This window comes from Gobio gobio (genome assembly GCF_949357685.1).
Source record: "Gobio gobio genome assembly, chromosome: 10".
NCBI classification, from domain to species: Eukaryota; Metazoa; Chordata; class Actinopteri; order Cypriniformes; family Gobionidae; genus Gobio; species Gobio gobio.
Window position 1 is genome coordinate 1,937,319 of NC_137116.1, and position 134,232 is coordinate 2,071,550.

At 37.3% G+C, this 134,232-nt stretch overlaps 3 protein-coding genes across 7 annotated transcripts; 1 reads left to right on the forward strand and 2 right to left on the reverse strand.

Moving 5' to 3' along the window:
- Positions 1 to 21,929: 21,929 nt before the first annotated feature.
- Positions 21,930 to 71,910, reverse strand: mfn2 (mitofusin 2). Of its 2 annotated transcripts, none has more exons than XM_079827683.1 (18): positions 71,515 to 71,910; positions 60,627 to 60,805; positions 57,716 to 57,851; positions 55,551 to 55,713; positions 43,969 to 44,093; positions 41,934 to 42,042; positions 40,795 to 40,902; positions 40,383 to 40,536; positions 39,157 to 39,224; positions 38,948 to 39,069; positions 35,869 to 35,995; positions 35,074 to 35,178; positions 34,658 to 34,760; positions 34,342 to 34,562; positions 33,398 to 33,553; positions 31,987 to 32,183; positions 25,748 to 25,882; positions 21,930 to 23,352 (listed from the first exon to the last, which is right to left on the reverse strand). In XM_079827683.1, the coding sequence occupies exons 2-18, from the start codon at positions 60,799 to 60,801 to the stop codon at positions 23,283 to 23,285; spliced, it is 2,274 nt and encodes a 757-aa protein (XP_079683809.1). In that variant the 5' UTR covers positions 60,802 to 60,805; positions 71,515 to 71,910; the 3' UTR covers positions 21,930 to 23,282. The 2 variants fall into 2 exon arrangements, with proteins under 2 accessions (XP_079683809.1, XP_079683808.1); XM_079827682.1 differs by lacking the exon at positions 71,515 to 71,910 and adding an exon at positions 70,456 to 70,871.
- Positions 71,911 to 73,221: 1,311 nt separating this feature from the next.
- plod1a (procollagen-lysine, 2-oxoglutarate 5-dioxygenase 1a) lies at positions 73,222 to 97,319 on the reverse strand. Its single transcript, XM_079827684.1, has 19 exons — positions 97,079 to 97,319; positions 96,320 to 96,411; positions 94,918 to 95,051; positions 94,635 to 94,798; positions 92,422 to 92,534; positions 92,164 to 92,227; positions 88,424 to 88,521; positions 88,214 to 88,315; positions 86,758 to 86,889; positions 84,907 to 85,028; positions 84,640 to 84,744; positions 80,657 to 80,782; positions 79,480 to 79,621; positions 79,244 to 79,357; positions 79,057 to 79,122; positions 78,132 to 78,236; positions 77,891 to 78,037; positions 75,766 to 75,891; positions 73,222 to 73,932 (listed from the first exon to the last, which is right to left on the reverse strand). Exons 1-19 carry the CDS (start codon positions 97,161 to 97,163, stop codon positions 73,777 to 73,779), a joined length of 2,193 nt encoding a protein of 730 aa, XP_079683810.1. The 5' UTR covers positions 97,164 to 97,319; the 3' UTR covers positions 73,222 to 73,776.
- A 1,596-nt stretch (positions 97,320 to 98,915) lies between these two features.
- Positions 98,916 to 120,746, forward strand: kiaa2013 (KIAA2013 ortholog). 4 transcript variants are annotated; one of them, XR_013817346.1, is made up of 4 exons: positions 98,916 to 100,445; positions 113,290 to 114,143; positions 118,397 to 119,062; positions 119,121 to 120,743. XR_013817346.1 is itself a non-coding variant. In XM_079827685.1 (3 exons), exons 1-3 carry the CDS (start codon positions 99,467 to 99,469, stop codon positions 118,412 to 118,414), a joined length of 1,851 nt encoding a protein of 616 aa, XP_079683811.1. In that variant the 5' UTR covers positions 98,916 to 99,466; the 3' UTR covers positions 118,415 to 120,746. The 4 variants fall into 4 exon arrangements, 1 of the variants encoding a protein (XP_079683811.1); XR_013817347.1 differs by having other exon boundaries at positions 98,937 to 100,445; positions 118,397 to 118,766; positions 119,178 to 120,743; XR_013817345.1 differs by having other exon boundaries at positions 113,290 to 114,450; positions 118,397 to 120,743.
- Positions 120,747 to 134,232: the final 13,486 nt, after the last annotated feature.

The window sequence follows — 134,232 nt, forward strand, 5'->3', positions numbered from 1 at the left end:
CAAGGAGGATTGTCTTAACTGACAGGATCTTCAACTCCACTGGCTGCAAAGGCTCTGAGCTCTGAAGTGCCCTGAGCACCAGAGACAGGTCTCAAGAGGGTATGAGGTGCGAGGAGTATTTAACCTTCTTGCACCTCTGAGGAACCTGACAATCCGATCATGCCTTCCAAGTGACTTACCTTCAACTGCATTGTGATGTGTGACAACATACACTTTAGGGTGGAGGGAGACAGCCCTCGCTCCAACCCATCTTGCAGGAAGGAAAGCACGGCTCTGACCGAGCATCTTCAGGGGTCTTCCTGGTGGGAAGAGCACCATTCGACAAACAGGTTCCACTTCAACACATAGAGGCGCCTCGTAGAGGGGGGTGCATCAGTTCTGGGAACCAAGTCCGGTTGGGCCAATACGGTGCAACTAGCAGGACCTGCTGCTCATCCTCCCTGAATTTGCACAGTGTCTGTGCAAGAAGGCTCACTGGGGGAAACGCATACTTGCGTAGGTCCCGAGGCTAGCTGTGTGCTTGTGCATCCGTGCCGAGGGTTCCATTGGTCAGAGAATAGAACAACTGGCAATGGGTCAAGTCCAGAGAGGCAAACAGGTCTACCTGTGCGGCTCCGAAGAGGTCCCATCTCAGCTGGACCACCTGGGGATGGAGTCGCCACGCTCCCGGAGAGCTCGTGAGAGCTCATCGGCTGCACGATTGAGCATGCTGGGGATGTGAATGGCACAAAGTGACCTCAGATGCTTCTGACTCAATAGGAGGAGATGGTGGGTGAGTTGTGATATGCACGAGTGACTCTAGTCATGTCAGGAACAGCTACCTCAGCCTGATTTTGAACTGTGGAGGACTGCTGGGCACAGTCACAGACAGTGTCGCCGAAAAGGGCCACCTTGTGAGATCGGAGCATCGAGAATGCGTACTTTGGCAAGGTTTAGCCCAAGGGCTGTTCTGGACCAGCGCTGTGACTTTAAATACGATCAGTCCCTGTACGCAGCTCAACCTTGGCTCAAAACTACCCTCATGCATTAAGAGGGCAGGGCAGAGGTGGCCAGCCTGTGGCACTGCCACCCCACCATTGAGGGTAGTGAAAGAGGGGAAAACTTTATACAGATTATGGCCCCTTTGGTGTTCCATATTTTGGCACCAAATAGTTCCATACTGCTAAGTTTTCCGATGCACATCCGGGAAAAAAAGTAAGGGGCGGGCAAGGCAATTTACGAGTTGCACTATGCCTCAGCATAGTGGGGTTAGGGTTAGCATGGCTGTCAACCACCCGGGAAAGCATGGCTGTCAACTCTGAATCTGATTTAGCATTAGCACACACTATTACAGTGGGAAACTCAGCATCATCTTCATTTCCAGCGCATAACAGCCCTCTCTCCTATGCAGCAATTGACATCTGTCCTCCATAAGGACCATCAATCCCATCTATAAGCTACCAGCAGGCATGTGAGACAGTAAGCATGGCCGTCAGACTCAACGGCACATGGCACGTTGAGCGCTCAAGCCCTTATGAAAAAGTCAAGACAAACAACGCACTGAGGTGGTCATGCTCTCATGAGAGAACATAAACCACCCACGAACACAGTCTCAGCATGCTGAGATGCGATTGAAGGACCCGAGGAGGTGGTCTCGTCGGGGAAGCGCTCACTGTGTCACCAAAGCTTATTAGCCAAAGTAGCCCTTTTTGGAGCTAGATCGGTGAATAGGCAAAGGGATTCCACCCTATGGCGGGTGGATCGTTCCACGGATAACCTACCGAACTAGACAGTCGTGTACTTTTACGTGCGAGAAGGGGTACGTTGTCACCACAGACACGTGACACCAAGTAAGAAAGTTATGAAGTACGTTAAGAAGTACTTCGCACGGCTCGTTTAGGGTCACTTGAAGAGGATTGGTCTCACCAGAAGTGATCCCATTTCGTCGGATCATCTCTGACCTACGTCGAGAGTGACCGACTGAAAGGGAACTGAAGTTAAGTTAATATACAGATAAAAGTAAAGAAAGCTAACACTTCCCAGGTAAATTAAGTAATAAATATCAAGTTAGTTTAATGCCAATTCTAGTTAACATACTCTAGAATATTTACTAATCTTTCTTAAGAATTAATAGTAAGATTACTTGAGTAATTCCATTTAACTAAGTGTTATATTATGTTCTGCAAACATTTTAAATACTATTATTCTCAAATTGGGTTTAATCTGTCATTTTAAACTATGGCAATTTATAAAAATATGTGCAATCAGTTTCCACATTTTCTTCAAGTTAAATAACTTATAAATAATATTATTTTTAGTAGTTCAACAAGCATTGAATGCACTTAACACAAGATTGAAATTCTTAAGAAAGCACTGAGTAATATAAGGTAACTATAAGCTTTAGGGTTAGCTTCAAGGTTAGTACCTACACTCTAAAAAATACTGGGTTAAAAATAACCCAAGTTCAGTTGAAAATGGACTAACCCAACAATTGGGTTGTTTTAACCCAGAAGTTGAGTTAAATGTTTGCTTAAAACAACCCAATTGCTGGGTTAGTCCTTTTTCAACCCAACTTGAGTTATTTTTAACCCAGCATTTTTTAGAGTGTAGGTATTACCCAGTTATGATAATTAGTGCCATAAATACATAATATTTTCATTTAATTTCAAATACTTTATTTGTCCCCGAGGGGCAATTTACGAGGTCACGTAGAGGAACATAACACAGTAACGAAAGTCCACTGAGGTGAGTTGCAGTGAGAAGAACCCAGGTGTAGTTTTATTAACCAAAATGTGAACAAATACAAAAAACAAAAAACAAAAAAAACAAAAAAACTAAACCATGACTTAAACCAGAGTAGACTTGAACGTGAACAGACTGAACTAGAAAATAACATGACTTGACAAAACTCACCAAACAATTAGTTAACAAAGCTAGACAAGAGACAATGGAAACATTTATACACAGCTATTTATACACAGATTAATGACTAACAAGAAACAGCTGTGAACAATCAGACAAAGAGCCAATGAGAAACCAAAATTGATGAAACAAGAACCAATCAGAACATTATACATAATACTATGGAATCACATGACGGGATAACAATGACAAACATGACAAACAGGAACCATTAGCTACTATGAAAACTACATAATAAAAGACATAAAAAAACACAGGCTGAATCCAAACTCACCCCCATTTTCTATTCCCTACATTAGTCCACTGATATGGTTCACTTGAAGGAGTGAATGAAAACGAGTGCTTGTAGTTAGACAGCCATTGAGTGTACATCGGCTGTACACTCGTAATTGCGTTGCAATGTGGGTTTGAATGAGTGCACTCCATAATGTCCACTATGGTTAGATGGCTGGCCCCTCAAATAATGCCCTATTTGAGGGTAAAGGGGGGCGATTTCAGATTCACCCACAGTGTGCACAATGTACATATATTAAATATAATCTGCTACAAGCAGATACCTAAAAACAGTCCAGAAACATGGCATTAAATTGTACTGTATGTAAAACATACATGCGGAACAGAACTGTAAAATAAAGTGCAATCAAACTTATTTCTAAATTGGGGAAAACTCAATGTTAACCTTTTGTGTTTGGTGTAATCGGAGATGAAAATTCATGTCACATTTAGCAAAAGAACTTGGAACATGTGACCCGACATAGACTCGTGAACAAATAACTTGGGACTTCAGCTCCAAATTTGGGACTTATAAACAAGCCAGAAGCTTTGCAAAGTGAAATATATTCTGTGGAAAGGAAATGAAGGTAGGGAAACTGCTGAAAAAGTAAATTTCTCTTCACAAATAAATTGTCTTGAAACAAGATTTATGATATTAACCTGCAGCATACAGGGAAAAAAAATATTAACTAGAAGAACATTCGATTCTAAACATAAAAAGATCCCAGATATCAGGAATGTTCCCTATTAATCCCAATTTGTATTATTGACTCCTCACCTTACTTCTACTTCATAAAAAAGCATTAGCATGAAAAATATTTGAAGTTTGAAGTATTTTCTTAATAGTAGCGTACATTGCTAACAACCACCAAGATTAATATGTTTGATTTGCCCTTTTCTTTAAATGTCAAATATGAAACTTCCAGTTCGTTGCTTCAGCCAAGAAAAACTGAAAAAAGACTGATCTGACTGTTATCCAACTTGTCACTTTTAATAACTCTTATCTGTGTTGAAAACGTCTTAATGTCTTTCCTTTTATGGGATTCGATTTTAATTTCTTAAATATATGAAATATGCATTCTACATGGCAACACCTTCAGCTGAAACTGCATTTAAGGATAAAGGTGAACCTCTATCTATGATTATTATTAGGCTAAAATGCCACATACATATTTTTTCTACAGCCTAAACTCCTCCTTATTCTTTTGGAATGCTTATTGCAAATATTGCTTTCTGCTCATAAATGCAGATAATACCAAACATTGCATACATCACTGATATCCACACAACAACTCCACACCCGATTCATTTTTATTTTTGAAAAGACACATTCTTGCTGCAAAGCCCAACTTCAACCATGTCAGAGCAGTAACTTCAGGAAAGGAAAAGCTGATTATTCGTAACTTAATACAAAAGCGCGGCGGTTGCTTAGAAACCCAAACACGGCTGGGCCGCCCAGAGGTCAGAGGTTCAGCCATGGCTTGGGGCGACCGACGCAAAATTCTGTTACCTGTGCGACTGTATCTCCATGCATGGCTAACAGGCGCGCGCTAGCTCTGTTTTTAACGAGGGGCCCCTGCCTCCCACTGCGGCTCGCTTTAATTGTGTGTCTTGAAAGCCAGCCACTTTTGAGAAAGCATGCAATTCCACATCGTGTAAACTTATGAGTGGGGAAATTACGCCTGCACTTAGAGGCATCTTTAAATGAAAGCAGTAAAATATATTCATTCTGAAAGTTTTTTTTCCAGGCTGTTTAACAATGAGGCTATCGGAGAGGGATAAAATGCATTGGCTGCGGCGCAACAGCTGGCATAATACACAGATGCACTTGGTCACCTCTTTGCCTCCTGCATCTCATTAAGAAAACAAACATTTCAAATGCTTCTTTGCATGTTATGCAAATAGATTAGATTCAACTTTATTGTCATTACACAAGTACAAGTACAAGGCAACGAAATGCAGTTTAGGTCTAACCAGAAGTGCAATAGCAGCAAGTGCAGGATATATACAATGGTTGCGTAAGTGCAGGACATAAAAATGTTCTGAATATATATAAATATGTATAAGTAGAGAGATGGTTATTACTATAAGTAGAACTGAATTTACAGATGAATATATACAGTGAATAAATATACAGATGGCTATTACTATAAACAGAATTTACAGGTGAATATGTACTATGAATAAATATACAGATGGCTATTACTATAAACAGAATTTACAGGTGAATATGTACTATGAATAAATATACAGATGGCTATTACTATAAACAGAATTTACAGGTGACTATGTACTATGAATAAATATACAGACGGTTATTACTTGAACAGAATTTTACAGTTAGAGGTATACAGTAATATGTTAGGCTAATATGAGGAATATAGCAGTGGATTAAGTTAGTACAATAAATTATGGACAGAGCTATCCGAAAGAAAGTGTAAAAGTGCAGTGGAAAGTGGTTGCATATTCCAGTTAGAAGTACGGTGCAAAATGCAAATGTAAACATTGTTACTGTAAATACAGTCGGCAGTGCAGATGAGCATTATCCAGTTACGGTATGGTGGTGCAGAATGCATAAGTAAACAGTTGTTACTGTAATAAACAGTCAGTAGTGCAAATAACAAAGTGAAGGCAGATGTGAGGTAGGAGAGTTATCAGTTTATGAGGGAAGTGGATCAACGGGGGTTTGAGTTCAATAAAGAGACAGCTCTGGGGAAAAAACTGTTCTTTAGTCTGCTGGTCCTGGTCCGGAGGATCCTGAAACGCCTGCCGGAGGGCAGGAGAGAAAACAGTCTGTGGGCTGGGTGAGAGGAGTCCTTGAGGATGCTGCGAGCTCGATGCAGACAGCGTTTCCTCTGGATGTGTTCGATGGCAGGCAGTGGAGTCCCTGTGATGCGCTGGGCAGTTTTCACCACCCGCTGCAGTGCCTTGCGCTCCGCAACAGAGCAGCTCCCATACCACACTGCCACACAGTTGGTCAGGATGCTTTCTATTGCGCAGCGGTAGAAGTTCACCAGGATGGCCGAGGAGAGCTGATTCTTCCTCAGTGTCCTCAGGAAGAAGAGGCGCTGGTGAGCCTTCTTGACCAGGCTGGAGGTGTTGGTCGTCCACGACATGTCCGCCGAGATATGGATCCCCAGGAACTTGAAACTGGAGACACGCTCAACAGCCATTCCATTGATGTGGATGGTGTCGTGTGTGCCTCTTGACTCCTTCCTGAAGTCCACGATGAGCTCCTTCGTTTTGGTGGTGTTGAGGAGCAGGTTATTATCAGCGCACCATGTGGCCAGGTGCTGGATCTCTTCCCTGTAGGCAGTCTCATCGTTGTTGCTGATGAGACCAATCACCGTAGTGTCGTCCGCAAACTTGACGATGGAATTAGTTCCATACACAGGCTTGCAGTCGGAGGTGAAGAGGGAGTAGAGAAACGGACTTAGCACACAGCCCTGTGGTACACCAGTGTTGAATGTGATGGATGTGGAGCAGGTGGATCCTGATCGAACATTCTGGGGTCTGTCAGTTAGGAAATATGCATCCAATGCATGAAAAAACACTATAAGCAAACAAGTACTGGCCATATCTGAATACTGTGAGGTGAATATGTCAAATCTGAAGCTATTGGAAATGTGCACTAAATGGAGTGCAATAAACATCGCTAAAACATGTTATGCTCAGTCAGGCTTTAAGTGACAATACTTTTGCATGAAGCGTTGAAGCGCTTAATTGCATGAAAGTGCACTTTTTTGTTGTGTACTTCAAATCTTAAAAGTATATTTAAGCACAGTACTTGCAGATAAAAGGTAACTTAAGTATACTTAAAGAGAGTTTGGTAACACTTTATTTTACAGTGTTCTTGTTACATGTTACATGTACTTACATAGTAATAACAGTCAATTACAGTAAAACAGTAAAAACCAAAACCTTATCCTACCATGTTATTAATTAATATTACTCAGAACTACATGAACTTACTCTATGGTTAGGGTTTGGTTGAGGGTTAGTTCCATGTAATTATGCATAGTTTATAGTTATTACTATGGTAAGTACATGTAACGTGTAACAATGACACTGTAAAATAAAGTGTTACCAAATAAAGTGTAACCAAGAGTGCTTAATGCACTTAAGTACACTTTTAAAAAGTGCACATTGTAATAGTCACATTGAAAGTTTAAATTTAATTTAAATCATTATGTTTTACTAATCTTTTGTAATGTAAACTTATTTAGATGTGTTGACTAAAAGTAATTTTATCTATAGTGTTACTTAAGATTACATTTAAAGTTAAACCATTTTAAAAGTACTAAATTGCAAGTTTATCATTTATAAATGTGTAGTTACAAATATATTTAAATACATTACATACAAATTTACATTACAAGTTCAAGTATAGTTTACCATAAGTGCCTGTCAGCACAATACACTTTAACCATATTTCAAACTATGAAAGATAAAGTCCTACTAAAGTGGGTCGAAAGGCATTAATATGTCTACTATAAATGTAAACCATAATGAATTCGCTTTTTATTGTAAATAACATGCTAATTAAGTGTCCGAAAACAGTATATTCAGTTTATACAGTAAGTATGCTAAAGTGTACTTCTTTTTCACAAGGGCTACTTTTCTGTGAAATAGTCAGCATTACAAAAAAAATTCTGTTTTGTGTTAACAGTAGTTAACAAAACGCAGCAAATTGTGAACCTGTCAAAACAGTCAGCTCAAAGCAATCTGTTCCATAGTGCTGGAAATCTCCATAAACCCCCACCCCCTTTCCTGCAACGTCTCAAACCGAGTCTGTTCTTCATTTGAGCTTCCTGATACAAATGAAAATGTGCAATGTCCAACACCAGTGTGGCATGACTCGGGAGCCCGCGGTCCCCAGTTGAGCAACAGCTTCGCAATGCGATGTAAAGTGTGTCCTACACTTCGGAGCATGTGGTTTTGATTTCAGAATGTTTTATTGCTGAACAATGTTTCTGCCTTGGAGCGCAGAAGCATGTATAAAGAGCATATTGTCCCTCGGTGCCCACCCTCAGCATATATACGCCGCTAAAGCGGTGCGCTATGACATCAGTGCGGCTCTGGCTGGCATATTTAGTTTTAATAGTAAGTTCTGTCATTGACCAATCACTGCACTACAGTTGCTTCTATTCGCCCGCATGCTTCAACTACTGCCTATCTGTCCACATGCTTATCTTCAGTGGCACGATTTTAATAGACATTAGTCTGTCTGCACCGGGTTGCGGCTGTAAAATCAAACCACAATGACCAGGCTGGGCTTAAACGATAGCCAAGATGTGAGATCAAAGAGGGACATTTCAGCATGTGAAGCCAAGCACTGTTAGCTAAAGCTCTTAAAGAACACGGCTATCATATAAAACAGAAAGAAACAAGAAAACTTGGGCTATTACACACACATTGGGTTAATGGAAATATAAAACCTCAGACAGCAACGATCCACCCTGCCTCATTGTAAAAGTTTGGGTAACGGGAAATATTTCTGTGGGAACTGATATTATTGGATAAAACCCTCCAAACCATCTTAACACCACAGACAGATATAATCACAACCACAATTTTGGCTGTAGGCTAAATAATGGAGTTGGAATAATACTATTACTATGCAGTGTGCAGTCCTACTTTGTTCATTATAATTGATGATTTAGAAAGAAGTAAACTGAAGCAATACTTTTTTATTATTAGTCTGTTTCAATAAAACAATGTAATACATGAAAAGACGATAGATAGATAGATAGATAGATAGATAGACAGACAGACAGACAGACAGACAGACAGACAGACAGACAGACAGACAGACAGACAGACAGACAGACAGATAGATAGATAGATAGATAGATAGATAGATAGATAGATAGATAGATAGATAGATAGATAGATAGATAGATAGATAGATAGATAGATAGATAGATAGATAGATAGATAGATAGATAGATAGATAGATAGATAGATAGATAAAAATCAATAAAATACTGATGGTTACCATAGCAAACATTTGTTAATAAGTATACTTATTAATAGTGTTTAATAAAAAGTTATGTCAGGAAACTCTAGAAGGCACAAGCTGATAGGTCCCCCCTGTGGTGAAAATCAAGTTTTTAATGTTGTTTATGTGTCTGTGGTGTTTTTAATATGCTTTAAGACAAGCCATGTGCAAAGTCAACACCATTGTTGAGTGTTTTCTCCTTAAAGGAACACGTCGACTTTTGGGGACTTTAGCTTATTCACTGGATAAGATAAGTCCATACATACCATTCTCATCTCCGTGCGTGACATAACTCTGTCTGACGCATCCACTGCTAGCCTAGCTTAGCACAAAGCCTGGAAGTAAATGGCTCCAGCTAGCCTACTGCTCTAGCCTGGGAAAACCCAGACAACTTCCGGCAAATTTAGATTTGCTCTGCAAGTAGTCTGGCAAAGACCCCATTCAAACCCATTTCTAATCCCTAGAAATCGCGGCACCAATTAGAAACGTTGGGGCGGGCTTTAGACGATGACGACAGCGCAGAGACGTTAGCAGATTTGCCGCCGTGGAGCATCACTCGTTCGAATCAGCTATCGCGTCTGTTTTTTTAAGCGATTTAAACTTTTCCTTTTCGTTAAAACCCGAGCAAAGAACAACAGTCGAAGCCTTTATATCTAAAAAAGATGTTATCGCTGTCTTACCGACTGGATTCGGCAAAAGTCTGATACCAGCTTGACCCTTTGGTGGCTAAACGAATGGGTCTTAGGGAGAGCCCTCTGGTAGTGTTAATGTTTTACAAAATATAGTTTTAAGTCCTTTTCAGGCGAGAATGTAGTTGTTTAAAGCTCAAATCTGTGGTTTATTTATAAAGAGAGCGCCTTTTTAAAAATTTGATTTGCCGTTTTCGGAGTTGTGAGCTCAAGTGGTTCAGCGGCGCTCAACCCCACCGAGAGGCACCTTTCCTCGGCCAGTCCTTTTGCTGTCTGCCGCTGGCTCTGATGTCTCTGTAGTGGTTAAACATAAGATATGATTCGTCTCATCTTGTGTAGATCTAACGGCTGATCTTTGCTCTCATTAATCTATAATTTGTTCCCAGACAGATTGTTTTGTCTGAGGGCAAAGTGAAGTTTCATAACTTTATATTTTTAAGCTATTAAACTTTACCGTTGTAGTCTCCTAGCGCTGATTTTGACTGAATTGCTTTATTTATTGTATAGCTTCTTATACCTTTTACTTACTTTTATAATTGCTATTGATGATCACACATAAACTGACATTTAACAAAAAGAGACTGGGTTGTGTTTTATGTCATATTTAATTTATTACAGTGATAATCATAGCCTATATTATGCCTATATTATGTGTGTGTTTTTTTTAAATGTAAACAACAAGAGGCTGGGTTTTTTTATATTTCGTTTTGTTATAAACATGCATTGAAGATAATATGCATTGCCTGCACTACATATACAAATATATACTGAGTGATACTTGTCAGCATTGTAGGCGGACTAGTGTCCTCCCGTCCTCGGGAGTTCGTTCTCCGGAGTCAAACTTGGCAAGTCACGGACGCAAGTCAGAAGTTCGCGTACGAAATATGTCATAAAATACCACTGCCTCATTTCATAAAAAATAAAAATCTTAAACATAATAGCCACACGAATGTGGTTCAGGCAACGCGTAGCTAGGCCTACATTGATTATCTTATATATTTATAATAAAACGAAGTATAAAACACCCTGCCTCTTTTCGTTTACATTTTAAAAATAATATATTAAATATTAATATGTGGTTTAGGTAAGGTGACCAGATTTCTGAAATGGAAACCGGGGACATTTCCTATTTGAGAACACAAGTACAGACAAGTAAGCATATTGAGAGACGGCCAGATGTTTCTCCGGCGCTCTGCATACGTCATCTCCCTCATCGCTCTGATTGGTTTGAGGTCTATCCAATTGCGCCGAGAGGCATTTGAGCGACGCCCGTTGGTGACGCCCCTTTGGAAATGATTTGTCTATGAAGCTTTGCCAGACCGTAACTCAGTTACTACTGAGAATGGCCTGGTTTTAACCAGGCTACTACTGCTCAATAAGTGACAAAATAACGCCAATATTTTCCTATTTACATGTTGTGATTTGTATAGCTACACCGTGTATTAAAAGTTAAAAAAATTTGAAATTAAAAGTTGCGATTTTCTCATTCCTGCGTAGTAATCATGGAATTTGCTGCCGTATCATGAATGCAGCAGGCGCATTGATATTACACAGCGCCTGAAAATAGTCCCCAGCACGCTCTCTGTGCAAGCAGGTTGCCACGTTGGTTATGTTGACAGAAGTTAGCCACAGGCGCTGTGTAATATGGTACGGCAGCAAAGTTCCTTGATTACTACGCAGGAATGCGAGTATAGTTCCTAGCCATATCGGCCGAGAAAATCGCAACTTTAAATTTTCCTGTAGGTCTTAGTACACGATGTAACTATACAAATCACAACATATAAATAGGAAAATGTTGGTGTTATGTTGTCACTTATTGAGCAGTAGGCTAGCTGGAGCTGTTTACCACCGTCTTTGTGCTAAGCTAGGCTAGCGGTGGGTGTGTCAGACAGAGTTATGGCACGCAGGGAGATGAGAATAAATTAAATAATTAAATAAATTAAAGTCCCAAAAAGTTTAAAAGTCCAGTGAACCAAAGACAGTCTAAAAAATGTGGTGTAACCATGTAATAATCATCAACATATCAATAACTATTTTCTAAAGCAGCAGAGTCTCGAAAAGCCAGGTTATCCCGTTATATATTTTTCTGTTGATATGAAAAATGGGGTACATTTAGCAATATAACAGGTGAATTATGTAAGATGTAAATTATGATATTATGATCAACTACAGTATATGCCTTTCTCCACTGATGTAAGTTGTTCAAAGCGTTAGGATTGTGATTTTTAGAAGGCAGATTGAGATGGTGAACAGGAACACTAGCAACACTTGTGTAACATTAGCAACACATTATTAGCTGTTTGATAATGTAGTCAAGAAAAAGGCTCATCATATGAATTACTGTTATAGCCTATGTCCGACATTGTAAAGAGCGATACCATTGTGCAGCGTTTACTAGAGTAACTTGAGTAAAGTTGAGTGGATGTCTGAGCTTGTGTGATTGGAGTGAGTGGAGGCGGGGATTATTTGCATTTTCATGAATCCGTGTATACTAAATGAAGCAAGGGTGTAGAGTTACATTCAAGCTATTTTATGGAATGAAGGTTTTTTTCACAGGAATTTTTTTTTTAAATATGACATTTTGGTGATCAAAGATGAGTTTTAAGGGATAAAATGATGGACTACAGGGGGACTTTAACTCAATCTGCTTGCAATTACATTGTTCTCTATAGGGCACAGGTGATGGGTTCTTGTTGTATCAGTAGCCAATGAGCTCGCTGCTTACATCAGTATTACTCCACTCTGATTTTTTTTTTTTAAAAGCTGTTACATGTTTTGAAAAAGGCGGTTGCTAACAAGTGGCTAAATGGGATTACAGAAGATGTCGGGGACATTAAACGTCATTACGCCGAACAGGTAAGCTCAGTCCGCTTTTACAGCCTCGTTATGCTTATTATGCTTTTATAAACTATTCTAACTCAAACTTTCTGGGAAAATGAAAGAGTTGTTGGAAACTTAGAGAGGAACAACTTAGTTTGTTTATAGCCTACCTTTAGCTTTTTGCTGCTGGCGACTGCATTTAGGCTTCAAAATTCATTAAAGTTGTATTCATCTGTGAAAATTATCTTGATGGACAAAGCGTGAAAATACCATCAACTTTTATTGATCACAGAGCTTGTTTTTTTGGGGGGGGTGGGGGGTCGGTTCCAATAATCCAAAAGCCTATGAAAATATCCTGTTTGGATTTTCTCGAGGGAACCGGTGTGATGCTAACTGCCGATTGGCCAACAAAGTGACGTCAAACCTGCACTACTCTATTCCACCAAGACCAAAGATAAAAACATGTCATATTGTCATATCCATTACCATGCCAAACACTCTGAGAGTTATGACAGAAATATTGATTGAGAATTACAATTCCTAAAGATGAAACATTTTCGATTGTATTGACAATTATTATTATGAATAATTATAAGAATTTTCAGGTACATGGCATTCCTCTGTGTTATTTAAAGCGATCGCTCTGGCTCACTCAGGTTGGCATCAGACCTTCTCCGAGCAGAATGCTGAAGTGTTGCTTTCATTGCTTGAAGGTGAGGATAAACTCACACTTATTTACACAGCTGTGTATACGCACATCTCGCCCCAGGAAGACATGCTCTTATTCCAAATCAAATTTCCCTGTCTTCCATCTATTCCTCCATCCAGTGGAATCCAGAACAGGGCAGGAGTGTCAAGCGTTGGTTTGGCGAGCAGCATCAACATCCACACTCATGTACCAAAGGGGTCATAGATTTAGCACAGCCCTGGACTAAATTACACCAATTTAATGTGAATCCCACTTAATTAGGTGTGAAAATAGGTTCATAAATCTACAATTATGAGACCACCCTTAGGGTTTTGCATTCCAGTATGAATAGCCTATATACCACAAAAGATTTGCATAACAATCAGAAGACAGGTAACCGTTAGGGGGATTTTGGTGATTATGGCTTATCAATGGTTTTAGTATGGAATTATGTCATGATTAAAAAAGATCACTATAACTATTTTATTTAAAAGTACACTATGTAAAAACAAAACTGCATGCATTTTGCGGAAGAACGTTGTTTTGTTTGTGCTTCGGCTTTGCGTGACTGTGAGGATGAATATGACCCTTCACAATAGATAATGCTTTACAATTACCTCTGTTAGAGAGCTACATATGGTAGTTCAAATATATCAGTTCAATAAAATACATTACTCACCAGTTGAGTGAAAAAAAACCCATCTCCATGTCACTTTAACAACATTTGAAATCTCTGTTCGCCACCTCGGAAAAGCCAAGCCAATGTTGATTCCGGTGTTATTACGAGCTCTGTCACATTCTCTTTTTGCTCTCGTGTGTTTTTGCCGTTTGTTTAAAACGGAGGATTCCCCAGAGGTTCAAGATTTAGCTGCTCCATGTCAATCTCTCTCGCTCATTGTGACAACGAACCTACGCCACTTCAACACCATACACTGTAGCCGGTACCATACCATACACAGTAACTTTGTCTTAATTTACGGATATGACGAGAAACACATAGGCAAGTGAGTATGTAATTTTCCACGAAAACCATCCCAGCGTCAGGTCTAAAACATAAGCACTTATAATAGTTGTATCATAGTGAATCAGGGTAAGACAAAAACATGATTCGGAAAAAGGATTGATGATGTATTGATTATTTCAATTTTGTTAAGTTTGAACAAAAAAAGTTACATGACAGGGCTATATGCATATTGTTAAGATTTAGGATTTAATTATTGGACTACATGTTAAAACGTGTGTGTAAAATGGTTTACAAACTGCTTGTATTGCAAAAAAAATATATATATACTGTTATTCAAAACTGTCTGATCCAGTAAAATGAATGTTTCTTATGAGCTTGAAAACATTTTAATCTGGCTTATTCCAAATTCTGGAAACTGCCTGTGCAGAAAAAAATATAATACATTTTAATAATAATAATAATAATAATAATAATAATACATTTCTTGTAAAGCATGTGCCAGAAGGCATGGCAACCTCTTCAGTATTGTTTAAACGCATCCCAGGATGCACCTCATGAACATGGTTGAGAGAATATCCAGAGTGAGTCTTGGAGAGACTGGCCACTTTGAAGAGCATAAAATATGAAATTATTAAACAATTTCTATACAAACTCAAGACAATCATTACATGTAAATGCATTTCTGCATTTGTTAATTTAATGAATTGATTTGTTCAGTTTGCTTGCAAATTTGTTAGAATAAAGTTAATGCTATTACATTGGTTTGCAAGAGGACATTATAGTATGGGTTGCCTGATCTTCCTCAATCCAGTTATTAAAGTACGATAGCATTTTCATGTATCTATGAAAAAAGCACCTTTGTGATAAAAAGTGCACAAAACAGTACTTCTGCTACTTTAAAAGAATATGAATATAATGTTTTCAGACGCTTGTTAATTAAATGTAGCAAGTAAAACTTAAAGCTTTTTTGACCCATTCAAGTAGGATTTAGGTATATCTTTATATGTAATTTCATAACTACTTCTGTTGTCTATAAAAAATGTCTGGAAAAATAATTAAATGTACTGCTGAATGTACTGACAAGCATTTATAATAACTAGAACGTGTAATTTCTACTATATTTGTAATTACTCATTTGTAAAGATGAAGTTGCAATTAGTACATTTAAATATATTAACTTTCAATGTAATATCGTTACAAGTACTTCAACACATCAACATAGCATCATCTTAAATTGTCTCTCTCTTTAAGTACACTTAAATTGTATTTCAGTATATCATATAATCTGCAAGAATACTCTTTTTTTTTTTAAATATACTACTGAAATTCATTTTCACAAAGACTCTGTATTAAAAAAAAAATGATGGTCAGATTTCAGTGCATGCTGTAGAAGAAAAATCAAATACAGAAATTATGGATTTTACCTTTAAGTGCAAAACAAGAGTATCTTCAATAACAAGATGATTACCATGTATGGAATTTCCAGAGGCAGGCTATAATTTAGATGTAGTCGCAAATCTAAAGTCACAAGACTAAAGACAAGACTAAAAGAGGCTATATTTAGGATGAATTCAGGGTGATTGGGACACTTTTTCCAAGTCATCTCAATATCAAAAAGGGTCCCAATCAGCCTGAATTCACCCTACATACATTGTGGCATGTTGCATAAAATGCTTATAGTTAAAAAAATAAAAAAATTTCCCTCAAGACTGGTCCCAACTTTATAAAAGTCAGTTACATAAAAAGGTAGATTGGTCTAGTAAAAGTAAGACTGATTATGGTGAAACTACTTCTTAAGACACATAAAGGCAAAGTTTATGTAACTGTTCCCACCTCCACATGTTTGTTGTTTGTCCTTGACATATTCTCTTTGTTTTCGAATAAGACACCTGACACTGAACACAGAGCTTTCCAGATCTCTCAGGACATGGAAAAGGCTGCATGCTCCTGCAAAATTTGTGAAATCACCATATTTCTAAAATATCAGACATGCACTCATCCATTTTCCAAAACCTGGACTACAAGAGTTGCATTGTAAAACAATATAAGAGTTTTATTATCTTTGGAAGCGTGCTCCAATTAATTTCTTTACACAGGCTCAAAATATGAAATATTGTCAGTTTATTATTCTTCAACAGAATCTTGTCTTTTCTTGTTAATCTGAAACCAGGGAAAAGACTGATGGGGGGAAAAGTGGTCTTAATTTGTTCATACCTCGGATTTTGGTCTTATTTATGACTACAATTATGTTATACAAATGTACACAGTAGGTCTAAGTCAACTTAAAATGCATTGCATAGAATTGTATGGAATCAATAGTCTACAGTGATTTGCAACAAACTACTCTTGAAGAACTGTGTCATGAATTACTGTGCCCCACTTGTTTAAATAAACAAACGAATAAATAATTTTAATATGCATATTAGTATTACACATGCTGATTTTATGAGTAAAACGGGATTTCCTCTGAAACCCTAATGTCAAGATTTGATTTAGCTGTGTTTGCATGGTGAGCCCTTTCACTGTGAAATGTGATGCTTTGTCGCCCTCTTCTGGTCAGACAGTTCATAGGTCATTAACAGGAGGAGCATTTTCACATTTCAATAAAGTCTTTAAATTACCGTTTTCACATTGTAGCGAGTCATCATGTAAAAACTGTACATGATGTAATAACGGCACATAATGTAGGCTAATAAGTATTACATTGTTGTAATAAAATGTGCATAATGTAATAGTTTTCTCAAAATGTAATAAAATCTTGAGCTCATAATGTAATAACAATTTTTACATTATGATTACATTATTACATTGTATAGCACCAAAACGAATTTAAATCTGTTGCATTTCGCAGGTATAGTTTAAGACTGGATTTAGATTTTTAAAAATGTAGCCTACTCTAAGGTAATACAATTTTTTTTATGTTTTAAAAGCTATTACAATAATGAAAATATGACATGTTTTTGGCGAGTTTACAATGTAGGCTAATACATATCTCATAATGTACACAGAGGTCAAGATTGTATTACGTTTTGAGAAAATTATTACATTATTTTATTACAATAATAATAATGTAATACTTATTACATTATATGCAGTTACATTTTGAGTTGCTACACATTCATTTGAATATTGTATTATTATTATTATTATTATTATTATTATTATATAGGCTAATTAGACCTATATTTTATCGCGATTTGTGAAAAATAATCAGAATGTATAACCAAAACTAACGAAGCATTTAAACTGTTTATCCCACACTTTTCACTTGTCATGTGTGATTTGTTTTTATATGTGTGTGTTTGTGTTAACCATTTAATGGCTGTCCTTTTAGCCGGTTGTTAAGTCTGACGTCACGTGGCAGCGCTTCCGGCTCCAAATCTCATACCACAAGAAAAACAACAAACGGTGCTAATATACACACACACAATGTGGTGTAATACTACAAAAATATATTTAATCATAACCTTTATATCTCCATGCCAGAATTCCAGAGGGCCAGACAGTGATTCATCTTTTATAAATCTTTAAAATATTAATATCTGTGACGCTGTGAACACAGAGACTGTTGTGTAGACTGTAAGTATTTCAAATGTTTAACTTTTTTTAAATGTTTGATGTGTAATATGAATAAATAGCGCTCGTAAACGGCTTGGACCCAGAAACTGTGTTCCTTACAACACGACTTAACAAGCGGATAGAAGGCTGTAAACCTAAATAAAGAGAGCAAAAAGATGGTATTAGACAGAGGGGCACTGGAATAGTGTCCTGTTGTGTTTCAGCGGCATTCTGGGTAGCCAAAAATATGATTGAGCAGCTAATTTAGCAGTTATGGGCCCTTTCCCCCCATGACGCTAATGATAATTAACATGCAAATGAGCTCAGGGATGTGAGGTAGGGGCAGCAGTGCTCTGTTCATTAAGGCCTTAATTACTGTTTGAAAACTGAAACATCAGGGTTATAAATGGAGTTTTTTTGTGTAATGGGTCAGTTAATAATTAGGGCTTGGACATGCTCTTAGAACGGTTGTTTTGGACATTACTTCTGAGTCTTATATGGATGGACAACGACCACAAAGTTCAGCTTTATCCGCCAAATACACTTTTGTGTAACATGTTTCTAAAGTGTGTAAAAATGTATCATTGTGTTCTTTACATTTTTTTAAACGAACTTAATGCTCACTGCCCAAATGCGACTTTTGAGTAGGCCTACCCCAGATATTCAAACTAGTTTTCAGAAATGTTTTTTAAATGGCAGAACTCTCTTCATTTGATTAATTAAACAACAAATTGCAACTTTCAGCCTTGGCATATTAATGTTTAACTTAAAGGACCTTTAATTAGTTTCCTTTAATTAAGTAGCACATTAAAATGTATTGTGCCTGTCAAAGAGTGAAGTCATTGCACCATTATCATAATATATGATCATGGATTTGAATTCCATAATATGCATCAAATGTAGCCTATCTATTGGTGGAAAAGAAAAAAAAACCCTCAAAAATATCAAAATCTACTTAAAATGTACAACAACCCGAATTGTAATTTTAAAAAATATATATATGGTTGCACATTATTTTACAGTACATGCACTTACAGTGTACTTACAGGAAAAGACAATGGGTAATGTATAGGAACTACATAGGTTTAGTGGTAGGATCAGGTTAGTACCCATTATTGTAATTACTATAAGAACATAATACACTATATTGCCAAAAGTATTGGGACACCCCTCAAAATCATTGAATTCAAGTGTTTCCTCACGACTAAATATTTCACGGTCAACTGTTAGTGGTATACCAAAGTGGAAGCAATTGGGAACAACAGCAACTCAGCCACGAAGTGGTAGGCCACGTAAAATCACAGAGCGGGGTCAGCGCATGCTGAGGCACACGGGGCGCAAAAGTCGCCAACTTTCTGCAGAGTCAATACAGACCTCCAAACTTCACGCGGCCTTCAGATTAGCTCAAGCACAGTGCGTAGAGAGCTTCATGGAATGATTTACCTGGCCGAGCAGCTGCAGCCAAGCCTTACATCACCAAGTGCAATGCAAAGCGTCGGATGCAGTGGTGTAAAGCACGCCGTCACTGGGCTCTACACTGCGTGCAGAATTATTAGGCACATTGATTTTCTGATCATATTCTTTTTCCAGGCACGCACATTTGACCAATTCCAAACCACATTAATCTTAATAACTACTATTAATTTAGTATTTGTCATTTATAAGTGATATATAATTATATATAGGGGCAGTCGTGGCCTAATGGTTAGAGAGCCGGTCTTGTAACCCGAAGGTTGTGGTTTCGAGTCGCAGGTACAGCATGAAATTTTCGGTGGGGGGAGTGAATAACCAGCGCTCTCTTCCACCCTCAAAACCACGACCGAGGTGAGACCTTGAGCAAGGCACCGAGCCCCCAACTGCTCCCCGGGCACCGCAGCAATATGGCTGCCCACTGCTCTAGGTTTGTGTTCAGTGTGTGTGTGTGTGTGTGTGTGTGTGTGTGTGTGTGTGTGTGTGTGTGTGTGTGCACATGGGTGGGTTAAATGCAGAGCACAAATTCCAAGTATGTGTCACCATACTTGGCCACACGTCACTTCACATTATTGTTCATGAAGTCTGGAAATGAAAAACACCTTATATTCAGGTGTGCATAATTATTAACCAAAAAAAGAGATTTAACAGACTGAAAAGTCAAAAATTATTAAATGCACGTGAGAAGGATACAATACTAATGCAATATTAGACATTGCAGTTAAGGTATGACAATTGGACTGTGAAATGCTCATTGGGTCAGACAAAAGGTGGTGAAGAAAAGACACCTGTTAACTGCAAAATAATTAAGAATTAAGGTGAAGAATTAAGTGTGAAACCATCAGGAACCTTTTGGTCTCCAGTGCCACCATTTTCAAGAACTGTAACCTACCTGGAGTCTCCAGAAGTGCAATGTGTCAGGATCTCAGAGACTTACGTTAGGTAAAGAATCCTAAAAAATTACCCCCACTTAATAAAAATCACAAGTGTTGCAAATTATATGAAGACAGTTTTTTTTATTGGCTTTATAGACAGATAGGTTGAGAGTGACTCTTGAAGGACCAGCACCACATCCTCTCGTACCACAGTTTGAAGAATTCATCTTCCAGAATATGACAGTAAGTTTTGAGTTAATTTTTAGTCTGCAAAAGGGACTTCAGGATAGGATATGGACTAAAATTAACTCCCAAAACTTACTGCCAGATTCTGTAAGATGAATTCTTCAAACAGTAATACAAGAGGATGTGGTGCTGGTCCTCCAAAAAATCCACAAAATTAATAGTAGTTATTAAGATTAATGTGGTTTGGAATTGGTCAGATGTGCCTAGACAAAAATATGATCAGAAAATCAAAGTGCCTTATAATTATGCGTGCAGTGTAGAGCAGTGGAGATGTGTTCTCTGGAGTGACGAATCATGCTTCTCTGTCTAGCAATCTGATGGACGAGTCTGGGTTTTGCGGTTGCCAGGAGAACAGTATTCACCTGACTGCATTGCGCCAAGTGTAAAGTTTGGTGGAGGGGGGATTATAGTGTGGGGTTATTTTTCAGGGGTTGGGCTTGGCCCCTTAGTTCCAGTGAAATGAACTCTTAATGCTTCAGCATACCAAGACATTTTGGACAATTTCATGCTCCCAACTTTGTGGGAACAGTTTGGGGAAGGCCTCTTCCTGCTCCAACATGACTGCGCACTAGTGCACAAAGCAAGGTCCATAAAGACACGGATGAGCGAGTTTGGTTTGGATGAAAGAGTCCTGACCTCTATCCCATAGAACACCTTTGGGATGAATTAGAGCAGAGACTGCGAGCCAGTCCAACATCAGTGCCTGACCTCACTAATGCGCTTCTAGAAGAATGGTCAAACATTCCCATAAACACACTCCTAAACCTTGTGGAAAACGTTTCCAGAAGAGCTGAAGCTGTTATAGCTGCAAAGGGTGGGCCAACTCCATATTAAACCCTACAGATTAAGAATGGGATGTTATTTAAGTTCATGTGCATGTAAAGGCAGGCGTCCCAAAACTTCTGGCAATAATAGTGTATGTATATGTGGAACAGGACTGCAAAACAAAGTGCAACCGAAATTATTACAATATTTACTGACATCAGAGATGTTTTCATCAGAATCATGTGAGAATGCAAGTAGAAGCATGTTGGATTGATTTTAAGAATTTAAGATGGTTTCACACTCACAAAATGATCAAAAATATAAAAAACAGTTATCGACAATATATAGTACATTGATGTAGACTATTTGAATGGCTTTTTAAGATGTATTAATTTCCATGACTTAAAATAAAAAATAAAATTTGAAATTCTCTAATGTTCCCAAGTTTTCCAGGACTGTTGAAACCCTGACTGTTAAATTTAACGCAATGACGAACTGTTAGGTGTGTGTGTGTGTGTAAATAAATAAATAGGTTATTTTTGCCCCAAGTAAATGTGAAATGCAAAAAATAATAATGCCAATAATCACCCACTCATGTTTCTTTAAACATTATGCTAGAAAGAAAAAACGACATTTAACACAGCCTTCACAGAGACAAATCACGCTATCGTTCATTTTTCAACAGTGTCTCTTTATTATTTCCTATAACAGTAACAGTGAATGACAATAAATTACAACAGTCTGCATGCTCATCTATACATTACTGTTGACATATCTCAGTGTACCATTCTCGTTCTAGTAAACCTGCTGGAAATAAAGACAAAAAGCAGCAAAATATAAAGTGCACGTCACAAGAGCTCCCAAGATCACATTCTTTTACACTTGGCACACATCATAATCCAAACTAAACACACTATATACCAAACATGTGAGGGACTAACAGGTTAGTAATGGATCACTCACATGGACAGTCTGATCTCGCAGATTAGATTTCAGAGGTGGAACAAATGTATGATGAACTTGCAATTATATGCTTATCTTAACTGGTGTCCAGGTTTACATAAAGCTAGTTAATATGAATCCAATTCATAAATACTATTATTTTAATGAATTGTAATATTAATTTATCCCATATTGCTACTAAACAAATTATTAGTAGTAAAATGGTGCAGTTATGGAGGGGAAAAAATTGAAGAGGCACCAGAACATTGCTAATTTCATTAAGTCGCATTACTTTTTTTGCAGCCAGAGTTGTCTAGAAAAAGCCGTATATTCAAAACAATTAATTTTTTTAAAAAAATATTGCCAAAAGTGTCAGCCAGATCAAGACTTTTGAAACAGGGTGCCAAAAATATAAATGTATAATTTATGAATAATTCAGGATGAAACTGACAGGACTCGGCTTTCATTTTCACTGAATTCCAATAGACTCCAACCTCCTCACATCAATCTGCCACACACTAGCAAAGAATCAGATCTCAGACTTTGCAAACAACTTGCACTGAGTGGAATGGCGACACTGCATTACGCTTGCATAACGTTACATATGTCAAACATAGTAGAGTTGTGACAAAGACCAAAGAGGAGAATTTTCCACGTTAAGTTCATCGGCATACATCACACTGTCGGACTAAATACAAGGCACGCGAGAGACCATTTACAATGGAAATCTCGCTTTTTGCAACTTGCTGTGGCATGCTAAGAAAATCTATATGGGAATCTATATAACACAATCTACAAAGAGATCAACCACTTTACACGACCTCTTATGTCAAGAATAAATAATTTACCCCGTATTAAATACAAAAGAAACAGCATGTACAAAAACAAAAGGAAGTTCTCTTCAAAGTGGCATATGTCACTACTCTCGAAGGCAAAAAAAAAAACACATGAAATTACAAATATTTGGTATGCTCAAATAAATGATTGAAAGCATGGCTAAGTGTTAGATTATCTGCAATAGATATTAAAAGTGCAGCAGTGAGAAGATGAGCTGCTGTACAAACTCATACAGTTGGTTCAGACAGAATCTCTATCGTCCCTGTTGAAGGTACTGCTGGGTAAACATGTTTAGTTCACTGTCCAGCCAGCCAGCTTTATTCCTGTAGAAGACACCACATGTTAAGATAAGTCAAATTAACAACATCATGAACAATTGAAATGATTTTAATGTGCTTTAATTTAGCTAATTATTTCTGTTTATTTGGAATGGTTCCTCTGATTGAAAGAAAAAAAAACATTACATTTTAGGCCATTCCTATTTCAAAAGATTGGAGTTTGTATAAGATTTTTTTGAAAGTCTGACTGATAAATTACTTCTTTTTCATGGCTTATTGCGCTTAAACGTCAAAATACATACAAAATTATGTCAAAATGCCCGTACTGCAGAGGCACAGAATGGAACAGTTAAGCAACAGAGAACAGTACTTGGCCCGAAAGGGGAAAAGTGGCTAAAGACATATTGAATGTATAAAAACATATAGTAAAATAGTAATACCATGAAATAAAATTACTATTTAAAGGGGCCATGAACTGAGAAATCAAATTTTATAGTTTAAAATAACTATAATAATAATAATAATAATATATTTTAAAATGTAATTAATTCTTATGATGGCAAAGCTGATTTTCTGCAGTAATTTCTCCAGATTTCAGGATTCTTTGATGAATGTAAAGTTAAAAAACAGCACTTATTTGATATGAAAAAAACTCAAACAAATTGTATTATAAATTTAATTATATATGTCTGTACCAGGGACGTCGTTAGGCCTATTTTAGGGGGGCTGAAGCTACCCCAAAATGTTCCTAAGCCCCCCTAAATGATAATTAGAACAACGATAACAATTTGATTTATCAATAACTGTATCCTCATTCATAAAAATAGCCGAAAAGTCGGAAGTTGGACAGAAGTACGAGTTGTGCTATCAAGATGATGCACCGCGTCTCCTTGCATTGGTGTGAACTGTGGCAGCTTTCAGAGCGTTGCAGACCGGAGCGCTACTGCAAGTTACTGCCTGGACTCGAGGATTCATCTCCTCTCGTCGTTACCAAGGTTATAATCGTTAACGAAAATGAACGAAAAAACTAAAACTCGGTGGGTTGTCGTTAACTGAAAAAAAACAAAAAAAACAGAGGCATTACAAAAAAAACGATATATCTAACCAAATATGTAATGTGTGTTTGGCAAAACTAACTAAAATAAAATTATTGATTAAAATGTCCTTAGCTGTCGTCTTTATCAATGTCTTTCATAGAGCAAATAACGTTCAGCTGCATTTCCTTTCCCTGCGTCTCTCACTCACGCACGCCGCGCCCCACACACACACACACACACACACACACACACACACACACACACACACACACACACACACACACACACACACACACACACACACACACACACACACACACACACACACACACACACACACACACACACACACACACACACACACACACACACACACACACACACACACACACACACAGCCCATCCCCTTCGTGCGAGTGTTTGACGTTGAAACTAGCAAGTTCACGAAAGGTTGGTATCTCGTGAACACCTTTACACAATCACACATTAAAAAGTGGTATAAAAATATTTTTAATTCAGGATATAATTTTGTCAGTGTTAATGTCGACCCGAGAAAGCGATTGCTATTTTAGAAAGTTTACTAGTCACAAGTTTGAGGTAAAATGCACTTGGGTTGTCGACGTCAAAACACTATATAAGCTGTGATTCAAATATTAAATAATCTTATGTCATTAGGCTATTGTAGGCTATAGGGTAAATTTAGTATAGGGTGTGAAAATTGTACAGCTGTGGCATTTGTATAAGTTTAGCTCAATTTAGGTTTAGCTGTATATTTGTATTTTAGCTCAAATGGGTTGAATACATGCGGTTCTGTGTAATTAAATAGCATTCTGTGGACAACTTATATAGAGAGGAATTAGATATTGTGTGCTATTACTTTATCATGTACATGAGCAGACAGATAGCATTTTCATTGTTTATAGTAACTCATCAGGAGCAAAGTCTGGCCTAAGTAAATTCCCCCATGCAGCTTTGATGTGTCTAAAAGCTAACATTACAGTAACTTTTCTTTAACAGAGTAGAAATGGATGAAGAGGATTTCTGTCACATTTTACTTGTTAACATCTTGGTTTCTTGACTGGTTGTTGACATAAGTGTAGCTCTAGATGTGAGTGCAAAGATTTTGCAAACGCAAATTACAAATACCCTGGGGGCTAAGCCCCCCCAGTCTTCCAATCCTAGTGACGTCCCTGGTCTGTACTATCACATTTGATGCATTTAATAAAACGATTAATTAAAAAAAAAAAAATTTATTGACACCAAACTTTGAACAGTAGTGTATATGTTGTCAGTGTAATAATATCTATTCCTGAACAAGGCAACATGTAAACTAAGTCGACTGCTAAACAGCAAATGCGCAAACAAACATGTTACAGTAAATTAAACATGTCACAGATTCTCACCTGAGGAGTTTGGCTTTACTCTGCAGGGAGTCCAACTGTTCGATCTTGCTGTTCAAATCCCGGATTTCATCCTCCAGCTGCTGTCTGGTCACGTCCACCTGCTGACACAGCTGAGAGAAGGTGCTGGCCAGCTCCCTGTGTCAAACAAGATGTTGTTTATAAGAAAGCAGGCTGGATTCAACAATGTTTGAAAAACACATGTCTGTGAACACAACTACAGAAAGCAAATCTCTTAAAATATGTACTTCATAAATTGTTCATATATTTATTATCTCCACCAGAGGGCGGTAGTGAAGAGGGGTTCAGGTCAATGAAATCTGTATGCCAGTGCTTATATAATGTCTGAATAACACAACAACATTTGAACTGACATCAAGGTTCAGATTAACGTAACTACACTGGATTATACTGGACTAAGAGGCTTTATATGATTCAAAAAATCTATTTTACTTTCTACATGATGTGATTTCTTTGTTTTATGGATAAACACTACCATACTAAAGTCAGTATTGTTTTCAGGAAGAAATTAATACTTTTATTCAGCATTACACAGGGTTCCCACTCTTTTTCAGCAATCATTTTCCAGGACATATTTTTTAATTTTACTACAGCAGGAATAAAAGTGTAGCAGTACCCAAAACTGACGTTCAGAAAGTAACTTGGTTTTTAAGTCACGGTTCGGTACAGCAGGGGATAGAAAACTAAATATAAAATAGCTTTTTTTAACAGTGGTTTACTGAACAAATTGTGTCTGTCCATAAAATTAATTCAATTATACCTAAAAGTTTCTTAAAGAAAAAAAAAAATGTCTCTGCTAATGCTGTAAAGTATAAACTATACAGGGAGCCGTTACTTGCGCATTACTATATAGCCCATATTACCTTAAATTAAGTAGCTATTTATTTTTAGATATAATAGTCAACACTCAAATAGCATTTAATACAAAAATTTAAACACGTCACATTAGGCAGTTTTTGTATTAACTTCTAAATCTAATTTACTTAATCACTAACAGGTTAAGTATAATATAATGAATATATAGGCTAATATAGTTCATATATTTAGCAATATAATTAATTAATTAACCAGCAGTGGCGTTATAAAAGTGCTCCACATGGCTCCGGGGGGTTAATAAAGGCCTTCGGAAGCGAAGTGGCGTGTGTTTGTGTAAGAAAAATATCCAAATGTAAAACTTTATAGACTAAAATAGCTAACTTCTGGCAGATTGCCGTACGCATCGATTTACAACGAAAGAGTAACCCTTGACGCATGCGTATTAATCAAGCGGCAACCTCCCACAGTTTATCTTGAAGCCAATACGGAAGTGACTTAAACTGCAATTCATCGAGTGGCCGCTAGGGACAGGCTCCAGAAGGGAGCAGAATCTCATTGAGTCCCATGTTAAAATGGCCAACTTTACAGCAGAAAAACATATGTTTACAGCCTGGTACAAATTGTGGTTTTGGTCTATACGGCTAATTTTGCCCTTCATGACAACTGTGAGGGGGGTGAATTTTTGTATAATTCTTTCGTTTACATTACATAAAGCTTTAAAGTCCTGCATAATTAAGGGCGTGGTCACTTTGAGTGACAGGTGGATAGCCGTTTATCTGCTGTCTGTTAGTCATCGCGTCACCTCAGCTCCACCCACGTCCCGCCTCTTTGCCCATTTTCTATTATCCGGGAGTGACGCGCGATGACACGCTGACAAGATGGCAGCGGCCAGCTCGTCCCTACTTTGCGCTTCAAAGCGGCTCTTCAGAATCCTATGGGTGACGTCACGGACACTACATCCATATTTTTTTACAGTCTATTGTATTAATGAACGCAGAAGCACAGAGGATAGAGCAAAACAAAACGTAGCATCGGGGAATACTCTTTTAGCGCAAGTCGACTCGCGCACTGCTGACCGTCGGAAGTTATCAATTTTAGTCTAAAAAGTTTTAAATATGGATATTTTTCTTACACAAACACGCCACTTCGCTTCAGAAGGCCTTTATTAACCCCCGGAGACATGCGGAGCAGTTATATTATGGAAAGATGCATTATTATGGACTTTAAAAACGACTCATCAAGTCAATGCCATTATAATGCTTGGATTAGCCAGGACTAGGGCTGGGCGATAAAACGATAACGATATGTATCGTGATAGACACGTAATCGATATCAATAAAAAATGCGTTCAATAAAACGTTCAATCTTTTTTTTTTTTCTTCGTCAGAAGAAACCAGAGGTTGCGAAGCAAGTTTGGTTGCATGAACAAAGGCACTCGCTCTCTGGTAACCAAGCAACGTAGGGAGTGACAGGCTAACAGCCAATCATGTAACTGTATCCAGTTTGGTTGCGCCATCTCGTTGTCTCCTGTGGACTAATTCTTCAGTAAACAGAACCGGCGTGGAGTGATAAGTGGAAAAGCGAGGAAATTGTTGATAAAACAGGAAAACAAGTCAGCTCGCCAGTATGGCAGTTTTTTGGATTTTATAAGTCTGACCGTAGTCAGACCAATGTCGTCTGCAAGACTGCCGTCCCCACCAAGACTGGTAATACCACAAACTTCACCAGCCTTGTTTATACTTTCGTCTGGCTCCGCAGCGCGAGCCTCCGCTGACAGCGGCGCCTCGTTCGTTTGGGGACGTGTTTATACTCGACGCGCTCGCCGTTGTGCTATACTTGACTTTGGCTGAATCCGAAATTGCCCCCTAAACCCTCAATCACTATTCCCTACTTTAATCCACTAATACAGCTCACTGATACAAGGAGTGAATAAAAACAAGTGAGCGAATTCGGACAGCGGCTGTGTGTACATCGGCTGTACACTTGTTATTGCAGTGCATAGTGGAATAGAATGAGTGCACTCATTAATAGGGATGCACCGAATCCAGGGTTCGGGTTCGGATTCGGCCGAATATTGGGCTTTTTGACTGGGTTCGGTTTCTGCCGAACCTCAGAATTTATTTCCACCGAACCCGAACCCTAGGCTTGCACTATGCGCGCCCCGCTGGTCGAACATAATGACGCCGCTGTTGAAAGTGAAAATGGAACTCATGAACAGAAAACGTGGCAGTAGCTACTTTAAGTCAAAAGAAGGCGATTCAAGTTGAGCTACGCGTTCAATTTGCAATGCCGATTTGTCTCATGATGACAAGGACCCTTAACAACAGCCGCTGTTATAACATTTGCATATGAAACATCCGAGAGAATACGAGTTGTGCATGAAGGAATCTACAGACAGCAGCCAAAATGTATTTTATTTTACCTTGCAAACAGCCTATAGATCTATAGATCAGATAAAATATAAATAAAATTTATAAAATATATAGGCTAGGCCTACACTAAATATTTTTCACTTAAATAATTACCAAATTAAGATGACAAAACGAAAATACACTGAATCCGTAAGCTTTGAAGAACCGGAATTAGGTAAATAGGTAGATAATATACTATATCTTTACATATACTATTCTCTTAAAACCATCATTTCGTTATTTTTACTAACCCAAATAATGATTAATCCGCTAGGTTGCACGTGAGGGGGAAAAATAGGTTCCTTCCACTTAAGAGTTGAGCTCTTTTTATTTTAATATATCTCTTTACATAAATACTATTTTCTACTTTTAAAAAAAATAATTTCGTTATTTTACTAACCCAGTGTTTTGTATGTGAATGCTGTTTCACGTGAATATTACCACAGGAGTGAAGCACAAAGCTTTGTTTAGCCTAGAAAGGAAATAATGGTCAGAGAGCTCTTTTTCATTCTGCTTTGTCATCTGGATATGGTCACTTGATTTTCCGTGAATTTGAACAATAGGCCTAGTCCATTTTATCCCAATGGACATGGACATCTCGTTTCTTTTCCCAAATCTTAACTCACGTCGCACCCATGTTCGCAGGGGATTATAAACGTTTCTTCCTTTCGTTTGCTTATAATTAAGTCTATTATAACTATTCACATCCTTTACTGTGGGAAAGTATAAAAAACACTAAGACGGATACCTTTTTACTTCAAATTTTATTTAACACAGTTTGTTCTTGTTATTAAACTTGGTAAGGCGCATCAAGTTTGGTTTATTTGAATAGCGCATTTCACACACGCCGGTGATTTTAGTTTCGTTTTCTCTGGCAGTGAATAATCAAACATTGCCTAAATGTCTTGACCCTGTGGAAAATAAAATCCACTCTTCAGACCTTTAACAACAAGTGTTGCTTTGCAACATCAGTAGAACATATGAAGACGAAGATATTCAAGAAGGTGTCTATTCAGTGTCCCATTCCTCTCAAAGCGCAGAGCGGTAGGCCTATATGACGCATCTTTGCGGGGAAATAGTATGAATCAAATATTTTTCTAACTAATATTTAATTTTCATATATTCTTGAGGTTACCATTATTTACTGAAAATCGTTTTTGTTTTATAGGCTGTAGTGTGTTGTTTCACTGACGGAAGTGCTAAAATAAACACGCATATGGATATTTCAGCCTCAAATGATTTCAAAATGTAGGCTATATATCTGGAATAGACTACAGTATTTAAAATAGCATATATGCATTAGTTACATTCTCAATTTAATTTACAGAGCAATCCCTGCTAAGTTTTTAGTTTAACTAATACTATAGAAGAGGATTAGTGTGTGTCGCACACAACAGACTCGCAACGGGGGCGTGGCATCACGATGGTGGCGCTCCATCTTGATGTCGGCACAACCCTAGCGCGCGCCTCCTGCGCTCTCTGTTGGGTTGTTCTTTGAAACGACAGAGGACGACTCGGGGTAATTTTTCTATAAACCATCATGAAATAGCGTCGAGAAGAACATACACGACAATGTTTACTTTAGTAAACTTGACCAAAACAGTTAATGGCATCCCTACACTGCTGTGGACGTTGTTAACTTCATTAATGTGTTTACTGTGATAATGGACTGCGGATGGGAGTAGGATTCGGTATTCGGTTTCGAATTCGGCCGAATCTTAACCAGTGGATTCGGTATTCGGCCGAACCCCAAAAATCTGGACTCGGTGCATCCCTACTCATTAATGTCCACTATCATTTTGGACACCACTACAAATGGCTGTCCCTTCAAATAGCGCCCTATTTAAGGCTATAGGGGGCAATTTCGGATTCAACCTTTGAAACTACATGGAGAGGTAATGTTACTCTGCATCAGTGCCTTATGACAAAGCATCTAAACGGTAACAGTTACAAAGAAATAATGAAGGCATTTTCTCCTGGTCCTTATTTTAAATAGGTCATTAAAAAAATAAATAATTATCGATATCGACCGATGTGAAACCCTTTTATATCGTGATACAGTTTTCAGCCATATCGCCCAGCCCTAGCCAGGACTTTTTTAATATAACTCAGATTGTATTCGTCTGAAAGAAGAATGTCATATACACCTAGGATGACTTGAGGGTGAGCAAATTATGGGCTAATTTTAATTTTTGGCTGAACTATCCCTTTAATGTAAAAAATACTATGAAAGTCAATGGGGTGCATCAACTGTTTGGTTACCAACATTCTTCAAAATATCTTCTGTTGTGTTCAGCAGAACAAAGAAACTCATACAGGTTTGGAACAACTTCAGGGTGAGGAAATTATGACATTTTTGGGTGAACTATCCCTTTAAGTGTCTTGGGCCAATGCTAAACTCCTTGTTCTCGTCTAAAGTTCAATGAAATATTCACTAAATATTCAACTATATTACTGATCTACCTGCATTGACACTATATGAGAATTGAACTGAGCTGGATGGAATCACTGTTTTCTCCGGAGTGGCTGTACAGCCGAATAAAATTCTGGATTTTCCAGGACACTTTACGTTTTCTCAAATTCTCCATGTGTTTTCCAGGACTAGAAAACTAGTCATCAATTTTCCAGGTTTTCCTGGGAACCCTGATTTCACCAAGAATAATTAAACTGATCAAAAGTGACAGTAAAGACTTTAATTAAAAGCTGTTATTTTGAAATTTTTATTCATAAAGAAACCTAAAGTTTCTTTGTTTTTGCAAAAATAATAAGCAGCACAAGCCCAAATTTTGAACAAAGGCATAATAATATCTGAATATTCCAGTTTTAGTGTTATTAACAATAATTACAAAACGCTGCTTGATGGAAACAAACAAAACGAAAAACCTTGATTTGACCACTTCTGGCACAATTTATAAAACAGATCATTTGATTTCATGTAGGATTTGACACGACACTGCTTTGCTTCAGCTAAGGTATATTCAGACACAGACTTACTGCTGAACCTGATGGCTGCAGTTGGACCCCGTGTAGCTGACAATGAGCTGTAGTTTCTCGCTGGCGTAGTCCACAAACTGTCTTTTAAATGTTCTTTCTTTGGCCCTAGTGGTCCATGTGAGTCTCTCATACACGTACAGCAGTCCATAGAGACCCACAGACAGAGCAATGAGCCTCCAGCCCACTGCTTTCCAGATCTGAGACACAGAAATACAATAACACAACCATTGAAGCAAACATTCCAACAATTATAATGACAAAGTTATTTCACAAAACAGATTACACGAGGGTGAGTAAATAATGACATTTTTTATGTTTTTGAAAGAAGTCCCCACAGCTGCATTTATTGGACCAAACATACAGTAAAAACACAAATATAGTAAAATATTATTACAATATAAAACAATTGTTTTCTATTTGAATATATTTTAAAATGTAATTGAAGACTGGAGTAATGAGCTTTGCATTACAGGGTTAAGTGTCACATGATCCTTCAGAAAGCATTGTAATATGCTGATTTGCTGCTCAAGACGTTATTTATTATCAATGTTAAAAAAAACAGCTGCTTATTTTTTTGGGAACTGTTTTAACAGTGTAAACTGCTTTTTTTCAAGTTTTCAGGCATGAGATCAGCTAAAGACAACAAATAAGCAAAACCTGAACTCCCAACCCCCCCCCAATAATTGTTTTTATTATAAATTGGTATCAAACTTGTTCTGGAAAAAGTGGTATCATTACATTTATAAATATAAGGGGTGTGACAAGACACTTATCTCACGAGATGAGACACGACACGAGATTGGGTTCACGAGAACGAGACAAGATTTTTTACATAGTATTTTTAAGAAATCTTCAATGATGAAATACATGACTAGAAAAAACATTTGCAGGTGCATTTGAAATGTTTTAACTTGAAATTAATGTCATTACAGTTATATTTTAGAGTATGAATTATCATATGCAGTAAAAGACAACAAGCACTGCAAAGGTTTTGCCAAAAACTCATCTTTCCTGTATGATGGTCTCTGCAGACCTTAGAACTGCACATGAGCTTCTTTTGACCTCCTAACTGAACTTCCCACAAACTGATCATAGATATTAAGTGCCAACAATGAGCATAATCAAAGTATTCAATATTCAAAGTGCAAATAGAGACCACATTTTTCTTCAAGCATGGTACAGAGCTAAGAGATGGTTACAACTAGATAGCTTTCATATTGAGAGATGTTCTCAATATTACAATTTTTACTGTATTTTTGATCAAATAATGCCGCCTTGGTAAGCACTTCTTTCAACAAAAAAAATGTGTATTTATTTTTTAATCTTACCGCCCCAAACTTTTGAATGGCAGTGTATATATTGTAGGAACACATGCAATTTGGTGTAGCAGAGATATTTGGTATGCTCTTACCACTCCTCCAACAACTATAATGCCCATTGATGTCCGAGAGGTGAGTGATGCCAATCCTGTCACCATAGAAACCATTAGCTCTTCCTGGGTCATGGATCCTTGAGGGAAAGGAGGCATACTGGTGCTGACTGGAGTGATGGCCAGGGGCCTGGGAACCTGCCAACACAGCACACATCCTTTATCAATTAGAACCCAACACAGGACAAGGACGTAGGGCCCTTTAATTTCTGTGATGTGGAAAACGCACAGAATCACAAAGTCCAGTCCCAGGCTGCTCTGGGAGTCCACTCCATAAGTATTTCACCATTTCAATTGATTAAAAAAAAACTATAACATATACAAACAGAAACTTCCAGAAAGGTCTTCACGACAACCTGTCCTGTCTTGTCCATGTATTTCTCAAAGTAATAATACTATTAAAACTTTATTTCCTAAGGATATCACTATTTTTCCTCCATGTTTTATTTTAACAATAAACATCTGTTAATGTTTAATGACTTCATTTGGTTACCAGTTTCTGATAATAAATCTGCATAATTTCCAGAAAATTTAACATTTCATAAGGCCCAATTATTGTATTGCTTTTAATGAAATTGTTAAAGTTTTATGAATTCAAATGATTAGACGTTTAAATTAAACAGACAATTAAAATTGAATTAAACCATTAAAACTAAGTCAAGAAAAATTGAAATAGAAAACAAAATAATTTGGGAAAAATTAAATGGAATTTGGGAAAAACAGACTTCATAGGGCCCCTAAAAAAAATGAATACATTGTTGTTAAATTATGTTTCATTATTTCAAGTAGACTATTAATTGACTAAATAACCAATTAAAAATCCAGAAAAAAATATTTGTTTCAGATTTGTCCATCGATAGCATCCTTGGGGCGCTATGAAAATCTTATTACAAAACCAAGGACCATCCAAAATTAACATGTGCTACCTGATCATTGTAGCCCATGAGGGCACGCCGTGTGTTTTTGGGACCCAGGAAGCGGTTGACCAACATGGTCCATCCCAGGGAGAAGTGAAAGCTGATGTCTTCCTGGAAGTCGCTGCAGAGTTTGTCACAGTTGAGGTCGTAGCTGAGGGCGAAGCACTGTCTGGGCACAATCATATCCACCTGCTCTCGAATGCCGATGGGCAGCAGGGGCTTTAGACCCTCTGGAACGACCACAAGTGTCTCATTAACCTGCTGTTACTGGTTATATTACTGGTATGAGCAGTTTGAAAGCTTACCAAATGAGAGAGATACTGACCTATCATTTCAGTCTGTGTGGTTTGCAGCGCTACAGTTATTGCACTGGAGCATCTCTCTGACATATTCTTGCCAAGACCGTCCTCTATGTGCCTGTGGAGCTCCTAATCATTCCAGAAAAACATGACAAAAAAGACATTAGAGCTACCAAAGATAACACATTAACTATAATATTTTTAAAATCCTGAGATAAATCACTATTAACTGCTTTTATCTGTATACAGCCCTAGGCAAAACTGAAAGTTACCAAGGACAAGAAAAGTGTTTCTCAAATTAAATTTTTGGGTAGCTGGGGAAATTCCATGCAGAGAGTTGACACTAAACATTAAATCAACAGTGGATAGGGGAGCGTACAAATAAAGACATTGGACTATTGGACATTGCAATTGGAGAAAGTCCAATTCAAGTCCAACTTACGTTCTTGTATACTTTGAGCACCACTTGTGAAGGATGGAAGTCCATGTGGAAGTCATCCACTAGTACAGCCAGTCTCCGGATCTCCTCTGCCATAGCATTAGATACCTACACATCCAGATGAGCAGGTTAAAGAGTGGAAATGAAAATCTTTGCAATCTTGCAAATGCCAGTTTTATAATGCTTGAAACTTAAATTGTAGAGAAAAATACATTTCTATGAACTATACTTTAATATAGTACAATTATCGCACTACCCCATCATTATAGCACAGGGGTCGGGAACCTTTTTTGACAAAAGAGCCATTTTTTCATTTTTGGTTAATGCATTTTTCCAAAAGAGCCAGGTGTGGCTCGCAAGCCATAGGTTCCCGACCACTGTTATAGCATATTAAACTCAGTGGATTTGTATGATGTGCCAAAAAAGAAAGTCTGACATTACATATGTTTACATTTCAGCCAAACTAAAACAAATATTTATTTAAAAAATGTAATGGAACCGATTTAGTCCTAGAGACTTAGTCCTTAGATTTTTGAAATCTGATTTTTCCAAAGTCAGACTTAAGCCCAAAGCACATCTCATTTTTTATGTGTACACTAAAAAAAATTATTTACACTTCATGTAAATTTCATCACCAGCATAGTAAGCGCATACTGTACACACACAGCCTAATCTTTCTAACTTTGCTCAGCTCTGAAAGGCAAAACAGAGACACATTAGACTTGAGCTAGTCACTTACTAACTACTACTTACTAACATTTCTGAAAAAGACCAGGCGAGTCAAAAATGGCACATCACCTGTTTCTCGACCTCCTCTGTGATCTTTTTGATTTTGCTCTTGCAGTCCAAAGTGAGCAGATCCAGCTGTTTATCGATGAACTCCAGCCTGTCCTCCCTCTCCTCCTTCATCTCTAAACAATGAATCCTGAACAAAACACAAAAAATATTATACTAAATATTTACTTAAGTCTATGCACAGTCAACTACCATTCAAATATAACATACAAAATACTTTTTTAATAATACTGATCTAAGATGGTTAGCTTAATATAATTCCTGATCACTGTGCCCTTCCTTACCAGGTGTGAAGCAAGGAAACCCCTGTACAGACTGACAACTTAACGGATTAAATATTCTATATACTTTTTTTATTGATTATTGAAAAAAAAAAATGTATCATGCAATTTGCTTCTTCACTTCATTCATTTAAAGGTGAACTATGTAGGATTTTTGCAGTAAAACATCCAGAAACCACTAGGCCAGTGTTATATATTTTGTTCAGTTGAGTACTTAGAATATCCCAAATGTTTTCAACTATTTGTAAATCGTGAGAAAATTGCTATTTTAACCAAGGAGCCGGGACGTGTGAGCTATGCGTGTGAGGGAGTCGCCTGTCGATTGCGTCATATCTGCGTCACCCTCGGTCTCCGGTTTTATTCAGTGAAACACTTTACTCTCACTGCATTGTGAACAAGTGTCAAAGCAGCCGCCGAGCGAACGTCATAACTTCCTTTTCAACACACTCAGATATATCTAATACGATAAACAGAGCTGCGTTACCTCACACTCAGCACTGGAGAAGAGGAAGTGCCGCCGGCAACCGTGTCATAATAAAAGTCCCGCCAGCGACTATGCCATAATAACAGTCCCGCTCTCCAATCACTCCAGCGGCCTTGCTCAGCTCCACAACACTCGCTCCTGCTCTGCTTCAGACTACAGTAATGTTAATAATCGCATCCATGAACATGATTTCTGCCCGAGTCCTATCCTGACTGTTTCCCACCGGCTGTGAGGTGAAGACCACATGTCCCGAGATTCTGCGCTCAAACGTGGCGTCATCAAACTACGCCTTTGTTTTGAACAGGCGACCTCTAGTGGACGGAAAAGTTACATAGTGTAGCTTTAACTAAATGGTTTCAAATACAGCTGGGTGATCAAAATCTATTGATATATATATATATATATATTTTGTACGGCATTCACGGTTCAATACGCGCTTGTGAATTGCGTTTTTTCCGGTTTTGCATTTAATTAATTATTTTTCTACAAATTCTATCATTTGCTTCCATCCCAATACTGAACAACGCGACATACATTCACATCACACGTTAGTGGTAGAGTTAAACTCACGGAACACTATATTTATTTACAATCACGAAAGTTCCTTATTTGCATGCGTTTTAAAGCCTTCATTCGCGTGCATATGCACTGTTATAACATGCGCTTCTCCGAGCGCTCGCACTAAACGCCTGTCAAACACGTGATTACTGGACTAAGTAGTCGTCTTACTGCGCTAATACTGTCAAATACACACAAGGTTAACATAAACACAGTCAGATATGTCTAAAGTCAAGTGAAAGTAAAATCGGCGTGTCTGTATATTAGATGCACGCAGGTCTTATATTGACAGCAGCAGCCTAGTGAACCTGCTGTCCTTAAAGGGACAGTTCACCTCTAAAATGATGTCATTATTTACTCACTCTAATGTTGTTCCAAACCTGTATTCATTTCTCGATGACAGAATTTTTGAGTAAACTATCCCTTTAATGTTAATACAACAACAAAAGACAAAGAGAAAATCACTCACTGCTCTTGACTGAAGAACTTTAATACAGTAGCTTTAATAAGAATCAATGTATATTTTATAGTGAAGTCTATGTAATGTTTTATTTGTACATTTATTCATTACATTTCATACTTAAATGCTGCTGTACAGCTCTGAGCTGCCAGTGTAAATCTTTATATACATTTATTTTATATTATACAATACACTAGGAATGTGTACAAGGGTTTTTTTTAAGTAAAGTTTTAAGTTTAAGTAGGGTTATTCAATTATTTTAAGTAAAATTAAAAAAAAGAGTATTGTAATAAAAAATATACTTTTTTTCTCCTTAACCTCTTGCTGTTCCTGTCGCCTAAGAATAGAATAGCAAAAAACTGATGTGACAAGCCATCAGAACTGAACCGAACCGAAAACCGTGGTTAAAAACCGAGGTATATATATATATATTTCAACCATTGTTGCTAATAGTCTAAATAATAATAATTTAAATAATCAAATATATTTTCACATTGTTTTGGCACAAATGAACAAGAGAAAGAATGGTTTATGACGATATACATTACCAGTTTTTTTTTTAATAAATTGATACTTCATTTAATCTCGAGTCAAAGTTTATATCAAATATGACTCTTTTTGTAATTATGTTCTTCAAACTTTTCTGTGTGTTAATGATATGACAGTAGTTTTTCTCAAATTAAACAGTAAAATGCGCCTAAAGTGACTCTCAGTGGCTCTGGATATGATGCTCATGCATTCATGTCCTCATATGAGATGGCAGAGATGGAAACACCCGACCGTCACGCAATTCTGTGTGTGTGTGTGTGTGTGTGTGTGTGTGTGTGTGTGTGTGTGTGTGTGTGTGTGTGTGTGTGTGTGTGTGTGTGTGTGTGTGTGTGTGTGTGTGTGTGTGTGTGTGTGTGTGTGTGTGTGTTAAATTAAACCGCGCGTCTGCGCCATTCATTCACACAGAAACACGGAGGACACGCAGGATTCGTATTTAAATAGTCTTTTTGTGGTTTAATATTCACAGACACTAGTCTATATTACCAGATGCGTTCTCAGGTACTGAACTTTGATACCAATTGATTTAATGTGAATCAGGTTAAATGCCCTTAAAAAACATGAATATTGCCAGATAAAAAGAAAATAAGTTGTGGATATTATCACTCATTTCAAAATCTGACTCGACTATTTATCTCACTTCCTCAGATTGTAACAGCACAATCAGGTACTAAGCTAACTTCAATGTCACCAGTGGATCAGTGTTTAGTGTGTTGGATAACTGCTAAGAAAAGCAGGCGCCTTTGCGCTCACCTCTGCTCTTGAGCTGCAATGTGCACAGAGTCCATAATCAGACGCAGAGCTTCAGAAATCTGCTTGGCTCTCATTGTGTGCTGTTCGAACTTAGTCTTCACTGCTGACTGGGAGATGCACTCCTGTAAGCATACATAATATGTGACAGTCAGACAAAGACACAGAAAAACATTTAAACCAAACACATTCCAAAAACCAACAACACTCACCTCAAAACGTCTTTCAAAGTTCTGAAACTCAAACATTCTTGCTTGAAACCCTTCAGCAAGAGCACCACCTGAAAATTCAACAAGAATTGCTTTACAGGAGTCATATCATGGAAAAAAGGATTTCTCTTGCTTTTTCAAAATAAGAGTTTGATGCTTAAATGGGCATATACATTAAAGTTTACAACATTCACATGATCATGTGGAAGAATATTTGACAACAGTTGTAATGCAAAACCCTGGGCGTTCAATGAAGAAAAACTAATAATTATTAATTACATCAAATTAAATATAAAAATAAATGGGGCTGCACATGGTCCAAAAGGGTTGTACCTAGTCTCTAAACCAACAATTAACCAACCAGAGTCTCATCTCCCATTCCCTTTAAAAGCCAGTTGCACACGCGCCATGGCGGATTCGCTATTTACATGGCGGAATTTGAGAGCAGAAAGACTGAACGCTTCTCTAGCAAGGAATCCTTTTATTTGTAATATTTAAAAAAAAATTGTGTGCTGCTGCGCATCTCTGTGTGTGTAATAACACAAAAAATACTGCGCTATTGACTTTAGACCAGGTTTATGTTGGTCAATGGCGCAGTCGTTCTCAGTTCCTCAAAATAGCAACGTACCACCAATGCGCCTGAACACACCTCGTTTTCAGACCAGAACGCCCATGGGCGCAGAGATGGACGCGAGTGCATTTGCTATTTAAACAATGTGGCGCTGGACGTGAAAATGATAACTGCGTTGGGCTGAAACTAGCAAAAAAACAGTTGTGTCGCGCCTTACGTTGCATTGCGCCGGGTGTATGACTGGGCCAAAAGTTTTACCGACATAAATATTAGTATTTAACCTATTAAAGTGCAAAATAAAAATGTTATTATAATATTATTTATTAAGTTAAAACTAAAAATTATAACTATTACTTAATTTTATTGGATTGGATTCCTTAAAAACACCAGTGGGAATACACTGAGACTAAAAACTAAAAAGCGGTTTGAGTCCATGTTAATTTCTATCTACAAAGTGAAATATTTATCATATCGCAGTTCAAATCTCAATATATGACAAAATAATCGCAATACTGTATAATGTTTTGTTGTGCAGCCCTATATATATATAAGAATTTTACAATAAAAACAATCAAAATGAAATATTAACAAAAATACTTTATATTGTAAATATAAAGTCGTCTGAAGGGTTTGGGAACCCCTGCTGTAACAAATCTACCTGCTTCAGGCATTCCCTGGGCTTTCTGGACACGTGCCTGAAGAACTTCTTTAGCAGAGACAAAGAAGATTCGATCACTGGCCTGAGTGCGGTCCACCACCCGCAGCTCATCCACTAAAAAACTAGTGCAGCGGTCCATGTGCTGCCGTTTCACCTGACAAACACACGTTTCATTATTAGAGTGCAAAAACACCATGTACTGTTTCATTCACCTTGGCTTCAAAAAAGGCTATGACAAGGTCCAATTTGTTTACTTGATTTAATGTGTAAAACGGACACAAAAAACTTCACCTTGTCCCTCATTAGGTAAAAACCATGCTTACACTATTAGGTTTAACTATCAGGGATGCTAATGGTTTAAAAACGTATCTCAGTGTTAACAGACTCAGAGAATGTGTCATGTAAGTCATACCTCTTCCATGTACTCGGGCTCGCTGGCTGAGGCGTCCCAGCGGTTGTTCAGGATGAAGATATTGGGACTGGAGAGGCGCTCGTTCACTTTGTGAAAGAATGATTTTTCCTTTAAGAGGGCAGAGGGAAGACATATTTTAATAAGATGACACCATCACTTTAAAAGGACTTGACAACTTCACGAGGACTGGAGAAAAATAAAGTTAAACATGCTTGACAAGTCATATTTTGCATTGCAATAAAGATTTACACACAAATCTTAAAGGGATGGTTCACCCATAAATGAAAATTAGCCCATGATTTACTCACCCTCAAGCCATCCTAGGTGTATATGGCATTCTTCTTTCAGACGAATACAATTGGAGTTATATTAAAAAATGTCCTGGCTCTTACAAGCTTTATAATGTCTGTTTCTGTTTTGAAGTCCATAAAAGTGCATGCATCCATTATAAAATTATAAGATTTCCACACAGCTCCGGGGGGTTAATAAAGGCCTTCTGAAGCGAATCGATGGGTTTGTGTAAGAAAAATATCCATATTTAAAACTTTATGAAGTAAAAAATCTAGCCTCCGTCAGACTTATTCGACTTACGCCGAAAGTGTAACTTCTCACACAGTACTACATGCTTACGCTACGTCCAATGTCATCGTTACGGCAGTTACGATTTTTTTGCATAAGTTGAATACAGAAGGAGGTCTGGAGGAAGCTAGATATTTTACTTTATGATATGGATATAACATAAAATAATTTTCTTACACAAACCCATCGATTCACTTCAGAAGGTCTTTATTAACCCCCTGGAGCCGTGTGGATTACTTTTATAATGGATGGATGCACTTTTATGGACTTCAAAACAGAAACAGCCATTCACTGATATTATAAAGCTCAGATTGTATTCGTCTGAAAGAAGAATGTCATATACACCTAGGATGGCTTGAGGGTGAGTAAATCATGGGGTAGTTTTTCATTTTTGGGGGAACTATCCCTTTAACACATGAAATCAGTGCAAATACTACTGCACTTTATCTGTGTCAATAATGTAATCTATAGAAAATATTGTTTAAATTATTGTTTAAATATTGCCTCTGCCCCCACATTCAAATAGCCTTTTCACAAACTGAAGTTCTTATTAAACTTACTGTTTGCATTAAAGTTGACTCTGAATTAGCCACCAGCACAAAAACGTCAGCATCAAGGCAGAATTTGTCAATCCAGCTGTCCAACTCTGTTGTAACATCGATGCCAGGGCTTGAAAGGGAAGATGTGACATAAGTTTCAGACTGACAGATATTACTAATGTGACTTCTTATGCACTAAATTAGTTATAATGCAGTAGGCTTATGATGCCACTACATTGGTATCCTTAAAGGTCCCATGGCATGAAATTTTCATTTTATGAGGTTTTTCAACATTAATATGAGTTCCCCTAGCCTGAATATTGTCCCCAAGTGGATAAAAATGTTGATCGGTGTAAACCCGAGTTCTTGCTGTCTTTCTCTGCCTTTGAGAAAATGACAGGCCAGACGAGCCAATCCTGAAGTCTCCTGGTTTGACGTCCAAGCAGGAACGGTTACCTCCCTTTCCTCCACCCAGAGAATCTGTCACGCCCATGCAAGCGCTCGAGAGATCATTGCTTGTGAACGAGTGAACGCTGGCAGTTTCTCAGTGTTTGGATGTACAAATGAAAACAGAAGTCTTTTTTCAGTTCCTTCTGATCTGTGATCAGTGATTTCTGATGTGTAGCTAATTATTTATTATTCGTGCACACAATGCGGCTTCTCTCTCTCCCGACAGAGCGGCGTTTTTGTGTTTTCTATCTTGTGAGTCAGTGTTTTTGTACGTCCTCGTCGCGTCTATCTGTTCTACAATGTGCATACAGTCGTTTCTGCTCAACATCAGCAGAGTCACATCTTTAGAGATAAACCTTACACACGCCGAAGCTCGGGCTGACCGGTCGGCCTTCAACATCCCCGACCCCCAGTACTGCATCTGGCCCACAGCGGAGGCACCAAACGCGGCGCGAGATTAAGCAGAAGGGGGGTAAGCGTGACGGTATCCGGCTAGCTAGCTATTCCCACAATAAACTGGATTACATTCGATTACTGCTGTTGTGTCTTTGTTTGCGCTGTGTACTCAATGCACGTCACTGACGCTTTCCATATGATAGGAACATATCTAAAAATAATGGTATTATCAACACTTACTCATAACTCGTTCATCTCGACAGCTGTAATGGTACCATACAAAGTTGGTAATAATGATGAAGACGGACTCGGCGTGACTGGGAACTCTCAAATACAAACACAATAAACTCGCGCTGACAGACAGCGCTCTCATAACTCAGTAGTTACTATAAATAACTTTGTTAGCAATCGCTGAGCTCAGTCTCTGGTACATTAGTGATGTCCGGTTCGCAAACGATCTTTCTTTTGAACCGGTTCTTTATAGTGAACCGAATCAGTTCACCAAATCGGACTGAATCGTTCTAAACGGTTTGCGTCTCCAGTCAGCGCTGATCCATAATTTACTAAAGTTACTAACTTTCTGACATGAGTGACAGTCCCTCCGACTAGAAATAGACTAATATCCTGAAGTATATGCTGTAACTAAAACAGTTCACTGAACTGAGACTGACAGAACCGATGTGAAGTGAACTCCGGTCCATCCATCTCTCTGGCAACAGCTCGTGCCTGCTCGTGCCTCGTAGACCTCGTTAAACCACACCCCCTCCGCTCTTATCAAATGCAAAGATGTCAGCCAATCACAACAGAGGGCATTTTACTGAAGTCTCACAGCAGACACGCCTCTCGGAGCAGGGCATTCAGCCACAGGGCAAACAGCAGTATAGAAAAAATGCCTTTTATTTCTAAATTATGACATTTTATGATGTAAAAATCATACTAACAATATAAGTACACCTCAGGAAACATTATAAAATAATAGAAAAATGCCATGCCATGGGACCTTTAAACACCATATTAATATTAAAAACAGGATCCAGAAAAGCAAATATAATAAATAAAAAAATACATGCAAACAAAGTGTGCAGAAAATTATAGATCTTTAAATTAAAACAAGTAAAGTATTGGATGCAATGTTAAAGGACAACATTTCCGTAATTATCGTCAGTATGTCTCAGGCCTTGAAGCTAAACAACACTCCTGTCCAGTTTACCTGTCCACAAGTACCAGGTCATCCCGTAGCAATGCACACTTTGCTTTAGGCCACATGACACACACAAGACTCCCAGCATCCAAATCCTCATCCTGATGTAATGCATGGGCCAACTGGTTCACCGTCTGCCAACACACACACGCAAACACATAAGCATTACCACACAGTTTAAACAGTAATCTGACTATTTAAAAATGAACTGAAATCCTGAAGTCCTGTCATGGAAAACATCATTTTACTCACTCTTTTCAAATACACATGACTTACGGTGCAGAAGTCACAAGCACAGAGGTTAGTCAATCAAAATAGAGATCTCTAGAAATAAAGCTAGGGATGGGCCAGAATGGTCGTATGTGTGACCAACACCTGAGTAGTCGATTAGTAGGGATGAATAGTTTAATAATTTTAGCACAGATGATTTTAAAGGTGCAGTAAGCTATTTCTGAAAAACCCTGTTGAAAATGGATCGGACCAAGCGCATACACTCAAGAGACTGGAAAGAGAGATGGCCGAGAGACATTACAAAAGGGAAAAGGTCAGAGGAATATCACTGAATATAGGGTTATAATCAGGCAAGAGCTTTAGGACCTGTGTTAATATTAGCCAACTAAGTGGGAAGGCCTGGAAACAGACACTGAGATAGCGTTGTTTCTGCTCCATACATGAGTAACATTGGTTTTGCTATGTTTCATAGAACCTAGATATGCTAACAATACAGTTTTGAGTGTCATTGTTTATCTGGACCTTGTGTCCTGTGGGCGATTAATAGGGTTGACAACCAATAATGATGGGTTCTGGAAAATAACTGGTTCTGTTTTTGTTTTGTTTTTAAATACCGGAACCGTGTGAAACTCATAACTGGCGACGCGCTAGGAGCGTATCCTAGTAGTAAGAGCCATGTGATTTCCTTGGAAAAAACAGATGGAATTGCGGTATCCAAACCGCACAAAAACTGCAAATTAAATATGAAGTCTGCATGTTTTGGGTGCCTGTGATACCCCTTTTCCACAAAAGCAGAGCCAGAGCTAGATCGGAGCCAGAGCCTAGTTTCAAATCGGTTCTTTGTGTTTCCACATGAAACATGAAACATGTTTTGAATGAGCAGTGTAGTTTCGTCTGCATCACATACTCATGTTCGTGTGATGCTATAGCGGTGTTTCATTGTCTGCCATCTCACTAAGAAGACACGAATACATGAACTTCTCCGTATCTGCTCTGAAAGTCACTTCACCAGCATTTCAGAGTTTTTTTTGATAAAAATATCGTCAGATACAAACCGAAACTCAAAGGTCTTATACTACAATCCGACAAAATAAAAGTCCAGTTTAATTCGAAATTGTGGCAAAAATATACTACCATTGTATACTAAAATGTAGGCTACTTCTCGGAGTAGGAGTAGGAGGAGTAATAATAATAAATATATTAAAACATTAACCCTCTGTGGGTATTACTCTCAGTAACCCAATGTATACAGTAAATAAATGTTGCAATGTTTTGTTGTAATTTTTTTTATGTGAATACATTTGAAAAGATTTTTACTACATTTTTATTAAATCCTAAATCCATAACAGAATCCATAACAATTAAAAGAAACAACACTACCATACCCCTGTACAGTACGTCCCAATCATCACCAGATAATCAAAGTTCTAAAAAATTTGTTGAATTGGTTGATTTTATGGTTCTGTTAAAATCATTTCACAGAAACTAATGAATACAATTTTTTTGAGTATGTGCATTATATTTCCTAATAATAATTAATGGAATCGGAACCGGAAACAGAACCGTTAGGCAGATTCGGAACCAGAACCGGAACATTTCTTACGATTCCTGACCCTAGCGACAACAATCTCTTGCTTTTATACTCTTGTGCACTGTTCATGTTCATTTTCATCTTGTCGTTTGTTCTTCATCTTCACTTTATTTTTCGTGAAGCATTAATTTGCCTGCTTCAGCTATGATAAAGAGACATAACCTTTTGCATTGCATGTTCGTGCATTTTGAGACGCAGAACAATGAAGGGAGGGGTGTGTTTGTTTTGCTTACTGCACCTTTAAAGGGTGCCATAATTCTCACATAACTTCTCAGAGCTGTGCTTTAGTCTACTGAAGGTCAGCACTTAAAAAAACATCTCTAAAAAGTTTAGCCTCTTCATTCATCTCATTTAAAGCAGAATCAACATGTTTATTTCTGAGTCAGTTGACGATTCTTTATTGAGGTGATATATTTTTTGTTTTGTTTTGTATTTTACTGCATTACATTTCGATTTTATTTCTTATTCTTTTCATGTAATAGAGATCAAATGGCTGGTCAGTTCTGTAACAATCAGTGGAAGTTGCTTCACTTCCTGTCAGTGTTTGTAGGTGTTGAACACCTTGTTGCAAACCTGCTGATTCCGGTTTGAAAGTAAATGGAGAAGGGGGAAAAAACTCCAGGGTAATAAAACAAACAAATCCAACAAAGCTTCATTCAATAAAAGATAAACTAAAGCTTATCAGAGGCCTTAGCATTGGGCGACACATGGTTAGAGGCAACCATGATCGTCAAAACTAGGCCTATTAAAACTCTGGGTTGCTGACAAATTTTACAAATCGGTAGGTGTGAGATTATCAACCTAAAAACCTGGACAGCCAAACATCCTTGGTTAAAAATAGAGTTGTGCCAATAGACGATGATATTGTGTATAGACGATAGTCAAGAGATGGCTGATGCCTTTGACGATATGAAGAAAATAAGTGGCTGGTTTCCCCATTAATGTACTCATTTACCGCTGAATCGACTCGCTGATTCATAACGCTTCGAAGCTTCATGATGCCTTGTTTTGAAATCGTCATCACCATGCAAGTCGTTATTTAGTTTTTTTTTGCATAAAGTTATTTTAGAACCACTGTAGTGAGATGGACTTTGTAACGACGTCTTTAGTACCTTTTAAGGGTCTTGAGAGTGAACCGTGCCATTGTGCCAATGGAGGCCTTTCAGAGCCATCAGATTTCAACTAAAATATCTTCATTTCTGTTCCGAAGATGAACGGAGGTCTTACGGGTGTCGAATGACATGAGGGTAAGAAATTAATGACAGAATTTTCATTTTTGGGTGAACTAACCCTTTAATCAATACATCACAATATAAAAATGTGACAGTATGCATCGCTGATGTAAACAATATGATTTGCGATAGAGTTGTTTTATGCAATGCTCAACTTGCTGTAATTATAAGGTAGATAATTCACCCAAAAATGTAAACTCTGTCATCATGTACTCACCCTCCTGTCATTTCGTTTAACTTCCAAACACAAATTAAGATATTCTGTATAAATCCGGAGAGATTTCTGTCCCTCCATTTAAAGTCCATTCCTTTCAAACTTAAACGAACCAATAAAGGCCTCGTAAAAATAACTAATCAAGTGTCTAATCCAAATCCAAGTCTTCTGAAGAGACACGATGGCACGATGTAACAGATTTACAACGACGCACATACTGTAGTAAACACGGATGTTCAAATGATTGCGTGACGCGCGAAAACAACATGAGAGTGAGTAAATGCAGATTTTGACTTTGAAAAAAATCATGTTTACAGCCTGGTACAACTTGTGGTTTCAGTCTATATATCTAATTTTGCTCTTCATGACAACTGTGAGGGGGGAGAATTTTTTTTAGCTCATTCGTTTACATTATATAAAGCCTTAAAGTTCTGCATAATTAAGGGGGCGTGGCCACTTTGAGTGACAAGTGTATAGAGGGTATGCACGTGACGTCACCTTCAGCTGGAGTGACTGCGGTTACACCACATTGAGTGGCAAAACGACAGCATTGGTTTACAGCGTGAATGCCGCAAAAAACACACAAAACAAGGCTCGACGCCAGAGGGGATCCCATGGACATCCCTGTGCCCCCCTCCGGACCGAGGGAGATGGATTTGATAATAGCGTGTCATTTTCGCACTCAAACCACTGCCCAGGCAGTGCACTGGCACTCAGGATATACTGCTTTGGCGTATTACTTTTAGAGGGAAAAGCTGCCCAACACTGCTGATCTAGGATCTGTAATCCACTGTAAGAAACTGTAATAATAGCATCTTATTAGCGATGATTTGGCAAAAGAGACAGTGCGTTTCTGTATTTCCACTTGTCAAATGATTAAATTTCCAACGCGTTTCCCCTTCGGTGAGTAATGTAGCCAATCACAGACATGTTTATTGATTTCTAAAAACGCAATGGCCAATCACAGGTGTTTACACTAGAATCCACTCACAGCTCGAGTTGTCCAGTTCTGCACACACGCTTATCCTCTCTAATAAAGTGTAGACATATAAGAGATTCATTGTGCTGTCAGCTTCACTGATTAATATAACGGAACTCTGTGAGATCGCGGTCATTGAATGGTTGACAGCTTTTAGTGATTATAAAGGGAGCACTATTTGCGCGCAATATATTCAGAATTTGAATAAAACTTGACAAGCGAACACATACAAACTTTAATACATAGACCCATATCCGCATATACATGCGGGATTCACTCTCGAAATTGTGATGACTGACAGTGATATTTATGTATGGAAATCAGGCTCATATAAATGTCAGGAAAACACGATTCCAGGCTGCATGTCATTCATGGGTCACTGGATCTTTGCCAAGTTGTAAAGAACACTATATCGAGTCCAACCTTTAGTTTAAACTGATAACTGTTTGTTTTACTCGCGGTTTCCCCTATTAACTCCAGTTACGCAACAGCTCTTCTGCCACTCAGTCCCCGCTGACGGGGCGTGTTCCGGCGGGAAAGTGACATTGATGCATACCCTCTATTGCCGTCTGTCTGCTGTCTGTTAGTCTTCACGTCACCTCAGCTCCAGCCACGTCCCGCCTCTTTGCCCATTTTCTGTTATCCAGGAGTGACGCGCTGCCAAGATGGCAATGGCCAGCTCGACCCTACTTTACGCTTCAAAACTGATCTTCAGAATCCTATGGGTGACGTCCGGTTTTTTTTTTCAGTCTATGGCTGGAACGGCACTCTTCAAAGTGAAAGCGCAAACATCATTTAAAGTGGCACTCCTCAAAGTGAAAGCACAACTCCACCAGCAAAGTTTGCAAATTGCTTGTGTGATATCCATGGGCTCATATTTTGGGTAAAATACTTCCTATACAACGTTTTTCTTTATCAACAACTGCATCTCTACTCGCAAAATGATAGACGATTCTCATTTCCTATGAACTAAGTAATTCATTAATTAATTAAACAAGTAAATGAATGATCAAATGTACACTTTTGCACCCCCACCCGATAATATTATGTATCGCCAATCTCACAGGCTGGCGATAGAACATTATGACTATGGAGCATATCGCCCAACACTAGTTGCAAGCATACACCACAGAGTAAAGGATCACAAGTAATAAATCTACAAGACTTGGGGAACTGTATGACCTTTGGCCCACTCTTGGGATGGAGTGCATGTGTTTATGTCATCATTGTGTGTACATGCAGTCAGCCAGGACAGAAATGGCCGCTTCCAGACACTGCGAAAAGCATTAAGAGAACGACTGCGTCCCACATCCTGATGAGTGCATTGTGTATGCACGCACACACACACACTCAAAAACATCTATCATCCAGATGCTATCATCCAGATGCTCAGTTCACATTGTCTGTAGGCTAATTAGGCTAAATTTAGCTAATGACCATTGTTCTGTATGAATATAAGTCATCATAACCAAGTTAGGACTGTAGACAAATCCCAGATGTCACAAAAGGACACCAGGCAATCAATGAAACGTGTTAAGGTGCGGTCACACTGCACTTTTTATTCCATTGACTTCCGTTAAAATTTTTGATCCATCTGCATATCGGCTTTAGCATGAAAAAGGACGATATAACAAACAGATTGTTTATTAATTAACGGTGTGAAGGAACTGAGCTGTATAATGTCTGTTGCATAATCCAAGATTATAATGTAATATTCCTGCTGCGCTGCTGTCTGCGTTTTAATGTTAATCAAAAAAAATTTGCTCACTACTGTTCACTAAATAACTTTTATAAGGATTCATTTCCACGATGCAGAAAGCGCAGACGGAATCCAGTCATAAAAACGTAATTTACTGAATAGTGGAGTGTCACGGAATTTGTCAAAGTTTTGATGAATAAATAAAATGTAGGTCAGTACACTTATACTAGTGACATATACTAGTGTCTGTGAATATTAAACCGCAAAAAGACTACTTAAATATGAATCCTGCATGTTTCTGTGTCTCCGTGTGAATGAATGGCACAGACGTGCGGTTTCATTGACCTCACACACACACTCTGAAACGTTTTTTCAGCCTCTGCCACCTCAAGATATATATGAACCTCATCTTCAGTCACTTTATAAGCATTTTACCGTTTCATTTGACAAAATCTATCGTCATAAATCATGATCACACTGCACGCACACAGAAACTCAAAGGTATTCATAGCAACCCATCAAAATAAAAGTTCAGTTTAACAATGTAATTGTGACAGAAATATATTAATGCTGTACAGTAGAATTTAGCTACGTCTCAATGTAATAATAATATATGCATTTAATTTATACAGTGAAGAATATGCAGTGTTATTTAACATTTGTTTACTTTATTTCTGTACTTGGAAACTGTTTACCTACCTAAAAAGCACTGTTTATATCATATGTATCTTTGTTCTGTATGTATTTATGTATTTATGTTGGCCTGCTGAATGTTAAATGGATCCAGTCTATGTTCATTAGAAATTATTTGATAATGAAGCAATAAACTAGCTAGGGGGCTATAAAATAATGTATGTTTTTTTTTTTTTTAAACATGATCAAAACACTATTTTAATGACAAATTATTAAATTTGAAATAAGAGGGCAAGTGACAAATATCAGTATCGGCCAATAATTGTTTGTTAAAATCGGTATCAGCCCCCCAAAAAATCCTATCGATGCATCCCTAATTCAAATGCATGTGAATGCGTCAGACCAGAAATGCCGGCGTTTGAAACTGAACTCTGACCTGCAAATTCACATCACGTGAAGACTTGTGACCAGTAGAAGATCGGCACTCTTAGCTGAATTAAATGAACAATATTTTTGCAGTAAAGTCGAGTAGACCGTATATTTTTTACATTTTGAGTGTATTACATTTAGTCACTAGATGTTTCCATCCAAAGTTGCAAATTAAACTTAGAAAATTGGAATATTGTATAAAACACGTAAGGAATAATTAGAGAACAATTATTTCCACTTAAGGCCAATTCACACCACACAGACAAACGGCAACAAACTATTTGGCCGTTGGATTTAGAATTTTATGAAAAATAACTCATGTTTACACTGCCCCAACAGACGCCAACAAACGTTGATTAAGCACGTTCAGTCGGGTGAACAAACCCCGACCAACAGATGTATGGGTAACACACTGATCCGAAAAAACCCAACAAACACATTTGTTGGCGTTTGTCTGTGTGGTGTGAATTGGCCTTTATACTACGGTTCTGGTTCATTTATTGTTTTAGGCTTTAAGCACCTTTGCAATAAGTCAAATAAAGTGGCAAAGTGATATGGAACGGTCATGCGGTCAACAGACCTGGAACTACTTCATAGCTATGCGTTTACTGGAAAATAAATGCACACCTTTAGAATGCTGTCAACTAATCAAAATCAAGCATTCAACATCCCTGTGGGTAAAATTGCGAATAAAGCACTATTTTCATCCCATGCGCAGATGAAGAAAAGAACGCACAGATGAAAAACAATATAATAAACGCTGCCATGTTATCCTACGTGCCTGATGTTTGGAAACGCAATCGTGCGAGACAGTTCTGGGAGTCCAGCTGGTTAATCCAGTTATCCAGCCACTTGATCTGTTGAGGCAAAGTCACATGAAGTTTGTTGCCAATCCAAGAATTGATTTGGTAAATGTGTTTCTATCATAGTTCATGTGGATGATTTGAATTTGTTTTTTTTATTAATTGAGCACATTTTATGCGCAGTTTTATATTGTATGCACATCTTGACACTTCCATCCAGTGTTATGCGATATCCTGAAAGTCACACGAAAATATGTGGATGGAAACATAGCTATTGTTAGCTGCTTAAGTTATGCTTCATCTATTGTTGTGCAATTGTACAAGACAAGTCTTTTTGTTTTTCACTATATCAACCTATACATTTCATTAGTCTAATTTCTGAATGTTTGCCATATTTGTCTAATTGTGTCTTTTTCCTACAGTAAACAATGTGCTATAGTGAGCACAAGTTTCCTTCAACCCTGTATTATATCAATGCAGAGGAAAGGTCATGAGACAAGTCCTAAATGACAAAAACGTGCGACAGCTGGCAGGAAAAGGTCCCTGACTCATGTGGGTGTAATTATAGACCGGAACTCATGAACAGTCAGCCAAGATCTAGAGACATTCATTCAACACAACACTTGTTGCCTTATTGCTCATCACAGACCACATCTGCTCATTGTTTTCTAATTTAATCACACTGTATGATCCAAAAAATTGAAGTACAATCAATTGTATTGCATGACTGTACAGTATTGTATTTCGGTATCAGCCAAAAAAAATGTTTGCACACAACCTTTACTAATATTACTTCATAATATTAATTTAAATCATTCAAAATATTACATTTTTGGAGTAATGTTTTATTATTTTTTTAAACATTTAAAAATTTTCACAAACAAAGCAGCTTGCAATCAGGGGCCCGTTCTTCGTACCTCGCTTAATACATCTAAGATGATTTGACAGATCCCAGATCTTTTAATCGTGATAACTGATCTCTGGCTAATTTGGTTCTTCAAACGAATTTGCGGATTGGATTAAAATATCTGGATTAAATGATCTAAGATCACTGCGCGTTCTTGTGTTCCCTGAAGAGGGCAGATGCATCGATACTCGAAACCATGATCAGCAATGCAGCGATTGGCTGGCGTCAAGACAGCAACGTAATGACATCATATAATTAAAAAGCCACCTGGCAAAAAAACTTGACAAATTACACAAAAAAAACCCACGAATTTCTGAACGTTTATAAGGAAACAGCCAAACGACCAAACCAACATAAAAGTTATAATAGATAAATGATAAATGTTTTTTTTTTACATGATTACCAATTATTTATATTCACGATTTTATACAGTATTTGTACACCCTTTACATTTTTATTTCAAATGTTGTCATTTAATTTTTAATTCAATTTGAAGCAGATTTGTAACGTGACAGTATTCAAGTTTCTTATGGGTCAAGATCAAATTATCAAATTATCCTCTCTTACGCTGCATCAAGCCACTCCCATAATATCCGTGATCACTTAATGCACGGCTCAGATTAACTGTACAACATGTGTGTAAACCAATAAAAATAAAATTATATAAAATAATTATTCCATCACAAATAAATCGCTCAATCAAGTGGCTGTCTATAGTATTATACACAACATTATACATTCTCATATACATAAACATATACAATATAACATTTTTATATTATTATTTAAAATTATTATTATTGCCCCTGGTTCAGTAATGCACTCTTGTAATAAAGTAGCAGTGGCTGGGACAGATTTTAAGTATCACCTCAAGATGCAATCTAATCCTGTTTACATTAAATAAGCCTGCTCGCGAGCAGGTTTAAGCTTACGGACCTGTTACTATGACAACAAGTCCAGGATGAGCTTCGAAGAGCCAAACAATCCGAGATCATGTCAAATCGTCAACAATCAAATCCAGCTAACTGAGTTAGCGAGGTACGAAAAACGGGCCCCAGTTCTCTCTAAGGCCCCGTTTACACTAGTGCGTTTTCGTTTTAAAACGCATAACTTTTGCAACAGTTATACCTGGTGTCTACACTACTCCGGCATTTTCGAACCTCGAAAACGCATACTTTTGAAAACGCTGCAGACCCCTGCAGAGATCTTTTCTGAAATGCAATGGAAACACCAGTGTAGACAAGGATCGTTTTCATTATAAAAATCAGTTTTGAAACGAAAACGCACTAGTGTAAACGGTGCCTAAAATATATCACACTTTTATGCCCCATTTACACTGCAAGTCTTGATGCCAAATTCCAATTTGTTATCTAAATCTGATGTTATTGAAGACCAGCTTACATCATCTTTTAAAAGTGACAAGGGGTTAAACGGATCGTAGTTGATTAGTGTTCGGACCAGGCCCCAAGGCATGTGATTTGATATTTGCAAAGTTTAGCCATCATAGAGTAAAAGTTTATCTAAGTTTTGTCATTAATGTTAATCAAACAACAAAACATAGATTACAAAAGAACAAATATTGATCAATATTTAATTTATAATTTATCCGCTATCTGCAATTACACTATATACTGAATCAACCCAAGGTAGACGTTCTGCTTCTGACCAGGAAAAGCTTAGGCTGAAAAGGAAGTAAAAGCGGCACAATTTGCAAAGGATGGAGATCAAATGATAATACAAGATTTTGCTTCACGCACCATCTTTAAAGGTCAGCAAACCATTGGGTTGAGCCTTCGTCATCCCTTGCGCCACTGAAAAGAGTCATGTGATCAAGGTTTGCGTCCACCCGGGTTAACATCATTCACCACCGTCTCTTTTTCCAAATGAGGTACGACTCAAATCGACAGGGGAATATCCACTCTGTCCTCTTACATGGCAGGTGTAAATGCACGTTTCCGATTTATATCAGATTTATTTCCACATATGAATGAGGCCTGAAACCGATCTGAGAATATCGGAATCCATCTACTTTTTTCCTGCTTACACGTCATAACCGATATGTCACTTGAACCATGTAAATGCAGCCTTAGACACATTCACGAGATTCCCTGATTGTATAATGTCAGCGAAATTACCATGCTATTTACTAAAATGTTATGCATAATTGGTATCTATTGGTAAGTTAACAACAACACTCCAAGCATAAAATTAAGTACTGTGCATACAAAAAAAACATACTAAATATATACTTTGATATAACAACATTTATCTCGCCTCGTTCACCATCTTGGATTTATTTTCTTGATTTCCATTGGTTAGTTAAAGCCTTCATGTAAACACATCAATCAATCGGATTGAAAACAACAAAATTGACAATTACACTCACTAAGTATAAAGTTTAGGTTTCACACATACTTTCAGAATATGAAATTTGATTAATTCAGATTGACGAAAATTAGTGCATCGAAACGAGTGCATACTGAGCTTGTCGTAATGCAAACTGGCGTTGCCTTCTTTATGAAGGACACTTGATGCTGATTTACTTGACACTTGATTATGACCAACATGGCCACAATTTTAGTCTCAGTGTTCATGAAATCTGTAAGAACTCAAGAGTAGCTCTACAGGGTGTCTTCTCACTTGTCAGACTGAATAGATTACACACCCTTATTAACACCTACAGGGAGCAAAGCTCATTTATGGTTGCTATGGAGAGATGCACTGTGTTATGCAAGAGGCCAATTCCCTTTCCCAATCCCATTGTATGGGTCTTATCTGACTCAAATTGTTAGACACACCCAAAGACTCAAACAAGAGCGAGCCAAAATCACTTAGCAATGACTTAATGACAAATAAGAAGGTAGAGTTTTTACTTTAACACTCTTTCTTTCATCCGATCCTTCGGTGAGCAGGAAAGCCTCATTGCCATCTGTGCCTTCCACCCGTAAGAAGCAGTTGGTGGTGTGTCCGATTCCAGATGGCAGCACTTTGTCCCAGAGCATGGCGTTAATGACGGAGCTCTTTCCATTACTGGTTCTGTAAATGCAAAAGGTGTGACTTAAACCCAAAGTAATTCAGTTTTGACATGAGCGCTTAAGCTGACAGCATTCTTGTCCGAGTTCCGCTCTGGCTTGCGTACGTGAGATGTCATTTTAGCATTTCATCACAGTCCTAGGGCTCCAGACTAACATTTGAGAGCAGTGGCATTGGTGTCACCAAGTTCTACTGATGGTAGAATGGTGGCGCCAGGAAATGATATCGGTCCGAGCTGATAAACTATGCACTGCGCAGCTCAAACGAGAAGCATGGTTTCTTTTCGTTTGCCGTTTGATGTTTTTCATATGCAAAAGAAATGGCAGCTCTTATCAGTTGGACAACGTGTTGGTGGCACCAGTGCGACATCAAAAATTAGTTGCATCAGCAAGAAAAAAAGATTGCAAAATGCAACCATTTGGTCAGTCTGGAGCCCTGCAATCCACTGATGTCTGCGTGCAACCTGATTTTGTGACCGCATGGACAGGTGATTTGATAAATAACTTGATTCCAAGGAGCTCTAAAAGAATTTAAGAATGTTTATCTGAGGCTAAAAGAGACATCCTTCATCTGAAGTAACACCACACGCTTCATGTGTTGATGGTTCCACTGCTGTATACCTTCTACAAATGTTAAATCTCTATGGGAAAAAAACTGCAGCGATTTATTCATTTATTTATAGCAGTGTTATTTACAAAGCTTTCTGTATAGATTTTTTATAAAAAGAACTTTATTAACATTTATTTAGCTCTAACAAGTAATAAGTACAGTTTTTGCTACTAACTGAAAATAAATACAATTCAATATAATAATTCCTGCACAGGGGAGAGACTTTGTGTTGTTTCCAAACAAAGGAGAGGAAAGGCTATCGGCCAAAATGAGCATATCAGATATCAGCAAAAATCCAATGTCATGCATCCTTATTACACGTTCATCTGTGCAGTGGATGGAGCGAAACGTGGGAAATATTGACCCCAATATTAATGTCTTTGTACTAGTTTACACCAGAGTTGCATGTTTTTCTTAACTCCCTCACACAAACCCTCGTCAATGTGGACAGCTATTGTTGTTGCTGTATCCAGTAGTTTGTTTTGTTATTAGTCTCATCCGTTTCTTTTTCAACTGTGAACCCATGGACTGTGGCAGTGTTACCACCTTCTCCACAATCTAATTAGCGCAAAAAAATGTTTGCACATATGCGAGCTGAGCGTACGGAGTAAGGGTAAGAGCGTACCTGTAAGGGTGTACTCACACTAGGCGCTCTGAACCATGCCCAAGCGCATTTGACCCCCCAAAGCCAGTTCGTTTGACAAGTGTGAGCAATCCATTATGTGCCCTACCGCGGTTCGTTTTGCCGGCCCTGGCCCGCTTGGAAGAAGTGGCCCAGAGCGCGGTACACATGCAGTGTGAGCGCGAACCATGCCAGAGCACGGAACAGCTATGCACTACTGTCATCATTATGACCGCAATCACCAAACTATTACTACTTGGATACACTTTTCGATTAAATCAAGTATATTTAGGTTTATAACGGCCCGGGTTCTCAACTTATTGATGAACATGAATTGTAGTTTTTGAGTAAAGCTGCAAATTCCTCCATCAAAGTCAGCTGCCTCCGTAATAATCTTCCGATACGTGCAGTGCAATCAAGTGAAAATCGCTGCGCGGCATAAATTATAAATCTATTAGGCAGTCGACTATTAGCTAAAGTGCTTTTCTTCCGGTCTTCTTTAAAACAAAAAGTTGCATTGTGAATGACGTAAGCGTGCTCCAGCCCGGTATGTTAAGTGCAAGTGTGAGTGCAGGCCAGCGGGGAAGTGGAGACAATTGCGCTCGGGCACGGTACAAGGCAACCGTGCCTAGTGTGAGTACACCCTGAGAAAATGTACTAAATGTACTAACCAATGGATGTGCCATTCGCGTTCTAACATTCGCGTTTTAGTAGTGCTACTCTGAACATGACACAAACTTTGAGTACATGCTGTGAGGGGCAATATATATGTACCTGCCAAAGAAGACCACCTTCATGTGTCTCCGGGACAAGACTTCCCCAATCCCTGCCACTTTGGACAGGTATCCCCGCACCTCCGCCACCTGCTCCTCTGTGGTAACAGGATCCAATTCTTCATTGCTGTAGGTTTCTGACATAGAAAAGAGACCAGTTCAACTACACTTGACATATTAAGTACTTCACCAGCAACATTAAGAACTTTTCATGAAATTTCCTGAGAAGAATGTCCTTAATATCTTCAAAAATAAATAATAAATAAATAAATAAATAAATAAAACCTCCAACTTGTCTTAAAGGATTAGTTCACTTCAAAATGAAAATTTCCTGAAAATGTACTCACCCCCATTTCAATATGTTCATGTCTTTTTTTCTTCAGTCAAAAAAAAATTAAGTTTTTGGAGGAAAACCTGCCAGGATTTTCCTCCATATAATCGACTTCAATGGCAACCAACGGTTGAAGGTCCGAATCAATGCAGTTTCAAAGGGCTTCAAAGGGCTCTGCATGATCCCAGCTGAGGAATAGGGTCTTATCTAGTGAAACGATCAGTCATTTTCAATAAAAAAAAAATAAAAAATATTATATATTTTTATATATATATATATATATATATATATATATATATATATATATATATATATATATATATATATATATATATATATATATATATATATATATATATATATATATATATATATATATATATATATATATATAATTAAGTGTATAAATACACTTTTTAACCACGAATGCGCAACTTCAGTGTTGTGATTCTTCACGGCGTATGACGTCATCACGTCGGAAAGGTCACTCATGACCTACGTGGAAGTACCGACCCAGTGGCGAAAAAAAATCCATGTACTCGTCTCCAATGCATGTTCTCCTCCAACTTCAAAATCATCTGACATCATTGTTTTACCTTTATCTTTGTAAATGCCATTTGATTTAGTCTTTGCACGTTCGTTTTAACACTGGGTCGGTGCGCCTACGTACGTCACGGCCGTGGCCTTTCCGACGTATTGACGTCACACCCCATGAAGAATCACAACACCGAAGCCTAGCATTCGTGGTTAAAAAGTATATAAATTGTTATTTTTTTCTTGAAAATTACAGATCGTTTCACTCGATAAGACCCTATTCCGCAGCTGGGATCGTGCTGAGCCTCTTAAGCCATTCGAAGCGTTTTGAAACTGCACTGATTTGAACTTTCAACCCATTCCAAATACTGGAATGTTTTATTCAAAAAACTTAATTTATTTTCGACTGAAGAAAGAAAGACATGAACATCTTGGATTACATGGGGGTGGGTAAATTATCAGGAAATGTTCATTTTAAAGTGAATCAATCCTTTAAATCCCCAAAGGTAAGATGTTTAATTAATTTATTGGGTTCTTTCAATAGTAAGCATCACAGCATAACATTACGCACATCCCTAGTAATAGTAATAATAGGTGGACAAGTATTCTGAAGTGATACCATTAATGGATAATGTTTTTGCTTGCTGAATTCGAAATTCAAGTAATGTAGATCTGGTTTTCCAGTCAACTTGACAACTACCCAATGGCACGCTAAAAGGCCTGTATTTTCGTGCGCGTTTATCGACGACGTTTTAACACCTCGTGACTAAACCGATGTGAGTCTGCACACCGACGCGCAAATCGGCAGACGTAAAAGCGCCATAAAAAAAAACGCCTTGGGTTCGTTTTTTTGGGTTTTAACGTGGCGCATTAAAAACCGGCTGACCAATGAGATCGGCTCTTTTGTTCACGTGCCTGGAGATGCTAAAGTTACAGTAAAACACTACTTGGTGGCGCTCAAGCACAAAACGGTCTTGCCGAGCACACATACATTGATATGACGAAGAGAAAATAAGTAGACAAAGAAGAAGATGAGCTGTTAATGCTGCTAGCCAGTTAACAAAAAGTGTGTGAATTTTGGCAAGCACGTAAATACTGTCTCTCTTCTTCTTCTGTGTGACAAGCGAGTCTCAGAAGCGTAAAGCGCCATCTACTGAATTTGCACTTTCACTCGGCGCATCGCCAGTGAAAATCACTTGGATGTGAACACAAACGGAGGCGATAAGCGCACGTGATAATCGTCCCAGTGTGCACAGGCCTTTAAACACATTTGTTTGTATGTGAATGCTATTTTACATGATTACGACATGAGTGAAGCTCAAAGCTTTGTTTGCTAAATAAATAATAGGTTAGCAGATGTTACATTGCAACCATGGAAACATTTGGATTTGTGAAGAATGAGAGAGCCCATAAATGTAAGCCATTTGTCAGCTTTGAATTCTGTTTTGCAATCTGGTCAGACGATTTTCAGCACATTTAACAATATTCCATGAGTTATTCCACTGAACATGGAATCTGTTCTTTTTCCTAATTCTTTACTTACATCATTTTCGCAAATAATATAAACGTTTCTTCCTTTCACTCACTTTTAAATTACTATTTTCGCCTTCTTTATAGTGGTGAAGTAGAAAAACTCTGTAGAACAGATACCTTTTTACTTACTAGTCCAATTCTATTTAACAAGTTAGCTTTGGCAATTTTGGCAAAAATATGACTGACCTCAAATAAACCTAATATATAATCCTTCCAGTAAAGACCTTGGCAGACTATTGAAACAAATGACAGGGCAGATTTGTGTTATTATTTGTAAAAAGAAAACCTGAGATGTTCATAGAAAAAAGCCTTACAGACATGATATGCTGACTAAGCCATGCTTTTTCCCTGAGCCTGAGCTGTCTCCCAGTTTGTTGCGTAACCTGTCTTTTTTATCAAAGGCATGCAAGTCGGTTTCTATTATCAGCTTGACAGATGCACAGCATGCAACAGTGCTTTTGAGGTCCTGAAACAAGGAGTGGGATGAACTGCCAAGAGTAATGAAAGGAGACACCTTCTAGAAAGGCTGAGCTTTCTTTGATGTAAGCCCCCAGCTGTTCAAAGATGCCGTTGATCTTCTTCTTGGCGGTGACGAAGTGTTTGAGCGGGGAGGCGTTAACCTCAGCCATGAGTCGCTTGTCCTTCTTGCCGATCACACTGGTATTGGGTCGCGGGAAAACCAGAGACATCTCACTAGAAAAGACAGATGGAGAAATTCATTTGAACTCGTTTTCAACGTTATCTAAATATCTTCTGGTGGCATTAAGACATTTAAGTATATAATAATTAAATAATATTTATAATATGATATTTATAATACTTTATGTCAAAAACTAAAGGTAAAGACTAGTTGTTGACTGACATCGGCCAATATTTGGCATTTCTTAATGGCGATAAGCTTGTCTGAGTTTAATGAAGACTTTTAGGTTGATGCACATTAGTTTACTGACATTTAGAACAGTGCCGTCTAATAAATTATACTGTTACAGAACTGTTGAACAAAGAAAATAACAGAGGCAAACTATAAAATACTTTCTCATAAACCCAAATAAAAATATAATTCAAACAGGTCTTTGAATGTCTAATAAACATTTAATTCACATACATTTTTTCATGCTGATTAGTGTACATTTCGTTAACGAAAATATGAAAAATCTCTCTCTCGCATGTGCGGATGATCTGAAAACACCAATAAACAAGTAAGCTGCATTTCAGCAATCTCCAAAAAGGACTCCTTGCGGATGGTGCTCGTGCTGACATCTTTCGGGCCTTATTACACTTCAGTCGTCAGATAGACGCACAATTAGAGCTGCAACTAACGATTATTTTTTCTGTCGACTAATCTAACGATTATTTTTTCGATTAGTCGACTAATCTAACGATTATTTTTCCAGATTAATCTTATTATTCTTTTTTACTGATTATTGTATTTAAAAGAGGGTAGTGAATTTGTATATTATTTTAACATGAAATCAATGAATGATGACAATATTAATTGTATTTCAGGAAGGGTAGTGTACATAGTATGCCATTTTATAATGAAATATATGAACAAAAGAAGCTTTTTAAACATAATATATAATGATACTATTCATCATAAAATGTATACAGAGTTGGCCTAATTAGGAAAAGTTGTTTACTATAGTAGTTGAGTATGATTTACTTATTGATTTGTGTCAATAGTAAACGAAAATGCACTTGTATTTATCTGCAAAAGGTTCACATACAGGAGCTTCCAGCATAGTGTTAATGTATAACTAGTCGTCTATTTTGAAGATACATGTGCATAAACAACGACTAAAGCTGCCAGAAGTTTTTGCCCAAACTTCAAAGACACATTTAAATTATTAAAGCTAGAGGCATATCTTAACTTTAATGTTACTTTAATCATGTAAACTACCTATATACAACAAGTTATTATGCATATGTGTTTGGGACAGAGCGGAACCAGGTCGCATTAACAGCAGATATATGCAGCCCATAATAAATAAAAGCACGAGACGTACTGAGGTCGGAGAAGAACCCCGGAAAATGTGACCGTCTGTTGCAATACACGCGCCACGGTTCAGCTGCTCGAGAGAACACTGGCAGCAGGGTTGCCAGGTTTACACAACAAACCCCACCCATTCATTACTCAAAACTAGCCCAAAACAAGCCCAATCGCGTTTCGGGGAGGTTCTCTGGTAAACATCGCGTTCGGGGGGTTAAATATGTGTATTTTTTTGCTTCAACCCGCGGACATGAGACACAGCCCGCGGCAACAGTGTAGAAGTAGCCCAATTCCGCGGAAAAAAGCGGACTTGGCAACACTGACTGCAGTGTGAAAGCTCCCGCTCTCCACGCGCACAGCTGCTGCTCTGCCACCGCGTGCAGTGTGAAACCGGCGTTACAGAGTGAACAAAGCACAGTTTTATTCGGCTTCTGTTTAAAGTACTCCTACACTTTTGAATGTCGCGGTCTGGCTTTATATGATAAATGATCATTTTCACTATGCCCGGGAGCAGAAGCTGCCATTATTCTAGATCTTCTGTTCCATTCTAGAACGTAAATAATGTCCCGCCGACGCGTCGACGCATTTCACGCATGTCGACGTATTTTCGTAGTCGACGTCATCGACGACGTCGACGCGTCGTTGCAGCCCTACGCACAATAATGACAAAATGCCCGTTGTGTGGAATATGCACGTTAACAGAGTTGGTTATTTCTTACATTAACGTAAACAGTTGGGTGAAAACCGGATGTGCGTCAGTATATTGGATCTGTGCATTCTGTTTTAAAGGGACAGCAGCATTATAAACTGCTGTCTATCTCATTAATGTTAATCAAACAACAACAATCACTCACTGCTCTTGACTAAATCACTTTTGTATCTTTAATAAGAATCAGTTTATATTTGATTCATTCAGTGAAGACTATGCAGTGCTTCAGTTATAAACTTGATTATTCAATTTCTGTAGTATCTCTAACTACATTATAAATACACCTACTGTAGCTGAAAAAACAGTCAAAAGTTTAGAAACATTACTATTTTTAAACATTACTTGACTTATGCTCATCAAATTTGATTAAAAAAAAGGGGGGAAAACAGTAATATTGTGAAATATTATTACATTTGAAATAATGATTTTATATTTGAATATACTCTAAAATATTATTTATTACTGTGATGCAAAGCTATATTTTTATCAGCCATTACTCCAGTCTTCAGTGTCACATGAACCTTCAGAAAGCATTCTAATTTCTAATATATTGATTTATTATCCAGTTGCACTGCTTAATTTTTTATAACCTATGATCATTTCTTCAGGATTCTTTGATGAATAAAAAGTTTTAAAAAAATAACAAACCAAAAAAACTGCATTTATTTAAAATATAAACATTTTGTAACAATATACACTACCGTTCAAAAGTTTGGGGTCCGTAATTTCTTGCTTTCTTTTTTTGAAAGAAATTAATACTTTTATTCACCAAGGATGTGTTAAATTGATAATAAGTGATAGTAAACATTTATATTGTTAGAAAATATTTCTATTTTGAACAAATGCTGTTCTTTTTAACTTTTTATTCATCAATGAATCCTGAAAAAAAAGTATCAGAGGTTCCAAAAAACTGTTCCAAAAGTTCCAAACTGTTCCATTATTGATAATAAATCAAGATATCAGAATGATTTCTGAAGGATCATGTGACACTGAAGACTGGAGTAAAGATGCTGAAAATTCAGCTTTGATCACATCAATAAATTATATTTTAAAAGTAAATTAAAATAAAACCATTATTTTAAATTGTAATATTTCACAATAATACATTTTTGTCTGTATTTTTTTTATCAAATAAATGCAGGCTTGATGAGCATAAGAGACTTCTTTCACACAAAAAAAAAAACATTAAAAAAATAGTAATGTTTCCAAACTTTTGACCAGTACTGTATATATCAGCTTTATATTGATTATCAGCCACCCTAGGGTGCTCACTAAGATATTGGAAATGGACAACAAAAAAATTCCATATCGGTTGACCATTATGTAAAGACAATATGCATTTCAAATTCTAAATAATTTGAATACAGGCCGGGAATACAGTCAGGGAATTAACAGCATTTTAAAGAGAACCATGAGTTAAATTTGAATAAAATCAGCAAAAGAAACCCCTTTGGTTTCTTTTGTTGATTTGATTCAAATTTAACTCATGGTTCTCTAGAAAGACATGGAATAGTAGCGCATTTGAATGAAGAAGCGCGCTTATTTAGTTCAACATATTTCCCCACTCTTTGTGTATTGACACTGAAGACTGGAGTAATGGCTGATAAAAATATAGCTTTGCATCACAGTAATAAATAATATTTTAGAGTATATTCAAATATAAAATCATTATTTCAAATTGTAATAATATTTCACAATATTACTGTTTTCCCCCCTGTTTTTTTTTCTCTTTCCTTGTTGGGGGCTGAAGGATTTGATGTTCACACATTCTAACCATTTAATCTTGTAAGGAGGTGAAACAAAGGGATTATATTACACCCACAACTAGACATGTGCCGGTAAACGGTAATACGATATACCGCAATAATGAACATGCACAATATTGTTATCGTGGGCACTTCAAAATACCGTGAATAATTATTTATTACGAATTATTCAGATTTTTAGAATGTATTTTAAGAATACTTTACCCATCAACCGTTTAAAATGAACAACGCGTCAAAGAGGAACAAAACACACCGTTCATGAGCCGAGCACATGGCGGAAGGCGTGAAGACACTGAAGTGCACATTCACTTTCAGACAGCAGAGGGCGCTGATGGAACAGCAGACATACAGCCGTTTCCCCAGTAACCACAATCCGGTGCTCGTCATCACATAACCTAATACTTAAAGACTTAAAGTCATTTTCAAACTTAAATTTTTTTTTTAAGTTTTAAATTACATGCCCTAGATATTGTTTGAATATGTTTTGACTGTTGTTCAATCACACACTTTACAATATGGCTCCATTATTTAACATTAGTTCATTCATTAACAAACTGACAATGAAAAATACTTCTAAAGCATGTATTAATCTTAGTTAAATGTACATTTCAGCATTTAAAAAACATTATTAAAATCAAAAGTTGTAACAGTATTATTTAATGGACCTGAGCTTACACTAACAGTTGCTTTTTTAAACTAACATTATCAAAGAAGAATAACTTCTGTAAAAATGTAGCTATTCGCTCTTTGTTAATGTTAATGCATTAACTGGCGAGACATTATTATAAAGTGTTACCTATTGTTCTTTATAATTATTTAGCACTTTAATCTGTTTCAAATATTTGTTTACTTTATACATTTTTGTGTATTGCTTTATTGTATTTAAATGTTTGGTTCTTTTGTTATAAGAACGTTTTTAAACCTGTTATAGTATGACAACACTTTTTTTGCAACTTTTTTTTTTTAAATATCGTGATAATACCGTATACCGTGATAAAAGCTTAAGCAATTAATCGCAACATGAAAATTTGATACCGGCACATGCCTACCCACAACACACGTTTTGCAAATGAATACATAAAATACGCAATTCAAACACTTGGAAACCCTCTCTTTCACATGCAAACACAACACTTCCTGAGAACTACTCTGAGAAAGAAAGAAAAAAAACATTCAGCTATGTTGTTGTCTAACAACATTGCTCAGTCAAAGCTATTGTTGAAGTCCCATGTGTTGATGGGAAATGCTGTGTCGTCCAAAAGAGCAGGGTGTCAACAACACATTATGCACAAGCTGCTCTAAATGTGCTAACTACAGTTTCTAGATGAGTTTTCTTTGATCAGTGAGGAGTTAAATAAAACAGTCACCCATACGACTCTAATCAGCCAAACAGAAAAAAGTATTGTCAATGCAAATAAAAAAAAAGGCAAATATCAGCCTTGGCAATAGGGCAAAACATATATCAATAATGGCCTTAAATAAATATTGTGATATCCGATTGTATCATCTACCTGAGCTCCGCCCTGCTGGAGACAACACTACAGGCATAACTTTATTTTGTTTAGTCTAACGCTCCCAACATGCTATAACAGAGCTGCCAACATTGGGGACTCTGCGCATGAGATATTCAAAGCACCATAATTTCTTCATCTGTTTGCAATAAAACGATCAATATATCTATCTATCTATCTATCTATCTATCTATCTATCTATCTATCTATCTATCTATCTATCTATCTATCTATATATATATATATATATATATATATAGTTATAATATATTCCGATAATTCCGATATGATTTTTGGGGGACGATACCAATTTTAACAAACAATTATTGGCTGATTCCGATACCGATAAATATTGTCATTAAAATAGATAGTGTTTTGATCATGTTTCACGTATGTTAATGTAACCACAGAGTCGTCTGTAAACAAGAGACTTGATTTGCAGACAGGATGAGATTACATGAACGAATGAAGCAACACACTAATGTGAGTAAAACATTTTTTTTTTTATATGCGATAGTATTGCATTGTTACAGATCGTTTCATATCTATGGATTATGTGTACGTGTCTAACAGAACATACTTTAGCACGCTGTCACAGGCTGGAGAATACTTTATTTGTGGTGTTCTTGGTTCATTACTGTCTTGATGTGCGTTATTCACTCTTTTGACTCGATATTTGAAGGGCGCACATGTGTACGGTTCACGGTTATATTCATCAATTGGTCGGGCCAAGTATCATTAATAAAAAAAATATCATTCCAATCAATCGCGGATGAGAGATGAATCATTGTATCGTTGTTTGATAAAGACATTTTGCTAGCCCTGGCTGTGGGCTGGGCGATTCATTCCGGTTGCCGTTTGCCACATGCTGTCACTGACAGGGGGACCAGAAGCTCATTAAATATGCAAATCTTATCCGATCCACGGGCGTTTACTTCAGTGCGGCACGCCCATCAAAACTGAGTGTGTCTTGAGAGAGCCTCAAAACCAGGTCAGAAAATAGCCTATTACTTATTCATTATGATGTTTTTGAATGTAAAAACCACGCAAACACAATAAGTTGACCTCAGACAACAGTATAATTTTTTTTTTCATGACCCCTTTAAGTATCCAAAAAAAATATTTTATTCATGCTACTGCATAAATGTGTGTATGGTAACTACAGGGCTATGTGTCAATGATCGTCTTGTAACTGGCCCAGCCCAACTTGGCAATATATCAGTCTACCACAAATATTATTCTCTCTCTTCATGGATGCAGCAGGAGCATACAGCATCACATTAAAACTTCATTCAGGATCATTAATCATTAAATGCTTCAAATTGCATTTGAGATTTAAGAGATCAAGAAAACGATGTAGGACTAAAAATCATCTGCACCAGAAAGACACACCAGCGGCAATATGAAAGTGTAATGATTCAATATAAAAACAAAACCGTACAAAAAAGAAAACTTGAGTTAGGTCTTCTTGTCTTCCACAAAAAAACTAAAGACATTTATTGGTCCTAATTTGCATACCATCAAAATAGTATTCAAAGTTAATTAGCATTAGTGCGTCCCAAATCTTAGTATGGTAAAATGAGTATTCCAAAGACACCATTATGGTATACTTTTTCCAGTTAGAATCCGAAGTGCAGATCTGTGCATATTCTAACAGCCACAGTAATATTGCCCATTGCGAGTTGGACAAGGATTCGATTAGAACTACAAAACATGAATAAAAAAGTGTTAAAAAAAAACTGATTAATTGACTAATTATTAATTATCAGTATCTAACCTGAGAAAAATATATTTATTCTATGTTATCCACACTACATTTCATCTGCAGTTGTGAACTTGTGATTTGGTCATAACTTTTAAATGCATCATAATGCAAAAAGCAAACAAAGGAGAGTCTCCGCATGAAAGAACCATAACTGGCAGATCAACGTGCTACTACAATCCTCTCCGAAACAGAAATTTAATTGAATGTGACAAGATGGTTGACAGGACAGTTTAAACGGTGACAGGATGCTTGTAACTAAGCGATGTAACGGAACTGTCCGTTAAAGACACAATTATGACGTATAGTATGTCCCAAAGCTTTCCTACTCTTCTGCTACACACTCAAAAGTATACTTTTCTTCACAAAAACAGTACATATTTTAGGGCATAGTATAAGTAGGTCAACTGGGACACAGCAATTGAGAGATTACTTCCTCAAAACAGGCCAAATTTGGACATCAGTTCATGAGCATTACCTCAGCTGTACACTATTAACATTCAGTGCTAGTAACGCCAGGGTTCTTCTGAACAACTGAATGGTGTCGTATTAAAGAGTCTGGACTTGCAGTTGGCGAATACGTGCACCACGGAGCATTCGTGTGCTCTGGAAAGTCACCTTCAATACACAGACGAAGAAGACAAATGCATGCCAGTAATCTGGACAATGTCCGCTGTGGTATGAAACAGCATTCTGTTTGTGCAAAAAATTACAAGGTTTGTTCTATTGACTCTGAATGTTAAAAACTATTAAAATCACTACATTCTATTAAGACTGTTTACTATCTATATATAGTATACTGTGTGTGTGTGTGTGTGTGTGTGTGTGTGTGTGTGTGTGTGTGTGTGTGTGTGTGTGTGTGTGTGTGTGTGTGTGTGTGTGTGTGTGTGTGTGTGTGTGTGTGTGTGTGTGTGTGTGTGTGTGTGTCAATATATCATGTCACAATATATTGCAATACAAAAATGCAACAATATGTATCGTGGATTGTGGCAATATGTATTGTGTATAATTACTATGCGAGGTCAGTACTACATTACACTACTATATAGCCTAATGCTGAATATAATATCTAATATTGCAAAGGGGGAATATTTGTGGGTCCTGATGCCAAATGTCTAATGTTACCAGTGAAAAGTGGCCTACATTATTTTAAAGATATCTAGTTAGTAGAGAGCAAGCATATTTGTCTAAAGTAATTCTGTATTTTCAGCTTCAGAATCATGAATATTTTTATTCTGGTGTCATCCTTGTCCTGTGCAATGGGTTACCAGCCAGCACCAAATCCATGCCTATTCATTTCCAGTCCCAATTTAATACCGAATTTAACATTTTAATCAACAGTACATTTTTTGTTAACCTTTTACCATGTCTAGGAGTATCGCAATAATATCGTATTGTGAGTTCAGTATCGTGATATGTATCGAATCGTGATATGAGGGTATTGTTACACCCTAATATATATTAGGGCTGTCGATTTAACACGTTAATTGGATAAATTATTAACGCATTTAACACACTTGCCCGCCCCAGACCTCCTTAGGTCATTGTCCATTTCATAGAGTTGACTGATGAAGAATATGATGAAGGGCAACAACTCACTGTGTGATAAAGCCTATAGAAAGCAGTTAGAATGTCCCTAAAATTCAAGATATGGGGCAAAAACGCCAGCTTTAGTCTCTTTACTGGGCACGTTTGTTGTGGTCATTTCTGAATCCGCGTTTTGATTGATTGATTGAATGAATGATGATTGATGTGATTGATGAATGATTCAATGGACCATAAAGAGAACCATTTACCATTTTAATAACGAGAACCATTTACATTTACCATTTTCATAAAGAGAGCCATTTACATTTACCATTTTCATAAAGAGAGCCATTTACTTTACTCCTGAATGAATCAGCCGTTTAAACGAATCGAGTGATTCAATGATTCAATGACTTACTCAATTCGACATTTACCGCCACCACCTACTGGCAGTTTAGTTTCTTATTTAGAGTATAATTTAAATAAAAATAAAATAAAAATAAATAAATAAAAAAATAATAAATGTTTTAAAATTGGTATGGTACTTTATTCTTAAAAACACTGTAATTTCATACCAACTACCCAAAGATTAAAACTGTAATATGCAAGTGCATATGAAAGCATCTGCTTGAATGAAAACGAAGCCAGTACACCTTAGTCCACAAAGGTTGTTCCTTATAAAAAATTGTAGCATCATGGTAACAACGACCTGCCAAAACACCATAACCACTACTGACAGTGTCTGTATACTGAAGATCTATGAATGTCACATAAATATGTCCTTTATCAAGCTCTTGATAAGCAGAGGAAACACTCCCTTTATATTATGCAAGCATTCTTTCTTACTAATGCACACTCACAGTAAAAATCTAAAACGTTCACACGATATCTATGCATTTACACAATGTACAACATAATTTTGATACATACTGCTGGCAATGATGAACTCATTAATAGATTTGTTCAGCTGAAGGTTGTCAAAATGTCTTGAAAACACACATTTGACCAGGCCACGACTGCTTAAACAAGAATTAAAACATATGTTACTAATATAACAACATTTAACAAACAGTCTTACCTGACGGTGCGTGTAAGAGTTTATATAAAGCACTGTTGATCAAATAAGCTGTATCAGCTGCCCAGCATTTGCTCTTGCAGTGCCCGATCACCTCAAACTCAAATCAGAGTCTTGTAATAATACAATCGAATGATCATCTTATAACCCATAACATACACTGATATCAGAGTCACGACTTCCACGAGACCAATGTCACTGACAGCAGCCGCAGCGCGAGACTCCAATCAACACGAGTTAAACGTGTCTAAAGCACGTGAAATATCCCGACACAAACACCCGTGGCACCTCCAGCGTCTTTAGTTCTGCTCTAACAATTTCAGCCAGACCGAGTCATAGTTCCAATGAAGAGTATTTTCCCGAGCTCAATGTCACTGACAGCAGCGGTTGCGCTCGTCTCCAGTCCACTCCTCCACCAGACCAAGCAAGAGCCGGAATCACGTGATTGAATTTAAAATGGATTATAAAATAAAATGTATCGGAATTATATAATAAACTAAATTATAATATAGTATATATTAGTATTAGTATATTATAATAAAATATAATAACATAAAATATAGCGAGTCTTTCGAACTCTCACCAAACTCAACCAACCACAAACCCCTCAGTAGAAAATCCCGCCCCCAAAGACGTGTCATCCAATCACATGTGAGCAATTCGGAAAGCGCAAAATGATCGACAGGGGGAACGGTTCGGATTGAAAGGGCGGGCCGCTCCAACTCCCCTCGACTCTTTCTTTCTTGCTGTCATAGAGACGTGAATTCTTCAGTGATTATCTATCTATTTCTCTATTTATTTATCTATCTATCTATCTATAACATTATATATATATATATATATATATATATATATATATATATATATATATATATATATATATATATATATATATATATATATTCTCACGAATATATATATTCTCTATAAGCGTAAAAAAAATATAATATCCCCAAGAAACTAAAGGAGACATGGTGAAATTATAAACTTGACATTTATAGCAATAGTTATATATTGTAGAACAGTTCATTATTGTAGTAATATGTAATCAAATATGTTTACCAGCAAGGGCGAAGTGATTAACGTTATATCTCATAACAGTCCTCAAGCATGTTGATCCAGCGATGTCCTCGTAATAAACTCAAAAATCCTCTGCTGGAAGAGCTTTCCCGAAGAGAGCTGCTGTTGATGCACTACAGGCTGAATGAAACTGAAACAAGATCCGTAATAACAACTAAATAAATGTTCACGCACTGTTCATCAGACTGATGACCATCAAAGCAATGCTGATAAATAACTATCTTTACAAAACAAGACGATGTATGTATTTGACAACAATATGATGTGTTTTTAGCTTGACGTTAAAGATAAATATGCTTTTAGTAATGCATTCCGTATCTATCTAACAGCTCTGCTATTACTTGGTCGCCATTATCTTAGCAATTAGCTTTTAGCGTTGGCTAGATGTCTTACGTCATGCACATGCGACGGTTTTCATTTGAGAAAAAAAACTTTCCTATCGCACGGGGGCGCTCGGCGGCTTATAAAATATAGTCACTGAAAAATTTTGTACGATATTCATATACAAATCCACCTAAACTAGTTTAAAATTAATATGTAATGGTGATATTAATATTATATTCATTTAAAAAAATCCCAGTCATCAAAACAACTGTGATTGGTTCATCATGACCAGCGAAGTGAAAAGTCACATTTATCACGTGAAAATGGCGTAAACGCAGCGTCATTTTCTAGAAGCTCCCAAGAACGTGACGTAAACTCATTGTTAGTTTCTAAATTTCCATAAAATTCCAGTGACACCCAGGGAGTTTTCTATTGTCACGGATGTGATTCCCACAGGGATCTTGGCATTATTCAGAGCTAATACCCAAACCAGTATTGCTCCCCTTTATTCCTTTGATTTATTTGACACTGTGATTGGAAAAAATAGTTTAGCCACCGAAGTCGTAAATGTTAATAAAACTATTCGTTCATTATTTCAAAAAGATATTGTCACCAGGCTAAACTGTATTGTTTATTGGAATAGACTGGTCGAAGATTTGTTATGGAAGGCCATCTGGACCTTACCACACAAATATTTATTGGTAAATAACATAAAGGAAGTAAGTTTCAAAATCTTACTACCCAGTAAATCATTTTCTTGTTAAATTTAAAAAGGATATTGATCTGAACTTTTCTTATTGCAATACATTGGCAGAAACCTTGTTTCATTTATTTTGGCATTACGTTCATGTAAGAAAATTTTGGAAAGATTTGTCCAGATTTATAATTGACAACATTGACCCAACTTTTTCTTTGTGTTTAGAAAACGTTATATTTGGTTTTAATAATATCCCCTCAAGTAAAAGGAAAGAATACTATATTATACATTTAATTTTAGCTAAATTCCATATACATAAATGTAAGTACAATAAAACCCAACCTTTGTTTTTGGACATATATCAATACTATCCTTCATTCCCGCAATAAGAAAGCAATTAACCCCCCGCCCCTCTGGCTGACTGTTTTGTATGTATTGCAGTTCTGACTATACATTGACTTTGTTTGCTTAAAGTGCAATAAAAAAAATAAAAAGTGAGCTCATTGTTCACTTAAAATTGTTTGGGGAAAATTTAGGGAATGTGGAAGTATTCAATTCCATAATAAAGTTATATTAAAAAAAATAATAATAATGTCATAGTCTCTTATATTCAGATGAGCGTTCCTTGTGAAATGAGATAACTGTCTAAAACAACAACACAGACACAGCTGCTTCTATTGAGAAAATCATACAGGTTTTATAATTGTACCATTAACCATTAAGATTTTTCTCGTTTTTATTTGTGTTTTCTTCCAAAATTCATGACATGGCTGATCCATAAACAAGACAAGAACAAGCAATATTAAGCAGTAAGAAAACAAACCATATGTCACTGTTTTCTAACAGCAGCACCAATTGCTTGACTGGCATCAATAAAAAAAACTCTAGTGAATGTCAAAGCAAGGACAGATACAATATTGAAATCCTCATAATTTGAATGGAATAAACCCTTCAATATGACAATAAATAAATGTAAAATGTCATCGCATATAAATGACGTATTGCATAGTGATCTGTCAAACTGCTTTTAACATTCATTGATCATTATAAAAAGATGCCTTTATGTTACAAAAAATGTGGAAAATATATATACACTGACTGACATATTCACAAGGCACTGTCAAAATGTTCTTGTTGATTATTTTTTTCTAGCCTCCAGTGGGACTATGCACTCAAGAGTCTTCTGGAATCAAAGCAAATTCAAGTTTACAATAAAAAGATGTTCAAGGATCCACAAATGAGACAGCGATGTATCTAACCCCCTCTACGGTGGGCAGACCCTCATGGTAGTGAGTGAGGCGTCCAGGGTGCATGAGCGCCCAGCCTTTCCTGGGAGCTGTAACGGAGCAGTCGTACCTCAAGAACCGACAGCCGCCACCCTGAACAGAAAGTCATTGATCGTTAACACAATGTGCTCTTGTTCTGTCAAACTGCTTCAAAATAGCAAAAACTAAAGTTAAAATTTCACTTTACAAACATGAAAAAGGAGAGAAACAAAACATATACAAAAAAATACTATAATAATTTACATCCCAAAAAAATAGAACGTAAGGCTATCCCAAGCCAGAGACCCATTTGTGTTCCAACACTTGGAATCTCTAAGCAAGTTTCTGCATGTCTCCACATCTCAAGCTTTCAGGAGAGCTGCAGGTCAAGACATGCTGCTGTGTTACATCACGGACATTTTACAAACCAACAGTTTGCATACCTTAAATTTAAGATATGAAACCCTATGTTTATAGTACTGTAGTTTTGATTGTGTACATAAAACTATACTGAAAAAAAATTATACATCTTTATTAGCCAACTTTAATAGTTTTTCTCAAATTATATTTTAATTATAATTTTTAATAATTATTATATTCATTATATAATTCATATTTACACCGATTAGGTATTGTGTTGGTCCCCCTTTTGCTGCCAAAACAGCCCTGGCCCGTTGAGGCATGGACTCCACTAGACCCCTGAATCTGTGCTGTGGTAGCTGGCACCAAGATGTTAGCAGCAGATCCTTTAAGTCCAGTAAGTTGTGAGGTGGGGCCTCCATGGATCGGACTGGTTTGTTCAGCACATCCCACAGATGCTCGATTGGATTGAGATCTGGGGAATTTGGAGGCCAAGTCAACACCTCAAACTCACTGTTGTGCTCCTCAAACCATTCCTGAACCATTTTTGCTTTGTGGCAGGGCGCATTATCTGCTGAAAGAGTCACAGCTACCAGGGAATACCGTTTCCATGAAAGGGTGTACATGGTCTGCAACAATGCTTAGGTAGGTGGTGCGTGTCAAAGTAGCATCCACATGGATGGCAGAACCAGCAGAACATTGCCCAAAGCTTCTTACCATATACATCCTGGTGCCATGTGTTCCCCAGGTAAACGACACACACGCACCCGGCCATCCACACGTGATGTAAAAGAAAATGTGATTCATCAGACCAGGCCACCTTCTTCCATTGCTTCTGATGCTCACATGCCCACTGTTGGCGCTTTCGGTGGTGGACGGGTCAGCATGGGCACCCAAACTGATCTGCGGCTATGCAGCCCCATACGCAACAAACTGCGATGCACTGTGTATTCTGACACCTTTCTATCAGAACCAGCATTAACTTCTTGAGCAATATGAGCTACAGTAGCTCGTCTGTTTGATCGGACCACACGGGCCAGCCTTCGCATCCCATGTGCATCAATGAGCCTTGGCCACCCATGACCCTGTCACCGGTTCACAACTGTTCCTTCCTTGGACCACTTTTGATAGATACTGACCACTGCAGACCGGGAACACCCCACAAGAGCTGCAGTTTTGGAGATGTTCTGACCCAGTCATCTAGCCGTCACAATTTGGTCTTTGTCAAACTCACTCAAATCCTTACGCTTGCCCATTTTTCCTGCTTCTAACACATCAACTTTGAGGACAAAATGTTCACTTGCTGCCAAATATATCCCACCCACTAACAGGTGCCGTGATGAAGAGATAATCAATGTTATTCACTTCACCTGTCAGTGGTCATAATGTTATGCCTGATTGGTGTATATATACCCTAAAAATACAAACTATTAAATAAAAAACATGATTGAACTAAAATATAGTACATTCATTTAATTGAAATAAAAGAAATCTGTCATTTTTGACCGCCACGCGAGCAGCACCAGAGGGATAACAAAAAGAAAACTGTACAGCACAGTCAAATATCATAGCTCATAGTTCACTCACCTGATAATCAGTCCCCACTTGATTGAGAGCTATATTGATAGTGAAAGTGGAAGCGTCATGATGTGGTCTTAATGAAGGTTGTTCATCGGGTTTATATCTTACTACAAATGCCAGATCAAATTGGGCCTGCAGGAGACAATCACACAGACAGATGCAAGAGTCATCATGCAGCATTCATGTGTAGAGGATCAGCTGGCCCAAAGAAAAAAATAGAAAGACCTCCATTCTAAAACATAACAGAACTTTCGTGACCACAAAGATAAAAGAATTCTCGTTATATCCTGAGTTCTCAAATATGTTTGGCAATAAAATAGATTTTTAACACCACTTCATACTGACTTTAAGGTATATTATGCAACGATTTGGCAGACAACCAATTATAGATTCATGACACCAAAGATCGGCAGTTAGATCTACACAAGACAAATCACTAAAGGAAATAGAAGGACTATGCCGAGGAAAGGCTGCTCTCGCCAGGGTTAATGAGCGCTGAGTGCCCGGTGATCGCCTGGATCTCACAACTCCACAAACACAAGATTTTTTTTTTTATAATAGGAGCTCTCTTTATAAACACAGATTTGAGCTTTAAACAACTACATTCCCAACTGGAAAAGTCTTAAAACTACATTTTGTGACACAATAGTAATTTTTTTTAATTATGCAGGGTTTCTCATCACGTCACTTTACCACGTGACAGCAGCGAGCAGGCTCCTGATTGGTTAACGCAGCGTGAATTAACGGCAAAGTTCAGATTTTTCAACCCGGGCGTCAGACGCAAATTCGCTTCAAACGCGTGAATGCAGAAAAAGCACCACTCGCGCATAAAGCGCGTATCGCGCAAGACGCTAAATTCACGCGAACTGGACGCGAAACGCGTCTATCTCGCCGCAGGACCTCCAGACGCGCGTCAACACGTCTTTCCATTGACTTAACATTAAAATCACTCGCTCCTGACACTCTATTCGCGTTGGGTGTGAACGCAGCATTATGCTCACCAAGGCTGTATTTATTTGATTAAAATAGTAAAATTGTGAAATATTATTACAATTTAAAAGAACTGTTTTCTGTTTTATCATATTTTAAAATGTAATTTATTTCCTTTGATGGCAAAGCTCCATCATCAGTCTCACATGATCCTTCAGAAATCATCCAAACATACTGATTTGATGTTCAGTTCTCATCAATTATTATTGGTGCTCAGTTATTAAAGGTGCACTATGTAACTTTTCCGTCCGCTAGAGGTTGCCTATTCAAAACAAAGGCATAGTTTGATGAAGCCAAGTTTGAGCGCAGAATCTTGGGACATGTGGTCTTCACCTCACAGCAGGTGGATCGGAATCGGAATAGGACTCGGGCAGAAATCATGTTCATGGATGCAATTACTAACGTTACTGTAGTATGAAGCAGAGCAGGACTGAGTGTTGTGGGAGCTGAGCAAGGCCGCTGGAGATGAACGCAACACATGCCTCGCACATGCCTTTTATTATGCCACAGTCCCCGACATTTCCGCTTTTCCGGTCAAGAGTATGAGGTAACGCAGCTCTGTTTATCATATAAGATACATTTGAGTGTGTTATGACGTTACTCTGTGCATTCAAGTGGCGGCTGCTATGACACTTGTTGCACACTGCAGTAAGAGTAAAGCATTTCTGCAAAATAAAACTGGATACCAAGGGTAACGCAGATATGACGCATGACAGGCGACTCCCTCACACATCCCAGTTCCTTGGTTAAAATAGCAATTTTCTTACGATTTACAAATAGTTGGAAACATTTGTGATATTGTAAGTACTCAACTGAACAAAATATATAACACTGGCCTAGAGGTTTTTGGATATTTTACTGCAAAAATATAATGGTTCTTATTATTATTCATGATGAAAACAGATTTTGCTGCTTAATATGTTTGTTAAAACTTTTGATTACTAGAGAGTTGAAAAGAATAACATTTATTTTAAAATAGAAATATGTTTTAACACTATAAATGTCTTTACAGTTAATTTAATGTGTCCTTGCTGAATTACATTTAAAACAAATCTTAATTATTCCAAAATTTTGACTGGTAGTGTACTTCAAGACAAATATAATTGTTTTTTTAATGTCAGGAGAACAAAGAAAGGCTTACCCTTGTGTAATATCCTGGAAACATCTTCTCGGTGACTGGCGCTATATAATCCAAAAGAAACTTGTGCCATTCTTTGTCGTAGCCCACTTGATTCATGTGGATATCAATAGTGGGGACATTTTCATATCCTCCTTGGATCCTATTGTCCTAAAAGTACAAAAAAAAACTGTTTGCTCAAAGAAATACTAAGGTAAGGCAAAATACAATGGGGATAAAACAGAGAAAAACAACAACAACATACCGTATTTGCACCTCCTGACCACTGGCCAAAATGTTCCATTTCTTCAACAAAATGATTGCAGGCCACGTCAGAGAAAATAGGGAACCAGTACACATCAGGACACGGCTACACAGAGAATTCCAGAAAAGCAAAGTTTAAATTATAATGACTTTACAAAAGACTCAAAATCATTTGCAGTGCTTGTCATCAGTAGCTTACACTTTATTTAGATGGTTCCCTTTAGGCATTCTATTAACTATAAGTAATTTCGCAACTACATGTCAACTAACTCTCATTAGAGTATTAGTAGACTGGTAAGGTAAGGGTTAGAATAACATTGTATAGAATAATACAACAATAAGTTAGAATAATCATAGCATTGTAGTTGTAAAGTTACTTATAGTCAGTAGAATGTCTAAAGTAGACCCTTAAAATAAAGAGTTACCAAAATAGACACTACAGTTCAAAAGTTTGGGGTCTGTAAGATTTTTAAATGTTTTTTAAAAAGTCTCTGATGTTCACCATTTATTTGATCAGAAATACAGTAAAGACAAAAATATTGTGAAATATTATTCAACTTTAAGATACCTGTTTTCTGTTTTAATATATTTTAAAATGTAATTTATTACTGTGATGGCAAAGCTGAATTTTCAGCATCATTACTCCAGTCTTTAATGTCACATGATCTTTCAGAAATCATTCTAATATGCTGATTTGCTGCTCAAAAAACACGTATTATTATCAATGCTGAAATCAATTTGTTGGGGGATTCTTTTTTTGCTGAAAAAAAGTATTAATTTCTTTTAAAACAAAATCATACCCAAAACTTCTGAACAGTAGTGTAGTTTATACCTTCTCAAGGACAAGATAATAATCTTATACAGTATTTAATATTAAAATCTTCAGAAAATGTTGCTATTATTGTATGCTTTGGGTGAATACTCACCGTTTCTATAAGGCCATCTCTCAAAATTTTGGAATAATTCGCATGAATGTATCTTTCCTCCCATTCCTGTTCCACGGCAAAAATTAAAGAACAATAAGAAAAAATGTAATAAATAAATTAACAATAAAGCAAGAATGTTGTGTATAATATTTCAATAAATATTGTCTGAAATTATATTTTATCTTACCATAGGATTTTCAAAGATCTGCCAGAGATCGTTGTGCAAATGATTTGTCTGGTAATTTTCAGTTGATAAAACTCGACCGAAAGTGTGCATATTTGTTACAAACATGAAGATGCCCTAGGAATGAATAAAAAACATATCAATCAATGACAGCAAAGTACTTGGCGCTTTATTACACTTGTCACTAAGTGATTTCTTATGGTGATTTATGCTAAATTTATTTGAGTTTAATGTCTGACCTTGTTCCGAACGTTGGCGCAGAAGGCCATATCTGGATCAAGCGTTGCGGATTGAAACAGGTCAGGAGCTTTGAGCTCAGTCCTCAATGCATCCGCTTTTACCAGGAATATGTGAGAGACGTATGGCACATTCCACAAACCCCTGTGGAGGCACAAGAGAATGATCACATATTTGCCATTCATCCTGGTTTGATGAGTTTCAAAGACTTCTTCATATTTTCAGAGCAGTGAAATATGCTCATCATTTAAAATACTAAAGAAAATGTCAATCAATTAGATAGCTGAGATAAAAAAACATGCACATATACATTCATCTCTGTAAATTATCTATGATATGTGACCCTGAACCACAAAATCCAGTCATATTAGGGTCAATCTTTGCTGGATAAATTATCTTTCCATTGATGTATGGTTTGTTAGAATAGGACAATATTTGGCCAAGATACAGCTATTTGAAAATCTAAATATTGAAAATCACCTTTAAAGTTGTCCAAATGAAGTCCTTAGCAACGCATATTACTATTAATAATATTTTAAAATATATATATTTATGGTAGGAAATTTACAAAATATCTTCATAGAACATGATCTTTACTTAATATCCTAAGGATTTTTGGCATAAAAGAAAAATTGATCATTTTGACCCATACAATGTACTGTTGGCTGTTGGCCACAAATATACCCGTGCGACTTATCACTGGTTTTGGTCCAGGGTCACATATGTGTCACATCCACCAGCTGGAGTGCCCATGATCTCCACTAGAGAGCACTCCTCCCAACTCTTGAGTCATCTTATCATGGACTACATTTCCCATAAACCACTGCCTGGACTCATTATGCTCATTATTACATTCAGCTGTGTCTCATTACCTTGTTAACTATGCCTATATAAGCCCTGTTTGTTCTGTCATTCTTTATTAAGTCTTGTATGTTGTTACATTCCATTTCTGAACAGTATCCTGTTTTTTTGTAGCAAAACAGTAGCTCAAATTTGATTATCTGCCTGTTTCATGGCCTGTTGTTTATTTGGCATTTTGCCTGTTATATGGCTTACGATTCTGGATTTTCCCTTTAAAGCTGCATTTGGATCTTCAATCCAAGTCTCGGAGCAGTTTGTAACAATATCACGTAACTATTTAAAATAACAACAAATTAAATGAACTAAAAATCAACTTACACGCGGTGTCCTTGAACTATGTCCACGTAATCCTCTGACCTGGCGTAGTACCCGTCTGCACTGAGCGCACCCCAGAAGTTTGTCCACAGTCGCCCAGGTTTGGTTATCATTGGTGCAATGAAAGGCCTGTGAGGTTCATAAAAATGGTTATAATCAAAGAAAAAAAGACCCTTTAGAAACTAGTGTGATAACTAGAAGTTTCTCCTCCTAGAAAACATTCAGACAACTTTACAACTCAAATACAAAGCATTTTAATGAATAATATATTACACAGTGTTGGGAGTAAGGCATTACAAGTAACGTGAGTTATGTAATCAGATTACTTTTTTCAAGTAAGGAGTAAAGTAGCACATTACTTTTAAATTTACAAAAAGATAATTCAAATAATTAAAGCAAATTACTTTGATTTCCCATTTATTAACTGACAGCTCTTCTGTCCCCATGTTGAGAGAAATCGGGAGTAAGTGCAGAGGCGTTGTGTGCATGGTGTAAACATGATGTAGATCTAGACTAAGGGCCAGACTACTACTAACAGCTTGCATCACAGCAAACCCATTTTTACCTTTAAAAAACTGCTGTCAGAATTGACTAAAGACACGCAGTGAAAAACTAGCGCTGGAAAGGCATGGACAGGGTTATTTTTGTGGCATACCTTATTGCATATGCATTTGTAGGAGTTTCCCTTTCAGACACAAAATTAATGGGAGGAGAGTATTTAAATGAATCATGCAAGGTGATTTACTAAGGTTTGTGCTCGTCACTTTACTGGTATTTGCACCGCTATTTACCCCCCAAAAACAGCATGTCTTAAACCAGACGCTAATTTGCGCTGCTCCAGGTAGATTGTGTTGGTCATGATGAAAATGATACAGCTGTGTCTGTGTTCTTTAATTAGCGCCTTGTCAGTAGATCACTTTTATTTGCGCTTTTTTAGAATTGCGCTCTCACGCTAATTTGCCCTGTTTAGTAAATCTGGCCCAATATGTGAGCATGCAGTCATCTCACTTGCACAAAAAAAGATTCAGTATTCCTCAAAATGAATAAAAACAGAGAGATTCAAACTGCATATTATGCAAACATGCAATAGTTAAATATGTTAAATACAAATAGTCTTTGCTGCTGACATTCGATGATCCAATTCAACGATACAAATAATCAGTATCATTGAGCTGCACCCAATTAGGTGTGAATTTGCATTTCATTCAGCCTGAAGCCCCGTTCACACCGCCAGCGATGATGTCGCTGCATGTCACCAGCGCCAGAGATTCATGTCGCTAGTGGGCGTTCCCACTACGGGTTGCCTATAAACGTCATTAGCAGATCACCCTCGTCCTTCCGTGCATCATTTTTTTAAAAATGTGTCTCTGTATCCATTGAAATGAATGGGATCGTGTCGCTTTGTCGCTGCGTGTCGCTGGCGGTGTGAACGGGGCTTTAGGCTTATTCATTTTCATTATTTCATTTACATTTGCCAATAAGAGTTGTTGTTTTTTTGTTAAAGGGGTGATGAATTGAGAAATCAACTTTCCTTTGAGCCTTTAATAATAAAAGTTAATTGTGATATAAGAATATCCTGTACGTTTCGGAGCTGAAGACTTCCTTGTTAGTCAAAGAGAAGCTTTTATTGACACCAGGCCCAGAAAACGCTCGATCTCAGAAAATGTCGACCATTGACGTCATAGAATGCAGAAGCGCCGCCTCAAGCCCGCCCACCGACTCGTGGAGCTAAACGGGTCGCGCTACAGAGCAATAAACATGCGGTTCCAGCTCACGTACGTAAGACATTGCGCGTTTGTTCGCTTCATTTCACCGCGGAATTGATTGTAAACAAGATACAGGTCGAGACTGGATTTGCAGACATATTGAGATTAAAACACAATGCTGTGCATTTCCGACTAGAATGGTGCAACACACTTATGTGAGTAAGGGTGTTTTCACACCTACCTTGTTTGGTCCGGATTTTCAGACTTTTCAGTTTGGTCCGAATCAAAATTACAGATGTGAAACCTCCCCCGGACCACGGTCGGGACCAAACAGATGAAATTTGGTCCGACAAAAAGCGGTAGTCTCGTTCTGGATCAAACTGAACAAAGGTTCGGTTCATTTCTAGTGTGAAAGTATTTTCTATTTGGTTCGTACTTTAAGACCATTTACAGGAAGTTCCTGTTTATGTTTAAATATTATAATGTTATTTTTAAATTTCATCTAGGCTACAATGATTATGTAAAGTGAAAAAATGCGCAATATGTCAGATATTATATTGAAATTTGAAATTTTGTATGATTTTGCTTAGAAAGCCTTTCTTTAATGTGAATTTAATTTTGTTTAAATTGAATCTTAATTTTAATCAACGTTTAATCAGATAATTGCCTGGATTTAATAAATAAGAAGCAAATAATCTATAGCAGACAATAATCGCGGGATCGATCACATGCTTTGTACATTAACTGGAGCACGTCTCAAATAAACCGAAGCTCAGCAGGCTACTCTCACAAACATGAGAAATATGTGTATATCAAGCTTGAAATGTCCACTTTTAAACGTAACGAAAAGAAAAGAAAATAGTCAAGCAATGGGCACTGTTCAATAGTGGCAACGATATGCGTCCGTCCGTTCATTCATTCTTGTCAAAGACACTGACGTCAGACGCACGTCCGTTTACAAACCAATCAATGTCAAGATGCAGCCCACATAGATGATGACGAGTGGACGCAAGTGTGTCATGTAAAGTTCTTTAGTCCGCTCGCATAATTGCAATGTGAAACCAAACCAAAACTAACCAAATGTATAAAATGTATCAAAACATGAACTTCGGTTCGGACCTTGGTGCGGACTTTCAGGTGTGAAAACGCCCTAAAACATGTTTTTTATATGTGTTAGTATTGCATTGTTACAGATCGTTTGAATTCTATTGATTACATACCTTAGCACAGGCTCCTTTATGTGAGGTGTTATTGGTTCATTCATGATCAGACTCGGACTTGTAACGTTATGGGCCAGGGCTCGCAAAGCCCAATGTCCCGGGGCTATGTGTTTTTCAGACGGGCTACCAAAATGTATCACTGGGCTGCCGACAGTTATCTTAAATAGTGAAATAACATTCCTTTCTTGCGTGCACGCGTGTGTGCACGGTACGCGGTTATATTCACTGATCGGGCCGGCCAAGTAAAAAAAAAACATTCCAATCAATCGCGGGTGGATGAGAGATTAATTATTGTGTTTGTTTGATAAAGATATTTTGCGAGCCTTGTGAGCATTTCCCCAGACGCTTTCAAAACAATCCCCACATGTACTGACGGGAGCTGAAGCTCATTAAATATGCAAATCTTATCCAATCCTAGCCGTGGCCGTTTACTTCCAACATTTTTCCCAACACTGATAATACATAAACACTGTAATAAAACAAGCTTCGCATTTCTGCCTCCAGAATGTCTTGAACTTGACCTTTCAAGTGCATTACTGTACGTGCAGTATTTGTGTGTACTTTACAAACACATGCTGTCATTAGAGCTTTACTTTACTAGAGCTTTACTTTAAAAATTATTTTAAAGCAACCAAATACATTCCTATACACTCATTCAAAAGTTTGGGGTCTTTAAGAAGCACATATTAATGTTTTTTAACATTGATAATAATTAGAAATGTTACTCGAGCAGCAAATCATCATGTTAGATTGATTTTGTGACAATGAAGACTGGAGTAATGATGCTGAAAATTCAACTTTGCATCACAGGAATAAATGCATTTTAAAATGCATTAAAATAGAAAACAGTTATTTAAAATTGTAATAATATTTCACAGTATTACTATTTTTACTGTACTTTTGATCCAATAAATGCCACTGTGGTGAGCATAAGAGATTTCTTTCAAAAGCATAAAAGATTTTGAACAGTAGGGTATTTCAATAAGATGACATGAACTCAAAAAAGAAAACTTCATTTGTCAAGTACTTTCAATTATTTACGTCTTACTTATTCACTTACTTATTGAGCTCAATTAGGATTTTAAGCGTGTCTTCATTCTTTAAAACTACATCCACATCTATACTGAAGAAGTATTCACAGTCAATGTCGTCACGACACATATCGCTGCAACAAAAACATAAAAAAAGAAATTAATAGAATATTCATTCATAGAGGAGCCATTTGTACAATGACAAACTGTTTCCCAGTTTCCATACTGTGTTTAGGTGCACCATATTAAAGCGTTTAATTTAAAAAATATATATATAATTTAAAAAGCACACTTACAAGCCAATATTACGTGAGGTTACAATATCTATATCCTCCTCTGGTCCAATCAGCTTCACCCCTTGGTATTCAGACTCATGATGCTCTAGAAATGTACGCACCTGATTAACATGGTGTGATTCCTGCAAAAGAAATTGATGACCATTAAAAAAACGTCTATCTAGGCAATCCAATTTATTAACAAATAAAAGAAAAAAACTGTTGCTCAGCATCATTAAATCTGATCAGCCTTTAACAATGAAGACCCAATTTATGAAAAGAAGATCAACAGGCACACTCTATTACAGAGGACAGGCGTATCAGTTTCCTGATACTGATCTTGTTCACATGTTCTGTTTCAAGTAACTCTTAGTTCTGTCATGAGTGTTTGGCATGGTAATGGATATGAAAATGTTGATATGTTTGGTCTTGATGGAATAGATCTGCTACGCTGCTGCTGCTACTTCTGCTTGTATTGCCGCTGCTGCACAAAATAGCATACAAGAATTTCCCGTAGCAGATCTATACAGGTGGAGCTGGGGAAGGAGTAGGGTTTCTGAAATTGCGCTGCAATGCTACAGAAAATGCTAACCAGTTTTTGAAGGTTGAGCAGCAAGCTCATTGGCTACAGATACAGCAGGAACCAATCAGCTGTGCCCTATAGAAAACAATGGAATTGCAAACAGATTGAGTTAAAGACCTATCAGCTTGCGCCATCTAGAGTTTCATGATTGAACACAGAACTTGTATTTAAACAGTTTATTTTATATAGAATTAGCACATTATGTCTCATAAAATAGATTCCAATAAAGACTGCCGATTTTAAGAGCTTAACTGGTAACTAACAATGAGTAATATGAGCAATATATTTTTAAAATAATTTCATCTCATTCCTCTATTTCATCTCATCTCTTCCGTGAGCACTTCACATCACCTTAAAAAAATAAAAAATCCTCAATTCCCTCCCTTTTCTAGCTTATGCTACTCTAAATAGTCCAAAACTATCTCAGGCACTTTGTGATTTTCGCCTCTTCATGACGGATCGCTTCCTGTATTCCTCAGTTGTAAGTCGATTTGGATAAAAGCATCTGCTAAATGAATAAATATAAATGTTAAATTATTAAAGGCTCTCTGAAGTGCCTTGAAAAGCATAGCATTATTCAATGTGTTGACGTAATTTCCACTGAAACGGGAAGACAGGGCAGGACATATCGTACAGCTCCTCCCCTTTTTTTCAATAGCCAATAGCGTTTCATTTATATCACAGCTCGGCTAGGGCCGTTGATCTCGGTAAAGCCGCAGTTTCCTCCTAATCTCCTCCGTATCACTTTAAAATACAGCATTCTGTGCAGAATTCAAATGGGTCTGATACATTTTCTGGTCTCTGGACCGGAGCTGTAGCGGTTCGCGTAACACTAACGTGAAACCAGACTTCATTCACCCAAATGGAAAGCATATTTACACTGTCTAATTCGTTGCCTATTCCCTATATTTTGCACTTTGTGCCATTCACCATGTAGAAAATAGTAAATGTGTAAAAAAAATTATATTTTCTAAATGTGAATTGTGCCATTGTTTTGGAGCACACAAGCTTATAGATAAAAGTAAGACTAACATTTTCAAACTAACAACCAAAAAATTCAATTTTGATTTCATGGGGACTTTAATGTTAGTTCATTGTTCATAGTATTTCACAGTGCTTTAAAATGTATTAGCAAAAGTTGTTAGTTGTCAGTTATTAGTTCATTGTTAGTTCATGTTAAATAATGTATATATGAATTAATGTTAACAAACAAAACCTAATTGTAAAGTGTTAAGCTTAACTGTTAAAAAGTGCATACAGGAGTTATAAATCTGCACATAATATTTTACCTGATTATAAATTAATAATCTGAGACGGTTTTTGGGGTATTTGAGATTAAGTAAGCGCTCAAAGAACACAGTGACGAAGGGGGTGGGCTGCTGGATGAAGACCCCAATGACCACTACAGGATATTCACTCTCCTGCAGACGAAAAAATAAAACAAACAATTAATACACCAAACAATTATTCAGCTAAAGCTTAAATTAAAGTAAATTTAAATGCATAATGTTTAACTCTCTACAAAAGTGTCTTGCTTATTGTAAACAGTGAGAATGCATAATTATTAAAAATTGCTTTTGTTGCTGTAAATTAATGTAGTCAGTTTGACTGTGTATTACTTTAGCATTTTAATATTTATTTTAATATTGTAATATTTTTCTTGATTTATCACAATGTACTGTATGTATATAATTCAGCTTTTTTATTTCAATTTTAGATTTTTTTTATTTTATAAAATATTAACAATAATATTTAATGTGACTTAATCACTGAATAAAGCAGGTAACAACAGTTCTTTTAAGGGTCAGATATAAACCGCTCTTTAAGGTAACAACTATACAGTATTAATCTTTACATTATTATCATGATTATTTAAAAAGGTGTATGGAGCCCGGCACATAACATACAGAAGAAAAAATATATACTTTAGCCACAAATTAAGAATTCATTCCCATTCCTTAATCTTTTGTGGCCACATTTTATAAAACAAGGGAACTATTTAATCAGTCAAAAGAACGAATTCTTAATTTGTGGCTCGCCATTATATCTTTTTCTTCCCCTTCATGTCACGTGGGGATCTGTTAAAGTGGATTTAAAATTATTTAATAAAACAATATAAAAACAACAATATCTTTATAAATGCTTTCAGAATAAAGTGGTGCAAGTATAAATAATTCGCCGCTGGTTCTCTTGATATTTTTCCATAGGATTTTAAAATTTAGTTTTTCGATTTATGTGTAAAATTGGTGGTGGTTGAGGAGATTCCCCCTTCCATGTAAAGCGCTTTGAGTGCCTAGAAAAGCGCTATATAAATGTAACAAATTATTAAAATGATTATTATTATTAAAATAAAGCCTATGGTTCACATAACTAAACTATACTATAACGACACTGCACACAATCACATCCCAAACTGTCTTATCTAGTTACTTATTAAAAACATACTGTACGTTTTCAAAAATGAGCATTACTGCTTCAAAAATTTGCGTTTTCGCTATGGGTGTGTGTGTAATTTACGTTGTCGAACAAAACGTCAAAGTATAGTCTAGTTATGTTAACCACAGGTTTTATTTTACACACAAATCGAAAAACCCCATTTTAAAACCCTATAGGAAAATCTCAACGGAACGAGTGACAAATTCGTCTTCTGGGTTCTGATGTAAGAATGAGATTCGGGATTATTTTAATAATAATAAAAATAAACGGATGGGAAACTGTGTTAATAGTAGTAAATATAAGGCCCACCTGGAGTCCAGAAAGCAGACGCAGATCCTTATTACAAATTGTGCAGCCAGTCTCAAATGTCCACAGATTTGGGATATAGTTCCCTAGGTAGTTTATCTGAAGCTGAAAGAAACAGGATGTAATAAAAATGAAGAAACTGAAGAAGGCAGATAGCTGTTGTTGTTATTATTATTAGATAGTTATTTGGATCAGGACAGAAAATCGATTTACTTTGGTGGGTCCGTTGCCATGGATAATAACGGGTAGCGTGTCATAAAGTACATTTCTGGCTCGCACACGTCCATCTTCAAACTTCAGCACGACTTCATCTGTTCATGCAATAAAAAAAATATTATTAAAAAAATATTAATTTTCAGATTAATATTCTATATAATCATTAAGTTCTACAGTTATCTATTAAATCATGAATTCTGTTTAATTCATTGTGTAGTTAAATAGCCAAAAATATCCACTGGCCCATTTATAAAGGATTTCCTCCTCAAACGTTTGCATGAATCTCTCTTGGGTATTTGTAATGGATACCACTGATCTTGAAACCATAAAAAAGGTTTTGAAACAGCCTTTTGAATCTTAAAGAGTGACCTTTTCACTGTTCACATGAATTCCAATGGATCTGATATTACCATTAGGATGAATGAGCGATTCATAGCAAAATTAACACTTTAATGTTTCCTTTCTTTAATGTTTCTTAATGTTCTTTTTTTTCTTTACAAAAGTTGTATTACTAAAAGTTACTGCATCAATATTTATATAAATACTAAAAAAAGTGTCTGTTCAATTTTTCTCTTTCTTGCAAAAATATATTTACACTGAAAAATTTCAGTCAGGATTCATCAATTCATCATGCATCAACGCACACATCAGTTGTGGTAAATGGAAGCTCAAGCATGTTCGCTTCACGTGGAGAACCAATGAGGTTCATTCTCATGTTACACAGCACGTTTGAGCTTCAGCAAGAACCAATGAGGTTCCTTCTTGTGTTACGCAGCACGTTTGAGCTTCAGCAAGAACCAATGAGGTTCTTTCTTGTGTTACGCAGCACGTTTGAGCTTCAGCAAGAACCAATGAGGTTCTTTCTTGTGTTACGCAGCACGTTTGAGCTTCAGCAAGAACCAATGAGGTTCTTTCTTGTGTTACGCAGCACGTTTGAGCTTCAGCAAGAACCAATGAGGTTCATTCTCGTGTTACGCAGCACGTTTGAGCTTCTGCAAGAACAAATGAGGTTCCTTCTCGTGTTATGCAGTACGTTTGAGCTTCTTCAAGATCCAATGAGGTTCATTCTCGTGTTACGCAGCACGTTTGAGCTTCAGCAAGAACCAATGAGGTTCATTCTTGTGTTACGCAGCACGTTTGAGCTTCAGCAAGAACCAATGAGGTCCATTCTCGTGTTACGCAGCACATTTGAGCTTCAGCAAGAACCAATGAGGTCCATTCTCGTGTTACGCAGCACATTTGAGCTTCAGCAAGAACCAATGAGGTCCATTCTCGTGTTACGCAGCACATTTGAGCTTCAGCAAGAACCAATGAGGTCCATTCTCGTGTTACGCAGCACATTTGAGCTTCAGCAAGAACCAATGAGGTCCATTATTGTGTTACGCAGCACATTTGAGCTTCAGCAAGGCAAGGCAAGTTTATTTGTATAGCACATTTCATACACAGTGGCAATTCAAAGTGCTTTACACAGAAATTAAGTTAAAATAGTCATAGATGACAAAATAAAATAAAAATATATATATAGTATAACAGTTATAATAGGAATTAAAAGGAAATAAAAATAAAGAAAAAATAATAATTAAAAGCTAGAAATAAAACAGGGTTAAATTGAAACACATAATTAAAGTGCAAGCAGTTCGGACAAAGCACAGAGCTCATTCAGTAAATGTATAAGATAAGGTGCAATCAGTCAGACGTACAGTGGCATTGCTCATTCAGTAAATGCACAGCTGAACAGATGTGTTTTGAGTCTGGATTTGAAAGTGGCTACTGTTGGAGCACATCTGATCTGTTCAGGAAGCTGGTTCCAGCTACGGCTGGCATAATAGCTAAAAGAATCATTGAGGTCCATTCTCGTGTTACGCAGCACATTTGAGCTTCAGCAAGAACCAATGAGGTCCATTCTCGTGTTACGCAGCATGTTTGAGCTTCAGCAAGAATCATTGAGGTCCATTCTCGTGTTATGCAGCACGTTTGAGCTTCTGGAAGAACCAATGAGGTTTGTTCTCGTGTTATGCAGCACGTTTGAGCTTCTGGAAGAACCAATGAGGTTCATTCTCGTGTTACGCAGTACGCCACTGCAAGAGGTTTGTTCTCATGTGTCAAGCTTCTGTTTATGTTCGCTGATCAATGTTTATATGTGAATAAAGCCTAAATTAAATCTGTTCGTCATAAAAAGCGATCAAGTCTCTTCAGAAAATTTGGACCACCATGCAATTCATATGGATTAGTTTTACGATCTCTTTATGAGCTTTTTTATGAAGCGTCAATGTGGTAGTTGCGTAGCTTTCAATGGAGTGACAGAAATTGCCCAGATAAAATGATCTTAATTTGTGTTCCGAAGCTGAACGAAAGTCTTGCAGGTTTGGAACAACAGAATTTTGGGGTGAACTAACCCTTTAAAGGTGCACTATGTAACTTTTCCGTCCGCTAGAGGTCGCCTATTCAAAACAGAGGCGTAGCTTGATGATGCCAAATTTGAGCGCAGAATCTTGGGATATGTGGTCTTCACATCAATAATCGGAATAGGACTCAGGCAGAAATCATGTTCATGGATGCGATTATTAACATTACAGTAGTATGCAGCAGAGCATGACAGAGTGTTGTGGGAGCTGAGCAAGGCCGCTGGAGCGATTGTTAATAAGATGAACTCAACACACGCCTCGCGAGCAGCGCGACTTTTATTATTCCACAGTCGCCAGCGCCATTTTCCATTACAGTCATGAGTATGAGGTAACGCAGCTCTGTTTATTATATAAGATACATTTGAGTTTGTTGAAAAAGATGTTATGACGTTACTCTGTGCGTTCGCTCGGCGGCTGCTATGACACTTGTTGCACACTGTAGTAAGAGTAAAGCGTTTCTGCAAAATAAAACCGGAGTCTTAGGTACCTTGCCCTACATAATCGTTTAATCACTATGGGGGTATATCAGAGCTCGAGTTGAAACTGCTTCATCAAGCCCCTCATCAGTTAACAGCAAGCCAAATAAGCTTAACCTAAATATCTTAAGATTACATGTTAAAATACATTTGTTAATTTAGACATTCTAAACAGAATTACTGAACCATGCAAAGAGAATTTATATGAACGAGTAGTATACAAACTCTTGTTTACTTTATGGTTATTAATCTCATACTACAAATGACAGCATACCTAAATATTTATGTTGCTATAGCAGCCTTTTTCCAGGCAAAATGCACAGTGTATTCTTTAAGCCAAGTAGCTGCAGTGTCGCACACCTGGGTTGTAACATCCTGCTGAGATGGTGTACGTGTGCACAGGCACATCTAACAGTCTAGCATTCCAGCAACAAATGCCATTACAGGCAACTGGGAAACTCGCTTTCCTCCCCCAATCTGGCAGCGAGTCAAAACTACAGCTGCCAGTCGAGCCGAAAACAGCTTTAAACTCAAACACAAGAGCTTCAGTTCACATGAAACCAATCAGCATTTGAGACCCTAAGCAAAGCATTTCATTAGCGATTCCTCATTAAACCGAAGGGTTACAGAAAGAGGAAACTTCCCAGCAGGTATCAGAGAGCAAGGACTGTACTGACGCTGCACTTTGGAGAGCATAAAACAGGATGTTCTCCTTTAGAGAGCTGATGCTAGTGAAAATTTTGCAGAAGCCTCTTTAAAGTCTCAGAGAGTTTATGTTGGAGCACCTCTCCAATTAAAATCTTATAACGGCTGTGTTTCTAAAGCAGGCTGCAAGAACACAAAATGATACACTTACCAAGAGCTCCATTGAGATTCTGGAACAATCTGCACTTGTTGTCCAGAGTTATATTTATGGACTTCTAAAGTGAATGACAGGGAAGAAAATGTGAAAACGCAGCGTACACACATTTAATATGTGTAATTACTGAAAACTGTGAACTTGAATGTGCATTCTGTAAACGAGGCAAAAGATCCTAAAACAGAGCAATGAAGTTTTAGGAAACCACACCATGGTTGCCACCCCTAAACACATAAACTACACCAAAACACTCACTCTTTTCTCTGGGTTGATGTATATCTTGGTGAAAAAGAGCTGGTCACAGTCACTATCTGCTCCTGACCAGTCAGAAAGCATCTCTTTAAGGTTAGGTGCATACCCAATGAAGCCTAGAAAAAGGAAAACACCCAGCATTACAATGAGAAATGCCTATAAATAGACAAAACATGTTATTATCTGGTTTAGATGTGAAACTGGATGATTTAAACGTATCTTTTAACTATTATGAAAACAAGGAAGAGAGCGAATTTTCAGGGAGGCCACAGATGACAATACAGACAGTAAAAAGTATGTCCTAATTATTTCACAGCTGTTAATCTCTGGCATCACCCTATTAATATGAATGTTTCTAGAACGTTCTCAGAGATTGTGATAAAGGAAATAAAAAAAGGAAGAAGCCTCAAACTTCTTAGTAAGCAAGTCTTAGTAAATGTAACTCTCTACAAACACAAGTAAGTGAGCTAATCGCAATTATATTCAACCACTGAATTATAAGATTAAAATAGATTTTAGTTGGTGGTATGTTTGGTATTGATTAAGCGTCATTAGATGCACAGCATTGCTTCCATTCAATTCTATGCACCATTGCCTCCAAAACTTGAGTATTCACCCAAAAAAAAAAAAATTTACTCCTTTAATTTTGTGGTGAAAGATATGGTAGGTCGGAAAGATTGTACAGTATTTACAAGTTGAACACACATGAATGCCACCACAAAGCCGTAATTAGGAGAGGGAAACTCTTTTTTTCTTTCAGCCCCGAGTGTTTGTCAGGTAAAAAACATGGCGGATGTGATGAATGTAGTGTCTGGATTAATTGTAAACGTGTATATATATATATAAGTATATATAAGTATATTTATCAACTTGACAGAGTGCTTGACTCTTGCATTGTCAATACATGATCTTGACCAAAAAAATGTTGTCCAGGCAGTGTATATGCACAATAAAACTAGCTAAGTTTAATTTACAATTACAATAGAATATATAGCTGAAATGTATCAGAGAAGGCATGCACAAAACCTTTATTCGCCCTATTTCAGAAGTGGTTCTACTTTACTCCCCCTAAAATATTGGAGTCATAAAGTTCTACACATAAAGGTCTTTACATACCCAAGGCAGGGAGTGTGCTGGCCTTTACACTTCGGTTTAAACTAGGACTTTTATTTTGATCCTTATTACTGAGATTTACTTAGTTTTCCAATGGTTTCCTATTTACAAGAGGAAGTAGACCATGGCTGAATCCGAAATCACCCCCTAAACCCTCAATCACTATTCCCTACTTTAGTCCACTAATCCAATTCACTTGAGGGAGTGAATGAAAACAAGTGAGCGAATTCGGACAGCCACTGTGTGTACATCGGCTGTACACTTGTTATTGCGATGCAATGTGGGATAGAATGAGTGCACTCAATAACGTCCACTATGGTATCGGACGTCACTACAAATGGCTGTCCCTTCAAATAGTGCCCTATTTAAGGGTATAGGGGGGCGATTTCGGATTCAGCCCATATTTCTTAGCTCTTGAGTTGTACAATCCTGCAAGGTGCTCCATGTGGTTGCAGACATCCAGCTTCATCATGCCTATCAAAGCTCTTTAAAATGCAATAACTGTAAGTGACTTTGTTTGATTTTGTCTAGTGAGCATTATGAGTACTTTATTGCTGTGTGGTGTTATAATTCAGTGTGTTGGTAACTTTTTTAGCATTTAGTTCCGCATGTTTGTTACCTTTTTCTTCTCAAGTTTGTAAAGTATGAATCTATGCTGTTTATATATAACTGTATGGTTGTTGGTTCTTTGCCTTGTGTGTTTGAGAATGCTCATTTATTTGATGATTTATCTATTTTGTGAAATTTATTGTTGTGTATTCTCTTCTTTGTAGGTTCACACTTTTTATGATTAAACTTCCTAAATTGCACCTTTGTGGAGTTTATTTAGGAAGTGTTTAGCGGCTGAATAGCTGAAACAATTAAAACAGTGAGGCCAGTTGCATAACGATTAAGGTTAAGCACCTTCATAAAAACATAGAAATAGACTTTACCGTTAATGCAAACTTCCCAGGAGGACTTGAACGTACCAATTCTTAACATGTCATTGTGAGAGTTTTTGCATCCAAATTAATTTTGCATCTAAAATTACACAAAATTGAGCTAACAAAGCAAACAGTATGTCTAAGCTTTTCAATGATAATCGAAAAAAGAGAAATACATGCCTCCTGCTCCAAGGAACCTCTTCCCTTCCCTGACATGTGGATGTTTGTCTTCCAGGTGACGATCTGGCCAGATGAGAGTCTCGGCTGAAAACACAACTTTGTGTTTGGCCTGCTGGAACTTCTTCAGCAGCTCTTTTGGACCAGAAGAAAAGATTACATCATAGCTGTGGAAAGCCAGACCGTAAATAATTGTTACTGTCAACGATCAACACTGATGCTTGAAAGAGTACAGACATATCAACACAATCCAGATATAATGCATTTAATTATAATGGACATATACCTATCCACAAAAAGAATGACTTTGTTCTCCTCGTTTATCTCCTGCAGAGCAGACTTCAGCAGACGCACTTTCTGCCCTCCACCTGGAGGCGACATGTAATCTCCACCTTTCCATGTTTCACCCCTTCCGAGAACCTAAAAAATAAACGAACGAAAATGTCAGTCATCAGTCTGCAGACTATTATGGAGGGGTTGTTTCCGCCACTGAATAAAACAATTAAAAGACAATTGCGACTTTTTATCTCACAATTTTGAGTTTATATCTTGCAATTCTGACTACTTTTCCTCAGAATTCGACAATATATCTCACAATTCTGATGGGAAGATTTGTGAGTTTATATCACACAATAGAGAGAGCCAGACTGGTAACATGAAGGTTGCAGGTTTGATTCTCAATACCAGCAGCAAATGACTGGTGTCCTTGAACAAGGCACCTAACCCCCAATCGCTCCCTGGGCGCCACAGCAAAAATGGCTGCCCACTTCTCCGGGTGTATTTGTCCACGGTTTGCAGTGTGAGTGTGTGTGTGTGTGTGTGTGTGTGTGTGTTTGTGTTCACTACTCACTACTCCAAATGTGTGTGCACTAACTTGGATGATTTGGATATGGACTTGGAAAATATCTATTTAGTGACAGAGTGCAAGCATATTTGTCTAAAATAATTTTGTATTTTCAGCTTCATAATCATGAATATTTTTATTCTGGTGTCACTATTGTCCTGCATTGGTTTACCAGCACCAAATCCAAGCCTATTGATTTCCAGCCCCAATGTAATACCAAATTTAGCATTTTAATCAACAGTACATTTTTTGTTAACCTTTTACCATATCTTGGCGTATCGCGATAATATCAAATCGTGATATGAGGGTATCGTTACACCCCTAATATCTCGCAATTATGACTTTATAACTTGCAATTGCTAGAAAAATTTTTTTTAATTGTGAGATAAAATGAGATTTGTTTTTTATTTAGTGGCAGAAACAAGCTTCCATAGATTATTAAACAAAAAAATTCCATCTAACAAAATTGACAGGGTCTGAAATAATAATAACATTTTGTATTAGCCTAAGAAAACTAAACCTAAACTTTTGGACTACAATTAATCTGTCATTGTAGTATCTGCTATATTGAATTTAATTTAATTAACTGCCATAATTTTTAAGAAAATAATATTTTCTTTGTAAGAAAATTGCATTAACTGTCATGAAAATAATGCCATAATGCAATATATATTTCAATAGGCTATAGGCTTCCTTGGATTATAACCTGGATATATATACCCAATAAAGTTAAGCAGAGACTTAAACAGAAAACCTTCCACTTAATTCAAATGTTCAATGATTAACTGAAATACAATATTAATTACTTTTTCAAACTTTTTCTTTTTGGGAAAAAGTGCCGTACCTTGATGGTGTAATTGAAGTGTTTTGCGGATCTCAAAAAACGTCTGAAGCCATCGGTTTCCTGCGTGGCTACAGTCAGCACTAGAAGATCTCCTGAGACAGAGAAAACACAAATCAGCGAGGCTAACTTGGTCAAACTTCTCCACAGCTGCTCAGTTCTTCTGTCTACGTGCTGGAAGAGCACATCCTAATGGGTATCCCACGTCTCCGGTGAGGAACTCCTTGCACAGCTGGAATATTACATATTTAAAACTGTCGCCAGAAAGCCAGTTTTGCCGCAAAACAAAAGTGACATTTCTTTAAACGAATACGTATTCTATCACATGTAGGCTACTGTTTTTCTCTTTAGCAATTCATCCCTGTTTACCTACACAGTAAATGTGGTTACGGGGAAAAATACGCGTAGGTACAATATAACAAATGTTTGTTTGTTTTTTGCACTCACATTGCGCATTGTGTTGTTCTTATTGCGCATAACTACAGTTTGAGAAATGAAGTAAACTGTTTGCACTGTTTTAGTGTAATTGTGTTGTAATTTATCATCATAAACTGATCTCTGCAGCACTGATATCGGCATGAAGGGGTCCACGTCAGCGGCGTGAATCCGTTAAGTTACGTCTGGCTAACTTTACCTAGCAAGTCAGGTTTGCAAGGAACCCTTACATTGAATCGTGGTTAAATTGTAGTAGTGAGTTACATGTTATCATGTACAGAAGCGGTGTGGTTTATCTGAGACTGTGATAAGCTGAAATAGCCTTACCCTCGGGGATCAAGCCCTGCTGATTGCAGCGAAGCGGAGAAAAGGACGCAAACAAACACACGAGAAACAGCAGAACTTCTCTCATGTTCGGATCAGTTATTCTTCAGAGCTCCACAGTAACGGCGACTGGTGAAATAAGGCCTTTCCTCGAGAGAAAGTTAGTTATATTCCCGTACAAACACACACAGCCTGCCCACTTCTGCCTTTCCCCACCCCTTATCCCTGACCACACGTAGGCTACGGAGAAAAAGCTCATCTATCTGTCCTCATTAAATAAAATTAAATAATATAGTAAATATACTACAGCAAATTGTATACCTCAGTATTACTACAGTATGGTATAAATACTATTTCTACAATTTACTGTAATATTTTTACTATAGCATGGTTCAAAAACACTAGGCTATAGTATTTTCTAGAGTACTACTTTTACTATAGTAGCCTATAGTATTTTTCATATCTATCTATCTATCTATCTATCTATCTATCTATCTATCTATCTATCTATCTATCTATCTATCTATCTATCTATCTATCTATCTATCTATCCACATGAAAAAAATACTCTAGTAAATAGTGTTTTTGAACCATACTATAGTAAATATACTACAACAAAGTGTATACCTCAGTATTAACTAGTTTAACAACTGACTATAGTTAGTATGCTGCCGTATAAATAAACTATAAATACTATAATATTCTACAATTTACTGTAATAGTCTCTCACTGTATGTTTCAGTTGAAAACAATTCATGAAACAGCTAAAATGTAAAGGCCACATGCAAAAATATCAAACTATTGTTTTGACCAACACATATTTTAATAGATTAAATAGGCCTACATTTATAACATTTCAAACACATGACAACTTTCCCAAATAAAAATGTGACAACTTGCCCTGACCTGACATTTAGGTACTTATAACATTCCAGTTGAAATTTCCCTTCATTACACCCTAAAAGATGCTGGGGGTTGTTTAACCCAAATTTGGGTCAAATATGGACAAACCCAACCATTGGGTTAAAAATTTAAAAATGTAACTCAATGGCTGGGTTTATCCATATTTGTCCCAAATCTGGGTTGAAACAACCCGGCCGTTTTTAGTGTAAAGTCCACACTAGGGGCTTGGGTAACTAGCTAGTTTGTAACTGCTTTATTCAGTTGTTCTTACTGCATAATGCAGCTAGTACTTTCTAAAAAATGCTTGGTTGTTTTAACCCAAATTTGGGTCAAATATGGATAAACCCAGCCACTGAGATACATTTTAACCCAATGGTTGGGTTTTTAAAGATTGAGCTTGGTCTGACGATAGCCAGACAATTATGGATCTAATGCATTGCATATAGGCTATATGGTATATTTCATAAAACGTTGCAGAGGCAGAGGCAGGGGTGAATTCAGGTTGATTGGGACACTTTTTGCCATTGAGTTGTATTAGAAAAAGTGTCCCTGAATTCTAGGTATCTAAAATATTGCAGCATGTTTATTTGTTCATATTAAAAAAAACTATACATGTACAATGTATATATTTCTTTATATTGCAAAATGTCATAACAAAGTAAAACAAAACATAATTAATGCTCTTAAATGTCACAAAAGTATCACATCCATTAACTCAATCAAACAGGAAAGGCAGCGGTCATCACTAGTGCCGTAAAGTCGTTTAGAAGTTTCCAGGTCAGTATTATATACTGGTCCAGGATCAGTTTCGTCTTCCACTGCCACGTTGCAATGACGGAAGACAGGCTGCCAACGGCTGATTGCAGAACAGCGATTTCAAGCGCTACTCCAGCTTGAACCACGACAGGTCTTGGACTGCGACACTTCCGGTAGTTTTACGGCAGCCTGGTTTCCTACCACAAACAGAGATGTCAGCTGGCTGAGAGATGACATGTACACTCCACAACATACTACAGCAAACAAACAACGTTTGGTTAGACACACGTGATTACGCGACGCAAACATTGCTTCGACGCGACAAAGTAAACATTGAAGAGTGAACGCGAAATGGGTGAGCAGAAATGTGTTGACTAGTCAGCTGACTAGCCTGATAACAGCAACACGAATTAATGCAAACTTTCTGGCTCCTTTAACAAATGTCTGGAGTTGTTTTTGCATTTATTTTAACGGAAAATAAGTTCAAGACCGAGTACTCGAAAAATACGCGTGCTTTTTGAATGAGGAAGTAGGGTTTCCCACCACTTTGTGGCCGAAGAAATTACTAATACTTTTTTTTTTTACCCCGTGCGTTTTGCTCTTCAAGTTAAGCTTGATGACTACTATGCCTGCCAAAGCTGTTTGCCACTCCCAGCTTTTACTGCTGTCAGGAAGTCACTGATGCCCTATATAGTGATCACCCTCAACTGAAGACAACAGCAGTAGCAGTTTATGTTTAAACCGTCAAAGAGCATTTGGTGCAAAAGACAGATCATGTGGCTTCAGCAGAGGTTAAAGGGGCTGCCTGGTTTGCTTTCAAGCAGCTGGGCCCGCCGTGTTTTGGTTGGATTACTGCTTTTCCTCATTTTCTACTGGTACTTGAGCTCAGATGGGCTCCTGAAGTTTCTAAACATGTCTAGAGAGCCTGGGGGAGCTGCAGGGGTGTGTTTGCAGACTGATCTTCACAGGTGGGTGTCACTGGTTGACAGAGGGGAGGGAGTGGTTCTTACCCCCCAAAACAAAGAATCAGTTCCGTTTGTGGTCGGTAATGGACATTTTCTGGTGGATGTGGACTCAAACAAACTCTGGGTAGCTTCATCTCCACAGCCTGGGTCTGCACCAGTTCACCAAACAGACTACAGCCCGATAGTGCGGTTGCAGGTGCCAGGAGCGCGCTCTGAAGCTCGGGGAATGATGCTGTGGTACAGAAAAGGCTCTGTGCTGTCTTCCCGGTGCTTCCTGACAGCTAATTCTCAGGAGTGTGTAGTCGTACGTGAGGAATTTGTTGCGCATCGCAGCCGACCCAATGTTTATCTTCAGAGGATTCACATTTCAAACCCTACAGACCACGTGGTTTCGATTGACGTGGCCATGGAGTCTCTTTCATTTAGGAGCACCATAGAGAAGATAGAGGACAAAGAATTCATGCTGTCCTCAGGTAGGGTGCTCACGGAAAAGAAGGACACCGTGTTAGTGGTGGTGTTCACAAAGAAACTGAGCACTAAGATCCAGGTTCCTCCCAAATCTGAATACTCAGAAAACCTGGTGAGTGTGATTCACACTTCAGAGCCCACTGAGGGTGGGAAACTGGAAGAGACTCTCGGCAAGCTCAGGGAAGGAGTCAAAAGAGAGATGGTGGAGGTCCTCCGAGCTAATGTGGAAGAATTAATGCAAGAGCACCAGCAAGCATGGATGGATCTCTTCATATCTGGCAAGTTGACTGAGCACAGTCTGCTGACTTAATTATCATTAATTGTAAATTATATCAGTACATCATATATGTATAATATATGTATTTCAGGTTCACTCCAAAAATTTACATTGTAGAATTCTGAATTAAGAAATCCTAAAGAGGTTGTATCATTGACAAATCGTATTGTACTTGATCTTTTAAAGTGTTTAACATGTTATGAAAACGAACAGAAAATTTGACTTTTAAGTCCCCCTGTAGTCAATAATCTTATCCCTAAAAACTCATCTTTGATCACCAAAATGATATATTTAAAAAAAAAAAATAATAATTCTTTGTGAAAAACTTTGTGCCTTCAAATAGCTTGAATGTAACTCTATTAACCCCGGCTTGAATATGCAAATTAACCCCGGCTCTCACAAGCTCAGAAATACAGTCGTCCAATTTACTGAGGTAAACACTGCACAATGGTATTGTTCTTTACAACGTCAGACACATAACGGTAATTAATATGATTAGCCTTTTGCTTGACTAGGTTATTAAACAGCTAATAATGTGTTGCTAATGTCACACAAACCATGTTCCCGTTCCGCATCTTAGTCTGCCTTCAATATCAGTCAGCATCCTTAGAAACGCTTTGAACATTTAGAACATCAGTGGAGAAAGGCATATAGATTATCATAACATCATCATATACATAATTCACCCGCTATATTGCTAAATCTACCCGATTTTTCATATAAACAGAAAAAATATACTGGGATAACCTGACTTCTCTTAAGATTCCCCAGCTTCAGACAATAGTTAATGATATGCTAAAGCCCGCCCACACGTCAACATGATTGGTTACAAGTTTATGACATCCGTAACACAGAAAAACTATTTAAAACCACCTTTTTGAGAATGTCTTTGGTTCACTGGAGTTTTAAAGAGAAAATACTCAACAGTGTTGTTGACTTGTGAATTTGCACATGGTTTGTCTTAAAGCATATTAAAAACACCACAAAGGCATATAAACAACATTAAAAACTTGATTTTCACCACAACAGGACTTTAACCCAAAGGGCCCTATTTTAACGATCTGAGTGCATGGTCTAAACTAAAGCACATGGCTTAAGTGCACTTAGGGCGTGTCCAAATCCATTTTTGCTTTAAAGACGGGAAAAATAGTCAGCGCGCCAGGCGCATGGTCCAAGAGGGTTGTACCTATTCTCTTGATGAGTCATGGGGGTGTGTTTTGGGCGTAACGTGCAGTAAACCAATCAGAGTCTCATCTCTCATTCCCTTTAAAAGCCAGTTGCGCTTGCACCATGGGGATTCGCTATTTACATGGCGGAATATAGACACCCTCAACCTGACAAGTCAGTTTAAATACATGTGTGTATTGCCACGATTAGTTAAATAAGTAGCCAATTTCATACGTCATTACTGCAAATAGGTAATTCTGATACATGCATTTTTATCTTTATGTATACAATAATAATCTTTTACATTGTAATCCTTTTATTTTTAATATTTAAAAATGTTTGTGAGTAGGCATGATCAGCCGGCATTAGGGATGAAACGGTATGGAAATTTAACATCACGATTATAGTGACCCAAATTATCACGGTTATCAATATTATCACGGTTTTGTTCAAACGAGATGAAAGTGTTCAAAAAGAACTGATGCACACACTTAAAACATTTCAACAAGTTTTATATTTGAAAATCAACAAACAACAAATAAATCAAGCAGCTCTATGCACTTTTTTAAGCTAGATTCTGTGGGATTTCCTTCCTTAATGGCCGTCGTCAATAGCAACGCATAATGCATAAATAATAATAATTAGTCGTAAATATAATCTCTAATATTATCTCTGATGAGAATATTGCTTGAGAATATATTTACAGTGTTCAGCAATGATGCATTTAAATCTAGCATATTTTGTGTTAGAGCCCAAACAGTATCCAAGTGAAATAATGCATATCCATATTTCCATATGATTTGACAGTTTATTTTATTAAATATCAAAATGTGTGCATCATACCTGACACCTAAATGATCACTTTACAGTCAGTTTTATGACTGTCATTCTCTTCAAATGCTGAAGTTTGAAACGTGTAACGTTACCAATGTTGTATGTAACTTTAGAGACGGTCCCTAAATTCACTAGCGTTATGCCAGTCATATCAGACGCGCTGTGCTTCTGCTGTGTTTTTAAAACCATTTTCGCTGCTGAAATAGAACAAAAACAGTACAACCACTATATGATGAATGAATCTCCTGCATACATCGCACGTTTATAAATCTCTGCTTTTAGTGTAGATTTCAGCGAGTAAGAGCGGCGCGCGCTCTGAATGAAACTCCGGCTAATCTGAACGCCTCTGATTTTGAGACATTGCATTCATAAACTCAATAGAAACACGTGTGAGTGGTTATAATGCGCAACGCGATTATAACAGATGGCTTTTGAGAAGACTATTATAAGTTCAACAGCCAGAGTGACTAGTGTGCAGCCGAAATAACGTTACACCCGCAAATGGCGGTTGTTAATGTCAAGCCCTGATTATCCCTTAAATGTTAGTCTTGACTAAATTTGTTCGTTCGCTTCACGTTATTATTTCCCAGATGTAGTTTTGGTATTGAGGTCAAAGTCCACTTGCCGTTCGTAGTTTTGAAGTGTTTCCCCTATTACAGTGACTTTCTTCTGGCATGTTCTGCAGACAGGGTGACCATCTTAGATTAAGTTTCCCTCAGGACTTTTGTAAAAGCCAAAATATGACCACACCTCAGATTTGGTCCTTTTAGAGGTTGAACAATCCCCAGAAGTGCTGTCACTGCCTTCTGCCATTTCTTATCATTCAAAAAACAGCGGTGCTGCGCCTGACTGACGCTGACTACACAGGATTTACCGCGAGTTTTCACAACCGTGATAATCACACGCGGTTTTAATGATAATAAAATTTTATACGATATTACTAACCGTCACTAAATTTTATCGTGGTTTATCGTGAAACCGGTAATCGTTTCATCCCTAGCCGGCATCAAATGTTCATGTTGCGATTAATTGCTGAAGCTTTTATCACGGTATACGGTATTATCACGATATTGAAATAAGTTGCAAAAAAAGTTGTCATACTATAACAGGTTTAATAACTTTCTTATAACAAAAGAACCGAACATTTAAATACAATAAAGCAATACACAAAAATGTATAAAGTAAACAAATATTTAAAACAAGATTAAAGTGCAAAAGAATTATAAAGTACAATAGGCTATCACTTTACAATAAGGTCTCACTAGTTAATGCATTAACATTAACAAAGAGTGAATAGCTACATTTTTACAGAAGTTATTCTTCTTTGATAACGTTAGTTTAAAAAAGCAACTGTTAGTCAGTGTTAGCTCAGGTCCATTAAATAATAAAGTTACAGCTTTTGATTTTAATAATGTGTTATTAAATGATGAAATTTACATTTAACTAAGATTAATAAATGCTTTAGAAGTATTTTTCACTGTCAGTTTGTAAACTAATGAATTAACTAATGTTAAATAATGGAGCCTTATTGTAAACTGTGTCACTGAACAACAAAGAATCAGAACATATTCAAACAGTATCTAGAGCATGTCATTTAGCCCAGATTAGCCTTACGTCTTTAAGTATTAAGTATTTAAGTACAGCCCTACGCTGTACGATTAATCGAAAAATAATCGAAACCGACATTCAGAACCTCTAACTGACGTATTTTTCCCATGTCGGTTATTTCGGTTTTAGTCACGTGACTCCGCCACGTCAGTCACATCAAGTGCAGTTTGCAGGCACACAGAGAGATGCAGGAGCAGTTATCTTTATTTATAGATGCCCACAATCACTATAGTAACTGCATGTTTACACAGTTTATACAGGTAAATTAATTGCCATTCTTATAGCCTACGCGCTGCCACACACACACACACACACACACAGACGGCGCGCGCAAGCCCCGAAGCCAGATTGCTTTCACTTTCGTCCTCATAAAGTTTGTCAAGTAAATGTGTTTAAAGGCTTGAACATTTAAAGCGTTTGTGGACTATTCAAAAACAACAATACGGAAAACGTATCTGTTCAGTGCTCAGCTTTTTTCTGTGACAGATAACTGAGCCGTGTCGTGTCTCTGACAACGCACGCGTGCGCCCTGAAGGCAGACCTCTTCTGTGTTAATTTATCTGTATCTGATATACAACAAACAGAAATCTGCCCCATAGACAATAACTGCTGAAAGTGAACCGTTTCCTTCAAGTATTTTAAAATCACAAAGAAATTCACTTTTAATTGTAGAAAATATTTACAGTAAAAACCTTATCAGGAACTTAATCAAAAACCTTATGAGGGGCAAAAAATGGAAAGCAAAAAAAAAAAAAGAAGCTAAATAATCGTTCATTAATCGTAATCGAGGTAAAGTTTTCAATTAATCAAGGTTTTTATTTTTGATCAAATCGTTACAGCCCTAGTATTTGGTTATGTGATGAGTACCGTAGTGAATACAGAAATCTGAATGGCTGTTTGTTCCCTTTCGAACGGTCAGTTCGTACTGCGTCTTAAGACGCTGTATGGGTAAGTTCTCCTACTCTCGAATATACTGAAGTAATTGTAAAATCACGCAGTGCTACTGCCCAGTCAAAACAGTGTCGAGACATCTCGCACGCTATTGGCTGGCCAGTGGGAACTGCATGAACCAATGGCAAAACAGCGTAATCTGAGCGAACCAATGGGCACAAAGCCCGCGAAGCTGAGCGCAAGAGCCCGCGAAAGGGGCATATAAAATACACTGTAACTGTCAAAAACGGGGAAACGGCTGCATTTTTGCTGTTCCATCAGCGCCCTCTGCTGTCAGAGTGTGTATGTGCATTTTCATTCAGCACGTCTCCTTCACTCGTTCCACCATGTGCTGCTCATGCACATTGGGTTTGTTTACATCAGTGCGCGTTCCTCTTTGACATGTTGTTCATTTTAAACAGTTGATGGGTAAAGCATTCTAAAAATCGGAATAATTCGTAATAAATAATTATTCACTGTATTTTGAAGTGCCCACGATAACAATATCGTGCATGTTCATTATTGTGATATATCGTATTACTGTATACCGGCACATGTCTATAGAGTTTAGATTCTCTGCCCGAGCCCGACCTTGACCCGTGGGTCGGGCCGATTATTTCCCGGCACTATCCAAGGGCCAGGCCCTTGATCAAGAATTTGTGTTTTTTTAATCATTACTTTATTAGCCTTATTAGGTGGGCAGAAAGCTATGCCATAATAAGAAATAATATATTTATTTTTTTTGCAAAGTAAGAACTAGTACTACAACTAAGAAACAAATGTGTACAAAGTTGTACAAGTCAGGATTAGTCTAAAATGCGTGTTAAACTCACAGCACGTGCAGTGATGAAGTGCAGCATTCTGAACAGAACCGCTGAGACTCCATCATGAGCTGCTCGCGTGAACACTGTGCATTGCTTAACTAGCCTATATTTTTTTTCGCTTTGAGAATTGTTTTGTTTAAAAGTGGACATTTCAAGCTTTCTATACACATATTTCTCATGTCTGTGAGGCAAGTAGCTGCTGAGTCTCGGTTTATTTATGAGACGTGCTCCAGCTCATGTGCAATGAAAGTGATCGCTCCCACGACTTCATGTCATGATTGTTGTCTGTTATAGCCTATTTGCTTCTTATTTATTATATCCAGGCAACTGTCTGATGAAACCTTGATTAAAATTAAGATACAATTTATACAAAACGAAATTCACTTAAAAAAAAGGCTTTCTACAAAACAAAACTTAATATTAAACAAAATATAATAACCACCAAACTAATTTCTGACCCACATCGCATATGAAACAAAATACATTGTTTAATGGCTATAACAATATAGTAGACTACAGTACAGATAAATGTCATGTCTTGAGTGGAGCGCGCTGGCATAGAATGGATTATTGAGCTGAGCATCACACCGTCATTACAGGCTGGTTCTCGTCAGAGCGCCCACTAATTAAAAAATGGTCGGGTTTAAATCGGGCTCATAATTACAGTTAATGTGTCGGGCCAGGCTCGGACAAAACGTGCACGGGCTCGGGTTTTTGTTGGTCAATGGTGCAGTCGTTTTCAGTTGCCTCAAAATAGCAATGCGCCTGAACTAGGGCTGCACGATATTGGAAAAAAATTACATTGCAATATTTTTTTCCCCAACGATATATATTGCGATATTGAGAGCCATCAATCCAGGCTAAAGTCAATAATTACTATTCCATGATGTTAATAATTTCACTAATAAACAAGCTTCATTACAAGTGACAAAAAGGTCACTTAATATTTTATTCCAAAATTAGAACATTTCTGTAAACACAAAAACAGAACACATTTAAACAGCAGCTTTACACCAACTCCCCTGATTGGTTTACAACAATATAACTTAAAATAAATATATTTTTTATTAAACAGCTTATAAGCATTTCGGTTCACAATCTTTTGTTTTTAAGTCAACTTTTCTTAGCAAAAGTGCCAAAGTAAAACGGTGTTGGTCATCATCATAATCATGGCACATATCTTTAGCGATATGAAACGTTATTGCGTCTGTTATTTCTTTCTGTCGTTGAGAGCCTTTCTGGTAAGGTGTCACACTGGCAAAGGCATCACGAATATTTGTTTGTTTTGGTTGACATCCAGATTTGACTTTGTATTCGTCGTAAAGAGCTTTGTGGTGCCGTTTAAAGTGATCAGACAAATTGGTGGTGTTTCCTTGTTTTGTGGCCACAACTTTATGACACTTCATGCAAAGTACCTCTTTTTGGTCAACATCCTCCTTTTGTAGCCGAAATAGTCCCAAATAGATGATTTCTACTTTCTTTTTGGTACGAAATTCTTTTTTTGCGGCGGATCCTCTTTGTCGCGCAGTTTTAGCAGTGAATGTTGGCTGTGAGCGGTGAGCAGAGGCACAGCGAGCCAATCACTGTGCAGGCATGCGGAACGTGCATGTCAACCCAGCAACAAGCCATCCAACAAACTCGTGTTTACTGTGTGCTACCCTGGTGCTACCGTTCCCTTAATACACCATGGGCTACTACCCTTCACATCGCATGTTCCGGCGATGTGACTATCGCTCACATGCACATCGCGATATCGATGTTAAAACAGAATATCGTTCAGCCCTAGCCTGAACACACCTCGTTTTCAGACCGGCGCACAAATGGCCGCAAATGCATTTGCTATTTAAACAACGTGGCGCTGGACGTGAAAATAACTGCGTCAGGATGAAACTAGTAAAAAAAACTTGCATTGCGCTGGGTGTATATGATAGGGCCCAAAACCTTCTAAATAAAAAAAAAACATTGAAACTCATCAAGTTCATTTAGAAAACTTGAAACCACCACTAGCAAATACGAGCATTGAGTGTTGTGTAAATTGACCTTATCTACCAGCCACTGTGGTGAGCAACCTTGTTTTAGATTGGCCTTTGGAAATGACAACACGCTCTTGTTGAAGTTACACATTTGATTATATTTTTATTTTATTATTTTAAGGAAAAGCTGAGGTCTGATCTGTTGATCTTGAAATCAAAATTGACAATTCATATTTTTATGGAACATTTAGTATAAATGATTTATCAATGCGTATCATTATTTTTTTTATTTTATGTGCCCTTGTAATCTTTAATCAACTTCCCCTCCCCCTTGCAACGACATCTCTGATGAAGGTCGGGACAATAACCTCTCCCTTCCAGCAACCTGTCTCTCACATGAGATTGACAAACGCCAACAAGTTCTCATTTGAGAAGCCATTTCACTTAAGGCTGGCCCACACTTAAAAGATGTTTTAAATCTTATCAGATTTTCAAAATGTGAGAGACCACAAACAAAAAAAATCATAAATGTAACAGTTTTGTTCCTATAGTGTTAGAATTGCCGCAATGTGATCAAGACATCACAACACACTAACAGATTCCATTCATAAAAACAACCAGAGTCCCGACTGTGAACAAGGGAAATCACGCAAAATCTCTCGCAGTCACTTTAGAGTAAACAAACATGGCAGCCGATGGGCAAGAAGAAATGGCAATAGTGTTTGGACAGTTTTTTTTATATAGAAAATTCACCCATAAAAACTAAAAGGTTTGGATGAAGTCGTGTTAGTGCGTTTTTCCATTCCATTGCACTTTCCTTTCCTAGCCTGACAAGTCAGACCCACATCAAGATTTTGGGTCTGGGAGCACACCATTGGCAGGGCTCAATCTGAGAGGCGGGATAAACGGTTGTCTATCAAATTCCCTCTGCACGCAATTGGATAGCACTACAACCAACCACAGCGCTATCAGTGGTGACAACAATCACAAGCGGGTTATGGCTGAGTCCCATGCGCTTTCCCACCAGCGAAGCTAGTTGATGGATTTTTTAAGAATGACTTCAGTGCCGTAACGTTCTTTGTTAGCAGGGAAGTAGCAGGGATTTCACGTGGAACCGTCACAACTCTGCCATCATTATGTTAAGCCCGACCACCGACTCTAAACAAGATGTGATTGGCCCGACTAGAGTTTGGCTTTTCAAGTTCGCAAGTCTACGGAGAGTTGCTAGACAAGAGTTGCTGCAAAATACACTTGCTGCCGCTCGGGTGCGTCTAGATTTCTAGGCTACTACTTCCCCATTATATGTAAACACACGGTAGACAGACTTGTTTGACCGTTGCACTCACAGCATCTCGCGCATGACAGCATTCTAAATGAAGTTTTAAAATACTTGAGACCTAAAAAAATGTTTTTTTAAATATTTTTATTGTTACTAACCAGCAGCCATATCACCCTGCAGCCCAAGACTGGTTTCCCACTGAAGCTAAGCAGGGCTGAGCCTGGTTAGTACCTAGATGGGAGACCAACTGGGAAAACCAGGTAGCTGCTGGTAGAGGTGTTAGTGAGGCCAGCAGGGGGTGCTCACCCTGTGGTCTGTGTGGGTCCTAACACCCCAGTATAGTGATTGGGACACTATACTGTAACAAGCACCGTCCTTCGGATGAGACGTTAAACCGAGGTCCTGACTCTCTGTGGTCATTAAAAATCCCAGGATGTCCTTCGAAAAAGAGTAGGGGTGTAACCCCGGCATCCTGGCCAAATTTGCCCATTGGCCCCTCTCCATCATGGCCTCCTAATCATCCCCATATACAGATTGGCTTCATCACTCTGTCTCCTCTCCACCAATCAGCTGGTGTGTGGTGGGCGTTCTGGCGCAATATGGCTGCCGTCGCATCATCCAGGTGGATGCCGCACATTGGTGGTGGTTGAGGAGATTCCCCCTTCTATATGTAAAGCGCTTTGAGTGCCTAGAAAAGCGCTATATAAATGTAACAAATTACAAATTACTACTGGTCACTAAAATATTTTAAGCTCACCAGGTATACAGAATTAAAAACATTCACAAATATTAGGGATGCATCGATTGTGCGGCAACCGAAATTATTCGGCCGAACATGGCAATAATAAGTGTCGGCCAAATAAGTGAAAAGACTGAATAAATTTTACCGAACAATGAGGTTTTTGATGACGCAATCAAATATTGCAAAACCAGCGAGTGTGAGAGAGATGCACACGCTTCTAAATGCAGCAATGCAGGCAATCAAACAAAATTTTGATTATCTGTACCCATTCATGGCTGCATTGTCATTCATTCACGGCCGCACAGTCATTCACGGTGCATGTCCAGTCTTGCGCGTTTTCAGTTCATGCTTATGGAAGCTTAACTTTAATAGGAATTCATTGAAAACACTCGCTTTGCTCCGCACCGCTCCGTTATCAATGCCAGAGCGTCTATGCGCATTTTACATTCTATGAGTGAGATCCCATCCCTATGGGCGGGTTGAAAATATGCGGAACTAGCTCCTACTACTGACTGTAGTGTCTCTAGCCTCTGGCCAAAAAAGCCTCCGATGATGCTAAATGACGATTTTTGCATCATCTGAGTTTTTTTTCTGGACAAAAAATACAGAAATCTCTGGGAGGGAAGCACGATCATTCGAATATACTACCGGGTTTCTACTGATACAAAGCTTAATGCTAATCTGTGAAGTAACCCTTTAACACCTGCACACCACAGGAAAATCTGATAATGCACATTAAGAATACATAAACAGGCTCAGTTCTGGCATTTGCATTTTTCATTTGCATTTGCACTTTTATACATTCAGACAATAATAACCATTTGAAGATTACAAAGCAGATTACAAAGCTTTGTTAATTACAAAGCAGACTTTCATATCTGTTATATGTAGATGTTTTACAGCTTAAAATACATCGCGTTTATTCAATTTTTGTAGTAGTACCATAACATTCATTCTCAAGTTTATTAAGGAAGGTCAGATTTATACACAAGATCAAGCAGAGTCATTCACTATGTCCAGGCCATCAAATCATAGTACTCCAAATCAACCCCTACCATATATGGTATATTAAGAAATATAATATAATAAGAAAGGGAAAGATGTTCAAATATATGTGCGTGTCTTGAGTTCCCGTTTGTGTGCGAGTGTATAAGTGTGTCCAGGGCATAGTCCTTGTTTTGTCTAGGTGTGTCAATAGCCGCGTTTCCATTACCCTTCAAATTGCGCAAATTGAAATTGCGAATAGAAAATACGCCCAATGGAAACACGCCAATTTCTCAAAAACTCCCATATATCGCAAAAAAGTTTTTACGCTCGCATGAGGTGGTTTTTCAGGCAATTCGAAAAAGGAAATTTCGCAAAACTGCAATGGAAACAGTTTTTTCGCATTTACAGGTCACCTGGTACGGTCACGCATTGCTCTCACATAGGGCCTACATATAATTTTTTTCCACTCAAGAATGTACAAGATCTTATGTCGTTAAAACGACATATATTTTCTCATAATAAGGAAAGTGGCGTAACTTTATAATGACGGACCCCGGTGCAACCACAAATATCAAAACTATCTATAGGCCTACTGTAATTATGACATATATTCAAGAAATGTATTAAAACAGAAAGACGCTATAGTTTCAGCCTTGCTCAAAGACTAGGTCAATCCATTCCCGACGATCTTGGTTTGCTTCTTATTTATTAAATATAGCCTACAGCCAAATAGTTGATTAAACATTGATCAAAATAAAATACAATTTATACTAAACAAAATTAATTTTAAAGAAAGACTTTCTAGAAAACACAATTCAATTGTGCTCAAAATCCATGTCTCCAGACATATGCGCATCTGATTATGTAGCCTTACTCATGCTGCTCACTTTTCATAATCAACATATGAAATTAAAAGATTATAATATTTAGACATAGCCTAACTATATGAAACTAAATAGGCTACGTTTTTTTAACCTTTCTTTAACCCTCTTTCCGACGAAGTCGTTGTCGCTTTTTGATGAATTCTTTCCTTATTCCAGCGGAAACTTAAAATTCTCCGTCATTTTTAGCCATACAAGTGCAAGACATAATTATAAACTATAAACTGTCTACTTGTATTTGTGTACACTCACGATAACAGCAAAGGCCGTGGACTCAGGGAACAGATTATTTTGCACTCCACTCCAAACGTTGTCTTAATTTCAAAAATATATTTTGTTTATTAAACGCAAAGTTTTTCATTTCAAAAGCATTTCTAAATTCAGTTTATATTTCCAAAAAACGAAATTCCGAGCCAAAATAACGAAGTGGTAAAAAAAACGTTGAGTTACCACCATGCAAACTCAAACTTTTCGCTCGTCTCTGGCAATGCGTCACAATAACCTGGCGTATGTAAAAGTCGATCAATCTTTACAGATGATGGTGTGTTTGGACAGAAGACGAGTTCTTTATTAAACTCATAAAAAAACTGTAGAATATAAAATGCCACAATTTATCATAACACCTCATATAATGAGGGGCGGCAGTGGCTCAGTGGTTCATGTAGGTTGTCTACAAACCAGAAGGTTGGTGGTTCGATCCCCGGTTCCACCTGACCAAGTGCTGAGGTGTCCATGAGCAAGACACCTAACCCCAGCTGCTCCCGACGAGCTGGATGGCGCCTTGCATGGCTGACACCGCCGTCGGTGTGTGAATGGGTGAATGTGAGGCAAAATGTAAAGCGCTTTGGATGGCCGTAGGTCTGTTAAAAGCGCTATATAAATGCAGTCCATTTACCATTTACCATAATGTGCCGCTCAAGTATAAGGTGCTTTCCTTGCCATCAGTGCTATAACACGCACGTCTCTTTCCATTAAAAATAATGGCGTGCGGTGGCTGGGATATACAGAAACCTAACAACATGCGTAGAATGATTTTTGGAATGAATTATCACGAGAGGAAAAAAAATGTTTTAGTCGCATAACATCAGTTAATGGAAACGCTGTCATTTCACATTATTTTTTTGTCGACTTTTAGAAAATATCGCAAAAGTTTTGCGCAAATCTGTAATGGAAACGCGGCTACTGATGTGCACAAAACATAAGGCACACAAGGACAGTCTTACACAAGAATAGTCAAAAGTGGAGCCTAAGAAGTAAGAAAATGTTAACAGTTACACATACAAGTTGCATGGAACAGTGCAAAAAAAATAAGACCCAACAGCAAACCTGCAGTCCAAGTGATGTTACTAATTTCACATGTGAAAAATGTGTAAGCATAGAAATCGTAAAGGCAGAGCAGCAAAAACTGTACAGCTTTATTCTAAAAATGGTGAAAAAAAATAGCATTGGTGGACCTCCAGGTAAATTGGTGGTTTTGCCCTAAATATAAAAAAAACATTGGTGGACCTCTGGGAAAAAAGTAAAATAAGTATGATTGTACCATTTAAGGTTTCTATTCATGTGTTCACGTGCTTTAAGAAGCTAAAAGGAAATCTTTCATAGTCTTTTGCTTCTTTACAGGTGTGGAAATCAGAAAGATCACAGACGCCCATACTCCATCCAGTCGTACAGTCAACAACACCCTTTACTACATTCTGTCCACCTCCACAGCGCCCCTACTAGATCAGAGTCTCACATCAGAAGAGCACGAACGACTGGAGTCCAGTCTGAACTATGCCGACCACTGCTTCAGCGGCCACGCCACCATGCATGCTGAGAACCTGTGGCCAGAGCGCCTGACAAACGTAGCTCAGATCCTGCAGCTTGTGAATCTCTGGAACTTGACTTTCCAGAAAAGAGGATGCAAGGTACTTGTTGCAGCAGGCACTCATGGTATGATGCAAGGCATGGTCCTTAGTTTCGGAGGTCTGCAGTTCACCGAAAACCACCTTCAGTTCCAGGCAGACCCAGATGTTCTTCACAACAGCTACTCTTTGAGGGGGATCCATTACAATAAAGACCTCATCAACCTGGCCGTATTGCAGGACGTCGAAGGCAAACCCTTCCTGCACGTGTCCGTCAAGCCTCAGGAGAAACCTGTGAAGCTGTACGCCTGCGAGGCCGGCTGCATGAACGAGCCCGTGGAGCTGACGTCAGAGCTGCGAGGTCACACGTTTCCTGTGATGGTCACCCAGCCCATCACGCCTCTACTGTACATCTCCACTGATCTTACTCACCTGCAAGACCTGAGACACACGATGCACGTCAAGGCCATCTTGGCTCACGAGGACCACATGGCCAAACAGTACCCAGGCCTGCCCTTCCTCTTCTGGTTCAGTGTGGCATCCCTCATCACGCTTTTCCACCTCTTCCTCTTCAAACTCATCTACAATGAGTACTGTGGGCCTGGAGCCAAGCCACTCTTCAGGAGTAAGGTATAGACTGCGACATGAAGACAAGCCATTTTTCGGGGGGCGGTAACTGTGGTGTATGTGAATCTCCTCTCCCTTTTTCTTCTTGCTCTCATTTTTTGCAACTCTCAAATTCTGCCTTGCAAGATATTTTTACCTCTGGAAACTATGGGACAATAATTGGTTTGGGTAACCCATCAAACTTTCAATCTGCTGTAATTGGAGGGTCGGGTGTGCTGGAAATAGTTGTCTGCAATCTTCAGTTTGGGTGTTCTCTTTCTATGAACTTTTTGATGAGCTGAAAGCACCAGTGCGCTAAAGACACTATTTGGTGAGCTTTGTTTTTTTCCTCATTCAGTCTGACACAATTGGAACTGATTTGTGTCAAAGAAAAAAGAAAATCAAGATATTTATTTTTTTGAATATACATTTGAAATGCTATTCCGCTTCGCAGAATAACCATTTGAAGAACAATTTTTGAATGTAATTTATCTCATGATTTTCAGCAGAACTGATTTCCCATCTTTTATATGTAGTTTTACTGCTCAAAAAATAAAAATCTGTTTAGACTATTACATTTTTTTTTTTATTGGATAGCAGGTGAGGTTTTGAATTATTTAATCTTAAATTCGTGCATAAACTTTTCACTGGTGCCTTCAAGTCTTTCTTCTTCCAAGTTGGTTTAAGGGGTTTGTTTCTTTAAAATCTGCTTTCTGCAAAAGCCTTTTTTGTTTGTTTGGGGGTTCTTGCGTAGAGATCTCATGTTCTTATTTAAATGAAAGTGCATTTTGAACTTTTAATATCTAGTTGTTGGTATGGTGAAGTGAAGCTGTTGCTACTTTAGAAAACTTAACGAAATGCATCAACTTTTTTTATTGATCACATCCATCCACTGTCCCAGAATATAATGTCAACAAGTCGAGGTCATTTCACTACCAAGGTAAATAAATAAATTGACGCCTTATATGAAGATCATAGCGTGCATTAGTGCCTGCCCATTTTTTCAGTGGTGTTGGTTCCAGAATACATTTTTTCGTTCATTTTTCCAATGCATAAGTATTAAAAGAAAAGAAAAAAAAGCCACGAAACCAAGGACAATCCCATGAAGCATTGCATATTACATCATCAAATTAAAAACTATGGAGAAATAGAAAACTGTTAATTATATATTATATTTATAGGGGACAGCATTGCGAGACAGTCTTGGTTACATCAGATGAGAATCATGGGTAATGTGGTTTTTAATCACAAATTCAGCTGTTAAACACGGTTATTTAAAAATAATAATAATAATGTGCACGAATGTCTTCGACAAAAGTGTATACCATCAATTACATCCTCAGAACTCAGAGTAGGTCTGTCTCTTTAAAGGTTTATCAGTTATTGTTACAAGTCTTTTTTTTTCATATGGAAAAAGTTTTTACTTCCAGAAACCGATTGTTGCACTCAATTAAGTGTTGTTTTGTTTGTTTGTTTGTTTGTTTGTTTGTTTGTTTGTTTGTTTGTTTTTGGAGAATCTAAGAATCAATTTACAGTAATGGGATTTACAGTAATCATTCTAGGCTACTATTGTAAATGTTTAAGTAGGCACAGTTTCACATGGTCAGAAGTGTAATTCATATCACTGCTATATATGCACTGATATTATACACCCTGAGCCGCATACTCGGTTAGATCTCTGCTCCGTTAGAACAGTTATGAATACCTACGTTAAACTAGTCTCTCTTATTTTTTTTGTCCATTTATTTTTTGCTTGTTATTGTTAATGTTCTGCATTGTTCGCCGTGTGGGTTTCAACGCTTTTTTCCCACGTCAGAGTGAAGAAGTTTTTTCTTTTTTTTTGCAGTGTTGCATTTGTTTGAATTCTGTTTGTGTTTTGATTAAATTAACAGTCAATAATTAGACAACCCTCTTTCATTGTGACATTCATTCACATTTATTTTAAAGGTTAAGATAATCCGGGGCCATATATGTGAAATGAGTGCCTCATCTGAGTTTCCTTAAAATGTGTCTCCTAGTATATGTAACACTGAAGATACAGCGTCTCGTTTAATTGTGTATTTTTCCTGACAATATATGGGGAAAGACAACAATTACTTGTTTTGGGTTTGAAAAGTCAACTCAGATTAATCAAATAATTTTTCAGAGTAAACTATTTTTTATTAAACTTAGTCACTTGTAACATCAGGAACTGAGGGAAAATTAGATTGTATTTAGATACAATTCAACAGGTGTAAAATATGACTGTTAAAGGCCATGGAAAAAAAATATATAATAAATTAAGCTGCGTACGAAATTGCATACTGTCTGAGTAGGTACTACATTTAAATTTTAACTTAATTCGCAAACCATTAAAAAAGTATGTTCTGGGGAATGCATGTAGTATGATTGTAATCTGGACATACAGCCATGCTGTCATTATCATGTGACCTACCAGTGTCAGTTCCGTCCCTTCACCTCCATTCATAAATCCTCTCCCGTGGCCTCATGGGATAGTAAAGTGTCCATCGAATGCCCACTTCAGAATCTCACGGGAAGTAGTAGGACTTCCGAGGACTTTTCGCCTACTGTTTTTTGAATACTATATATATTTGGACATACTACTCTGTTGGTGTACTGTTTTTCACATACTATATACAATACATCCAGAAAGTATTCACAGCACTTCACTTTTTCCACGTTACAGCCTTATTCCAAATTGGATTCAATTCATATTTTTTTCTCAATTCTACAAACAATACCCCATTATGACAACGTAAAAAGTTAGTTTGAAATCTTTGCAAATTTATTACAAATAAATTTTTTTTTTTTTTTTTAAATCACATGTACATAAGTATTCACAGCCTTTGCTCAATACTTTGTTGAAGCACCTTTGGCACCAATTACAGCCTCAAGTATTTTGAGTATGCTACAAGCTTGGCACACCTATTTTAGGGAAGTTTCTCCCATTCTTCTTGGGGAACATCAGTGCACAGCCATTTTCAAATCTCTCCAGAGATGTTCAATCAGGTTCAAGTCTGGGCTCTGGCTGGGCCACTCAAGGACATTCACAGAGTTGTCCCATAGCCACTCCTTTGTTATCTTGGCTGTGTGCTTAGGGTCATTGTCCTGTTGGAAGATGAACCGTCGCCCCAGTCTTATGTCCAAAGTGCTCTGGAGCAGGTTTGCATTCATCTTTCCTTCAATCCTAACTGGTCTCCCAGTTCCTGTTGCTGAAAGACATCCCCACAGCATGATGCTGCCACCACCATGCTTCACTGTAGGGAGGGTATTGGCCAGGTGATGAGCGGTGCCTAGTTTCCTCCAGACATGACGCTTGCCATTTAGACCAAAGAGTTCAATCTTTGTTTCATCAAACCAGAGAATTTTGTTTCTCATGGTCTTAGAGTCTTTCAGGTGCCTTTTGGCAAACTCCTGGCGTGCTGTCATGTGCTGTCTGGCCACTCTACCATATAGGCCTGATTGGTGGAGTGCTGCAGAGATGGTTGTTCTTCTGGAAGGTTCTCTCTCCAAAGAGAAACACTGGAGCTCTGTAAGAGTGACCATCAGGTTTTCGGTCACCACCTTGACTAAGGCCCTTCTCCCCTGATTGCTCAGTTTGGCCAGGTGGCCATTTACAGATGATGGAGGCCACTGTGCTCATTGGGACCTTCAATGCTGCAGAAAACTTTCTGTACCCTTCCCCAGATCTGTGCCTCGATACATTCCTGTCTCTGAGGTCTACAGACAATTCCTTGGACTTCATGGGCTCTGGGCTCTGACATGCAACACATTAATTGTAGGATCTTATATAGACAGGTGTGTGCTTTTCCAAATCATGTCCAATCAACTGAATTTACCACAGGTGGACTCCAGTCAAGTTGTAGAAACATCTCAAGGACGATCAGTGGAAACAGGATGCACCTGAGCTCAATTTTGAGTATCATGGCAAAGGCTGTGAATACTTCTACATTATTTAAAAAAAAAAAAAAATTGCAAAGATTTCAAACAAACTTCTTTCACATTGTCATTATGGGGTATTGTTTGTAGAATTGAGGGGAAAATAATTAATTTAATCCATTTTGGAATAAGGCTGAAACATAAAATGTGGAAAAAGTGAATCACTGTGAATACTTTCCAGATGTACTGTAGTTGGGAAGTATTCGATTTCGGACACAGCGCTAGATTTGTTCAGTTAAAACTTTCCCGTTCACAACACATTTTGCACAAAGAAATCACATCAAATGTATTTTCCACTGTAAGCATGCATATTTACACTTTATTTGTTATTTCAACAGGATGATGTTACTGTCTGAAGCCTAATCCAGTGTGCAGAAACATTAAATATGGCTCTATCTCTGGATGTCCTCTCAGGATGTAGCAATGTATATGACATGTTTTTCCATTTTGCTGTGTGAATTTAATAATGAACATTAGCTGATTTTGTTGAGGATTATGTATGTTGATATGGTTAAAATATGAAGACTATTTAGAGGTGCCAAGTCATGATAAAATATCATCAATTATGAAGGATCCAAACACGCTTTGTATTAATTCATTCTTTTAGCTTAGAAACAAGCACAATAGTAAAAGCTTAATGGAAAACAAAATCAAATATGCAACTCCTAAACGTGTTCAAATGGCCTCCATTGATTTTATGTGAATTCAGCTAATTATATATAGATATATATTAATCATGATGAAATGAAAGCAACAGATCCATTCATCTATTATTTACGTTCATCCCTAATGTGACGTACATCCAAGTGAAAAAAATAAAATGACGTAGGGTACGTGGTTCTATTCATTGGTTGTTGATTTGATTTTGAGATGTGGATATTGCACTTGAATGGATAGATTACCCAAAATTACAAATCTGTCACCATTTACTCACCCTCAAGTTGTTCCGAATCTTGGTTTCTTTCTTCTGCTGAACACAAAAGAAGAAATTTTGAAGAATGTCGGTAACCAGTTGATTGGCCCCATTGACTTCCATAGTATTGTTTTTCTATACTATGGAAGTCAATGGGACCAATCAACTAGTTACCCATATTCGCCAAAAATGTCTTTTGTGTTCAGCAGAAGAAAGATATCCATACAGGTTTGGAACAACTTGAGAGAAAGTGAGTAAATGATGACAGCATTTTTATTTTTGGGTGAACTATCCCTTTAAAAATGAATGCAAGCTTGCAGTCGATTGTTGGAGGGGCAAGATTTAAGTGAATAAAATGAATGGAGAAGTCACATGGATGAATAATTCACAAATTAAATGGTAATTAAATTCATTTATAAATACTGAGCCTTGCTAAAATCGGGTGGTAAGAGGAAATATTGCTTGATTTTATTTGAAAGATTATCTGATTTAATACTAAAGTCTCTTTTCTTTACTGTATACTTAATAATTACAATGAATATGGAAGGGGAAAAGGCATTTCTTTGAACAATAGCTATATTTCCATCCACCTATTTTTATGCACATGTTGGGATATCGCATAAAACAAAACTTGCATTGCACAGATACATTTTCTATCCAATAAGAAGACATGCACATAAACTATGATGGAAACACAGTTCCCTAATAACTCCCTCAAAGTGCAAAAAAAAAACAGAAAATGTGATTGGATAACTGGACTACCCAGTCGACCAAACACATCGCATAGCATCTCAAATATTGGTTTGATCATTGAGAAATGCCTGAGGCAAAGTCTGTCATCAAAATAATTTGTTTTAATTCTCTCCCAAAAGGGTCTCACATGATCCCAAACCCCCAGGCATGCGGACAAAAGATAACATGACAGTGTTTCGTCTGCTCACTTACATTTTCATTACAGATAGATTTTGTGCTAATTTCCCAGGAAGTGATGATGGGATGGAAACTGCTTTATTTGCAAATGTTTTATGCGATATTCCAGATTTTGCCTATAAGTTTAAATTCACAACTTTGGATGGACCCATGGCTAATGACAGTTTCAGGGCACCACAGTTGTGCTCAAATTACATACAGGTGATATTATTAATATGTCTCTGTGTTCTGATTGTGTGCAACATGACTTAAGCCTGTTGATTAATGACCCATAATGTTCAATAGAAAATACATTTGGAATTTCTCTGACTTAGTTTGTCATTCAGCTGATGCTTTTAGTAACTTAAGGAACACTTTTTAGACAGTCTCTACTCAGAGACATGATGCTTGTTGGTGTTTGAATTTCTAAACTAAGGGCTTCCCAACCCAGTCGCAGGCTGCATTGAGTTTAATTGCACAACAAAACTAGACAATAGGCTGCATTTTCATTTGGCAGATAATAGCAAATGTATCACAGTCTTGTAACAGGTTTGTGTGCTCCGATCATGCATCCTCTTTCAAGGCTCATTGTTTTGTTGTTCAAAATGAACAATTGCAGTATTATACTTGTGCTACTTTGATGTATCTTTGAAAAAAAGGGGGATAATGCACTATTGAAAATACTAAAATCAATTTGGTTTAAGACAAGAATGATTATATTGCGTAAAGTTTAAGCGAAATTAAACATTCATCAAAGTGAGATGATCATGTTGCAATAAACGGTTTATACTGATTCAGACTCAACATGTTTTTTACTGCTCTTCAATTTACTTTATTAAAATGAGCTGATGCAACTATTCTTTTACATTTTGTCTTCATTTTTATTGTGTACACTACCTTACTTAATCCTTGTGTTGGTACTAAGTACTTGCTGCATCAGTGTTGTAACTGCACTGAAAGATGTATAAAAACTGTATTTATATTAGTGGTGGGCCGTTATCGGCGTTAACGTGCTGCATTAACGTGAGACTCTTATCGGGTGATAAAAAAATATCGCCGTTAATCTATTCTCAAAATTGGGTTGGGAGCTGGGTCTATACAACGCAAGCTATGATGACTTTCACCTTGATATTTTAGCGCGGATGTATCCCTAGCCGAATTGCGCTGTAGGGGGCGAGAGAACGAGTCTTCGAACCTGTGTGTATACCTACTAGTGTTGTCAAAAATATCGATATTTCGCTATGTATCGATAGTGAAATATCTGAAACGATCCTCATTTTCTACAGTATCGATATCAGCTGCGCTCTCCTCTCTGACCGACAGCGAGTTGACACGCACCCGCCTCCTCTCATTCAGTCCGGTTAACCCTCTGAACATTGCGAACGGGTGTTCTGTTGGATTTTTCCTCATAACAGCGTGTTAGTATTGGTGTGACCGGTCTGAATTTCGCGCTGGGTTGCACATAACGTTAATTCTACTAATTCCCGCAGATTTCGCGCTCGCTGAAGCGCATACCGTAATAAAGCCGCATTCTGACATACAAGTGCAAAAATTAGCTCCTTTTTCCAGCTTATTAATGGTCAAATACAGTCAAAAATGTCTCAATAAAAAGTCCTTGCTCTTCCAAGCTTTATAACGGCAGTGAATTGTCTCGTTTTTAAAGTCCATAAAAGTACATCTATCCATAACTGCTCCACACGGCTCCAGGGTGTTAATAAATGTATTCTGAAGTGAAGCGATGTGTTTGTGTAGGAAAAATATCCATATTTGAAACTTTATAAAGTAAAATAGCTTTCGCCAGATCGGAAAAAAAAACGTAACTGGTGTGCAATTTCGTTAGACGTATGTGTGAGAGGCACTACACTTTTTCCGTAAGTTGAATATAGAAGGCGATATGGTGGAAGCTAGATATTTTACTTTTTAAATGATTAAATATGGATGTTTTTCCTACACAAATGCATCGCTTCACATATTTAAAAATGTTTGTGTGCTGCTGCGCGTCCCTGTGTGTGTAATAAGAAGAGTGTATGCGCGTTGTGCACCCGCCTATAGACGCATATTACTAACACGCTCTTTTAATTAAAAAAAATACTGGGCTATTGACTTTATTGGTCAATGGAGCAGTCGTTTTCCCACAGCTGAAGCACAAGGTACTCTTCAGCATAATGGTAACCACAATGGTTGGTGTGTACGCAGATATTTCTTGAGACGAGGGGGGTGGGGGGTTGGATAGGGAAAGCTCTGGCTTTGTGTGGATGTGGCCTTATACAACTAAGTTGGTTGTACTTAAAAAATTTAAAGGGGACCTAATATGCAAAATTCCCTTTTACATGGTTTTTGAACATAAAATGTGTGTTGGCCGGGTGTGTACACAACCACTCTATAAAGGTAAAAATCCACTCTTTTTTAAATCCACTATTTTTTCAACCTCTTTTTTAATCCCTATAAATCATAAGCAGTGCCTGAGAATAAGCCGTCTGCAGATTCTAGCATTTGGGATGTCACATAAAAATAAAAATAAATATATACATAAATATATATAAAAAAATAAACATTCACATATTTATATTAAACTCTTACAATGACACATAATTCCTAGTAAGTAATTCAAGTAATATTATTTAAACATCAAATAATGATAATATTAAATAAATAAAATAAATAAACCATCCGTCACTGCTCGTCAATGTCAAAATATTTGAGAAAACCAATCAAATCAGAATAACGCTTATGTACGCAGAGATGCTGCTGAGGCTGAGCACGAATTTTAGCAGCACGACTCGACGTCAAGTGCAAGATATGTAAGTAGCTAAACTAAACATTTCATTAACAAAAATATTCAGGCAAGTTAATACACTTTTGTCTAATTTTGCCATTTTGAATTGAAATAGGCCTATGTAATATCATTTATAATATAATTAACAAACAAGAAATATTAACAAAGCCGTTTTCTTCAGATTAGGCATAAGATTAATAGTAATGAATGTGTGCATATTGTAAATGTTAATATTTTCTTATTTCTTGGGCTTCACTTTCTAACTTTCCTTGCACAATTAGACAAAACATTCAGTAGTCCTTGGACACATTCGCACACACCCAGACATCCCAGACAAAACATTAAGATACACATACACACATTTTGCGCACATACATGTTTCACTTACACCTTTATATATGACCTTTCTTCCTTAATACATTTGAGAATGTTGGTTCCTTGAGCATTCTCCCAAGATATCTTGCGCTGCAGCTGCAGCTGCTGCCACACATCACAGGGGTGGACATCGACTGATGATTGAGAATATTGATATATTGATAATCTACTTAAAAGTTTAATTCTAACAGTAAATTAATTTAATTCCATTTGTAGCCTTCAGTAAATAAAAAAAGCTCAGCTTTTTTCAGCCTGTATTGGGCATACGATTAGTAATGAATGTGTGCATATTGTGTTAGCCTTCAGTAGAATTAACATGTCTACAAAAATGATTCATAAACATATAAATATCAGTTAAACATATGTTTACTGTCTTCACTGACTAAAATGGAAAAAACGTAATCAGTCATATCTGCCCACTTACATGGTTTTCAAGCTCTTGTTATCTAATTTTTGGCGTTCAGAACATCTTAAAATGCACATATGTAGATCATGGAAATCAAAATTTTCTTGGGGGAGCAAGCCCCCGAACCCCCCTAACTACCTCACATATGGGATCTCAGTGACATGTAATCATACAGTGTATGATTAAGAGATGTACAATATGGTCATGCAGAATAAGGCATTAATATTTGCTTTATAAGTAATAATAAACAGCCAATATCCTAATATGCATACTAATAAGCTAGTTGAGAATTGGACCCTAAACTAAAGTGTTACCATTTTTCCCCCTACCCTCACTGAGGGCTGTGCCCCCCTATAATGAAAATCCTAGAAACGCCCCTGGTAAAATATTAGAATGCGGGAATAGTGATCAAGGGAGGAAATATTTGTTTAATTTTGTAAGGAGGACTGGACTGGAAAGACAATATATTTATTTTTTAAGACGAATATAATTATGAAGTGACAAGTTAATAGACTGCAGGTGGCAGTAATACAACTTTTTTGATGCCAACTGCCATTAAACAGTAAACACCAAAGAAGAAGAAGATCTTGACTCGATAAACCTGGACCAAATTAGTGGGATTTTGTGAACTTCAATTACCTTTTATGAAACTGCTTTAGCCCTAATTTATTTGTTTAATCCCCTCTTTTCTTCGCGTCCTTTATGAAACTGCCTTCAGATCCGAGTTTCGCCAGTATGTTGTTGTAAACAAACAGCGTCGGTCAGCTCACGTGTGAGTTTGGTCCCACGCACACGTCATTATGCGACAGGAAGCTCGCGCTGCAGATTTCTGTGGACGCATTTGCCCACTCTTATTTATGTTGTAAACAATGTACAGTTTGTTGCACAGGTCGATTGTTTATAAGACCTCAATGTATCGACAGGGGGCACGGTATTATTTTGTTTTGACTGTAACGTTATGCCTATATATGGTTTGACCCTTGCATTATATGAATCACCAAGGACCAATGTTAATGTTACATTAAACAAAACATTAAGATAGTTCTACTATTTATTTTCTATGATTGACACTGATAACGAGAACATTTGTCATAATGTATGATTTAAGAGGTCATATTAAAAACTGATTTTATAGTTAAGTCATGGCAATAAAGGTATCTTGTTTCTGCCACTGAATAAAAAATAATAAAAACAGGACTCGACATTAACGCTTGGCCGGGACAAGTGGATTTTTTGAAGGGGCAAGTGAAAGTCAAAACAAAAAATAACTAGGGAATCACCAAAGTGCAATAATGATTCTGCATTCAGTTAGTGTAATCGATAGTGGCGATCGATAGTGGATAATAATATAAAACGAAGTGACAAGGTTGTGCTTGTTGAGGCTCGCGCGGCCTCTCGAGGACAAAATCGAAAACAAATGGCCGCTGCTCATACAGAGAAACTCAGTTAACATACACGGTTAAAATTGTGTAGTTTTTATATTTATAACATATGATACAGTTAAGCAACATTACACTAACAAGAGTGTTGTTTTCCTGAATACTATCACGACTGAAAATGACACTGATTTCATACGCCAGTTCCATAAACAATTAATTAACATTAAGTCACTTACATTTAAGATGCAATATGGACTGTTTTTGTTCTATTTCAGCAGCGAAAATAGTTCCATACAAATATCACAGCAGAACCGTAACGCATCTCACAGCAACAGCGTGTTACTGAACGATTCAGCGTTTGAATGAGTCGGTTGAATCAAAGATTCAATGACCTATTCGTAAACGACCGTCAAATTCTTGAATGAATCAGCCGTTTCACTGAATCGTCTCAATGACTCGCTCAATAAGAGGGTCACATACTGCCACCTAATGGTGGTTTAGTTTCATCTTTCCAACATTTCTTATTTGTATATTTAAAATAATCTCAACATTATTTAATGCAGTTGTCATTTTTCAGTGTAAATGATTTAATTTGATTGGTAACTGCCCTATAGTGTCTTTTTCTGATTTAATTTATAGATCAAATTTAAGAATATAAAAGGAAAGCTGAAGCATATCCTATATTTAATAAGATTATGGAAAAATGCCTTTTATAAAAAGGTACAAATATCACAAATATGCATATTTAAATATGTCAAAGCTGATTGAACACTGGTGAGAATAGTCCTTCAGAATAGATTATATTTACAAAAAAAATCCGGACAAGCAAATTTTTTACTCGGACAAGTGAATGACAGATTTACTTGTCCGAAGGACAAGCGTGTGAACACGTCGAGCCCTGATAAAAAGGTAATTCCAACTTTTTATCTCACAATTGACATAATTGTGATTTATTATGTGTTATAAAGTCAAAACTGCAAGATTTAGTAGTTATAAAGTCAGAATATTTAATAAGCAAATATTTTCTAAGGAAAGTAGATCAAGTCTGCCCAAAAAGTCGTTAAACGCATGTTTGTATCGCTGCAGCCCGGAGACCTGCAGGTGGGAGGAGCTTACACTGCAAATGGGAGGAGCTTATGCCACAAGTAGGAGGGATTTCCACAAATGTGCAAGTGGGAGGATCTTATGCAGCAAGTAGGAGGGATTTCACAAATGTGTGGGGAAATCCCCAAGCGTCATTGATGCCGAGGACCGCTGTGAATGATTATGGCAGGAAGTAGCGACAGTAATGAAAATAACCTCATCAAAGTTGAATTTCTTACAGCTTTATTATTGTGTGTCCAAAGACCGCTAACTGTCAACGATGAAGCCACGTCTTTACACCTTTTACCATACTTAAAAAGTGATGGTGTTTTAAATTCATTAGGCTGTAATGTAGGCCTTACTCAAGCATAATTCTGAATATAAGCTACATATTCTACAATATCAAGCAAATGAGCATATGAACACAATGAGATGCAATTGCACTCAGTGAAGTGAATGTGTAAATGCATGAAAAACATTTGGCTAATGTAAAAACATTTTTTTAGTTACATCCATCTTTACTGCATATTTTTTTAAAATAGACTTATGTTCTTCTGAACATGTTACATGTATATTAAATTGAAATCTCAGGGTGGATAAATAATTTTTTTCAATGAATAAAATCATGTACAAGTCACTCATTTTATTATTTTTAGTCTTTTTTATTATTTGAATGTACACTATTGCGGCTCATTGGAATTGATCTGCATGCAAGGAACACTGCAAAATCCAGGGTGGAATGTTTCCGAATAAATGCCCAGGAGCTCGCCTCGCTTTCCCTTCCCAGCATAACCTGGTGGATACACAAGAAGCACAATAAGCAGGGTTTATAGTTGACATTGAACATTTACAAACATTAAGAATAATTTCTCAGCTCTGTAGGTCCATGGAATGCAAGTGAATGGTGTCCAGAACTTTTAAACTCCAAGGGATGACATAAGTAAATTAGACTGTATTACTATTATTAGTATTCCTTGTAAATGCCACAACTAGACTAACAACTAGTTTATTCATCACCAATTTACACAAAACGTACCAGGCGTGCAGCATTTGTACTCAAAACGGCACTCCAAACAAGTGGAGATGGAGTACATTTTCCAGAATTGTTTGTAATTTGAAGATTAATTTTTCCAACATGCAACGCCTGAGGGGAAGAAAAAAATGTACATAACATTTAACATTATCAATGTTGTTCTTGTTATGCGTTTTATTTTTTAATGTCAATATTTACTTTCTAGCCATAAGAAGTGTGTCTGATTTTCGAAGTTTTAATCCCCAACTATGTCCCTGAACCTAGAGCCAACCAATGACAGGGGCATTTAGGCAGCATCTCCTTCTTCAAGAACAACTTCAAGCAATATGTTCTTTAGCAACGCTCCTGAAAACTGAAAAGATAGCAACAGTTAGCACAGGCCGTTAAAAAACACATTATCTAACATTATGCAACTACCTTGAAGATGAAGCATGATGGAGGGTCATCATCTCTTAACAGCTCATCCTTAAAGAAAAATATAAGTGGATTAAAATTGTTCTATGATACACATTTTAAATCATCATTAAAATTGATTATGCATACCTTGCTAAAAACAGAGGGCACAACTGGGGTTTAGTCTGCTAAAATGAAGTACTTTAAAATTAGCTGACCATTATTATAGTTACATAATTTGAATCCCAGCATAGTATGTATTTTGTTTCATATCAAAGTTCTTACTTTCATATGCAAGTTCTGTTTTTTTCCTTTGCATAGGTTTCAGGGAGAAGTGCAGGGCATATATATATAAATAAAATATAAAAAGCTGACAATACCAGCTACAACAGCTTGTTTTCTCTTTCTCCCATGTCTTCCACAATTTGATTGTCATGCAACAAAAGCAAATAAAGTAAGAAATATAACCAGTACAATATCAAAATTAATTGGATTAAATAGATCACAAATTACAGTAAAGACTTGTCAATACAAAAAAAAAATCGAATTAATTAGAAAATTACAAAAATTGCACTGCCACAATACCTTATTATGGTCTTCAGAATTCATGATCTGGAGAAAAATGGAATGCAGAAAAAATCTTGTCATGAACATTACAGATTTTGTAATTTGTGTATGCTACTAAAAAACGACAGAAATTAATCTGGATACACTTTACCCTTATTCCTCTTAACTACTAAAAACAGGGTACAAAAGCCTTTATGAAATGTTCTTTTTCACAACTTGTAATGCTTTTTTTTACAAAACTAAAAACTGTACAACAAGCTTACCCCTTCAACTCAACGTTGATGAACACGCAAAAGTGGTTGTTTTCTTCCTTGTTTTCTGATGGAACGCAACAAAACTTACAACATTACCGCCACCAACTGTGGAGCATGAACCAATAGTTATACACAGGTTATACTAAATAAACCAATCAAAATCCTCTGGAAGTTTGTACAGCCCACTTGCCTAAAGCTCCACCCACTTGCTGCTGACCCAGCCATTTGCAGCTGGCTCTTCTGGTTAAATATGCTAGATGATGTAATGCTACAATTAGCATAGTTGTGACATCATCACGCTGTACTTGCATTCTGCCTAATATCTGTTTTTTTCTCCTAATCCGTGTACTGTATTTTAATATAATATAGCCGAATGCCCAATAAAGTTTTGTCAAAGTTTTACAGGGAACTTTTTTATTTTCTTCGATAGTATCTTACTGAACTGACCGACAGATTCATTGATAATAAAAGGAGCACTCTTTACTTTCTGTGTAATTCTCTGCAATTTAAGGGGTTTTGTTTTTCATGAGAATTTTTTTATACTTCAGTAAAAAGAGTGTCAAAAACTTTGACACAAATGGATTTCTTGATGATTTGGTATTTTATAATCAGAATACATTTAAAAGTAAAATGTGTGTAGGGAAAAAACTACATTAGGGAGTGGAAATGGCTAATAAGGCAATAAGTGCTCCTCTGCCGCTATCTACTGGTTATACTGGTAATTTCATGTCTTTTTTATTTTTAAAGCTGCAGTCCGTAACTTTTTTTGTGTTCAAAATGTTTATAATGAGGGAGTACATCATGAATCCATTTTCCAAACCGTGTTTTTATCCTATTCTGAATAACTACGGTACACCTATAATACGTGTTTATATTCAGACTATTTTAGACCGGTCGGGTCGCACCGCTGCGGAGTATCCCAGTACCTGCGTGACTCGTCATAGACATAAACAGAGAGAAGGAGCTCTGACTACAGTGTTCTTCCTCAAGATGCATAGAGTTTTGTTTATTAACTGCTAGAGCGCCAAAAGTTACGGACTGCAGCTTCAAATAAAAGAGTTTGTTTTGCCATGTGTTCGTTTCCGTCTTCGGTCATTTCTGACTGGATAATTTTACGTTTTGAATTGTTAAAAATCACTGCTTCATCAAAATGGTACATGACTTTTATGACACTTGGAATGTGAACAGAAAAAAAAAATTGAGGGCATGATTCGAACAGGCTATGACTAAGTGGTCGTAAAAAAAATTGTCACACTCATGGGCTGAATCCGAAATCACCCCCTATTTGGGGGGTAAAATATGTGTTATTTTGGCAAGGCTGCCTGCTAAAATTCGCATTCCTGGGTCTGTATATCACATAATTGGGGTCGCTTCAACCCGCGGACTTGGCAACACAGTGCAGTTGAGTTCTGTTGACATTTGACAACTAATGTTATGCGTCGCTCCGTTGCTTTGATTGGTTGTAGGTCTATCCAATTGAGGTCTTTCCTGGTTAGGTTGAAACACGCCACATAATCACAGCCCAACGGAGCAGTATCAGACTTATATTCTGACTAGAATTGAGTATGACGACGTCAGGCTACTCATTCACTATACCCAACGTCACTATTCCTTCACTAAAATAGTTCACTTGAAGGAGTGAATGAAAACTGTGAGTGAATTCTGACAGACGTTGAGTGTTCATCAGCTGTACACTCGTTATTGTGGTGCATTGTGGGATTGAATGAGTGCACTCAATAACATCCACTATGGTATCGCACAGACGCACACCACTACAAATGGCTGTCCCCTCAAATAATGCCCTATTTGAGGGTATAGGGGTGATTTCGGATTCAGCCATGGTCTTCGGTCAAAAATGACCGACCATAGGAAATGAATGGGAAATTGACTAAAATACGAAAATACTGAGCATTTCTGTGTGCACAATCTACAAATCGGGCACAATACTGAAAAAAAAAGTACACAGCAGTGAAGGGATGAAACTATAAAACATCAAGAATGTGATCTAGACATATCCACTCACACACACACACCCATGAATCACTGTGTCTGTAACACAGAGCAAAGTTTTGAGAATATGTGAAATCTATTCAATAATTCAGAAAAAAAACAAAGCAGTGAAGGGGTGACACTAAAACATCAAGACTGTGAAATAAACACACCCATTCCCACAGACACACACATATACACATATGAACCAAAGTTTTGAAAGTATGTGAAATCAATTCAGTAATAATGAAAAAAATGATGTCGTGCCACAGGGTGATTGAATGAAAAAAAAAAATGCAGTGTTCTAACACAATGTTCAGGTTGTTTGACTGTAATCATAATGCAAAAACTAACAAACACTTCAAATCATTATTTCTAACAAAAAAAAAATCCAAAACTTGACAAAAAGTAGTCTTTGAGATTGTTTAAATATATATTTAAATCTTCCACCTAATAAAAATATGTAATTATGTCTAAAAACAACTAGGCAATTCACAAGTTGCTCTATAGAGAGCTATACAAGCAAATAGTGGTTACACTATTACATGTTTTCTTTCTATACTCTCAAAAGATGGCGCTAAACTGCCTTCAAAAAATTAAAGGCCTAGACTCTATTTTAACCTGAAATACTGCATAAATAGATTTATTATTATTTTCTATGGTACTTTTTATTTATTTATTATTGCATAAGTATTAATTAGTACCACAAAACCCCCTTTAAAAATGCTAAACAAAAAAGAAAATATATTATTGAACAAAAATGTATTAGAATGATTTTACTGAAAAATAAAAAGTTTCATTTCAGGGTTACTAAGACCACCAATGTGATTCCCAAGTAAAGACCGCACAAGGTAGATGAACAAATAATGGTTTTGGTCATCACATTAAAAATAACATTAAACTGGACAATATTTAGAGCTTTAAAGTGCTGGAAAAAAAGTGCTTGAATTTCACCCTCAAAAAGAAATTAAGGTAACATTTTACAATAAGGTTTCATTAGTTAACATTAATGTACTAACATGAACTAACCATGAGCAGTACATTTGTTACTGTATTTGTTAACGTTAGTTAATAAAAATACAGCTGTTCATGGTTTGTCCATGTTAACAAGATTTTAATAAAGTATTAGTAAATGTTGAAATTAACATTAACAAATATAAATAAATGCTTTATAAGTGCAGTTCATTATTAGTTCATGTTTGCTAATGTAGTTAACTAATGTTAAGTAATGAACCTTATTGTAAAGTGTTACCGAAATTAATAATGTAAAAACGTTCAACAATTTCTGCCACAATACCATGGTTACAGTTAACGTTACTACATTAAATCCTTAGTGAATGTTGGTGATTGTGGACTGAAAGGCCTTCTTTAACTTGTTCATGGCACAATGTTTATAATAGAGAATTCTGCGCTGAATTTGAATGCTTCTCACTAGATCTCGCTACAATATTACCAGTTCTACAGTGAATTCAAACGCTTTCTTGAAAAAGACATTTCCAAAAAAAGTCTGTCCGATGTGATGTTCCACATCTCAAAATTATTCTATTTTATATATATAATTTTGCTTCTCGTTTTTGTTATCAGTAATGATTTAACATTATATCACTTGATGAAATATACAGTTATAAGCAGTGTTGGGGAAAGTTACTTTGAAAAGTAATGCATTACAATATTGCATTACTCCGTTAAAAAGTAACTAATTGAGTTACTTAGTTACTTTTTAAGAAAAGTAATGCGTTACGTTACTTTTGCGTTACTTTTTCTCAACTGGGCTGGGCTTGTTTTTGTTTTTTTTATAACAAAAAAGTTATATTTTTGTAAAGACCTCTTCATATCAAAATTGAAATAATAAGCCCCAGGCTGAGGTAAAAATGCAAATTCACGCATGAACAGTAGAGGGCGCAGCTCTGCTGTGCTGCCATTCTGGATAATGGTAGAATAGGATGCAGGAGAAAAACAAAAATCGAGTAATTTTTTAAAAAAAACAAAAAATCGAGTAATTTTCATCATCAAAGGTCAGCAGCAAGACATTGGTAAATTAAATATAAAGGTAGATTATGCATAAAAATAGTTGTTTTATTTAACATTTAATTATTGGAGGTTTGCGTAGTACTCTGATTTAGCATTTGACTGATTTTATTCATTTTGAGGAGTACAGAATCTTTGGTGAGATAAATAAATGCTCACATTTAGTCTGGAACTACAATAACCATCATGTTTACACACAACGCCTCTGCACTTATTTTTCTCAACATGGGGGCAGGAGAGCTGTCAGTCAAATTAATGTGAAAGTAATTTGCGTTACTTTTTTGAAAAAGTAACTCAGATATTTTGTTGTAAATTTGAAAAGTAATGCGTTACTTTACTAGTTACTTGAAAAAAGTAATATTATTACGTAACTCAAGTTACTTGTAATGCGTTACCCCCAACACTGGTTATAAGTTGTAAAATGTATAGGTATCAATATGCCGCCCCGTAATACCTAGCTGTGTCCCAAATGATGCACTTATACACCATGTACTCAACCGTGTAGTGTATGAACTTTACATGGTTATTTTGTCATTCAACATCAGAATCTGGTAGTGCCTCCCCCTCCAATGCTGCGACAGTTGAGTGCATGAAGTGTCTAACATTCCACACTTTAAAACAATGTCACTGTATGTTTTTATGGTGAATTTTTGGCAACCACCACAACTGCTAGATGAGCACAAATTTTTTTTTTTTTATTTAGTCACCATGAAATCAAAACTGACAATAAGTTTTTTTTTTTATGGAATAATTCAGTATTTATTATAAATTGATATTGAATTTTTTGTCTGTCCAATTCACCTATCCTGCATGTATTTGGATTGTGGGGGAAACCGGAGCACCCGGAGGAAACCCACGCAGACACGGGGAGCACATGCAAACTCCACACAGAAAGGCCTCCTGGCTCAGCCGGGACCTTCTTGCTGTGAGGCGACAGTGCTACTCACTGAGCCTCCGTGCCTGCCCTTAACTCTTTCCCCGCCAAACACAGAATTTTCCAGGTTTCCATGTTTTAACTGTTATATGCTAGAGGGGCGCTATTACGCATCTTCTGAATGAGTACAGAATCTCCTGATCAAAACAAAGGCGAAGAAGACGCAAAAAAAGACAAGCGATCAGAGCGTTTTTTTTTTAAAAACGCTGGTGGGGAAAGAGTTAATGATTCTAAATAAATACATAAAAAATTATTATATACAGAAGGAGGTTCTCACTTCCTTCTTCCCTGAGCTTTTAACATTGCTACAGGGGTGCAGAAACTTGGGAGGAAGGAGGAACGCGCTGTCAAAGAGGCCTCGCCATGAGTCTGCCGCCATGTACGCTTGAGGCGGTGGGCTGGCGTAACTTACCTGCGAGGGGCGACGGGGGTATGTGGCAAGCAGGCGGGGCAGAGAGCCGTGGGAACAAAGCGAGACCGGTGGCGTGAGTGCTATGACCTGAGTGCCTTACTGATCTCAAGTTCCTGAGCCTTGCTACAAAATAATTATAAATATATAAATTTATATAAAATATATAAATTGTATATATATATATATATATATATATATTTTATTTATTTTTTTCTTCTTTTGCAAAGTGCATGTAAGCTGTGCTTGGACCCGTAATTGCATCTATGCACTCTCTGGGTCTCTTCTGTTTCTCGTTCTACCTCTCATGACGGTACCTTATACCTCACCGGTATCTTATTGTTGTACATTTGTAGGCTGTAGGATCAATCTTTGAAACCAGCCGTGGAGGAGGATATTTTCCAAAGCAATCCGTTTTTCTGGATCATTTTCCAAGCATGAAGAAATCATATCTCTGCATTCTGTGAAGAAAGAGGGGAGAGGTGTCGGTTATTAGTGTAAGTTTTATACTTTGTGTAACTCCTCATATTATTTTAAGCAGTAATAAAAGTCTCTGATCTGTCCACATGCTCTCACCTTTGGAAATGTTTTCTGTGTACCAGGGCCCGGCTAACATCTCAGGGAGCCTCTCTTTGTGAGGGTACATCCCAGACAGCATCGCGAACAACAGTACACCTAAAGAATACACTGTTGCAGGCTTACCATGGTACTGTTGATGATCGAACC

Bases quoted from the DNA above. Each gene is read 5' to 3' on its own strand.
- plod1a (XM_079827684.1), bottom strand. From the start codon at position 97,163: ATGAGAGAAGTTCTGCTGTTTCTCGTGTGTTTGTTTGCGTCCTTTTCT. The intron at 79,622-80,656 runs GTAAGTTGATTT...GTGCCTCCACAG, and splicing joins ATAGTTCAAGGACACCGCGT to GGGTTTGTGGAATGTGCCAT. The intron at 78,038-78,131 runs GTATGTTGTTGT...TTGTACTTTTAG, and splicing joins GGTCAGGAGGTGCAAATACG to GACAATAGGATCCAAGGAGG.
- kiaa2013 (XM_079827685.1), top strand. From the start codon at position 99,467: ATGTTTAAACCGTCAAAGAGCATTTGGTGCAAAAGACAGATCATGTGG. The intron at 100,446-113,289 runs GCAAGTTGACTG...GCTTCTTTACAG, and splicing joins GATGGATCTCTTCATATCTG to GTGTGGAAATCAGAAAGATC.
- mfn2 (XM_079827683.1), bottom strand. From the start codon at position 60,801: ATGTCTCTGGTTTTCCCGCGACCCAATACCAGTGTGATCGGCAAGAAG. The intron at 55,714-57,715 runs GTACATATATAT...TTGCATTTACAG, and splicing joins AAGGTGGTCTTCTTTGGCAG to AACCAGTAATGGAAAGAGCT. The intron at 40,903-41,933 runs GTAAGTTTAATA...GCCCTCTTAAAG, and splicing joins AGTCAACTTTAATGCAAACA to GAAAAATCATTCTTTCACAA.